The following is a 144,179-nucleotide window of genomic DNA, read 5'->3' on the forward strand; positions in this document are numbered from 1 at the left end:
ACAGCCGTAGTCAGTGGGGTAAGTGGCTTTGAATATCGGGCTAAGGACCGGATTCTATAAAGTACAACTTAATTTGTTTAACAAGCTAATCAGCACTGATATTGGCAATTAACACCTAATTATTGATGATAATTGGCACTAATTAGAAGTTTTGTGCACAACTTTCTAAGCACATTCTATAAAGTGCTGCGTGTTAATTCTAGTGCGTGAATCTCAAAAGAGGGTGTGGCCAGGAGAGAGCATGGGTGGATCATGGGCATTCCTAAAATTAAGCACACTTGTCCAATCCACGCTCAAGTTAGGCACAGATATTTAGGCCTCGTTTTCATTGGTCTAAATGGAGGCAACTAGATGTTAGTCATGTGACAAAGGGGGGTCAGGGTGGTATGGAATCATGGTGAAGGGTGAGAAAGGGGGTCAGGGTGGTATGGAAACATGGTGAATGGTGACAAAGGGGGTCAGGGTGGTATGGAAGGATGTGGAGGGTGACGGGGGGTCAGGGTGGTATGGAATCATGGTGAAGGGTGAGAACGGGGGTCAGGGTGGTATGGAAGTGTGGTGGAGGGAGAGAAAGGGGCAGATGCTGATGGAATTGCAGGGAAAGAGACATAAGGGGGAAGGATACTTCATGGAATTGGGTTGGAGGGAGAGAAAGGGGGCAGAAGCTGATGGAAGTGGGGGGAAGGGAGAGGAGAGAGTGAAATGCCAGATCATGTGGGTGTGGGAGAGGGAAGGGAAGAAGAGGAGAGGAGAGATGGCAGACCATTGGAGGAGTGAAGGGAAGAAAATAGATGGCCAGACTAATGGGGGTGAAGGGAGAAATGGAAGGGGGATGCATAAAGTTTCTAGAATGGGAATAGAAAGAGAGAAGATGCCAAATAGAAGGGGCAGAGAGAGAGAGTAGACAGTGGATGAAAGGAAGAGAGTGACAAAAAGATGAGGAAAGCAGAAACCAGAGAAGACAAGGTAGAAAAAAATTCTATTTTTTTATTTATTTATTGCTTTAGGTGAGATGCATCGCTGTTTCTGTGATGTTGCATTGTATGCAGAGTCCAGCTTCTTGGTGCTTCAATTTAACCTTTGTCTATGTATTTTTATTCTATCTCCCCATTTACAAAACTGTAGAGCGTTTCTTAGCATTGGCATCTGAGCTGTTACTACCATGGCTAAAAACCACAGTACAGTTTTGTAAAAAGGGGAGGAGTTAGTTTGTGATTACATACCAGGCGAAAGTGTTTTCTGTGTTCTATGTTCGAAAAGACATGGTTTTCTGTTAGGATTGACTGTAGGATTGATCTGTTCTAGTCTGGCTTATTTAGTTTTACAATGGGTTTATTGATGTACTGCTCACTGCAGTATGTAAGATGCTGCCTTTTCCTAGATTGTTACTAAAAATCATGTCTTTCATACAGATGGGGGGGTGGTCAAAAAAATGATGGGCCCCGGGTGTCTCATATGCTAGGTACGCCACTGCTCTTATCAATTCTGCTGGGATAGAATTGGACAAAGTTTCACGAAAAAATTGCAAAAGGGCCTTGATAATGACAAATCCCACTTCTCCCCATGACCCTCCTTGTTGAAAAGAGAAAAGTCATACAGAGGTATGAAGAGGAGCATCTTAGAGAAAGGACTGGGATTCAAAGAAACTAAATTTCAAATCCTACTTCCCCCACTGACACTCCTTGCAGAAAAGTGAGAAGGTATACAGGGGTATGAGGAACAAGGCCTTAGAGCAGTGGTTCTCAAATCTGTCTTAGGAAATCCCCAGCCAGTCAGGTTTTCAGGATATCCCTAATGAATGTGCATAAGAGAGATTTGCATATAATGGAAGTGACAGGTATGCAAATCTGTCTCATGCATATTCACTAATAAATACCTACTAACTTTAAGAAGCCTTCTATTGCACTTATCATGTTTTGTTTTTTATTACCACATAATAAATATATTTATATCACACTGATTTAAATAACATATTACCAAACCACACACTCTGTGAACAAATCACACTACACAACTGTTTTCTTTATAAATTAGCTCAACAGGAATATCCCATTGGGCCAGAAACCTGGACTGGAGCAAAGCCTTTTCAGTTTCAGTTCCTTTCAACACCACATTGTCCCATTTTTTCAAATTATCACACGTTCTCTTGCTGTATTGCAAATTGTTACCACAGTCTTATGTTGCTCAACCACAATGATTATAGTTTATGCTTTCTGATATCACCACTGGACTCTACAATCATGTTGTTCAGTCGGCCCAACACAGGGTTGTGTTTCGCTGGATCAGCATCTTCAGTAGCCACGACTGCTTCAGGTTTTCACTGAGTTATTTCACCTCTTATCATAGTTCATTTTATCATATAACAAGAGCAGCAGCAACTCTCTCCTCCTACAGACAGGTTAGTGTGTGTGTGTGTGTGGGGGGTTCCGTGGTGTCAGGGTAGTGGGGGTTTCGGGGGGGGGGATGATCAGTTCAGCAGCCTCTATTCAGACTGGGCGCTCTCCTTAGACTTTTGGTTATACTTGCAGTTATGACTAAGTCTAGGTCGGCCCACCTCCTGCCCTTTCCCCTCCTCTAAAAATGCCTCTTTTCGCTCTAGGCATTCAGAGGCAGGGTAAAGGCCTAAGCTGGTTTTAGATATGTCTAAAACCAGCTTTGATTATTGGTTCTTGGATGATCTGTCTTTTTAATCATCCAAGTACCGATTTAGGCCACTTTATGAATGTTTTTTAAAATTTTTATTATTATTATGAGCTCCGTACTGTATATGCATGCGTCCTTAAACACAGTGTAGGCTCACTCTGCTTTATTATGATGTCTAAATAGTGGTGCCGTGTTATATCCTACTTGTATGTGTTTTATTAACAAATATGCATGTGTGGCACTTACATCACTCATTTGTGCACTTACATTGTTGTTTCCACCTTGTGTTAGTGTGAGCTGGCACATTTACCCATACAAGTCAATCTTCAAATACAAGGTATGCAGGTAGCTAGTGTTTGACAACCAACTGGGGTTTGTTCAGGCTGCAAAAAACATAATACACTACCAATTAGATGGATTATGCTGTAGAAGGTGACAATGTGGTAGCAGGAGCGGAATGGATGAAGGCAGAATCCTCTCTATTATGGAATAAAATCTGAGGAAGCCAGGGTTGACGATACGATAAAAGAGACTTCCCCCAGATTTTATATAGGTCACCCAAAGTTAGGTACCTTACCCTAATGAAGGTTCTGTTTGCTTGGAAATGAAGCAATGATATTATGGGTTAATTAAACCTTTCTTTTTTTTTTTTCTTTTCTTTAATTGGCTGTGTGGGTGTGCCAAAACCATTTGTTTATTTATACTCAGGCCATCTGTGATTGCGTTTTCTACTGTTTGTGGCAGTAAAACAGATAGAAGCGACCCTAGGCCACTGTAAATACAAGCCAGGCAGTACCAGTGTGCCCACGATGAGGAAGACTATCCTTAAAGAATTTTAGTGATGACAACTCATAGTAATTTATGAGGATGAAGAAGACTTAGAGGCTGAGGTGCTAAAATGTAATGATGAATTTATCATGTAATAAAAGTGTTTACTGCATGGAAAATACATTCTTATGTAATATTTACCTTACCTATTAAGTCACAATACATGGTATTACTACAAGCATTTTATATATTAATGAGACTATCCATGCTAATATGGTAATGGGGGCATGCTAATGAAGGATAATCAGCTCTTCACTTACTCATACTTAAGGTTACCAGATATCTGGATTTCCCCGGACATTTTCTCCGTTTCAAGGACATGTCCGGAGGTCTGGACGGCTTTTCAAAACCTGACACTTTGGCATTTCACATACTGGGCTTGATGATGGCCACCCTGGAGGCTGTCCTCTGAGCGAGGGTGCATATGCATCCTTTCCAGGATTCCCTTCTCTCCCCCACCCCTCCAATGACATTCTCTACAAATGCAGCTTCCCTGATCATGGGGAGCATGGAACAGCTTACGTTGGTGGCTCCAGGGGGAAACCTTGTTGTTTCGGGTCCTGTAATCCATTGGATTCCAGAAACTTCATTACTCTCTCTTTTAAAAGCATTTTCATTAATTTACTTACAACAGAAGTCAAACTTACCGGCCTGTAGTTCCCTACTTCTTCCTCACTTCCGCTTTTCATTCGTCTGGTACCACTCACAACTCTAGTGAAGCATTAAAAAGGTCAGCCAGTGGAGCCAGCAGAACTTCTCTCAGTACCCTTGGATGTACATTATTCGGCTACATAACTTTGTCCACCTTTAGTCTAGTTAGTTTCTCACGAACACACTCCTTTGAAAATTGTCCAGGATTTACCACATCTCCATTTCTATTTGCATTTGTCTTTTGCAGTTCCACTTTCAGCCCTTCAGTTGTGAACACAGAACATAAATATTTATTAAGCAATTCAGCCTTATCTTTATCATCTTCTATATATTTCTCCCCTTCACTTTGAGGCCATAAGTTTAACATATATTGAGCCTGTGGTCAGTCCTACTTGCCCAATTAGTCATCCCAGTGCTTTGTTTTTTGAGCACCATGTTCCTTTTTCTCTTGACCTCCTCTGAGAAAAAAAATTCCAGGCATCCACCACCCTTTCTGCAAAAAAAAAAAAAAAAAAGAGTATTTCCTGATGCTGCCAGTATGATTTCTTAACAGGGAGGTTACACAGTTCCTAATCTTTGTATGTGGTTTGATAAGTAGTGAAAAAGATGGAAATATTTAAGGGTGATGGTGTTTGCCATGTGGAGTGCCTCAGAACTTCTTCCTGTCACCCATTCCTTTTAATTTTTATGTATTCTTCGAGATCAGTGAAATTAGACATAGGGGAACACCTGTATTCTTAGGCAGATGATATATTTTTAATATTTACATTATCAGGAGATGCACCGCTATGGAGGTCCAAAATTGTGTCGTGCATTGAAAATAAGACATGGGCTTAATCTAACAAGCTAAGGCTGAATATTACTAAGACAGAAATTCTTTTGATGGGAAAGATAGTTTGGATATAGTTAGGTAATCAAAAGTTTTAGGTTTTATAGATTCTTCTTTATCTTGTGAAGCTCAAATGAACCACTTATATACAAAAGTGTTTCATTATGTTAATTTAATTGAAGATTGTTCGCCCTTACTTTCATGACTCACAATTTACAGTATTAGTTAAAGCCCTGATCTCTTTTTTTGGAATTTCATCAAAATTGTTACAAAAAACTGCAGCTGATATAGGGCTGCGACACAGTTGTTCAATGGTCTTTGTCATAAATCATATAGAGACAGACTTAGGGCTCCTTTTACTAAGCTGTGATAGCAGTTTTAGAATGCGCTTAGCGCGCACAGAATTGTCACGCCTGCTAGACACTAATGCCAGCATTGATCGGGCGTTAGTTCTAGCCGCGTAGCGCGGGTTTAGTACGTGCGGCAATTCTGCACGTGCTAAAAATGCTATCGCAGCTTAGTAAAAGGAGCCATTAGAGACCTCAATATGTATACTTTGGAAGAAAGGCGGGAGACAGGGGATATGATTAAAATGTTTAAATATCTCAGTAGCATTAATGTACAGGAGGTGAGCTTTTTCAAATGAAGGAAAATTCCAGCATGATGAAGTTAAGAAGTGATAGGTTCAGGTGTAATCTAAGGAAATACTTTTTTACAGAAAGGGTGATAGCTGTATTGGAATAGTCTCCTGGTAGAGGTGGTGGAGACAAGAACTGTGTCTGAATTCAAGAAAGTGTGGGACAGGCATGTGGGATCTCTAAGGGAGATGAGATAGTGGATGCTGCAGATGGGCAGTCTGGATTGGGCCATTTGGCCTTTATCTGCCTTCATGTTTCTATGTAACTCCACTGTTGGTAGCAGTTCACTGGCTCCTGATGAAAGCTCGTATAATATTCAAGCTGGCATGCTTAACATTTAAGATGACCTAGAGCAGGGGTGTCACACTCAATCACATAAGGGGCCGAAATGCAAACATAGGCTGAATTTTTTATTAAGATACTTAGGGGTCCTTTTATTAAGGTACGCAAACCAATTTAGCGAGTGGTAAAGATTAGCACATGATAAATGCGCACCTTAATAAAAGGACCCCTTAGTCTTGTAGAAGTATAGGGTTACAACCTCTCCAATCCCACACCAGCTCTGTGATATAAACAAAATAAATAAAAAATACTTTTCCTCTCTTTTAGGTCCTAGTTCATGCTTGCTGTCTAACACCAGCTCTGGCAGGATACACATTTCAAATTTGACATATTGTAATCACAAAACAGAAAATAAAATTATTTTTTCTACCTTTTGTTGCCTGGTCATTATTCAAATCATGTTGGTCCCAAGCTCTGGTTGTCTTCTGATAGCTCGCTTGCCAGGGTCTCCTGGCCATTTATCGTTTCCTTCTTTCTCCGTGCTAACCATCCATCCTCCATCTCTGTCTCCCCTTCCGTTTCTCTTCCCTCCCCTGGAGGTCTGACATCTTTCCTTTTTTTCGTCTCCATCCCTGCAGCTGCAGCGATGAACCCCACTATCCCCAGATCCACCATCTCTCCCTTTCTCAACTACTCTTTCATCCAGCATCTCTCCCTCCTTCCCCATCACCCCAGGGTCCACTATCTCTCCTTTTCTCTTCCCAACTACCCTCTTATCCAATATCTCTATCCCCCCCACATCATCCCTTGTGTCCAACTTCTCTCCTTTTCTGTTCCTTCCTTCCCTCTCTCCATCCCATTGTCCACCATCTCTCTCCCTCTCCTCTGTTTTTAGAACCATTATTTATTCCCCTCCCCCCACCCTCAATCCGGCATATGCACATCTCTTTGGACCACTCCTTCCCTCCTTGTACTTCTACACCAGGGTCTCCCCGCCCCCACCACCACCACCTCCGAAGGCCTGCATGTTTTCCCCCTTCTTTCTAGCACCCTCCGGCTTCCCGACCTCACCTTCAAAGCAGCCTGCATAGGATCACTGGTCAGCTGTAGCGATCCTAACAAGCTGCCATCGGCCTCCACAGCACATTTCCTCTGCCACGACCCCATCCCTTCTCTGACGTACGGGACTGTGGCAGAAGGAACATGCTGCGGAGGCTACGGCAGCCTATTAGGATTGTTACAGCCGGTGAGTCATTAAGTTATTGGATGAATAAAAGAGTCATTGAGGGCCTCTTTTACAAAGCCACGCTAGTGGCTGCTGTGCGATAACGGCCCCAAAGCCCATAGAGATTTAAAGGGCTTAGGGGCTGTTGCCATGCGGCAGCTGCTAGAGTGGCTTTGTAAAACAGGCCCTGAGTTATTGGATGAATAAAAGGACATTTTATGTAATAGATTGTGTCCACCAGTCTATTTAGGACAATTCCACTCCTTATTTTGCATCTCAAGTCAACTCCACTTCAAATAGTACATACTGTAAAAATTTTAGGCGTAACGTTCGATGAAAAATTAACTTACCAACATCAGATCAACTGTGTAGTACAAAGATGCTTCCATCGACTTCGAATGATACACTCTGAGGCAAGTCTTCTAGAACCTTCATCCTTGAACATCCCCATATACTCTCTTGTTATATCAGGAATAGACTACTATAATTCCCTCTGTAAAGGAATCAAACAAAAAGAACTAAGAAGATTACAAATAATTCAAAATTCAGCAATTAAACTCATAACAAACTCAAAAAAATATGACCATGTAACACCATTACTGATTAAGGCACACTGGTTGCTGATCTCCTACAGAATAACCTATAAAATATTATTCCTGACCTTTAAGACCAAACACTCACAAGCCAGAATTCATAAATAGACTACTCATCCCCTAAACTCCTACCAGAGCACTCCAAATCCCAAAATTAACAACTCCTAGTAACACTGTCACCCCTACAGATAATATACGATACCACACATTCATTGATCTTCTCAGTCACGAGCCCCCAACTTTGGAATTTAATGCCTACTCATCTTCGGGAAGAATCAGCACTCAATAGATTTTTTTTAAAAATATTTAATTCTTTATTGATTTTCAAATTTTGACAGTGCAATACAACTATGTTAAACATGAGCATTATACATAACGCACTTAAAATACACAAAATTAATACATTACCAATCCTTTTCTCCCTCCCTTCCTCACATAACTATTACACTGCATATCCATATATTATTGCAATATTATAGATAATTACCTTTAGCAATCCCACATACCTTCCCTCCCCCCCCCCCTCCGGATGAGTAAGGAATCTTACAGAATTTTACAAATTCCTTAGCACTTGATAGATTTAAATCAAACCTAAAGACATTCTTGTTCAAAGACACATTTGATTTATCCCCTCTTCTCTCAGATATAATCTTCCCTTCCTTATGTACTTACCCTTTATGTCTTTTTTTTCTGTACTGTACTTCTTCCCCTGTTTCCCTCTTGTTTGAACTGTTTATCTTCTTATGTCAATCAAATGTTTAATTTTAAGTACATATGTGTCCTGTAATGAATCCAGTTTGTATATCCCACAATTTTATAATTTTATTGGTGCAATCCGCTTAGAAATTAGATAAGTGGGATAACAAATTTTTAATAAACTTGAAATGTATATAAAATCTAGATTAGATTAGATTAAATCTTAGAGTGCTTAGAGGCATACTTGTGTGTGAGTAAGGCTGAGGAGGTTGAATACCTTTGCGTGTTAGTGAAGTTAGTCTTTAAAGCTTGAATAATCTGATGCATATGTGAAATAAATATTTATGTGTCTCTGTTAAGGAGGTATGAAAAACAATGGTATGGAAACTCCCTTTTGTGAAGCTGCGTTAGGCTTTTTTATCACCGACCATGGAAGTAAAAGTTCCAACACTCATAGAATTCCTATGAGTGTCAGAGCTTTTACTGCCACAGCCGGTGATAAAAATACAGTTAATGCGGCTTCATAAAAGGGGGGGCTGGGGATGTTATTTGATACTTCTTTACTAATATACTGTAGTTTTGCGAGCACACAATTGATGCTGATGGTTTACAACAATATGAATGCTTTTCATGGTTGTGGTGTAAAGCGATTACTTTAATACAAATTTATTGAAAAAGAAATATAATGGTATGCAAAAGTCTAGAATAGGTTGTTTGAAATGTGGAATTTCATTACCATTGGCATTTATTTCATTTCCATTTTTAAAATTTGTGCTTAATTAGTGTTTGTGGCTTCCTGCACAATGATTCTGTAATGACGTTTCAGTCATATAGAAACATAGAAAGATGATGGCACATGAAGGCCCAATGGCCCATCTAGTCTGCCCATCCGCAATTACCATTATCTCTTTCTCTCTCTGAGAGATCCCATGTGCCTGTTCCAGGCCCTCTTGAATTCAGACACAGTCTCTGTTTCCACCACCTCTTCCGGGAGACTGTTCCACACATCTACCATCCTTTCTGTAAAAAAGTATTTCCTCAGATTACTCCGGAGCCTCTTAACTTCATCCTATGCCCTCTAATTGCAGAGTTTCCTTTCAAATGAAAGAGACTCGACACATGCACATTTATATTACATACTAGCTGATGGCCCGGCGTTGCACGGGTATTTAATTATAGCAATAACACTGTAAATGGATTCAAATAAAGATACTTTATAGTGGTGAATAAAAATATTTTATAAAAAGTACAATATTCAAATTATAATGTGAAATATTTGACAAAATGAATACAATACAACTAACACAAAACTTGATTATAAACAACATTTTTAGTTTCACCTCCAGGAGCAAGAACATATACATTATTGGGTGAACCCACCCTTCCCACGTGTGCAGGTGGGCCGCGAGACCCCCAGAACATATCACCCCAGGTAGTGAGGGATCTGCATACCAAGTTTCGTTCAAATCGGTCTCACAGCTTCTTACATTTTTTCCATTGACTTGAATGGGTGAAATCTGATTTTCTGTTTGTAGCTCCGCCCATGTGTGCAGGTGGGCCGCGAGACCCCCAGAACATATCACCCCAGGTAGTGAGGGATCTGCATACCAAGTTTCGTTCAAATCGGTCCCACAGCTTTTTACATTTTTTCCATTGACTTGAATGGGTGAAATCTGATTTTCTGTTTGTAGCTCCGCCCACATGTGCAGGTGGGCCGCGAGACACCCAGAACATATCACCCCCGGTAGTGAGGGATCTGCATACCAATTTTCGTTCAAATCGGTCCCACAGCTTTTTACATTTTTTCCATTGACTTGAATGGGTGAAATCTGATTTTCTGTTTGTAGCTCCGCCCACGTGTGCAGGTGGGCCGCGAGACCCCCAGAACATATCACCCCCGGTAGTGAGGGATCTGCATACCAAGTTTCGTTCAAATCGGTCCCACAGCTTATTACATTTTTTCCATTGACTTGAATGGGTGAAATCTGATTTTCTGTTTGTAGCTCCGCCCACGTGTGCATGTGGGCCGCGAGACCCCCAGAACATATCACCTCTGGTAGTGAGGGATCTGCATACCAAGTTTCGTTCAAATCGGTCAAGCCGCTTTTGAATTAATGTGAGAATGGCATCTTTTTACATTTTTTCCATTGACATGAATGGGTGAAATGTGATTTTCTGTTTGTAGCTCCGCCCACGTATTCAGGTGGGCCGCGAGACCCCCAGAACATATCACCCCAGGTAGTGAGGGATCTGCATACCAAGTTTCGTTCAAATCGGTCAAGCCGTTTTTGAATTACTGTGAGAATGGCAGCTTTTTACATTTTTTCCATTGACATGAATGGGTGAAATCTGATTTTCTGTTTGTAGCTCAGCCCACGTGTGCAGGTGGGCCGCGAGACCCCCAGAACATATCATCCCAGGTAGTGAGGGATCTGCATACCAAGTTTCGTTCAAATCGGTCAAGCCGTTTTTGCGTGATCGCGGCACATACACACATACATACACACATACCTCCGATTTTATATATATAGATGTATTTAAATGTCTCTATCATATCTCCCCTCTCCTGCCTTTCCTCCAAAGTATACAGATTGAGATCTTTAAGTCTGTCCCCATATGCCTTATCACGAAGACCACACACCATTTTAGTAGCCTTCTTCTGGACCGACTCTATCCTTTTTATATCTTTTTGAAGAGGCGGCCTCCAGAATTGTATGCATTATTCTAAATGAGTTCTCACCAGAGTATTATACAGAGGTATCAATACCTCCTTTTTCCTACTGGCCATACCTCTCCCTATGCAACCTAGCATCCTTCTAGCTTTCGCCGTCACCTTTTCAACCTGTTTGGCCACCTTAAGATCATCACATACAATCACAATCAAATCCTGCTCTTCCGTCGTGCACATAGGTTCTTCACCATAGAAACATAGAAACATGATGGTATATGTAATATGATGTTAAAGCCAAACTATGTAATATGATGGCATATGCATATTACATATGTGAAACAGCATAAAACACAGATACTGATCTACACAATGCAATTTCAGTGTACTATTTAGATGAAGGTGCCTAGAAAAACAGTACCTACTGCATATCATTCAAAACTAGGCGCTGTTTGTAGAACTGCTCCTAGCGGTACCTAAATCAAGTTAAGCGCCAGTAGGAATGTACAGCTTAAGCACCAGTATTTTAGGCAACTAACTCACTCTACACCTAAACGCCACCCCTATCCATGCCTACTTTTCAGGTAGGCATCTTAGGTGTAGACGCCTACCGTGAGATGGTAGACGCCTACCGGCTATTTAATTTTGTAACTGTTTTTTTTAGTTGGTTTTTAATGGTACTCTCAATTATCAGTGCCAATTGAAAAGAAATTAAGTTAGGCACCTTACTACACCACTAGTACAATTTATATTCTGCAAGAGCTGCCATGCTTACATTACCTCTCTACTTAAGTCACTTCACTGGCTTCCCATTTCCATAGTTCAAACTTCTCTTTCTGATCTTCAAGTGCACCCATTCTGCAGCCCCTCAATATCTATCACCTCTTATTTCCCCCTATGCTCCCCCCTATCGTTTCCTTCTCCTCTACTGCCAAATCTAGACACCATCCCTTCTATCTTGCTGGAGCATATGCATGGAACAGACTGCCAGGTTCCTTCTCTAGCAGTATTCAAATCCAAGCTAAAGGCCCACTTTTTTTTTAGGCTGCTTTCAACTCCTAACTCCCACTCACCATAAAATTACCTATGTCCATCCTATCATTCTCTCTTCAAGAAACTCCTCAACCCCTATATGTCCTGTCTGTCTTTCCAAATTAGATTGTAAGTTTTTCCAAGCATGTTAAATGTATAGCACTGCATACACCTTTCAGCGCTACAGACATGATAAATAGTAGTAGTAGTCTAGATGAAGAAACTGCCATTCCACAGTTGTGAAACCACTCCCTGAGAAGCTGAGGTGAGGTGAGCTTGTGGTCAGAATTATGTAACTGTGATTGGCTGACGTTGGATCCTCTACTGCTGCATGATCTGATTCTATTTGTTAAGCAGCAGACAATATGCATGTAGGTCGTGCATCTGATATACCGCCTTTCTGTGATACAACCAAAGCATATGTATTATACACAGGTACTTTCTCTATCCCTAGTTCATATCCAGCATACAAAATTAATTGCATACTGATGCTTCAAAACAGCATTAAAAGCTGTTTATTCCAGTCTTTTGCAAATCACTGTGAGCCTGTGCAATATAAAGCTATAGCAGATAATCCTCAGTCCTTGTTATGCTTTCCAAGCATGTTTATAGACCATTGCCAGTAATTTGCACAACAGGAGAAAAAGAAATCAAAAAGACAAATGCTTTGCTCCTCTTATACTACTGTCAAAGTCAATCTATCATCCTCTAAAAGCCAAATCATGTTTTGTTGTTTAGAGCCAGGAGCTTTAATATTACCAGATTATATAAAGGGCTATCTTATCTTTAAGGGGAAAGGCAGATGGCCACTGGGGAAGATGATGATCTCTAGAGCATGATTTTACCATGGTTACCTGAATAAAATCACACAGCTTTGGCCCAAAAATGAGATTTTAGTAGGCTTTGACGAACGGGAATTTCTTATATTATGTAGGGCAGTCAGAAACTGGTTGAGATTTTGTTTCTAGGTTTTAAAATAAATTAACTAAAGCTATTCTAGAAATGCATTAAGAAGAGTAGTTGCTAACTTGCTTTAAGGGGAAAGCATGGAATTTTTGCCCTTAGGGCATACTAAAAGGATAAATCCTGTGTCATTTGCCCTTAATGCACATTAGTTTATTGTAATGCATGCTACATAATAAAGAGATGCAAAGTATACAAATGCATGCAAGTACTTTAATATTATGCAGATTGGATAATGCAGCTTCTGTTGAACTTTGTATGATGTGTTACTTGGAGAAGGTTGAGCTGGCTTTGTTTTTCCTTTCTATGAACATCAAACTGAAACATCAAGCTGCAGTTCCAGGGGCATCTTAAAGAAACTGAAGTATTTCACAATCCATAAGAACATAAGAATAGCCTACTGGGTCAGACTAATGGTCCATCAAGCTAATCCAGGTTACTAGTACCTGGCCAAAACCCAAGGAGTATCAATATTCCGTGCTACTAATCCAGGGCACGCATTATAATCTCAGTCAGTACTCACAACTATATCTCTCAGTGCTGCTCTCTCTTCTTAATAAATTGCTTTAGTCAAACTATCAGGGCTTCAGACATGCCATTTGGTCATCACACAATTTTTTGTATTTGCTTGGTTGCCAAAATTCTTCTCACTGGCTATAGCTTCTTCACTAGCCCCTACTCAATATGTTTCACAATTTTTGGGGGTTTTTTAAAGCGTTTACCCCTTCACAACTTATTCTGCACCATCCCGATCCACATAGAAATTTTTTTGGTTAAGATGGCCGCTGCGTGTACTTCCTCCCTGGGGGGAGGTACTTATAAGGGAGGAAGTACACGCAGCGGCCATCTTATCCAAAAAAATTTCTATGTGGATCGGGATGGTGCAGAATAAGTTGTGAAGGTGTAAGCGCCTGTTTTTAAATGTATAATTAGACATTGGCTCCTAAATAAATTAAGTTATAAGAGTTTAAGAGTTAAATATTTTATATGTTTCGTAGGGGACCTTTTCATGAAGCAGCCTGTCGGCGAAACATGTCGGATATGACAGGTCCCTTTCCCGATGAGATAAGATCATCAAGAAAAAAAATATAATAAGATAAGTTTTAACCAGTTTTTATAATGGTTAAGTTATTGACATTAAGCACTTTAATAAGTTTGAGATATAATGAAGCACTTTAAAAAAACCAAAAAATTGTGAAACATATTGAGTAGGGGCTAGTGAAGAAGCCATAGCCAGTGAGAAGAATTATGGCAACTAATCCAGGGCAAGCATTGGCTTCCCCCATGTCTTTCTCAATAACAGACTATGGACATTTCCTTCAGGAAATTGTCCAAACCTTTCTTATAACCAGCTACGCTATCCGCTCTTACCACATCCTCTGGCCATGCATTCCAGAGCTTAACTATTTTCTGAGTGAAAAAAGTTTCCTCATATTGGTTTTAAAAGTATTTCCCTGTAACTTCATTGAGTGTCTCCTAGTCTTAGTCATTTTTGATGGAGTGAAAAATCGATCCACTTGTACCCGTTCTGTTTCACTGAGGATTTTGTAGACTTCAATCATATCTCCCCTCAGCTGTCTCTTTTCCAAGCTGAAGAGTCCTAACCTTTTTAGTCTTTCCTCATATGAAAGGAGTTTCATCCCCTTTATCATCTTGGTCACTCTTCTTGAACCTTCCCCAATGACCCCCAAAGATACCCCTTCCCATCAAACAAGCATTCCCCATCCCACTAAATATAACCCTATATCCCCTCTTCTCACAACAGGCACCCCACCCCCACATAGACTCTACCCCAGACCTTCTGGTTCAATATGATATCTAGTGGTGGGGGGCAACAGCTAATCCCAGTAACTCTTGCCTTCTAGACTCCCAAATTCAAAATGGCACTCATTGGCTCCTAGCAGTATCCTCGTAGTACTATCACTAGGATTATGCTGCCACATATGGGTACATAGTCTTTATTTGACAACATGACTGCTAGCAGTAGTACCATGAAACTAACACTGAGAGTTGACCAGTGCCAATTTGAATCTCACAGCTGAAAGGGCAGGAGCACCTGGGAACACTCCTATCCCATAGAGACAGACACCAGTGATTGTACTCTGATGGATGTCTTCAGAGGGAGTGGGAGATTTTGCTGGGGGATTAAGATGGGGGGAGGGGAGATCCACACAGCACTTACCTCAAGCCCCTTTTAGATGGGCAACTGGATTGTTAAATTTTAGCCTTGGCACCTTTTGGTTGTCATGGTGATCAGCAGAAGCTAGTGGAAACAAAATGATATTCATAAATCTGGCCTCAGTCTGATATCATCAACTTTTAATGCAGGGATGATGTGAAAATTTGTGAACATCTATAGATAATACAGTTTCTGTCTCCACTAAAAAAGGGCAAGTGTGAGGTTAATTAAGTGAAAGCATTAAACTTCTGTTGTCCTCACACTTCCAAACTTGGGATTTCCAAGGATGTGTAAACTCTCTTCAGCCTTGGGTAATTAAAGCTGATAAGCTTATTAAAAGAACCAGACTTTTTCAGAATTTGTGTATCTTCTTGGTAATTAAATGCTATTGAAAATATTTCCTTCTTAGAAATTCAGATTTAATTTGTTTCAACTACTATTTCATTGAAAACATTTGAGCACTGCGGCATTTAAGAAAAGAGGGGGGTTACAAAAGAGAGAAATATAGGGCTCCTTTTACGAAGGTGCGCTAGCGTTTTTATCGCATGCACTGGATTAGCACGTGCTATAGTGCGCGCTAGCTAAAAAACTACCACCTGCTCAAGAGGAGGTGATAGCGGATAGCGCGTGCGGCATTTTAGCATGCGCTATTCCATGCGTTAAGGCCCTAACGCGCCTTCATAAAAGGAGCCCATAGTGTAGTGAGATGTTACTTCTTTCTGGATGATACGTATTGAGTCCATGGTCAGTCCTACTTGCTCAGGCATTGGCACCGAATATCAGTGGTGCCCAGATAATTCCTGGATCCACCCTACCTCTATCCTTGGACCATCTCAGCACTAACTAGGGATGGAAAAGAAAATGTTCATTTTATGTTACATCCTATGACATTTAGGAAAAATTCTGTTTTGTTCAGGCCCCCTTCCTCCCCTTTTTGGCATCACAAGAGACAATAGAATGAAATTTTTCTGCTCCCCTTCCCCATAGCTCCTCCAATCCCCACTCCCTAAGCCCCCAGGACCTACCTGAATCCCTAATGGTGCAGTGGGGATCCATTGGGGCAAATTTTCACCCTAGTCTCATGGTACGCAAGATTAGGGTAAAAGGTCATAGCCACCATAATGGATATGGCTGTGGCCGTGGGTAGGAGTGAGGAGGCATCACTCCTGCACCATAAAACCCCTGCTGGACCATCAAGGATTGAAGTAAGTCGGGGGAGAGGGGGCTGTCATTGCTGCATCTGCCATTGGGAAATGAAAACCAGCCTGGTTTCATTTGTCAACAACAGGAAATGGCAGTGGAAATGCCATTTACATTACTTCTGTTGGAAACAGCTGCTCATCCCTAGCACTAGCTACTCATAAATAGCGCCGCAGTTCTCTGATTGGATATACAGCAGCAGTATTTGGGTTTGTGCTGCTGAAAATCATTATGACCTTACCTACAGTATCCTTATAAGTCCCACTGAATATAAAAACATGATGGCAGATAAAGGCCAAATGGTCCATCCAGTCTACCAATCCAGAGCATCTTCTTCTCTCTGTGAGAATGCCTGTCCCATGCTTTCTTGAATTCAGACATAATATTTCTCTCCACCACCTCTACCAGGACTATTGAATGCATCTATCACCCTTTCTGTAAAAAAGTATTTCTTAGATTTCAAGTTTTATTTAAAATTTGATAAATTGCTTAATCAAACTTCTAAGCTTTCTCCTGAGCCTGTAACCTAACTTCATCCTATGCCCTCTCATTCTAGAGTTTTCATTCATTTGAAAAAGGCTCACCTCCTGAATTTTAATGCCACAGAGATATTTAAAAGTCTCAATTACATCCCCTCTCTCCTGCCTTTCTTCCAGAGTATACATATTGAGGTCTGTAAGCTTGTCCCCATATGCTTTATGATAAAGGCCACTGACCAATTCTGCAGCCACCCTCCATCTTATTTATATCTTTTTGAAGGTGCATCAACCTCTTTGATTCTTAGCCACTTCCACCATTATGATTTTAGGTAAACTGAACTTCTGCTGTCTACACTTATTCATATCTAATACAAATCATCATTATGATACCTACAGAACATAAAAGAAGTTTGGAATTGAATAGAAACTTGGAAAAGTGTATTTTATGGGCTTTACATGCCTGCCATAAAATTCTCTAGACTTTGGACACTTTTGCACTTTGTATGTTTTGCAAAAGGCAATACAAGGGTAAATTCATCTGTCCAGCTGTGTTTTACTTTTTCTCATATTTATTTGATACTGTATGCAGGGCCAGTTCTCAAATAGATGCTAGGGAGCGGGCCCCCAAATTTGCTTGCAAGTTGAACCTCTGTCAGCTTCAGGCATATTTGGGGCCTCAGTGACATGGGGACCCAGTGCAATTGCCCTGTTTGCCGACCCCTAATGCCGGCCCTGACTGCATGTCCTAGCAAAATCTACATGACTTAAAATAAGTAAAAAAAATTAGAGATGCAGGTTACAATGGTGAGTGCAATACAAAAATTATGGGGGAATGAATATAATGTTTGCAATCTGCAAATAAAAACATACAATGGAGGAGGGAGGGTATGAACAATAACAGCTCCTGGGGTCAGCTCATCAGGTGCCAAAAAGCAGAAGAGAGCTCTAACTTAAGGAAAACTTGCCCACAATAGTAAGTCTTCAAATTTATAAAATTGTCTAGGACATAGGTCATATGTGCAACCTTGTGCATATATGTCCTGTACATTCATAGGTTTTTTTCTACCTGTGGCCCATATGCTCAAAACTCATCATGTGATTAACAATCATCACTAAACCAGTTTAGCATCAAAGTATTTCAGCTATTGATGCACAAAACAGCAAATCGTGGTGTTTTCCATGGTTTGCAGCAGCTTCTGATAATTGTATGCAAATGTACTATATTGAGCTCATCAGTATTAAAATGAGCACTCCAATCGATGCCCACACGATGCACAAAATGAAGCACTGGCCTTTAATGATCCAAATTTGGTGACAGATCAGGAGGTGCCAATAGCGTTGAAACACGTGTATTAGAAGCATATACTGGCAAGTCTGGGACGCCAATTGCATATGGAAATTCATAAAAATACTTTTTTATGGAATTGAATCATAATATAGGGGTATGTAAAGATTGCATCTTATGCATGTGTGTTAAAGGCGCATCTCATGTGCGCTGGTTAAAGCTGCTGTGAAAATTCAAAGTCACAACACCTGACTTTTCACTTTTCCAACTGCTGCAACCAGCATAGGAAAATCATTTTTACGACCACAACACAAACAATAAGGAAAAAGTGCCAGTCCTTTTAATCACTTTTGCGACATGAACATCTTATGGCTATAAAAGCATATGACGCACACCTAGAATGCGTAACTATGATATAGCTTTTCCTGGCGCATGTGCATATTTGTGTCTCTATATTTGATGCATTCTGGGCATCTGTCAGTTGCTTTCTTCAATGACTCTGCAAAATTCATTTGCATGTGAAATTGTTTGAACAGCAATCACTGTTTTCAAATTGGGCTTTTACTGGCCCCACAGTGACCTGCAGGATTTTAATGGTGATTTTAGAGCATCCGGCCCTGTGTGAGGCATTCTACTCTGTATGCTACTCAGGGGTTTTGTAGGCAACAGCGTGAGTTCCTTGTGCTTTCTACAAAATTTCTCCGACTATGGAAAGACATTTGCCAAGTGGAAAGGATTTACAGAATTATAAAAATATGTGCTTTGGAAACAGTGCATTCCTAATTTCCTTTGAACTAAACCAACTTGAATTCTGCATAATGATCATTGCTCAAGTAAGCCCAAACTTGATTGACATAATTATGAGCTTACTAAGGTATGATCATGTTTAAAAACTAACACGTAAGATTTAAGCTAATAAAAGTTTCTTTACTCCATAAGAATAGAAGGAAGGAAAGTTATTTTTTCAGAAATCCTACAGTTTAAGAAAGGAAAGCATATGAAAAACAAACTTTTCTTCCATTCAGAACTGAATATGACAGATAAGGTCCATTTAGCCTGCTCAATTTCCATGTGATTACAATACCATAGGAAGCCCCCCCCTTGATCCTTTCCTTGTGAAGAGTGGCTCACATGGAGAAGAGGAGTGGCCTAGTGGTTAGAGCTGCTGCCTCAGCACCCTGAGTTTGTAAGTAGAGAATGACACGGTGACATAATTCATCACCGTTCCCGTCCCCACGGATAACCGCGGGAAATAATCCCATGTCATTTTCTAGTGTCTATTTCAACCTCAGTCCTTCTACACCAGCATTCTTCAAAGCAAAGCTTATGGGTACGAGGTTGTGGCCATCCATACTCTGATTCATCCCTCTCTCCTTAAAGAATGACATGAAGATGGTTTCCCGCGGTTATCCGCGGGGACGGGAACGGTGATGAATTTTGTCACCGTGTCATTCTCTAGTTGTAAGTTCAATTCCCACTGCAGCTCCTTGTGACTGTGGACAAGACATTTAACACTTCATTGCCCCAGGTACAAAATAAATACCTGTCTAAAATATGTAAACCACTTTGTGTAACCACACAATCCATTCCCTTTACCTTATCTCACACATTGTTCAATTATGGTACAATATTTGTCTCCACCATATTTGAAAGGCTGATCCCAAAAGGAGAGCCGTCTTTGAATTCCTACTTTGTTTGGTCTACTGCTCTGTTTTTGTTTTGCCTATATGTAGGCTTCAATAGTGTGCCTAGTTTATAGACTAGTAGCACAAACATATGATTGGTGCCAATAAATAGCACATGCCAGGTGCTATTCTACAAACAGTACACTGAAAATGTTTAGCATGCAACTGTCAGGGGGACATACACATTGGTGAGTCATGGGAATATCATCAATGCAACTTATAGAATACTATCAATTGCACACATGGTTCTAACTGACAAATACCTGCCACATTATAGATTTCTTCTTACTGAATATTGCAATAGAATTTACCTAGAGATGAGTTTTCTTTATTTATGTACTGCTCATTTTTACTATTTTTGTTTTCCATAAGAAGACAAGATGATATTGTTTTTGGGAGGAATATATATTTGTGATTTTACTAGTTAGTGCCTGCAGGATGAGATTAAGATTCAATGATGGAAAAAGCTGGCACATGGGAGGATGAAAATGGAATTCTCCCTTGGAGGAGGCCTCACTCATGGACTTACCGCATATACTCGAATATAAAATGGGATTTTGGGCCAATAAATTGGCCCAAACATGGGAGTTCTTGTTTATATTTGGGTCAGCACCCCCTCCCAGACATATTGCAGGCTGCCGCTAGGCTCTGCCCCCTGCCCCCTCCCTGCCCTGTCCATCGTACCTCCTATGCCAGTCTCTAGTGGTCCAGAGATGCAGCGAGCAGCGAGCTTTCCGCACTCCTGCCCCGCTGCTAACCCAGTCGGTCAGTGGCTGCCACAAGTTCTGATTTCTTCAGCCGCTGAGCAGCACCGAGCAGGAGCGCTCTTTGGCGCTGCTGCTCAGCACTGAGAAGCTTCCTGACTGGCTCCCACGAATTACCTAAAAGACAGGTCGTCCAAGTGCCAATAATCAAACTGACTTTCTGGACGTATCCAGGGACTTTTTAGGCCTCTGAATGCTGCTGTGCACCCAGAGCTAAAAAGGGCATATCTGGAGGAGTGGCTAAAGTGGTATTTGGGCAGGAGGTGGGCCAACCTAGACTTAGTTGTCCTGCAGGGATAATTGAATGTTTCACAAGCCTTCCTGAATGAAATGTATACGTTGTGAGTTAGATGATGTAAAAGCAGGTATAAGTGCCAAAAAGGTATCCAAAGTGACCAGATAACCACTGCAGAGACAATGTAAAGACCCTCACACATTCCCCCAGTGATCACTGACCCCTCATACTGCCACAAATATCAGAATAAAAATGTACATACCTGTCTCCGGAACATCAGCACCTGCTACAGGAAAGCCTAGTAGAGCTGCATATAGGTGTCTTAAGTAACTTTGGGTGTGGGCTAGCGAACCATAGAGAAGAGGACCCAGGTCCAAAAGCCACTCTAACTACTAAGTTCATGGTAGAAAATGTGGGCCCACCAAAAAAAACCAAAACCCTACTTTACTGCCATATAGGTGGCACCTGCAGCCATAAGGGCTATTGGGGTTGAAAACAGATGGGTATAGTGTGTTTGGGGGTGTTTTGGGTGGGCTCACCATACCCTATAAGAGAGTTCTGGAGAGATGTTTATGTGGCACCCTTTTTGTGAAGTTCACAAAAGTGCCCTATAAGGTGCCCCACTGCTCTATTGCCATGTCTGGGTGGCTAGTCCATCACAATGCTGGCCCCTCCCTTGTCCAAATGGTCTTTTTCTGGGCGTTTGGGACTTAGACAAATTTTTGGTCTGGATGATCAGATCTCTCGCAAAGTTACTAGAACCATCTTCTTTAAATACTCTTAGCCACTCTCTAGTAATTTCATGCATAGACTATTGCAATGCCCTTTGCCTCCAGATCATGCAAAACACTGCTATAAAAATCATATATAATGCAAAAAAAAAATACGACCATGTATCTCCCCTCCTATACAAAGCACATTGGCTGCCAGTAGAACATAGAATAAGCTACAAAATCCTTCTACTCACATTCAAAACCTGTCTAAGCAGTCAACCAGAATTCATCAATAATCTTCTCATTCCCTACAATCCTTCTAAAGCCCTCCGTTCCATGAACCAGAATCTCCTCACAATTCCATCTTTAAAACATATAAATACTCATGAGATCAAATAACTTTGCCGTATCAGCACCATCCCTTTGGAACTCCATACCCAATTATCTGAGTGAAGAAAAAAGTCTACCTCATTTCAAGGCAAAATTAAAAACATTTCTATTCCAGGATGCCTTTGAAACATAACTGCCCTTATAAGGGCTAAAATTCAAAATTCTTAATTCCTTCATTCCATAATTTTATCTTGCAAGTTTACTTTACAACCTACTGTTTGTCCCTTACTTGTTCTTCTTTCCTATAAAATATTGTAGTTCTTCCCTTTTTACCTCTCGTTCCTGTTTGTTATAAATTGAAGTCTTTTGGCTACTAATTTCCCCTTTTTGTCATATGTCGTTTAGTCCTTAATCCTGTTTTTGTAAATGTATAATGTTTGATATTTTTATCATTGAACACCGCTCAGAAATTTGATTGAGCGGTATAAGAAATTTTAATAAATTTGAAACTTGATGTTCAGATAGAGGATTTTTGGGGAAAAAAATTCTAGCGCCATACATCCAAATTGGACTTACCCCTCCTCTATTAAACCGTGCTAGCAGTTTTAGCGCAGAGAGCTGCACTGATGGCCTGCCCTGCTCCCGACACTCATTGAGTTTCTATGAGCATCGGGAGCAGCGCGGGCAATTCAGCGTAGCTCTCTGCACTAAAACCACTAGCGTGGTGTAATAGAAGAGGCCCTTAGATGCTTCTTTTGATTATGCTCCTCCACAGGTTTAAATAATACAGTTGAATGGCAAGCCTTTTTTTTAAATAATAGGACTTTTCTTCCTGTTTGAGCAGGTTTGATTTTGTACTTGAAATTGCAAAATTTCCTGTTTGTTTGACACAATGGGCTTCTTTTACTAAGATGTGCTACCGTTTTTAGCGCACGCTAACCCCGCGCTACATGGAAAATACTAACGCCAGCTCTATGGAAGTGTTAGCGTCTAGCACGCGCGGCAATGTAGCATGCACTTAAACCGCTAGCGCACCTTAGTAAAAGGAGCCCAATGAGATTTGCAAAGTGCCTGTGAGTACAGTAAAATAAAACCTCGTGAATGATTGGTTGATTTTGAGAGCGTCTGTATGAAAACCTGACATCATTAATGCCATTTTCCGGAGCAGTTTTCATACCGGTTTTTTTCCTGACACAGCGGCTTTGTCCGCGAAACAAGGCTCTTGTTTAGTATACAGCTTTCCAGTTACATTTGTGATAGCCATCATGAAGGATGTTCTCCATCTGCAGTGGATTGCGGCTTTTGTTGGAGGATTATAAAGTTTGGTTCAGATAAGTGACTGCAAATTGTATACTCTGGTTTATTTTTCATGTACTTTACCTATGGGGAAAGCACTGAAGCTTTATTTTTTGCCATTAGATTTAAGTGTGGGTTTTTGAAGAACAGGTTTTTCTCATATGATTTCAAGTTTTTTACGGTTCTGTTTTATCCCACTTAATGACTGAGCCAATGATAAGAAAGGTGGCTATGATATATGGCACATATATTTAGAGTTGCACTTAAGCCTCTGAGGCTCATTCTGTTTAAAATTTTGATATTTAAACTTTTCATGACAAAACATCAACCTATAGCAAACTTTTGAATTCACTATTAGTACAGACTTTAAGTTTGTTTCTGTTTAAACTTTAGTAAAATAAAGATATCGCAAGATAATTTAACCCATACAATAATTTTTTCCAGAGGCAAAAACTCTGTTACCTGTGTGACAGTAGAATTGTATATTACATATGCTTTTCCTATCTACCTCATCATGAATTTAAAAAAAAAATTAATTTCTAATGTTTCAAATATCCTTGACAAAACAATCACATGGCAGTCTGATGCATAGTGGGGGTTCCGCTCATGAATGATGTATAATACCGGAGAGATTAATTTATATGGAAATTCTATATATATAAATGGAAGTATGCAACTGGTTTATTTTTAAAGTAATCAGTATGCATCAGTACTGACTATTAGGCATCACTGTGGGGCACTTAACACTCTATGGAAAATGTGTGCTCAACAGGGCAGGGACACAAGATTATCAGTACTAATATAGCAGAATTAAAATGTATTTATACAAACATTAGAAAGCTGGCTAGTGTCTGCTGTGCATCTTAAAATGCCCCAGAGAGCATAAGTGGCATAGCCAGAAGCTTCAAAGCACATAGTCCATGCAGACATAAGCCTTTTATAGTTCATGGGCATTCACCGAGAAATGGTGAGCATAATAAAGAAGAGGCCTAATCTCAATCAGAAAAGCTTTATAAAATTATTTTGTGCAAGTAATACGCGTGATTTCATGTTAACTCTACTTGTTTTCCAAGTATTAATGGTTATTGTGAGACTGGCCATCAACTAACCTTTTCTTTCCTCTGTCCATTAGTCATACTGTGATGTCATAATCCATGTTTGTAACACCCAAGCACACTACTTTAGAAGTTATTGTCCATTGTCTATATTGAATAGAGAGGGAAGCTGTCTCAACAAAAGAATCAGCCTCTTAGTTTTAGCAAGCAAGTTTCTAAGGACACTATTCTTAATAGCAATGAAAACATAAAATTAGGTCATTAAAATCTATGTATGAAAGCTGGTATATATTCAAGCCTATCAAAACTGTATATGTGATTTAATCATTTTAGTTGCATTTCAGATGAACACAATTTTATAATTCAGTTTGAAATTTTACTCGGTGAGAAATGTATAGATTTATGTTTGTCTGCCCCATAAAGAGAATGCACACTCTATCCCACATGCCATTGATTTAAATGACTGAGCAGAGAGAGGAACTAGAGATGCGATTATAGCGTTGAAGACCAGTTATGAAAATGTCACAGTGTGGTCACTATATCAATGTGATTGTTACTGATATCATCCTGCTAAATTTCTTCCAACTCAGCAGATACAATTAACTTCCCAGGAAACAGATCTGATCATAAGACTATCCAGGGAACTGACTCACCCAAGTCAGGATTTTTTTGCCAAATAAAATAATCAAATTTAAAAAAAACTTTTTCTGAGTGAGCCACAAAATCTTAAAACAATTAAAGATCTAAAGGAGTAGTTAGAATATTGCATTATTGTTAAAGTATAGTATCAGTTATGCATGCCAAATCTGGAGGGCTCCTTTGCATACAATCATACCCCTTCATTGCCCTCTTCCAGTGTTTGCATGAACTTCAGCATTAGTGCCATAACACAGGTTTTAATATTTGTTTGCAATTTTTAGTGGTTGTTAAGACATCTCCCCAAAATGTCTGGAGCCCCCATTCCCCCCTGACATCCCCAGACCTCCCTAAATTCCCCCCACATCCCCCAACATTCCTGGACCCCTCAACATTCCCAGACACCCCCCCAACATCCCATTTCCCAACATTTTTGGACACTCCCCTAACATCCTCGACACTCCCGTACCTTCAGATGACAAATTGGCAAGAGGGAAGCCTACTCCCTCCTCCAATCCCTTTCCAAATAGCATCTGACCTTGAAAAAGAAGCCTGCTTAGTGTGGCCTTCTAAACCGAATCTCCTGCCCACTGTCTGATCCAGAGCATTCTGTGGGCAGAGACAGAATAGACAGAAACCTTGCTCATGACCCTGATCATGTCATATAGAGTTTCTGCCACATAATTAACCCCTGAAAGAACTATCTGAGGATCATTGTTGCACTCTATTGCTGGAATTCGACTTAGCTGAGTATGACAAGCATGTGCCACAAATGAAGCTACTGCTGCAGCTTTAATTCCTAGTGCCAGGGTTTCAAACTGTCTCTTGAGGATCATGTCCACCTTGCAATCCTGTGTATCCTTTAACATCACACTCCCTTCACTGGGTAAGGAAGTTTGCTTGGTGATTTGGGCTACCAGCAAATTCACCTTAGGCTGAATAAACATGTACTGAAAGTTGGGAGTCATTAGGTAGAGTTTAGACATAGTCTTAGCCACCCTTAGAGAGCCCTCCAGGACTTCCCAGTACAATATACCATAATTACTACTACTAGTACTTATTATTTCTATAGCACTACTAGACATATGAAGCGCTGTACATCAAAACATAGAAGAAACAGTCCCTGCTAAAAGAACTTACAAACTGGACAAGAAGGTGCATCTATACACAGTTTTCAGGTGGAGGAAATACAGAGGGAATGATAAGACAGATATTGCTGTGCTTGTACTGGTACTCCAGAATACATAGAAGGTGTGCCTCCTGGGTATGTGTGACAGAATGGAGTACCTATCACTTGCCAGCAGAGGGAGCCCGAGCAGTGGAGCCCATTGAGGCTGACAGGAGAGCTGATTTGCATAAAAGCTGCAAGTATTGCTGGGAGCTGTCCACTCACCCCGAGTGGATTGTGCTGCTGAAAAGAACAGCTCCCAGCACAGAGCACTCAGCTGGAGAAATGCTGACTTCTGATCTAACTCCTGGTAAGATTTAAAAGCCAGTGCTGATTGGCTGCTAGGGGGAGTTGGTGGTGTGGTGAGGCTAGTGCAATGGAGAATAAAAGCCTGGTGGTGGGTTTATCTGTGTTGATCTTTATACTAGCATAGTGATCTGGCCCTGTTGTGAAGCCCAGTGGTAGGAGGCTCTGTGAGAATCTATATATCAGCAGGAAAGAGCTAAGAGTAATTGGAGGGCCCAGTAAGAGACTGGAATCAAGAAAGTGGCTCAGGCTTGACAACTGCTGGTGGGGATGCAAGAGGCCAGGGAATGAGAAACTGGTGGTGGCACCACAAGAGGCAGCTGGAAGAGATGGCAGTGTCCAAGGCTGAGGGGACCAGGTGGCTGATTGGCAGTGGTACCGGCAGGGCTGGTGGCAACTAGCGGAAAGACTGGTGATGGCACCAAGAGCTGTTCAAAGACTCCTTGGGAAGCAGCATGAGAGACCCTGGGAGCATTGGCCAAGATCTAAGGAGCATCTGGTGGAGGGATTGGCTGGGATGATGGAAACTGGCAGAGTGACCAGTAAATGGCACCGGAAGTTGCTGAAGATGAAGAGGGCCAATGGAGGGTTGGAGGAAGAACCTGAGAAGACCTGGAGGAGACGGAATCCAGGGAGGGCTTGGGGAAAGACCAGGAGTTGAGAAGACCTAGTCATGGACTTTAACAGAATGTATGCTGTATGTATGTTTAACCCTGTGTTGTATTGTTATGTTTTTAACTGAACCAGGCCCTGTCACATGACAGTGTACCAATCCTATCTGATGCTACAAAAGCATGTCACAAGCAGATGCATCTTACAAGTTTCTTGAACTATAGCAGCTGGTTGACAATATAGTGGCGCTGGTCTTCGATAGTACTGCTAGCAACAGTGGGTTAGCTTAGTGAAGTCTAAATGCGATAGAAAGAACATGGTTTGAGCTATAGAACCGCTCATAACCGAGAACATGAGGCCTGAGGGAATTCTAATTTCAGTTCCTGCAGTGATTCAGTAATAATGCTTGGGAGTAAAGTTGCCTTGAACAGGCGATGCACAGTAGGACCCTTCCCCAGTCAAGGGTGACCACCATCTCCTGACCGGTAGTCTCATGCTGAGAACCAGAATCTGCATCAGTCCCCCCTGTCAGGACTGGTTAGCCTGGCCACTCTACTCCGCTGCACCAGGCCCAGCTTCCTGGGACAATAAAGGCATGGAGACAGACCCCCCAATCCTCGCAGTTGATCTCCGACTGAATATCCTGGTCCTGTTCTGGGTCTGTCTCTGAGTAGGGAGTGCTCTGAGGAAAATACCCTGTATGCGCAACCATAGGCACGCCTGGATCAGATGTGGGAGTACTCCTGCAATTTAAATAGGCATTTCATATCAGACTCATAAAATCAGGAGTAAAGACCTGCCCTGTCGACTCAAAAGATCCCAGCAGGGACTCCTTTTGTGTCCTCTTTAAACCAGGCAGAAATTCTCAGACGTGTGACTTTTTCCCAAGGGGAAAAAAAAAACTAGCAAGGATTACCTTTGTCTGAATCAGAGTGCTTCTGCTCACAAAGAGCAGCATCAATGTACAGACAAAGATTCCTTAGAAACACCGTCTTTTTAAAAAGAAATGTTTACACGGAAAGCCTGAGGATACAGGTCTCCCCAAGAGAGAATCTGTGATTAAACACAGGTTAGAACAGGCTCACTGAACAATATTGCTTCCTTCACTGTGTCAAACAAGCGATTGCCTGAAAGTGTAGAACCTATACAATGACAAAGCGGTAGTATTCCGAGACATTAAAAAAAAAACCCATATACTGCATACTGAATCGTGCAGAAAGAAAGTGTGACGCCAGAGTGAGGCTTGAAACCAATGCGAGAGGAGTATTGGAGCAGCAGAATGAGGCTTGAAATGCACTGAGAGAGTCTATAGAACACCAGAATGAGGCTTGAAATACACTGAGAGACGATGCTGTTGGAGTACCAAAAAAAGGCTTGGACTACTCAGAGAGAGACGATCGAAACACCAGGATGAATACGACAAATAAAAACAAAAAGACATACACACACACGCTCCAGGAAAGTAGCACCAAAAAAAGCCCAATCCGCCAACGCCACAAATTTTTTCTACCTCCGGTCCTCAAAAGTAGCCCAATTTGGTGGGAAACACTCCCCGCTGGTAACACTGACGTCAAGACTCGTAGGACGCCGTCCCTATAAAGGAGGCGAGCGGGGCGGAGCGGAGCAGTTGGTTCAGGAGCAGCGCGCGGTGGAAACGAGTTGGGATGTGCTTTTGGCGGTCTTTACTGCCTCGCGTGATGCTGAGAGTTTGGAGCTAAACGGTGACCGGTCTCGCGCGTGGCTTAGTTTTTCATTTCCTCTTTTTGTTGTTTTTTTTTTTTTATTATTATTTTTTAAACTTACTTTTGCTGAAAGTGAAGAAAAGTTCACCTCAATGAAGGAAAGAAGAACTAGCCAAAAACTATCGGGCAAATCTGTGATGGATCCGAACCAGAACATGAAGTGCAAGATAGTGGTGGTGGGAGACAGCCAGTGTGGGAAGACCGCTCTCCTGCACGTCTTTGCCAAGGATTCCTTCCCCGAGGTACTTCCAGGATCCAGCCTGCCTCCGAAGCTTTCTTCCCTTTGTCATCAGCTGCTGGAAAAAGTTGATCGGATGTCTAGTTGCTCCTACTACCCGGGATACAAATGTCCTTTTTAAAAGGCATTTGAAGCGTGTGTGTGTGTGTGTGCTAGTCAATGTGTTAACTTGCCATTTCGTAGGGACTTTAAACCCATTACTTGCAATAGAATCGCACATGATCAATGGTGTTAGATCGATGCACTGTGTGCGAGGAGATAACTAATCTCGGGGTTTGCGCCCCCCCCCCCCCCCATTTTCTTTGTTATGCAGAATTATGTTCCTACAGTCTTTGAAAATTACACCGCCAGTTTTGAGATCGACACTCAGAGAATAGAACTGAGTCTTTGGGACACTTCGGGTAAGAGTTACTTAAAAATCTGCATGTATCCTTCCTCTGACATCTTACCTGTGCATGCTGTGGGTGATGGGTTAGTGTTCTTGGTGTGTGTGTGGGGGGGGGGGGAGGGGGTATTTTCCAGAGGTGCTCATTGTAAACTATCTTCGTTGTCTTCCCACCCACCCACACATAAACTGATGGTGCATATGGATCACCTCTAAGATTATTTTTGAAAGGATTTGCCATCATTCTTCTCCATCACGTTCGTAGAAAATGTGAAGTCTTTAGCTATTTGTAGAGCAGATGGGAAAAGGCGTTTATTTAAATCAGATGGCATGATCCCTTGGGGAAAGTTGGTATTTGACAACGGAGACAATTACTTGTGAGTCACTTATTGCTGAGCTGTTGCATACTCTGAAAGTGGAAAGAGGTGAGAGTAGTGTTAGAAATTTCTGGCATTTCATGACACATTGACTAATGAATCTGAGAAGGATAACCCTCAGCTTTGTTTTCTCTTCAGACCTGTAGCAGACATCACAATTTGGCTTTTCACACAGTAGGGATTTAAGGAGAGTTTAAAAAAAAAAAAATTATTTACAGCAGTTATGTCATAGGGAGGTTATGCATGCTCATCTCTCTAGTGAAGATTAATAAATTCCATGCAGGTATTACATGAAACTTGAGACACCTGAAATAGAGAATATTTAGCGAAGTTACATGTCTGGGCAGCTGCAGCATCTGTTTAGAAAAAGAAAGTATGCAGTGCCCTTTTTTTTTTTTTTTTACTTGGCCCATTCTAAACGACTCCTATCCCTAATGTTAAAGTGCCAAATGGTTACTACTTGATCACTTTGTGTGCAGTTGTGTAAAAGGTATCTGATTAAATTAACAAGTACAAAACACTGGCATTATAAAGAATTAACCGAGCTTAGTATGTGTGGAGGTCAAAGAGACAAAAAAAAGTAGACTGAAGCAAACCGCACAGTTGTAGCATAACATTTTTGTTCCTGTTTGTATCTGAAACAGTTTTTTAATGACTTTCAGCTTTGTAGGGTCTAGTTGGGTTTTTTAAACAGGAAAAGGAAGTTCTGTACTGGTAGCATAAAACTAGTGCTGTTACAGTAATTTTGAAATGCATGGGTTTTATTGTTGTACAGTCTTCAGCTCTTTCAGCCTTATCTTGTTAGCTTTAGTATAGGTTTCTTTAGCTAGGCTTTACCACAATCCATGGCTCATAGGCATGTTCTCCAAACTGGTAATATAGTTAAACTAATAATGAATGATAGCACAGACTTGTAATTGAAGTGGTTACAAGGAAGAGCGATTGTGGTAAGTGGTAATGCCAGTCTTCTCATCCCTGTGGGCAAGTTAATGTGGAGCACCAGTATCCTGGCTTCTTCCTCCCATCCATATACTAGCTGCTCCCATGAAGATACAGATGGAAGAGATGTGGTGCTTGGTTCTAGGTATTAAAGGGGATTATGTTGAGGAGGATGGGCTTCTTGATGTTGGTGGTTGTGGAAATGCAAGTTTTAAGAGGCATAAATTACACATTTAAAATATTTTACTTCCTCTTCATCTGAAATCTTTATGGGACTAGCATAATCTGAGATCTCATCAGGTTCTTCTCTCACTCATCATAGTGCTTCTTTCGCTCCATGATACAGTGATGTTAAAGATGGGGATGTTAATAGGTATTAAGACTGTCTGCTTTATTTTTTTTATGTATGTTTGCTTGTACCCTGCTTAGGTGATACATGGGCTAGAAAAAAGTTTTATTTCTCCGACACTTATATTTGCTTAATATAATGGAACACAAGCAAATATTGTGGAGAATATCTAGTTGGTGGATTCACCCACCTCACTTGTGTGGGTCTGTTGCATGTATTTGTACATAACTATTTCTCCATCTCCACCCTCACCTCCTGCTTCGGTATGCCTTTTACCTCCTCCCTGACTACTAGAAACAGTACAGTTTTGTCAGTTCGTCCTTGCCTTGCTTTACTCTGAAGGTTCACTATAAAGCTGGTAGATCCTGCAAAGGGCTGGCATTGGGAAAGGTAGGAAAACAAGGTAGTGGCCCCAAGTTCCCTTGCTAGAGGGGGCTCTTGGCTCACCCCTCCCAGACTTTGCCCTGACTTTGGCATTTTTAAACTTTAAAGTGAAGGTACATTGATGTAGCATGGGGCAGAGCTCTCATTCAGCTGGAGGGAGAGAGGATGGCTCAGGAAAGGGAGACCTTGTTACAGTACACCGCTTGTGAAACGGTGTTCTAGTGAGTTGTCTGCCACTTCCTCTTGGGCTGGGTAAAGCATGGCATTTGAAAAAGTTTGGCTTCCTTTCCTCCTCATTACAGAGTTATCTAACCTTTTGTTAAGGAATTGTAAGCAGTAAGTCAGAAAACAGTTTCTACTATACCAAAGCTATAGGGATTAGAATAATAAAGACCAAATAGTTTCAAGTGGCTCTAGAGAACAAAAGCAATCATATATTTTGAATGTGACTATTAAGATTTCACATTTTCAGAATTGAAAACTATACTTTAAGACTTTCAAAAATCAGGTTTGTCTTTTTCTCAAGCATTCTCTTTTCATACTAGTTAAGTGGTTTAGTAGTAGTGTAAATATCCTAACTCTGGATAGAAACTTCTAGCAAGGCCTGGAAACAATAATAAAAAGTCAAAAACCTTTTCTACCCTTGATAATTGGCAGTTCCTAGGTTATGTTCCTAACTTGCCCCAACAGTCCCATTCATCTGGAGGCCTCAGAATGGAAGTGGGACTGTATGGCCTCTTAAATAGCTGTAGTTTTTCCTTCAGAAGGTGAGTATGATTCATGCCAGTGTGACTGGAATTGAAGCATTTAATGAGTTGATAGAAACAAGTATTCAGAGCACCCCAGAGGTTTATAATTTTTCCAAAAAGTTGTGTGCTTCTATACTTCACCTTCTGTGGAGTTAATAAAAATACAGCATCAGTTGGGAGTGCCTGCCTTTTTATAGCAGTGTACTATAGCTATTAATTTAAATGCATTTACACCACACGCTGGAAAATATAAAATATGGCATGGCATTTGATGTCTTAAATACTGTGACAGGTAAAAAAAAATTACTGTACAAGCTGAAATGTGCTAGATGAACAAATCAAAACTGGCAATTCTATAAATGTAGAATTTGAAACTTAAGTGTATGGTAATAGAAAAGGATATACTGTAATTCTGAGTCTTCAACTTGTACCTTTGAAATAATTATACCTAGGAATATTCTTGCTTTGTGACCTGTAGACCAGAAAGAAATATCCCTCACACAGCCCTAGTTGCCTCACTGACCAGTTCTGTCCATACCAATTTAGGCAGAAGTTATTACTTATCTCCTGCAGAAAGATTAACATTCTGTTGCTTCTTGTGACTGGGAAGATTTGACCCTTCAAATACTTTGTTCCTCAGAGATGTATCTTTGACTGTCTAATTTTATATCTAGGTAGAACATTTTAATCCTCAATGCTTTAAATTGGAAAAAAATTATTGCATAATTCATTTCCAGACTTCAGTGATACATTTGCACATATTAACATCTGATATTAATGTTGCTGTAGGTTTTTGTACTGCTGCACTTTATTAGATGACAAGCAGATTGTTTGGAAACAAAACTGAATACTGTACAAACAACATGAATTCTATTGTGCATTAAATGGGCAAGTTGTCAAGCTGCATAAGGGCATGAAACTGCCCACAGTGCCCTAATCCAGTGATAAATGCTACCCTGTCTTCATAGTAATGAAATGAAATACTGTATTTTTTGCTCCATAAGACGCACTTTCCCCCAAAAAAGTGTCTTATGGAGTGAATGTAACAATTTTTTAAACCGCCTCCTTCCCCCGGTACCTTTTAAAATTCTGATGGTCCAGCGATGTATTGACGGGAGCATGCTTTCTGCACTCCTGCCCCTCTCTCGCTGGACAGCTGCCTCCTCATATCTTGCGGCCAGCGGTGTACAAGGCAGGAGTGAGCTTTTCGCACTTCTGCCTGGCCCCACGCCGCTCCCTGAATGGCTGCCATCAGGACTCATTAGAACTGAAGGCAGCCATTCAGGGAGTGGTGCGGGGCTAGGCGGGAGTGGTGCGGGGCTAGGCAGGAGTGTGAAAAGCTTACTCCTGTCTTGTGCATCGCTGGCCGCAAGATAGGAGGCAGCTGTCCGGCGAGGGAGGGGCAGGAGCGCGGAAAGATCGTTCCTGCCGATATACTGCTGGACCACCAGACTTTTAAAGGTACTGTGTATGTGGTGGGGGGGGCTAGGCTGCGACTGCCTACCACTTAGACCTGCCCTATACCCTGTCCTGGCCTATTACTAGACCACCAGAGGGGGGGGAGAACAGGTTGCAGAGCTTGGGAGGAAGGGGGCTGGCTGCAGAGCCTGGTAGGGAGTGGGGACAGGGTGCAGGGAGTGAGGGGGGCTGGGTGCAGAGCCTGGTATATTTTATTAAATATACACAATTTGGTTCAGAGTGTTTTGGGTTTTTTTTTCTTTTTTTCCTCCTCTAAAACTAGGTGCGTCTTATGGTCAGAAAAATACGGTAACAATTTTTTGCAGTGGCCACCTAATTCTGCCGGTTTGTTATTGTCATGCGGCTTCGGGGCAGTTGGCTTCCCTCCCCTTGCTTTGCTGAAACCTGGCCCTGGGGGAAGAAAGCAAGCGGCATCAATTGCTTAGTTTAAAGTTTTCTTCAGCACTGTCCTGAGTGCCGGCACGGGAATTGCCGTCCATAGCTTTTGTCACATCAGCGCTGAAACAGTTCCCTCCCAGTCCTAGCGCCTCCCTTTGAAAACAAACAGTGCTCCGGAGAGAAAGCAATTGCTGGTAAAAATGTTCAGTAACTTTAAACTTCGTTGTAGAGTCTTGCTGGCTCTCCGTGGTTTGTTTTTTAATACAAAATAAAATCAGAAAGCTTTATTAGACTATATAATAAATTTGTTTACTTTTTTTTTTTTTTTTTTTAGTCTATAGAAATTTCCTTGAGAGAAAATATCATATAGAATTGCCCCATCTAAGTGTACTTTTGAATTTTCAAAAATAAATGAATCTATTTACAGAAAATATGTCTGCATAAATTAGTGGCTAGATTTCCTGGGATAATTTTCAAAGTGAAAGTAGTAATTTTTTGGCTTTAAAATGAATAAAGATTTACAGTATTAAAAAAAAAAAAAAAAAAAAAGTAGTAATCTGTTATAATGATATTTGTGTTCACTGACACTACCATTTTTGTCACTATAAACAGTTGACAAATTTTGAGCAAAGCTCTGTTTAGAGAGATGCATCAAGCTGCTCCAATTTTTCAGTTTGATTCCTTAACCAATAGTGCTTAATTATAAGAGTTGTATGTTAAACTCAAATTGCCCAATTTATTCAACACGTAATACTGTGAACCACGATCCTCATATCTATAAAAGCATCTCACTTATCTGAAATGCTAACAGATGATGGATGCTGTAGTATGAGGCCTGCACTGGCATTCTACCTTTCCGTAAAACTAGTCAGATAAGGCTGGATTCTGTAACCTGTGCCTATGTCTGTAGCTGCCTAAGTGGTCACCGAAAATGTGTCAGTCGCACAACAGCGCCAATTACAGAATCGTGATTAAATTCAGCCAAGAGAGGCGGCTAAAATGTAGGCCTGGAAATCCCTGGCCTACATTTCAGCTGCCCATCTATGCCACTACAAGATTCTAAAAGTCAGGTCGCAGCAGCCGTAAACTGATTGTGGCAGGGGAAGTTATCCCCGATCAGCTGAGCTGGCTTTGGAGAGTCCTGCCTGCTCAGCTGATTGGGGGGGGGGGGGGAATGCCTGGGCTGCAATCAGCTGAGCAGCTGTGGCAGGGGGACCCCTTGCCCACGCCTTCCTGCCGGAACCCCCAAACATAGAAACATAGAAATAGACGGCAGATAAGGGCCACGGCCCATCCAGTCTGCCCACCCTAATGACCCTCCCCTACCTTTACCTTGTGAATAGATCCCACGTGTCGATCCCATTTGGCCTTAAAATCAGGCACGCAGCTGGCCTCAATCACCTGAAGTGGAAGACTATTCCAGCGATCAACTACCCTTTCAGTAAAAAAGAACTTCCTGGTGTCACCTCGCAGTTTCCCGCCTCTGATTTTCCACGAATGCCCTCTTGTTGCCGTGGGACCCTTGAAAAAGAAGATATCTTCCTCTGTCTTGACGCGGCCCGTGAGTTATTTGAACGTCTCGATCATGTCTCCCCTCTCTCTGCGCTCCTCGAGTGAGTATAGCTGTAATTTTTCTAACCGTTCCTCGTACGGGAGATCCATGAGTCCCGAGACCATCCGAGTGGCCATTCTCTGGACCGACTCCATCCTCAGCACGTCCTTGCGATAATGCGGCCTCCAAAATTGCACACAGTACTCCAGGTGGGGCCTCACCATGGATCTATACAATGGCATAATGACCTCCGGCTTACGGCTGACGAAACCCCTGCGTATGCAACCCATGATTTGTCTTGCCTTAGATGAAGCTTTCTCCACTTGATTGGCAGCCTTCATGTCCTCACTGACGATCACCCCTAAGTCTCGCTCTGCTAGCGTTCTTGTTAGGATCTCATCATTAAGGGTATAAGTCCTGCATGGATTTTGGCTACCCAAGTGCATAACTTTGCATTTTTTGGCATTGAAACTGAGTTGCCAGGTCCTAGACCAGCGCTCCAGTAGGAGTAGATCGTGCATCATGTTGTCGGGCATTGAGTTTTTGTCCGTTGTGCTTTTGCCCACTACATTGCTTAGCTTGGCGTCATCGGCGAATAATGTTATTTTACCTCGGAGCCCTTCTGTCAAGTCACTTATGAAGATATTGAACAGGATCGGGCCCAAGACCGAGCCTTGGGGCACTCCACTGATCACCTCCGTCATTTCAGAGGGGGTGCCGTTTACCATTACCCTTTGAAGCCTACCTCCAAGCCAGTTCCCAACCCATTTTGTCAATGTCTCGCCCAATCCTATAGAACTCATTTTACTTAGCAACCTGCGGTGTGGTACACTATCGAATGCTTTGCTAAAGTCCAGGTACACGATGTCCAGGGACTCCCCAACATCTAGCTTCCTCGTCACCCAGTCAAAGAAGCTGATCAGGTTGGATTGGCAGGATCTCCCCTTAGTAAATCCATGTTGACGGGGATCCCGCAGGTTCTCCTCATCAAGGATTGTGTCTAATTGGTGTTTGATTAAGGTTTCCATTAGTTTGCTCAATACTGATGTGAGACTCACTGGTCTATAGTTTGCTGCCTCAATTTTTGAGCCTTTCTTGTGAAGTGGAATGACGTTAGCCGTCCTCCAGTCCAATGGGACGCTGCCTGTACTAAGGGAGAGGTTGAAGAGCACGGACAGCGGTTCCGCCAAGACATCACTCAACTCCCTGAGCACCCTGGGGTGTAGGTTGTCAGGCCCCATAGCCTTGTTAACCTTGAGCCTTGACAGTTCATCGTAGACACTGCTGGGTGTAAACTTGAAATTACTAAATGGGTCAGCCGAGCTAACCCTTGTCTGTAGCTGAGGGCCTTGCCCCGGCGCTTCTCGGGTGAAGACTGAGCAGAAATATTCATTTAATAGTTGTGCCTTTTCCGAGTCTTTTTCCACATATTCTCCGTCTGGTTTCCTAAGAAGTACTATCCCTCCCGAGTTTTTTCTTCTGTCACTGATGTACCTGAAGAATGATTTATCTCCCTTCTGGATGTTCTTTGCTAGAGACTCTTCCATGTGGAATTTAGCCTCCCTGACTGCAGTTTTGACGGCTTTAGACTTGGTCAGGTATTCTGCTCTAGAGTCATGTTTCCCTGATTGTTTGTAAGAGATGAATGCATTTTTCTTCTTCTTGATGAGGTCTGAGATCTCTGCAGTGAACCACTGTGGCTTATTGTTCCTACGCCGTTTACTTACTAATTTAACATAGCGGTTTGTCGCTTCCTGTATGGTGGCTTTCAGAGTCGACCACATTTCTTCTACGTTATTGGTTTGGCTGGAGGGATGCCTACATTATCTGGCCCACTTCTTCACAATGACGGGTCTTCCCCTGGGATGCACCGGGGAGGGCTAAGGCCTTGACAGGCCCAGGCACCTAAGGCCAACCAAAGTCTTGGGCCTCCTTCCTACTGCATTCTGGAATGCACTGGGAGTGGCCAGATACCTAAGGTCCCTCCCATGGGGGTGGTGTTTGGGGGTTTCAGGGTGGGGATTCGGAGGTATTGGTGGTTGGGGCAGGTCATCGGTTTGGGAAGGGGGGGTCAGCAAGCAGTAGGGAGTGCTGCAGGGGTTCTTGCAGAAGGGAGTGGGCATCCCTCCTGCTTTGGGACTTCAAAGGAGGATTTGGGGGTTCTGGTCAGTGACCAGTATTTAGTCAAATTTTACCTTATTAATCTTGTAAAACACCTTTTGTTGCAGAAGGGGTTTGCCTACTAAAGATCAGTTGAGCAGCAAACAGAATTCTCACCTATCGAACATCCTTCCAGAATGCCTTCATATTGGAAAAAATTTGCATGTTATCTGAAATTACCTAGCCTTTTATAGGAAATCTAAAACATAAATGTAACCTTTTTACCCTACAAGGTTCATTCTAGAGACTCCCCCCCCTCACTCCCTTACTGACCTCATTTTGAAGCACAGATTTGAGCCACCTGTGCTATGACACAATCTTATGTACAAGGTTTTGCTTGTGGGCTAGAATCTAGAAACAATTAGGAAAAAACATACATTTGTAGATCATCTTTTATAAAAATTTCTACATTTGTCCAGGTTTTTTCTATATTTAATATCTTGTTTAGAAACTGTCTCTAAGAGTAGATTTCCCATTTGTCTTAATTTTGAGTAGCTTGTAAATAGAGGTTGAAATATGACCCCCCTGTATGAAACACACTAATGAAGTAATTCTGGATGAAGCCAAAAATGCTGTGGCCTTGTCAGGGGATTTAGCATATAATTAAATCCAGAAGGGGGCTTTAAAGGCTTCAGAATAAATGAGGTCTACAGTGACTTGCACATAGTCTGCACTTTCACCTTAGAAAATGTAACACTAATTATAAGCTAGTTCCTTTCACTGAAGCTTCCCTGAGGAAAAGTATTTTTAAGCTGTAAAAATTTATTTTTGCTGCTTGGAATCCTACAATACTGTAAGAACTGTATCTGAGGAGTTCATTTTGCTGCTTCATATAACTTTCTCAAGTACGAACTCAGCATCTAAGTAATGTAGCACATTAAAGCTTCCATTTGGGTTCTCCATTTTTTTGGACCATAGTTGAGGGAATCAAATAGTTATGAAATCTGCTGGAAGTGCTTGCCCATATTAGCTACAAATTCCAAGCTAGGAGAACCAGTTGTAGGATAGTGCACAATTGTTGAAAAAATATCCAAGGAAATGTTTCAGTTGCCTGCCTTTTATAGCAATAGATCATTACGGGTGACTTAAAGCATTTTCAGCCATGCTGGTTCTGTTATTAAAGATGAGATTAAAATTTTAGAAATCTTATTCCTGCAGTGTCTGATCCTTTCTTTGGTCAGATAGTTTCTTTGGTCAGATACTTGTTTACCATTCTGAAAACAGATATGCAAAATTTGGCCCTTTTTTCCTATTTTTAGTGCACACACAGGATTAGTGAGTTCTAGCCGAAAAATTACCACCTGCTTAAAAGGAGGCGGTAGCGGCTAGTGCGTGCGGCATTTTAGCGTGCGCTAAAACCTTTAAAGTGCCTTTGTAAAAGGAGCCCTAAGATATTTAAAGTGATTGCATTACATGTGTTTGAGTTGCAGAGGTTTCTAAATAAAGAATAATTGTTAAAAATGCTTTTTTGTTGCCCACAACTTTTACAACACTTAACATTTTTCTTTCACTGGAATAAACACTTTCAAAATATTTTGACAGTGGTTAAAACCGGGGCTGTGTAATTGGAGCTGATAAACATATACAAACGTAAGGTAAAATTTTGTTTTGAATTTAAAATACTGGTAAAATATAAGATCCAGGACAAATAATTACTCTTTGGTCCTCTCGCCTCTAAAATCCTATTTCTTGAATTTTTTGTTCAGCCCTGAAGTGTTTTGAAGCAGTCTTCTTGTTGCCAAAATGCTGCCATTGTGGCCATCTTGGATTTCCCAATTTTTAATTTTTTTTTTTTTTCTCCATAACTTCTCTAGCTGCTCCAAAACCTCCTCTTTTGCTTTCAAAATTGACAGGGGTGGAGGAGAGGAAGGGAGAGGAGATTGTTGTTCATGGGAAAAAAATACATCCCCTGAAAATAAGCCCTAGTGCATTTTTTGGACCCCAAATTAATACAAGACATTCTTATTTGGGGGGGAAACACGGTATAATTCAGTTAGAGCAATTGGTAACTCCTATATGAGGCTGGAACGTGTTCTTATGTACTCTGCAGGTACCATGTGCTAATGATAGCATTAACACATGACTTCTAAGAAACAGGGAATGCCCCTAAAGATGCTGCATTGATAATGTATTAATACCAGATTCTAGCACAAAAAGGGCCCCATTCTACCTAGAGACTCATGTTCTGGGTATGTTCTGTGTTAATACACTTGGAATTATGCCAGAGTCCTGCCAAGACTTTGGATTGTTTTTCCAGCTTTTGAAAACCACTGTTTTAAAATCTAGGGCAGTAGCATCTACGGACTACTTTCAGAAGTGTTATGATTACCCAATTGAAGTACTATGTGTATTTTAATAGGAATTTCCTACTTAGTTTTGATGTCTGGAAAATCATCGTCTGTAACTTGTATTTAACTATCTTGTACAGAAATGATGCTGTGGCCACTGAGCTATATGCTGAAGAGGAAATTGTATTGAGATGCTTCTGCAGGCCCACGTCAATGGATGCTCCCACTGACAGCAATGGGCTGTAAGGAAAAGGCACAAGAGTACACTTCTCCCTCCGTATTCACGGTTTCAGCAATCGCAATTTTGATTATTCACGGTTTTTAGCTTGCTGGCTCCTCCCCCCTCACCCCCCAATTACATCAGCTTGCATAAAGAAATCACTGATTGCAAGTGTTTACAGAGAAAATTGCTGATTCCCAGCACTTTCTTCACTGTGTTTTGCCTCTCCTTCAGGAACAGGCCAGGTCTCTCACCATGTTATTTGTGGTTTGGCCATATTCACAATGATTTTGAATAGAAAACAGCGAATAACATGAAAAAGTTATTTGCGGGTCTGTTAATCCCCTATCACAGCAAATACAGAGGGAGAAGTGTATATACAATTAGTAGGATGAAAAGAAGTAAAAGGACTTACTTGGTTTTTTTTTCCCCATCTAAACTTCTCTTTACTGATTTCGAGTTACTAGTGCTGGAAATATTCACCTTGCTTATCCCTCAGATTCTTTAATATGAAAGTCCAGATTCTTTAATATGAAAGCAGAGTGTGCAGGAAGTTTTGACTCCTGGCTGCAAAGTGGTGGGCTTCTTTGGCCTACAATGGGCTGGGGTAGGAACTTCCTGCCATGCTGGCTCAAAAAGGGAGTAACTTCTCCTCCTCTGGCATGATTATATAGATAAACACCCTGTAAAGGATCAGTGAAACCTCCTGGCTTTCTCTATTGTTCAGATAAAACTTTATAACATTTATAAAAGGTCTTTTGAGTCCTCTGGTCTCTAAGGGCCAGATTCTCTATCGCCGGTAAAATCCGACTGTTCGCTGTTGTGGCCGTAAATGTAACAATTTCAAAAAGATGAGTCATTCTTGAAGAATTGCACATGCAAGTGAGGTTTGTGAAGGTTCATGGAGGGTTGCCAAATTTACATGAGAAGAGTCGCTGGTGATAGCGATTGACATATGTGCAGAATAGTCCACGAAAGAAGCATAAATATGCATATATACTGGGAAAAAGCTATGGTGTAGGCATGAATATTAGGGGGCGTGCCGTATTGAAGCGCAATATATGCACATGTCATAGGCACATGTGACTGTTGTGTCAATCATAGGCATTCTGGAATACTGGAATCATGATGACTTCTAGCACTATTGGATGGAGGGGAAGGAAGGGAAGATGTCAGCTTTCCAACAAGTGTGCATAAGATAACCTTTAGTACACATACCTGAGATGTGTGCTTTTGAGATTCCTCCCCCCCCTTGAAAACTATTATACATCTATACTACTATAATTTATGTGAATGATGTGAATTTCATTTTATCATGAACCACAGCCAGAAACTCGGCCTGAGACATGCTTTTCACAGTACCTACCTCCAGTTCTAGTAATTTTTGGTCATCAAAATCTGGTACCACACTTGGAGAATCGCCCAGCAATGATGGAGAATCGCCCAGAGTGCTTGTTTAAATATTTTGAATCCATTTTAATATTTATGACTGTTTAAATACATTTTGCATGGCAGGCAGAGGCTGCTAAGAAGCTCAGAAAAGGCCATGGTGAGCCATTCTGGTAACCGCACAGTAAAATACTGCCATGCTAAACCGATTGGAGCCAGTCTAGCCATTGAAGCCATCGGCGCAGTGTGCGACAGCCTCAAAGAAAGCAAACAGAATGCTGGGCATCATCAAAAAGGGTATCACAACCAAGACGAAAGAAGTCATCATGATTCCAGTATTCCAATCATAGGCACCTGGAATACTGTGTCCAGTACTGGTCGCCGTACCTCAAGAAAGACATGGCAGTACTCGAGGGAGTCCAGAGAAGAGCGACAAAACTGATAAGAGGTATGGAAAATTTTTCATACGCTGACAGGTTAAAAATGCTGGGGCTGTTCTCCCTGGAGAAGAGGAGACTTAGAGGGGACATGATAGAAACCTTCAAAATCCTGAAGGGCATAGAGAAAGTGGACAAGGACAGATTCTTCAAACTGTGGGGAACCACAAGCACTAGGGGTCACTCGGAGAAATTGAAAGGGGACAGGTTCAGAACAAATGCTAGGAAGTTCTTTTTTACCCAGAGGGTGGTGGACGCATGGAACGCTCTTCCAGAGGTTGTGATAGGCCAGACCACAGTACAGGGGTTCAAGGAAGGTTTGGATAGGTTCCTAAAGGATAAAGGGATTGAGGGGTACAGATAGAAGCAGAGGTAGGATATAAAAATGGTCAAATCACTTCACAGGTCAAAGGACCTGGTGGGCCGCCGCGGGAGCGGACCGCTGGGCGGGATGGACCTCTGGTCTGACCCAGTGGAGGCAACTTCTTATGTTCTTATGTTCTTGTGTAGTGACTAAACCTTATTTGATCTAGTGAATCCTCTGCAGCGATTAAGTCACTGGGCTGAACTTTCTGCATAGAGTAAACACCCTCATGAAATGCTGCACCTACACTTAGCTGTACTTATATGGTCTGTTGGCTGTATAAGTAACTATGACTTAAACAGACAGGTATGTGCCTGAGAAACTGCTGTTTCTGGGCGAGCACCTTTTTGAGTTTGTAGCAGTTTCTCTCTTGCTGTTAATGATCCTGAAAGTAGAGAGACAGCTGCAAGTATGAATGATGTGTAGCTATGGTGCACTTGCCAGCATTATGAACGAGGCCAATTTTAGCTGAGGTCTTCTAGAAGCAGCATTAGCATTTCTGGGCTATTTACATGTGTTTCTTCGCTCACTTTTTGAAGAGATTTCAATAGTACAGAGCTGCATGCAAGCAGTTTGACATAACACTTCTAGAACTACTGAACTGAAAGAGCTGGCCTGGTAAAATGAAGTGTCCAGTATCAAACAGACATGAAAATAACACTTTGAATTCCATGGGAAAGTAATCTTGTTTGCCCTTAGTCTAACGCAGACACTGCAAGGAAATAGAGCATCTTGTCTGGGCATGCCCCTCTTCACATGAGTTTTTGGAATTTACTTTGCATTTATGAATCTGCATCTGGCACTATACTTTCCCTTTTTTTAGGTTTTAAAGCAGTAATTTGTTTTACAAAAAAAACCTCAAAGTAGACCTTCGTTTTTTTATAGAAGCATTATTGGACAGCCGGTTTTGTTTTTACAATGGCCTGATTCACCAAGTTAACCTTAATCACCTTGTTTGGTAATGCTTACACTCCCATGTGTTTCTTATTTCAAAAACCAAATTCCTGAAATACTTTGAATCCTCCTGGCATATGAGTTAACTTCAGTGTCTTGGGAATGTCATGCACTCTTTCCCTTATGCCCCCTCCCATCCCCCTGGCTTTTAGTTCTTCTGTGGCAATGCTGGGAACTGCCAGTGCTTTGTTTGAAATATCTTTTGTTAGGCCTCCTTCCTGCTAAGCCTTTCAGGCACGGCCCTCGATATTCCTTTATGCTTCCATTGTCCTGTCGTGCTTGGTTCTGCTTGAACCTATCAGTCATGTATATTCCTGCTTAATTATTTCAAGAGAAATGCATTATTCTTTAGCCATAATTAAGTTCATTATACAGATCTTTTTAGTGTTGGCTACTATTACCTTGGTTCTAGTGTCAGCCCAAGGAACAGGAACCAAGGAATCAAATTCACTTTTTATACTGTAGGTCTAAATGCTATCTCAGGTTGAATACCTTCTACCATTTTAGTTGCAATGTCCTCTATCTTAGGATTCTTCATTACTGGGACTTTTTTTTTCTCTCTATCAAAACTGTCTCTTCTCTCCCTCACCTTCAACTGAGCATACTTGGTTCATTCATGGGCTTTAGATCCATTCTCAAGCAAATGCCACCCAAAATTACTTACCACAGGTAAAAATTATGTGCAGTGACATGCAACTGCTTCTATGAAGAGATTACTGGAAAAAGATTTCTGAAGCTAATTTGTGCTTATCCCTCCTACATCTCCTTATGTTTGCTAAACATACACATCAAGCAACATTTTATAGGCAATGGGCATTTCTAGAAAGCTAATTTTAATAAATACTGTTTTTAAGTTTATGCTGGTGAAGACTTCAACTGTGTTAAAGATACACATAAGTAACATTGCTTGGTTTTAATCATTGTATAACTAGTTAAATGTAATGTGAAGTTTAAAGAAGGAACCCATATTGTGGTTTTGCAAGCCTAAGTAACTAATTTTGTTTTGATTCTTATAGCATTACAGACTGGTGCTATATAGATACACAAGTTCCCCTGCTCACGGAGCCTTTGTGAGACAGACCAGACAAGATGAGTGGTAGGAACAAGCAGGGATAAAAATGTCAAGTGTCAAGCTAGTGCTGGTTAATTAGATACAGGCAGCACTAAAAGGTAGGCAAAGTCTAGTCTTCCTCCAGGACTTACATGAATTAGGTGTTTAAACAAAACTTGTGGCTTTCCTTTCAGTATTTCTTTATAAAGTATCACTTATCCCATGGAAAAACTAGTGACTACCTCAGTTAAGACAAACAAGAAAGCATAGTAATAGATAGAAAAGGTCTTCTGATGTGTTTAACAGCTTCCTAACTTTATAAACTGCCTCGCCCTCAACATGCACAATTGCAGCTAAAATGCACCCACATTTCCTACCTGCTTGGAAACTGACATATAATATACTGTATACATGTAGGCATAGATTTTAAAATTGGGTGTACTTCAGGGTGTAGTTTAGGCATGTCTCCTTTCCTTCTCCCTCCCTCCCTTTCACCTCTTCCTGGTCGGCAAGAGCAGCGAATTATGAACACTGCTGCTGCCGGAAGAAGTTCCTGGCACCGGCCCTTGGAGCACCCCCGGGGAGGGGAAGCCGAATGCCAGGGGGGGAAACGGACGCCAGGGGGGAAGTCAGACAGCAGCACTTCCCGACTGACCCTCCCCCCTTGCCATCTAAAGCAGGTGCGGCAATGGCCGGCCAGCAAGAGCAGCGCTACTGCTTCTGCTTTAGGGGGCGAGGGGGGAGGGTCAGCCAAATCGGGAACCAATTTTTTTTTTGTTGCTGGTGTTTTGAATCAATTCACCCGAAGTGAATCAGTGAACCGATTCGAATCATGAATCAGGCAGCACTAGTGTTCAGTCCTTTCCCTCAATCCAGGAGTTGCAGAAATCCTAACACTTTTCTGAGTACATTCTCCTCCCACCTCAGAGAGAGCCCCCTGTAGCTTTCTATTTCTGCAAGCAATCCAAGCAAAAGTTTTTTGAATTTGCTCTGCATCTTTTTTCTTATTTTTTCACTTGTTATCTTTTCGATGGCTTGAGTGCCTTGAGACCCCTTTGCAGTGGTCTCTGTTGGTGGAAAGGACGCAGTCCCGCAGAGCTGAACTGCTGCTTCACTGAGAAACTTTGGTGGATCTGAGGAGCTAGCCTGCTGTGTGCTGTCCTTCCTGGATTTGAGATTCATTCCCCTGGAAGCTTACCCACTGACCTTGTCAGGTTTAAGCCTAGGCTGTATGCACCCTGAGTAAAACTCCTCCAGGTTTCAGTGTGCAGGCTGTGTTTCCTGCCCTGGTGGCAAAGATCTTCAAGTCTGGTCATTTTGGAGCTATTCTGAGACAGAAAATCATTTTCCTTCATTCAGTTGCAGTGAAAATGACTGACAGCAGGCACTTCAAAGACTGCAAGTACTTCTCCATTATTTCCTATGGGAACTTTGGGGGTGGTCTGCTAAACTCTCCAAACCCCAAATTGCTATTTTTTTTTTATTTTCAGATTTTATTTTTGCTGCTTTTGGCATGAATTCACTGGCGGCTATCTTGGATTTTTATTGATCTTTCTTTTTTTCAAAGTTTCATTTCTGCCTCAAAACCCCTCTATTTGATTAAATCATTTGGAATGGACTCCCCAGCCCCTAATCCAGTGTATCGCACACTGTGTGAGATTTCTGGTGTGCCGCAACACACTGGCGAGGAGGAGAGTCATCCACGTCGGCTGCCTTCCTACAGGATGTGCCTCTCGTGGCGAGAGGCATGTCCGGTAGGAAGTCAGACGGCGCAGCTGACTCTCCTCCTAGCCGGCATCTCTCCTCTTCTCCCCGCACCTCCTGGAACCTTGTAACGGTGGGGTCGCGGCCAGACGGGCCTCTGCAAATGCATGGATGTTAACGTGATGATGTCACATATGTGCATGACATCATTGCGTCAACTTCTAGGTGCCTTCTGGCTGGAGCACTGTTTTAGTGTGCCGCCGGCCGAAAAAGTTTGCAAGACACTGCCCTAATCTGTCAAATGTATGCATTGATGGTGCTGGATCAGTGACCATATACTGCATGCCACAGTGCACTGGGAGAGGGGGCAGGAGCTTCAGACTTTGCTGCCTCCAGGGCTGGGGAGCCATCCTGGGCTGTAATTTTGGAAAAATCTTGCCTAGATGCTGTTCTGGAGCTTGGCGTCAAATGCCTGCATTCCAAGTCTGGGGACTCTTTTGGTACAGTATGAGCGCCTCAGCAGGGCCCTGCAGTGGCCTAGGTGTGAATTTTCACTAGATTTTTTTTTTTTGCTACTCTGGAAAGTGTATTCTTCAGACCCTGCTCATTGGACACAGCTGGCAGGTGAGTCACTTTTTTCTAAACCAGCTGTGCCAGTGGCAGAGATCCCATTTCAGGAGCCCTCTTGTTTGGCTATTGCAGAGCTTGATGGCAAAATACAGCTTTTGTCTCCTGACACTGCTTTTATTTTGGATCCGGCTGATACCCTTGCTGGGACTAGTTGGCATGGTCGCCTCGAGAGCCCAAATTTGGGTGAGGACCCCACCATCCGCAGACCTTTTTAAGCATGGCTTTGATCACCATTTTATTGCTGGGGTTCTCAAAGAGCAATAAATTGGAATCTCCTCTTTCCACCTCAGTGTTTAGTCATAGACCGCTTAATGTGCTGTCCTCTTCCCCCCCCCCCCTCCCCATCTCATCCACACCACCTTGGTCTGATTATGGAACAATAGGATGCTCAGGCTGCTCTTTCTGGCTCTTAAGCTATGACTAAGCTTTAACTGCTGGCTCCTTTTCAACAGTTTGAGCATCCTAAGGTGGATTCTGCTGTGGCATAGGATACCCAGTGCACGGACCTCCCTAGTGATGGAATAGTGTTTAAGGACTCCCAGGATCGCATGGTGGATATTATATTTTCCAGGATCGCATGGTGGATATTATATTTTAAAAAACAACCTTTTTGAAGTGGCTTCTTCAGGCATCGAGGTGGCAGCAGCTGCCTTCGTGCTACGTGCCTATCGCACGAGATTGCGCAGTGTGCTCTCTGCAGAAGTGGATGTTTGACCCCCAGCTAATGCTGGACAGTGTGGATCTCATTTGAGTTCTTACCACTTATGCGGTGTCTGTGTATTGGCTTTTTTGGATCTGTCCTTGGGCTGGGAGCACTGCCTCCAAGGCCACTTTAAGCAGACTTCCTTTTAAGAGCCAGACTTTGGGAGGAGATGGTAGTAATTTTTGTCCCTTCTGCCATTTTATCAGAGATCCTCAGGCTCTTTCAGAGATATTCCTAGGAATACAGTCCCCATGACAACAAACTTCTAATTCCAGCCATCGTCAGACCTCCGGATTCCGGGCAACTGCTGCTCCTAAACAGCCTTTCAGTAGGCCGCCTTGCTCAGTCTTACCAGAAGTGGACTCGTATGATAAAAGAGTGCTCCACATCATTCAGGAGGGGCACAAGAGAGGTTTCTTTTGCCTGCCTCCAGATTTGATTTTGACTCGCCAGCAGGTCGTCCGGAATAGGAGTCAAAGAGGACTCCACACTACTTCGCAGCGTCTCTTGTACATCTGAACCCTAGAACCCATTCCAGAACATGAATCAGGCTTCAGCAGATGCTCTTTATACTACATCGTGCCAAAGTATGGCTCAGAGGACTGGAGGCCCATTTTGGTTCTTAAGTCGGATCAGTCACTTCTGCAGATTCCTCATTTCCGAATGAAAACAGTATGCACAGTCTTTGCTGCTAGCTGTCCTGGCAGAGTTTCTAGTATCTTTGGATCTCACGGAGGCTTTTCTCCATTTTCTACCATTTCTGGAACATTGCATGTTTCTGCATTTCCATTGTTCTATGACAGCATTTCTAGTCCGCAGCTCTTTCTTATGGGCTTGCAACAGCTCCCTTATTCACTCAAAAACAAGCCCCACACGGACAAACGATACACACACCCAGCAACACTTCAAGGCCTTACTTACAACCCACAACATTCACACTCCCCAAAGAGAAAGGGAAAAAGAAAAGAAGTGGAGAAAAAGGCCTCAGTTCAGCTTCATCTGGCCAAAAAAACTCCACTCCTACACATCTGACACATATGCAGCCATAACACCGGTACATCGGATGTGTGGTCATTGTTCTGTCTGTTCTCTAATGATCGAATCTGATGTGTTTCAACATCCTAAGACTGGTTTTGTCTATAAGTTGAGGTGTTCTACTTCATGCTCCACTGAAGGGGTGATTTATGTGATTCTTTGCCCCTGCTTGAAAATTTATGTTGGGCTTACTTACCGTCAGTTCAAGACTTATTGAACATAGATCATGTTTGAATACCCGGCGTTTGGAGAAACCACTGGTGATGCATTCTTTAGAAGCACATCATGATTTTGGAGCCCTGCGATGTATTGTGATTGAACATATTGCGCTCCCAGTTCGACAGGGGGATTGGAGACGTCTCCTGTGGCAAAAGGAGCAGAGATGGATTTATCAGCTACAATCAGTCCATCCTGAGGGTTTAAATGCCCGAATAGAATGGTCCGCCTTCTTTTGAGTTTGAGTGTTTTTTGATTGGTGGCTGCATGTGGAGGGGCGGAACTTTTGGCCTTTTTAAGAGCCGGGGTGAAGAGTTTCTCTGCGCCAGTTTTGATCGATGAAGTGGTGAGGATGTCTGAGGAGTATGGTGGGTCTGGAATACCTGGATGTGAAGCAATGATATGAACACCCCTGACGCAGCGATTTGATGCGAAACGGAGGGTTCCCCGTTGGGTGTAAGGACTGCCTGGCCTGGATTTGGAGGCCATTAACAGCTAAGTTATTTTTTCTTGCTTTTGCTATGGATGTTATGAGCTGGACTATACTGCCTTTTGTTACATTCACCCACTGACTTTCATCTGTATTAGGCATGCCGTTTGATACCACCTGGCAGGCTACTTTAGTTGCCTTGTTTTCTTGGACTATTTTTCAGCGTTTACACATAAACAGGTTTTGTAGGAGTGGAGTTTTTTTGGCCAGATGAAGCTGAACTGAGGCCTTTTTCTCCACTTCTTTTCTTTTTCCTTTTTCCCTTTCTCTTTGGGGAGTGTGAATGTTGTGGGTTGTAAGTAAGGCCTTGTAGTGTTGCTGGGTGTGTGTATCGTTTGTCCGTGTGAGGCTTGTTTTTGAGTGAATAAGGGATTTATTCGGGCCCTAATCCTTGAGTATTTATTTCTCTTGCAACAGCTCCCCACACTTTAACCAAGGTGAGAGTACTTGTAGCATTTTTTTTCTCCACAGGCAGGGTGTCCAGGTCCATCCTTTCTTGGACGATTGGTTGATCCGGGCTCTGTACAATGGAGATGGTGGTCTCTCTGCTACAGAGCTTGGGTTGGATTGTCAACTTCAAAAAGAGCCAGTTGACACCATCTCAGATCTTGGAGTATCTGGGCCTTCTCTTTGACACCTAGCAGGGTAGTATGTTTTTTTTCTGAGCCACACAGTCTGAAACGTAAGCAGCTGATCTGAGATATCCTGAACCTTCCAGCTCCCACACCATGGCATTATCTTCAGGTACTGGAGGCAGTACCCTAGGCCAGTGCACACATACACTCTCTACAGGAGTTCCTCCTCTTTGGGGATCTCCACAACGTCATCCCTTTCAGATGCCACTCCCCTGGACGGAACTAGCATGCAGAAGTCAGTGCTGATGGCTTAAGGGAAAGGTTCTCCACCTGTGCAAGTTTCTTCGGATCTTAGTGGTTAACTCTTATGATGGACACCAGCCTGTCGGTTGGGGTGATCACTACAGGCACTGCTCCATTCAGGGGCAGTGGTCTCCTCGTCAGTGGTGTTGATCGATCAATTGTTTGGAGCTTCAGATGATTTTGCCTGGCATTGCTTTCAGCTTGCTCTGGAAGGCACAGCAGTGCAAGTGTTCAGACAACACCATAGCGGTGGCATATATAATTCCTCAAGGGGGCACAAGAAGCACTCCATGGGGCCAAGAAGCTCGCATGCTGTTTTGCTGGGTGGAGTTAAGTCTTCTGTCTCTCTCAGCGGCACATGTAGCAGGAGTCTACAGACTTCCTAAGTCGTCAAGTCCTGGATCTGGAAGCATGGTCCTTTTCGCGGACAGTGTTTCTATCTGATCATACAGTGATGGGGGTCAGGCACTTCAGTCAATGAATTGAATGCAGAAACTTAGGGCTGGATGCATTGATTCAGCTCTGCCAGCTAATGAACTCCTTTGTGTTCTCTCTGGTTGGTTGAGACATCCACCAGATGGCAACATCACAGCTTCGTGATTTAAATTGCTCCAGAGGGCCTCGTCTGTGATTTGCAAATTTTGTCAGTCTTCAGCGGGACAGGCAGCGCAACTCCCACCCCCTGGTAACCTTCTCAGTTAGGGTCCACTGCCCAAGGAGACCCATAGCTCTTTTGTCTTCCAGCATGGTTTTTGAGCACTCTGCCTTGATGAAGCACAGTTCTTCAGAGGAGGTCCTCTCGATGCTCTTGAAGTCCAATAAACCCTAACCTGTGGCTTCTTGGCTTCCCAACAGTAGTGTGCTAAGGACCAGGTGGTGCCTGAGCAAGCTCCCATTTTGGTGGTCCTGGCCTTTCTTCAGGCAGACTTAGATGAGGGTTTCATGGTGGCCTCCCTTAAAGTTCCTTTTTGTGCTTCAGGCACACAGGGGTTCTAGTTCACTTCTGCTTATCCGGTTGTGACCAGGTTTCTGAGAGGGGTGCTTCATTTGCAGCTTCCCTTGCATCATCTTTTTCCTTCGTGGAATCTTACCATTATTCTATAGCGCCTTGTGGAAGGCCATTTGAGCCACTGAAGGCTGCTACTCTTCTGGATCTGATGCTAGGACTGTCTTTATGGTCACCTTTGTCTCGGCATGATGTATTTCAGAGCTTCCAGCTTTTTCATGTGGAGACCTTTTCTCTGTATTTCAGATGCCGGAGTTGTTCTCTGTCAGTAGAAAGGAAGGTACAGTACAGTGGTTTCTGCTCTTCGTGTCACTTGCATTTCATTCCACATGCTGGGAGCACAAGGATCTGATCTTACGCAAGTTGGACATCAAGAGAGTCTCTTGCTCTATTTTTGGATATCTGATCTCCTCTTTGTCATAGAAACATAGAAATATAGAAATAGACGGCAGATAAGGGCCCACGGCCCATCTAGTCTGCCCACCTTAATGTCCCTCCCCTACCTTTGCCCTGTGAATAGATCCCATATGCCGATCCCATTTGGCCTTAAAATCAGGCACGCTACTGGCCTCAATCACCTGTAGTGGAAGACTATTCCAGCGATCAACCACTCTTTCAGTGAAAAAGAATTTCCTGGTGTCACCTCGTAGTTTCCCGCCCCTGATTTTCAACGGATGTCCTCTTGTTGTCGTGGGACCCTTGAAAAAGAAGATATCTTCCTCCGCCTCGATGCGGCCCGTAAGATACTTGAACGTCTCGATCATGTCCCCCCTCTCTCTGTGCTCCTCGAGTGAGTATAGCTGTAATTTGTCAAGCCGTTTTTCGTATGGTAGATCCTTGAGTCCCGAGACCATCCGGGTGGCCATTCTTTGCACCGACTCCAGTCTCAGCACATCCTTGCGATAATGCGGCCTCCAGAATTGCACACAGTATTCCAGGTGGGGCCTCACCATGGATCTATACAATGGCATAATGACTTCCGCCTTACGACTGACGAAACCCCTTCGTATGCAGCCCATGATTTGTCTTGCTTTGGACGAAGCCTGCTCCACTTGATTGGCAGACTTCATGTCCTCACTGACGATTACCCCCAAGTCTCGTTCTGCAACCGTTTTTGCTAGGATCTCGCCATTAAGGGTATAAGACTTGCATGGATTCTGGCTGCCCAGGTGCATAACTTTGCATTTTTTGGCATTGAAGTTGAGTTGCCATGTCCTAGACCATCGCTCCAGTAGGAGTAGGTCGTGCATCATGTTGTCGGGCACTGAATCTTCGTCTGTTGTGCATTTGCCCACTACATTACTCAGTTTGGCGTCATCGGCGAATAATGTTATTTTACCTCGAAGCCCTTCTGCCAAGTCTCTTATAAAGATGTTGAATAGGATTGGGCCCAAGACTGAGCCCTGTGGTACTCCACTAATCACCTCTGTCATTTCGGAGGGGGTGCCGTTCACCACCACCCTTTGGAGCCTACCTCCAAGCCAGCTCCCAACCCATTTCGTCAATGTGTTACCTAATCCTATAGAACTCATCTTGCTCAGTAACCTGCGGTGTGGTACGCTATCGAATGCTTTGCTAAAGTCCAGGTACACGATGTCCAGGGACTCCCCTATATCCAGCTTCCCCGTTACCCAGTCAAAGAAGCTGATCAGGTTGGATTGGCAGGATCTCCCCTTAGTAAATCCATGTTGTCGGGGATCCCGTAGATTCTCCTCATCCAGGATCTTATCTAATTGGTGTTTGATTAGAGTTTCCATTAGTTTGCTCACTATCGATGTTAGACTCATTGGTCTGTAGTTTGCTGTCTCCATCTTTGAGCCTTTCTTGTGGAGTGGAATGACGTTAGCCGTCCTCCAGTCCAACGCGACGCTGCTTGTACTAAGGGAGAGGTTGAAGAGCGCGGACAGTGGCTCCGCCAAGACATCACTCAGCTCCCTAAGCACCCTGGGGTGCAGGTTGTCCGGCCCCATTGCTTTGTTAACCTTGAGCTTTGACAGCTCACCGTAGACACTGCTGGGCGTAAACTCAAAGTTACTAAACGGGTCAACTGAGCCAACCCTTGTCTGTAGCTGAGGGCCGAGCCCTGGCGCTTCTCGGGTGAAGACTGAGCAGAAGTATTCATTTAATAGTTGGGCTTTTTCCGAATCCTTTTCCACATAGTCTCCGTCTGGTTTCCTAAGACGTACAATCCCGCCTGAGTTTTTTCTTCTATCACTGATATACCTGAAGAAGGATTTATCTCCCTTCTGGATGTTCTTTGCTAGAGACTCCTCCATGAGGAATTTAGCCTCCCTGACTGCTGTTTTGACGGCTTTTGATTTGGCCAGGTAGTCTGCTCTAGAGTCCTGCTTCCCTGCTTCATGACTGCTCCGCCTCAGTATAGTCGGCTGGTGTCTGTCCTCGATCACCCGATGGATTCATATGGCCATTTCCATGGCTTAAGTTACCCATGGCAAGCTGCCCAAGTTTCCTTTCAGGCCCACTCTACTTGAAGTGTCGCTGCTTTGTGGGCAGAGTCTTGCGCGTTTTCTCCAAATGAAATTTGCAAGGCAGCTACTTGATCCTCTATTCCTACCTTTACCCTTTTTTTCTTGGTGGATGAGGCGGGCAGGCTCTTCTGTCCCTCCCTAGACGCTGCCATTGCTTTGGTACGTCACCTAGTGTACTGAATTCAGAAGGGATGTAACAGCATGGAAGATTAGGTTTTCACCTTCGATAATCTTCTTTCTGCTAGTCCTTGGAGGATTCAGTACAGCCCACCCTCTTAGTAGTTCTGCATCGCTTGCTCTTTGGCCTCAGTTATTCTTCTTGCAAGTTTGAGGATCTTTCAGCCACTAGATGGGTTTTGTGGGGAGTTCGCTGTTCTGTGAGTATGCATATTACTGAAGGCTGCTTCATGTAGGTGCTCATTGCACACAGGTTCATTCTACATTATTCTTCAGTGTTGCCTTTGTGCCTGTAATTTCTTGTTCTCATGTTATGCAGAGCAGGCCAGTTCACAAATTGTTTGTTGCTGGGGAACTTCCCGAGTACCCCCTTTCTTGTCATGGTTTTATTCAGGTATGTTGCTTGGCTTTGGAACTGAATTACAGGGGGCTCTAACTCTCTCTGAGGTGGGAGGAGCATGTGCTCAGAAAAGTGTTTGGATTTCTGCAACTCTCGGATTACGGGAAGGGATTGAACACCCAGCATACTGAATCCTCCAGGGATTAACAGGAAGATTATCGAAGGTGAAATCCTAATCTTCCATTAGGCTTTTTTTTTTTTTCCTTTGCACATGGGGATGTAAGACTTGCTTAAATACAGGAGACTCTCTTTGAGACTGTTTGTTTGTTTCTGGATGATGCATTATTATAAGTCCTTTTCCACAAGAAGTAAAATTTATCTCCCGCAAGTCAGGTAAGTCAGTCCTTTGCTTGAGCGTCCTTTTCAAAATATTTGTGGATGATGAAACTGAAAATTGATTTCCAATAGGGCAGTGGTCTGTACAGTCCATCCAGTCTGCCCAGTAAAATAAAACCATAGTTTGATATCATTTTTGACTATTGCCAAAATTAAATCAATTTGAAAATAGTGAATATGTGGAATTTGTGCCAGCACAAATTACTGACATCAAAGTGACTCAGTTGAGTATAATTCCAAAAGAGCTTAGCCAATACATATGGCAGATAACTTAAAATTGAATGCACATGAACATAGCACATATTTTGGGGCTTATTTTTTTTTCTCCTGCGAGTGCTGCTGAATTTTTGAACAAGTGTATCCATAACTCCCAATTTTTGAACATAAGCATGATTGGTTATCTTCATTGGCTTGACAATGCTTAAAAGCTTAATTTGAGCTTGGAGTAGCCAGTGACCTTACCATAGGTAGCTCTGAACTATTGGAATTGGGCCTTATGACATGGAACAGGATCTTGATGTTGTTAAAAAAAAAAAACCAGGCTATTTGACTTCTACACAGACCCAAGTGTTCCCAGAATCTGTTAGAAAGGAAATGCGAATTGATATACTGCCTTTCTGTGGTTACAATCAGAGCAGTTTACATATTATATACAGGTATTTGTTTTTGTACTTGAGGCAATGTAGGGCTAAGTGACAAACAGCAGCAGTGGGAATCCAATCTATTCCCTTGGTTCTTGGGCTTCTCTAACCATTAGGTGTCTACTGCTCCACAGGAGGTTGGGTTGCTGATTGAACACTGGAATTACAGTATATGATCAACTAGATTAAGTGGCCATGCGGAAGGCAGTATCTTGGTTTCTTTCCCGAAGGAGCATGGTCTACTTAATTCACCAAAGGTTTTTTGTCTGCATTTGTCCAAAACAATTTTCCTTTTTGGAAGTCTTATTTTTCCTAGTGCCAGAACTGCGTCATATCTAAAACTCACTAGATGAATACCATGTTTCCGTTTTGTGGATGTTTTCCTACATATTTGAAGGGGTTTTTTTTTTTTCTTTTACAGGATTATGATTTTTGAGAAATAAAATTTAACTACTTGTCATTGAAATACCTTTCTTTTTTCTCTAGGATCCCCTTATTATGATAATGTGCGCCCACTTTCATATCCCGATTCTGATGCAGTCTTGATTTGTTTTGATATCAGTCGGCCAGAGACTCTCGACAGTGTGTTAAAGAAAGTAAGTATTATCTCTCACTGGTAAAGCAATGTTAACTTTTTACAAAGCACAGAAGTAAGCCTCTGATTTTCATAAGGGCAGTAACAGGGTATCTATTTCTTGTGCTGCTTGCATGCATGCAATTCAGAACAATAGCACTGTTTGACATTTAAACCTTCTAAATTCTGTAAACTTGTGCACCCAGTTTTATGCTTGCATGCAAATTTGAGCATTTTAAGCTATAGAATAGTGTTAACTACCAATTGGCTGTAATTTGTGTTGTGATTAGCAATTACATAACTGCAATTGCAATTTTATAAACTGCATACACAATCTATGGTACATTACTCCAGGGGGATATGGGAATATTGAGGGCTTGCCTAACAGTAGAGCTGTCATAAGTGGCCATGCCTAAAAGTAGGCTCAATTGTAATAGCAATTTATTGTGTGTTAACGCACTTGATCCTAATGCCTAAATTAGGTAACCTTTTGAGACTTACCCCTGACAGTAAGTGCTATTGAGCCACTTAAGCACTATTCAATGGCAGACAATATGATGCATGACCTACTTCTACTGGAGTGCTGGTCTAGGTCCTGGCAACTCAGTTTCAATGCCAAAAAATGCAGAGTCATGCACCTGGGAAGCCAAAATCCATGCAAGATTTACACCCTAAATGGCGAGATCCTGACAAGAACTGAAGCAGAAAGAGACTTAGGGGTGATTGTCAGGGAAGACATGAAGTCTGCAAACAAGCGGAGCAAGCTTCATCCAAAGCAAGGCAAATCATAGGTTGCATACGCAGGAGTTTCGTCAGCCGTAAACCTGAAGTCGTTATGCCACTGTATAGATCCATAGTGAGACCGTACCTGGAGTACTGTGTGCAATTCTGGAGGCCGCATTACCGCAAGGATGTGCTGAGACTGGAATCTGTCCAGAGAATGGCCATCAGGATGGTCTCGGGACTCAAGGAGCTCCCATACGAGGAGCAGTTAGGGAAGTTGCAGCTCTACTCACTCGAGGAATGTAGAGAGAGGGGAGATATGATCGAGACATTCAAGTATCTCACGGGCCGCATCGAGGTGGAAGAAGATATCTTCTTTTTCAAGGGTCCCACGGCAACAAGTGGGCATCCGTGGAAAATCAGGGGCGGGAAACTACACGGTGACACTAGGAAGTTCTTCTTCACTGAAAGGGTGGTTGATCGCTGGAATAGTCTTCCACTTCAGGTTATTGAGGCCAGCAGCGTGCCAGATTTTAAGGCCAGATGGGATAGACATGTGGGATCTATCCGCAAAGATAGATAGGGAGGGTCACTGGAGTGGGCAGACTTGATGGGCCGTGGCCCTTATCTGCCGTCTATTTATATGTTTTTATGTATTAAAGAGCACAGAAGTGGTGTAAATGCAAGTCAGAGCATGTCTGTGTTTAACTTGTTCAGAAATCTGTAGTGTTGTGTATGAAGCCATTTGCCTTATAAACTGGAGACTTGGGAAATACCCGCCAACATTAATGAATTCTTAAGTGTGCCAGTACCAGATATCTGCTCAGGTTGGAATTTTAGGTAGCATGTAGGTGCTGTATGTGTGTGCATAGGGATTGGTAGCAGTCTGTGTTGTCCCAATAGGACACTTGTGGCAGTGCTAACATTCAGAAGTAGAGTTGTGGAAGCTAGTGCTGCTATGGTATGGCTATGGAGAGGGGGATTGCAGGTTTTGAATTTCAAATTGTGCCTAGTAAATTTAGCAGAGGACACAATCTGGATTTTTTTTTTTTTTTTAACGAAAATATTCTAAGTCTGTTGCACCCATTGCTAGCAATGGAAGGTGGGGGATGGCTCTTTGCATTCAGAATCATTATATTTAAAACTACAGACATCCTGTGACATGTTGCATCTTTACCTTCTGATAGGTGGCTCTCATGGAAACAAGTAGATCAGTAGATCACTACTTTATGGAGAACATACTGTAGTTGCTTATGTATAAGCAGACAGCAGTTCACCAATTACCAACTCCACCTCATTAGCTTAATTGATACCAGAGCATTCAGGAGCTGCCACACATGCTCCAGAAAGCCTTTGCTGGAAAATGCTGAATGTTTACTTTGACACTGAGCTGCTGCTCTCAGGGCTGAGTAACTTGTTTCAAATTGTTTAAATGTTGTGGTTATTAACGATTAATGTTTCAGATACATATGCATGTGTATAATATATGGGATGTGAAACCTTCTCCAGCACTTTGAATGAAAATGAGTAAGGGCCAGATTCTCAAGTTTGCATTTAAAAACTGGGCTGCTGTCATAGCCGTTATTATAATGATTTCAAAAAGGTGAGTCATTCTCCAAAAACTGCATATGCAAATGAGGTTGGCGGTAAGAGTGAATGTTTGTTAAATTTGCATGTGCTCATCGCTGGTGATGGCAATCAGCACATACACAGAATAAATGCACAAATAAAAAAACAAGAAACAAAACCCCCAAATCGAAGATCAGCAGGACGGATGCCTACTGCTGAAGTCAAGCAACCCCCCCATGGCAGTGGGAGAGATGCCCACTCCCTCCTGCCACCAAGCAATGCCCGCTCTCCCCCCCCTTCCCCCTCCCAGTGCCTCAGACAACCCCTTGCACCTTATCTTGTTTACGATGGCTGGCCGGAGGGATGCCTACTCCCTCCAACCAGCAGGCCCTCCTCTTCAAAATGATGGGCCTTCCCTCCCCAGTGCACCTGGTCCCCTCCTATACCTTAAAACCTGGGCCAATCAGAGCCTTAGGCACCTTTCTGGTGCATCCCAGAATGGAGAGGAAGGCCCGTCATTTTTAAGAGGTGGGCCTGCTGGCCGGAGGGAGTAAGCATCCACTCCCTCCCGCTGCCAAGCAATGGCCCCCCCCTCGCAGCAGAAGAGAAGCCCACTCCCTCTCACCACCAAGGATCTTTCTGGGGGGGGGGTGCTTGGCGGTGAAAGGGAGTAGGTGTCTCTCCTGCTTCGGGGGGGGGTGTTGGGGGTGGGGAGTGTGCTTGGCAGCAGGAGGGAGTGGGTATCTCTCCAGGTGCCAGGGGGGTTACTTGACAACAGTGCAATTTTCTGATAGGTCTGAGCTGTCAAGTCTTACTTTCCTGTCAGTGCCTGTGTCAATTAGCGCTCAGGCTCAGATCAGAAAGTAAGGCAATGACAGCTCAGACTTGTCGGCAAATTTTGGCCGCAGATGTGGCACAGCGAGGTTGGGGAATTGCTCAGCGATTTATAGATAATCACTTGGAGTGCTTATTTTAATATTAATGACCTCATTGTACTACATTTGCATGGCAGTATTGGAGACTGCTAGAAACTTAGAAAAAGACCACAGTAAGCCATTTTAATAATCCACTACTAAAATACATGCACACTAAATCGGCTGGAACCAGTTTAGTGAGCACGTTAAGGCATAGTTTAGTTTTGAGAATCTGCCCCTAAGTCCTTTAATGTGTTACAGAATCCTGAGTCCTCTTTGAACAGTTGGTTTGGAAACATTTTTTGAAATATTACTTGGAGACAACACCCAGCATTACATCTTGAAGAAATAAGTTAATGAACAAAAATAAATAAATAAAACGGCATGAAGCAATTCTAATGTACACCAGATCTGTCTGGTTTAAATTAGCCTGGAGTAGACCTCTGCAAACTTAAATTGACTTCCCCAAACCCTACAATTGGGATGTGCCTTTCATTACGTTAGGGTTTTTTAATATGTTCTTATTGAATTACAGTGGAAAGGTGAAATCCAGGAATTCTGTCCGAATACAAAAATGCTATTGGTGGGCTGCAAGTCAGATCTGCGTACTGATCTTTCTACACTGGTAGAGCTATCCAACCACAGGCGGACACCCATATCTTATGATCAGGTATGACCCACCTATATTTGCACATTAAAAATATAGGTTTGACAGGCATTCAAAAGTGGCAGGTTATAATAAGGCTTTTGGAAATGGAGTTGTTTACAGTTTCAGGCGTAACCTCACTCTTTCGAATTAGATATTTATTGCTTTTGTATATCCTAAGGTGGTATTAGTATGTGTTGAAACTGACATAAATTTAAAAATGGTTCAGTAGAAATATTTTCTAAAAACTTAAGTGTTCAAAATAGCATGAGGTTTTGTCTTGTTTTCATTCCCCTCTTGTCAGACTGTAGGTAACTGATCTTTTTATTCAACAAGTTTAGTTCTTTATTTCAACTACATGCATATGAAATGGGACTTGTCATTCTAAGCAATTTACCTTCATTCCAGTAAAATGAGTTTCTTTATTCTGCTGGGCCAATCTAGACTAGTACATGTCATTCCCTTAAGCATATGGGAGGCAGAGAAACTGAAGATTCTGACATCACCAGTATAAGAGATGGCACACCCAGGATTCTGTCAGTATTTTCTTCTGCATAAAAGCAAATGGTGCAGGTCAGATCAGTGCAGCAGGCTATTTGTGGTAAGAGGTCTTACTCCTTGAACACACCACAGTCTGTGAGTGGTTGAGGCTTGCCAGTGTGACTCCCAGAAGTACGGTACTTCTAGTTGAGCCTGGAAAGGTTTACTGCCCCCTTTGAAGCCCAAAGCCTTGAGCCAAAACCTTTGATCAACAAAGCAGACAAGTTCCTTGGGGCCTGTGCAGAGGGCATATACAGTATCTTCCCCATACGTGCATGCAATTTTTTTTTTGTCTTCTTTAACTTTATTCCCTTGTTAAGGCAATAAAGGTACTTTAAAAAAAGTTTCAGATGGGTTAGGTAGAGGGGTTACATTTACAGCAGCAGCTCTCTACCTAAACAAGAGCAGGCAGAACAGGGAAATCTCAGGCTACCTTGCAGAGTGACATAGGGGCATCTTTGCTGTAACCAAAGCTGTCCTTGAGCAGCAGCAGCATTCAGGAAAGGCCTTTGTTTCCACCATGATATCTCCCAGTTTTTCACGGGAACAGCAACTATTAACTGCAATTCATGTTCCTCTTCTTTCTGGATCAGACTGCTCCCTCACCTCCCACTATTGTTTTAGGGCCCAAAGCTCTTATCAGGCTCTTGCATATGTAGCCACCTAGGCTCTAGGCTCCCATCCCTGTGGAGCATTTAAATCCCCAGGTGTCCCAGAGTCTGGCTGGAACTCAACAGAGGTAGTTTTTGAAGGACTGTCTTGTAGTAATAAACATTTCAGGTCCCATAGTTTGGGGGGAGGGGGCACGTCCAGACGCTGCTCAGCATTAGTCCAGTCCTTCTCCTAGGCGCAAGAACATTGATGTGCAGGGAGTACAGACATTTCCTTGGACACCTCATTGGATCCTGGAGAACCATTTCCAGAAGAAGGGACTAGTTCCCCAGTAGTTCTAACTGGGAGGAGTTAAGTCACTTATTGGTCAGTCATCCTTTCTGTGGAGATATGAAAGGTTAGAGACTACTTCTGGTGACTTATGAAGATTTGAGAGAATGGAAAGTCTCAAGATTTGACCCTCAGAGGGTCCAAATGGATGAACAAGTTGTATCACCTTCCCCAAGTAAATCTAGATTTGAAAAAAGTCAGTGGATCACTCAGTGAAAACTGTGACCAATAGAATCATAATTCTAGTTGAACATCTGGTCATGAGCATCCCTTGAAGATAGAGCTCCTCTTAATTAGGCCTCGAGGTTGTTGCTTGTACTGTAGTATACTGGATTCAACTCCTAGTTTTGTTGGAGATTTTTCTAGGCTGACTTCATAAAATTTCCTTTTGGGAGTTGGCTTCTGTATGGGGAATATGTCTAGACTTGCCCAAATCCTTTAATGGACAACACATTCCAGAAAGTTCCTGTTCCATTATGACTGCTGGTAAATCTTATGCCAAGGTTTATGGTCCTTTCCAGATATCTAAATATTCTTGTTCCTGTACTGGTACTCGGGAGGGACATTCCTTTTTTTCAAGTGCCAAGAGATTGGTTTGAGTGCTGCCCCAGAGGATTCCTAGTAAAGGTCAGCAGGTTCTCTGAAAAGATACAGGTAGGGGATAGATGCTATCTGTATTAGAGAATGGCACGAGGACAGATTTTTCCACATTCTCGCAGGAATTTCCCCATGAGTTCTTTTCCTGTCCCTGTTCCATTCCTGCAAGCTGCACAAGCCTCAAGCACTTTAAATCCTAAGGGGCTCATAATTTTAAAAAAAGTCTAAAAAGTGGCCTAAATGGGTACTTGGACGATCAAAAAGCCTGATCATCCAAGTACCCATAATCAAAGCTGGTTTTAGATGTATCTAAAACCTGCTTAGGCCTTTCCCCTGCCTCTAAACGCACAGAGAGAAAAGAAGCATTTTTAGAGGAGGGGAAAGGGCGGGAGGTGGGCCGACCTACACCTAGGCGTACAACACGTATAACCAAAGATTTTAACAGGTTGCTTAGTTGGCACTTATATGTTTTGACTTAGACCAAGTCAAAACAGGTATAACTGCTGAAAAAGGGGCTGCTGAGCTGATGGCGGCTGGCATCCTACCCACCCTCCACCGCAACCATCGCGGCAGGAGAGATACCTCATCTCCCCTACCGCGATGCAATCACCCCTCTATCCGAACTGCTGATACCCGCGACAGGAGAGATGCCCAATCTCTCCTGCTGTGGGTTGTGGCAGTTTGGGTAGAGGAATGATCACATCGCGGCAGAGGAGATGGCCAATCTCTCCTGCCGCGATATATCACCCACACACACACACACAATCGGGGCAGGACGGAGCCCAAGCCCTCCTGCCCTGGCAAACCCGACCCCCCCCCGTTGACATCGGGGCAAGAGGGAACCCAAGCCCTCCTGCCCCGCGGCACCCCCGAATCCCTTGACACGATCAGGGCAAAAGGGAGCCCAAGCCCTCCTGGCCCGGTGATCTCCAACCCCCCCTCCCCACCCCCACACGGTCCGGCCATGAGGAAGCCCAAGCCCTCCTGGCCCAGCGGCACCCTCTAACCCCCACCCCCCACTAAAATACAGGCAGGAGGGATCCCAGGCCCTCCTGCCCTCGACGCAACCCCCCCACGACTGCCCCCCTGAACCGCAATTGGCCGACCCATGACACCTCCCCCCGCCGACCCCACGACCCCCCATTCCCACCCCCTTCCCCGTACCTTAAAATTGTTGGTCAGATGGACGGGTACCAAGCCCCTCCGTCCGACAGGCCAGCCATCTCGGGAATGACTGGCCTTAGGGCCTGATTGGCCCAGGCAGCTCAAACCCCGCCCACAGGTGTCTTAGGCACCTCCTGTGAGCGGGGCCTTAGGCATATGGGCCGGTTTGGTCACATCCTATTTCCCCCCCTTAATAAAATAAAGCTAACATTTCTTACCTTTGTTTGGTGATATTTATCTTTCTAATCATCTTGTTCTGCTTCCCTGTGCACTTTGTATTCACTTTTTTTTCACCTCTTTACTTCCTACCCTATATCTATCTTTCATAATCAACTTTTTTAATTTTTTATCCTCCTTTTTTTTTATTTTTTATTTTTTATCCTCAGTGGGATACTGAGGGAGGAGCTGGGATGTAACACAAGTATAGAAAGCTAACCAGGTAATAAGTATAGAAACCCAACAGGTCGTGCATGTGCAAGACCGGAGGGTTAGGACTACGATGGGAAGATAGGACTTCAATGAGAAACCTAGGTGGCAAGGGAGCCCCTTCTGGTGATTCAGACAGGTCGTGACCTGTTTGGGCCGCTGCGGGAGCGGACTGCCGGGCAGGATGGACCTATGGTCTGACCCGGCGGAGGCACTGCTTATGTTCTTATGTTCTTTTCAAATCTGTCTAGTTCCTATCTCTTCCCTTCCCTTTTTTTCCTGTTGTTCATGGGTATCATCTCCCCCCCCCTTCCTTTCTGTTACCTTCCATAGGTACTCTCTCCCTTCTCTCTTCCCTCTACTCCTTGCTCATCATTTCTCTCCTTTTCTCCTCACATTTCTCCTTCTTTCCATCTCTGTTTCCAGAATCCAACCCTTTTAAACATCACCCTTCTCCCCCCCTACCCCGTCTGCACCTCTTTCTCCCAGCAAATCTTCCTGTTCTCCTAACCTCCCTCCCACCTGTGGTCAGGTATCTCTCCTCCACCCACTCTCATGGTCAGACCTTTCACTGCTGGCATCTATGAAAAGTTAGAGGGAGGGGGGAATATAGTGGACAGTGGTGGCATCAGGGAGCGGGCAGCTGAGATGGAGGCAAAACAGCTCTGGGGCCCGATTCCAGCCCTTCACTCCATGCTGGCCCAGTCTCTCCCTTTTGGAATGTTTAGGGTGGGGACTGCCCAGCAGAAAAGACAGACATCTCGCACACACTGCATGCTGCTGCTGGCTGTTGGGACTAAACACAGGAAGTTACAGCCCAGATGCAACCTCCCTGTTGAGGCCGGCAAAGCCAGTGGCAGCACAGAGAGGGAAACGTACCTGCACTTGCCAATTCAGCTGCAGTGAAAACAAGGAGCAGACCAGAAGAAAATGAGTGAACAAAAGTTTTAGGCTGACACTTTAATAATTTAACAGTGTGGGTTGGATTTGTTTCTCAAATATACAAATGAGACTTTTTTTCCCTTTGAGGTTCAGAATTCCATGAAATTGTCTTTCAGGATTAAAAATTTTAAGCTTGCCATAAACTGCACCAGAGTTCTGTCCTGTGAACAATATCTTCTGATCAAACTTAGGTCAAGTTTCATGTCCTAAAACTTATAGAACCTACAGTTTCAATGAGCTGAGTTGTCTGGTTTAACATTTCCTTATTTTACTATGAATTGCTATTTTGTTTTTCGGAGGATAAACCTGAGTCAGTCATTCAGATGATTACTTTTCAGAAGATGAGAAAATAGAATTTCTAAATAGAGAGTGCTCTTTTTTACATAAATTAACACTAATATATGGAAGATGTGGTAGTCGGCTTGAAGCGACCATCAGTATTAAATGTGTAACTTATTTTTCCCCCTCCCCCTCTTCCTCCTTAGGGTGCAAACATGGCCAAACAAATCGGTGCTGCTACTTACATTGAATGCTCAGCCTTGCAGTCAGAAAACAGCGTTAGAGACATTTTTCATGTTGCTACCTTGGCATGTGTAAACAAATCAAACAAAAATGTGAAACGGAACAAGTCTCAAAGAGCAACAAAGAGAATTTCACATATGCCTAGCAGGCCAGAGCTATCTACAGTTACTACAGACTTGCGAAAGGATAAAGCCAAGAGCTGTACTGTGATGTGAAGGTGCTCTGGTTTTCCTCTGAGATGAACAGGACAACCTGGTAGAGTGGATAAAGTTATCGGCCAAAGTGGCACATAATGTGGGTTTAGTAAGTGCTTTAAAGGACAGTTCACCATGTGTTTGGTACTTAAGGATTCAGCATGTAGACCAAGTGAGAAGATGTCCAAACTGTTATATGAAAGATGCTAAAAAAAATGTGACTGGGTATAAGGAATAGAAAATATTTGAATCCCAGAAAACAACTTGGCAGTGCTTGCTTTTTATTTCCTAGTGATTAACCATGGCCAGCCACGTGTGTTTCATTTTTATGAATTCAGTGATGCTAACATACCCATCCAGTGGGGAAATGGCAAAGGATTCAGATTTTGGAGATATAATTTCCTTTTATTATGGCTTGCTTTTAGAATTGAAATTGTAGAAAGACCCTTGGGTTATCCAGAGGAAATAACTATGAAGCTTTGAAAACTGTCTTTCTGACATAATTGCAGAAGCAATATTTTAACAGCATGCCAGAGAGCCTTTCAAGGTTTCCTATTAAAGGACTAGCACAAGCTAAATAGATTTAGCAGAAGGTACTTTTTTCTTTTCAGTATTTAGTTTTGTTACGGTTTTAATAAACTTTAAGCCCTAGTTACGAATGATACAAATTCAAACAAATCAGATGGTGCTATTAGTGATAAATTAGCATGATGCTCGATATGTGAGGGATCCTCCATACAAGTTCTGGGCTGCTACAGAATTTTCTGAAAAATAAACAGTTTAAAGCAAACAGAATAAAATTGTTTTATCATATCTGAGGAATGTTTAAATGATTTAATTATTGCACATTTATTAGTTTTCATTTTTTTGTTGCAAAGGGCTTCAGGAGATAACTGGATACTACATTAACCATAAAGGGCAATTTGGTCACATGCAGCCACCATCCCCCAGATTATTTGTGTGGGCTCAGAACTGAGTAACAAGCCATTAACTACCAGTAGTAATTGGGTGCTAACAACCAATTGCATTTAACTGGCATCTAGCTAGGTGCTATTCTATGAAGGTGTGTGCAAATGTGTTAATGTGCCATTCAAAAGGGGCATTCACTAAGGGTTAGATGCACTAAAATCAGCTATTGTCGCTAAACCTGGTTTCACAGCTTTAGCGACAATGTTTTTACCGGCCCAATACACAAAATGGCCCACCATCACCCATTTTCCGATCTGGCCTTGCAAATTAGCTAAAACACCATGCAAAGTAGCCAAGCGACTGATGCACTAACATCACTTGGCTGTTCCCCCCTCCCTCCTGAAAAAGGGGGTATAGCAATCAGAAAAACCGACAGTCCCCCATTACCGTTGACGGCCCTCCCTAATGACCTCAGACAAACACGGCACAAGAGAAAATTGGCAGCAGGGTGTCCACTCCTTCCTGCCATGTAGGATACCCCCCGTGCCATGCCCTCCCTGTGCCAGATACCCCTGAGCCACTGTCTTCCACCCCCGAACCAAAAAAATGTCAGGAGAGATGCCCACTTCCTCCTGCCACCGGACACCTCCCCTATACCTTTTAAAAAAGCAGAAGCAGGAAACCCGCTCTGAGGCTAATGCTTCGGGCCCACCAGTCCTAAATGATGGGTCTTCCCCTCCCCAGTGCATCATGTGATGCATGGAGAGAGGCCAAAGGCCCTGATTGGTTCAATCAGGCCTTAGACACCTCCCTCTGTATCCAGGATACTGAGGGAAGAACCTAAGGCCCTAATTTTCTCCTTTTTTTTTTTTTCTCATTGGGGGCAGATGTGCATGTGTAACACACATGTGCTATTAAAAAACAAGAAGCCCTAACAGCAGTGACAGGAGACTGCTTCCCCTGTCACTGCTGTTAGGGCTCTGCGCATATGTCAATTGATCGATTGCATTTGCATGCAAATGATTTGCATGCAAACTTGATAGCACATTGATCACTGCTTGAGAATCAGCCAACAGCAATCCAGTGGATATTTTTAGTGCATCTAGCCCTAAGGAGGCATACAGTATTATAGAATTTGGGAGATTCACACCTAATTTAATGTACCAGGTTTCAGTTTCTGTAAATCATTGTGCCCAAAGGTTAGCATGGAAATCGGCTCTAAGCGCTATTCTATAAATGGTGTACAACTCAGAGCTGTTTATAGAATAGAATGGTGCCCAAATTTGGGCACCATTTAACTGAATCTAGTCCCATATGCAAAGCATTGCATTGACTAGTAGAATTTGGACAGGGCTCTTGAGTAGTGTGGCTACTGAGTAGTGTGAAATTGTTACACCATGTAGGAGCTTCAATCTAATTGCTGACAATTGAAACCTTTTCACTGTGCTCTCCCCCCACACCAAGACCTCGCTTTACTAAAGGAACAATTCTACAACTGAGCATGTCCATTTAGGCACTCCAGAGGCATGCAGTGGGCGCCTACTCTTAACAACATATGGATGCCCAGATTCTGCTATAGAATTTAACTTTAGGAGTGTAAATATGTGGGTTGTGCTAACACCATCTGTAGACCTTAAGTAACTGCAGGCACAAAATGTGACAAGAGAAACAGCTTAACTTATGCCTGGTAAATGGGAGCTCTACCCATGTATACACCCCTCTCTTCCTTGGCATTTACAGGCTATGTAAGTTAACTCAAGCTATAAATGTTAGAGTTCTAGACATTTGCATATACCAGGAGTACATAAAAGTGGTGCCTAGTTTAATTGTCCTTTTAAGTGTGCTAATGTTTGCAGTAAACTGCAAAATTTCTGCATTATGAAGTTTGGATCATCTTTGAGGGCTACCATACAATTGAAGTTTCTACTGCATAAGAGTGGCTGATAACATGTTAGGTGCCGTCAACATCTATTTTGTGCTAGTCCAGTAAGGTCCTCCAGTGTAATCCCCATGGTTTTCAATGTGTCCAGCCATCTGATTGCAGGTTCCCCTCTTCGCCTGATTCCTTAAATCTTCCCAAACATGATGTCCTCCTCCAGTGATCTTTCTCTTCTGACAGTGTGATCAAAATAAGACAGTTGCACTTCAATTGTGTGTTTGAGTGATCTCCAGTTTGATCTCTTCCAGAATTGATTTGTTAGGTCTTTTGACAGTCCACGGCATGCATAAAATCCTTATCCAGCACCAAAGCTCAATTGAGTCTGTTTTTTTCTGTCTTGTTTCCATAGTGTCCAGCTTTCCCATCTGTAATTGACCTCTGAGAAAATGAGTACAAGGATAAGTCTGGTCTTAGTTTAGAGTGTTATTTCCTTGCCTTTGTGAATACTTTGAGAGCCTTCATTGAAGAGCGACCAAGTGCTGTTTTGTAGTATATTTCTTCCCTTCTAGTTCTTTGTTTACAAAAGAGACCAGAAGATTGAAATCCTTTACAACTTCTGATCTTATTGCCTTCAAGCTCAAAATCATCATTTTCCGTGTTCGTGTATGTTCAGTTCTAATCCCATTTTATGACTTTTTTAGCTTTGACTTTTACAGCATGTGATGAGCATTGTATTATCCCAGGACAAGCAGGCAGGTATTCTCACTAGTGGGTGATGTCATCCGACAGAGCCCCGATACGGACATCTTGCAAGCATGTCTTGCTTGAAGAAACTCAGAAGTTTCGAGAGGCCCGCACCGCGCATGCACCAGTGCCTTCCCGCCCGATGCTCCGGGCGTTTCTCCTCAGTTCTTTTTCTTCCGCGGAGCTGAGAAGTGTATCTTCAATTTGCGCCCATTGAATCTCTTTTTGCCGCGGGTTGAGTTCTTTTGGCTCTCCTGTGCATTTATTTCTTTCTTTGATTTCTTTTTTGAAAAAAAAAAAAAAATTTTCCTTCCGATACCGGGTCGGCCGCGTGGCTGGGGCCCCGTACCTTCGACCTTGCGGCGGAGCTTTTCCGGCCTATGTCCCGGCCGATCACCGGTTTTAAAAAGTGTAGCAAGTGCCAGCGCGCAATTTCTCTCACGGACCCTCATCGACGCTGCTTACAGTGTCTGGGACCGGATCACTTCCCGAAATCGTGCCGGCCTTGCTCCACTCTGACGGCGAGAGCATTTAAGCGTCGCTGTCTGCTGTGGGAGTCCATGTTCAAGATGGAAGCTTCATCGGATCCTGCAGCTTCGACATCGACAGGTGCTTCGACTCCTTCTGCGAAGCCCTCTGCCTCCCCGGCTGCTTCGGGCCTCCTGAAACCGGCGTCGTTCACATCGGTTTCGGCCCCGGCTTCGGCGCCGGTGCCTTCATCCGTCTCCTCGGAGCAGGTATCGACCCCGACGGTTCCTCCGGTGGTTCTCAAGGTGCCGAAGACGGGCAAGCAGAAGCACGTAGCACCCAAAGAGCGCGGAGACCGTGCGGAAGGGCCCCCTTTTGGTGCGGATCCCTCCATATCGGCTTCGTTGCGGTCCATCCTGGAGGCTCAGTTCGTGGAGCTCATGCAGACCATGGGGCCTCGACTGATTGCCACCATCCAGGGTGACCTTCCAGCTTCGGCTTCGAGGGGCGGTCCGGCCCCTCCTCCTCCTCCTCGCCGCACGACCTCGTTGCTCGGCGAGGAGGAGCGGCGAGCGGTGTCCGGGTCCTCGAGGAGGTCCTCCGTTAGCGCTGTACCTCCTTTGGAACCGATTCCCTCGAGGAGGGCCTCCCTTAGTGATATGCCTCCCTTGGAGCCCATCCCCTCGAGGAAAGCCTCGTTTAGTGACCTGCCTCCCTTGGAACCGATTACTCCGCCCCATGACTCGGTTTGGCGGCCACCTTCGGGGCCTCCCAGTCCTGGGCATAGCAGGAAGCAGGACGAGTTCTTCCGAACCCCCTATCAAACCTGGGCGGCGTCGGGGGAGCCTCCGACTCTGCCGCCTCTGCGATCGACGGCATCGAGTCCAATCTGCTCCTTGGAGGCGTCTGACCCAGTTTCTCACAGACGGGCTCGATCCCCTTCCAGGCATCGGGAGGGGCATCGATCCAGACATTCTTCGAAGCATTCCTCTCGACACTCGACCGTCTCGCCTCAGAAGAAATTGCCTTGGTTGGGGTATGCTGCTTCGACTGGGTCTCCTCCTCCGGGGCCGGAGTTCGAGGACCCCGAGGTTTTCTACTCGTCCTGTTGCTCGCAGGCCTCTCTGGAGCCTGAAGCTTCTTCTTCTTCTAGTCCGTCTCGAAGACCGGCGACGGCTGACCAACTGTCCTTTTCATCGTTCCTCAGGCAGATGGCGGATGACATGGACATTACTCTCAATGCTGGGTCTCGATATTCCAAAGAGTACCTCGATACCATGCACTTGCCTCGTCCTCCGGCAGAGTCCTTGCGGCTTCCCCTGCACAAGCTCCTCGATCAGACCTTCATGCGATGCTTCGAGTCTCCTTACTCTATCCCTGCGTTCCCTGGCAAATTGGATGCGCGGTACCGCACGGTGCATCATAAAGGCTTCGAGGGTCCTCAGCTTTCTCACCAGTCCCTCCTGGTCGAATCCTCGCTCAAGCGGTCTCATCCTGGCCAGGTCTATGCTTCAGTGCCTCCGGGCCGCGAGGGCAGAACCATGGATAAGTTTGGTCGACGCATCTATCAGAATTCGATGATTGCGTCTCGAGTCCTGAATTACAATTTCCACTTTGCAGCCTACTTGGAATTTTTTCTACCTGTGCTTCGGAAGTTCACACCATACATCGAATCCCAGGCTAGGTTTGAGTTTGAGGAAGTGGTTGCTTCGCTGTCCCAACTTCGGCTTCAGTTGATGCAGTCTGCCTATGATGCGTTCGAGCTCTCCGCCCGAGCGGCGGCCTGCTCGGTGGCGATGCGCCGGTTGGCCTGGTTGCGGACCATTGATATGGACCCGAATCTTCAGGACCGCCTGGCGAACGTCCCGTGTGCTAGGGCGGATCTTTTTGACAAATCCATCGAGACTGTCACGAAGAAGTTGTCTGACCACGAAAAGTCATTCCAATCTATCCTTAAGCCGAAGCCTCAGAAGTCTCGACCTTCTCGTCCGCCGTTGATTTATCAGAGGCGTTATCAGCCGAGGCAAACTCCACCTGCGAGGCAACCGGCGAAGCGTCAGCCTCCCCAGAAGGGTCAGCCTAAGTCTCAGTCGCCTGCTGTCCCTATGACCACTCAGCCTTTTTGACTGTCTCGTCGAGGGCATAACCAACCTCGTTCTGCCTCCCCCTGTTTTTCCCATCGGAGGGCGCCTCCATCATTTTTATCATCGCTGGGAGGCCATAACAACCGACCTCTGGTTCCTTACTATCATCAAGGAAGGATACTCTCTTCATTTCCATCGGGTCCCTCCGGACCACCCTCCAAGAGAGTATCCTTCCAACTTAACTCAGACCGCCCTTCTTCTTCAGGAAGCTCAGGCTTTGCTCCGGCTTCGTGTCGTGGAGCTGGTCCCGACGGACCAACTGAACCGGGGGTTTTACTCCCGGTACTTCCTTGTTCCGAAGAAGACGGGCGACCTGCGACCCATTTTGGACTTCAGGGCCCTCAACAAATTCCTAGTCAGAGAGAGGTTTCGCATGCTGACACTTGCTTCTCTCTACCCTCTCCTCGAGCAGAACGACTGGTTATGCTCTCTGGATCTCAAGGAGGCCTACATTCACATTCCCATTCATCCGGCCTCCCGCAAGTTCCTCAGATTTCGGGTGGGACATCTACATCTGCAGTATCGGGTACTTCCATTCGGCCTGTCCTCGTCTCCCAGAGTCTTCACGAAGTGTCTGGTGGTGGTGGCCGCTGCACTCCGGAGCAGGGGTCTTCAGGTATTTCCATACCTCGACGACTGGCTCATCAAGGCCCCGTCAGCTCCAAAGGTCATTTCGGCGACCTTGACAACGATCTGCTTCCTGCAGAGCCTGGGCTTCGAGATCAATTTTCCCAAATCTCATCTGCAGCCTACCCAGTCCCTTCCCTTCATCGGGGCGGTACTGGACACCATTCAGCTTCGAGCATTCCTTCCTCCTCAGCGCATGGATGCTCTTCTTCGTCTCTGCCAGTCTGTGTCTTCTCGCCAGTCCATCTCAGCGAGACACATGATGGTCCTCCTGGGCCACATGGCCTCTACAGTGCATGTGACACCCTTTGCCAGGCTCCATCTCAGAATTCCTCAGTGGACCCTAGCTTCTCAATGGACTCAAGTGTCAGACCCGTTGACTCGACACATCATAGTCACTCCTGCTCTTCGGCAGTCTCTACTTTGGTGGATGACCTCTTCGAATCTATCCAGAGGTTTGCTATTTCACACTCCTCCTCATCAGAAGGTTCTCACAACCGATTCCTCAACCTATGCCTGGGGGGCTCATCTGGATGGGCTTCGTACTCAGGGATTCTGGACCAGTGCGGACCGCCTCCATCAGATCAATCTTCTGGAGCTCAGAGCCATCTTCTGTGCTCTTCAAGCTTTTCAACATCTGCTTCACGACATGGTGGTCCTCATCCGTACAGACAACCAGGTCGCCATGTATTATGTGAACAAGCAGGGGAGCACGGGATCGGCCTCCCTCTGCCAGGAAGCTCTCAGAGTCTGGGATTGGGCAGTTCGCCACAATGCCTTCCTCAAGGCTGTCTACATTCAGGGGAAGGACAATGTCTTGGCAGACAACTTGAGTCGTCTCCTCCAGCCTCACGAATGGACTCTCCATTCCAACCCCCTTCATCAGATATTTGCACATTGGGGGATGCCTCAAATAGACCTCTTTGCGGCTCCCCACAACTTCAAGCTGCCTCAGTTTTGCTCCAGGATCTACACTCCTCATCGACTCGAGGCAGATGCCTTTCTGCTGGATTGGGGGAATCGATTTCTGTATGCGTTCCCTCCATTTCCTCTCATTCAAAAGACTCTGGTCAAGTTGAAATCAGACCAAGCCACCATGATTCTAATAGCTCCTCGGTGGCCCAGGCAACCTTGGTTCTCCCTTCTACTTCAACTCAGCAGCAAGGAGCCATTCCTTCTGCCAGTGTTTCCTTCACTGCTTACTCAGCATCAGGGATCTCTACTTCATCCCAACCTGCAGTCTTTCCACCTGACAGCTTGGTTCCTCTCAACATAACTCCCCACCAGTTTTCCCAGGCGGTGAGGGATGTCTTGGAGGCTTCCAGGAAGCCTGCTACTCGTCAATGCTACTCCCAGAAATGGACTAGATTTTCTTCATGGTGTATTTCCAATTCTAAGGAGCCTCAACGAGCCTCCCTATCCTCTGTTGGATTATCTTCTACACCTGTCTCAGTCCGGTCTCAAGTCGACATCTATACGAGTCCACCTGAGTGCTATTGCGGCTTTCCATCAGCCTCTACAAGGGAAACCTCTCTCTTCTCATCCTGTGGTTTCCAGATTTATGAAAGGACTTTTTCATGTCAATCCTCCTCTCAAACCGCCTCCAGTGGTTTGGGATCTAAATGTTGTCCTTTCTCAGCTTATGAAACCTCCTTTTGAGCCTCTGAGCAAGGCTCCACTAAAGTTTCTCACTTGGAAAGTGGTTTTTCTGGTGGCCCTCACGTCTGCTCGCAGGGTCAGTGAGCTTCAGGCCTTGGTGGCGGACCCACCTTTCACTGTTTTCCATCATGACAAGGTGGTCCTCCGCACTCATCCGAAATTCCTACCTAAGGTGGTTTCTGAATTTCATCTCAATCAATCCATCGTGCTTCCAGTGTTTTTTCCAAAGCCTCATTCTCATCCTGGAGAATCAGCTCTTCACACTCTGGACTGTAAACATGCTTTGGCTTTCTACTTGGATCGCACCAAACCACACAGAACTGCTCCTCAACTTTTCGTCTCCTTTGATCCAAACAAGTTGGGAAGACCTGTATCGAAGTGCACCATCTCCAACTGGATGGCGGCTTGTATCTCTTTCTGCTATGCCCAGGCTGGATTACCCCTTCCCTGTAAGGTCACAGCCCATAAGGTCAGAGCAATGGCAGCCTCTGTAGCCTTCCTCAGATCGACACCGATTGAGGAGATTTGTAAGGCTGCCACTTGGTCCTCGGTTCATACATTCACCTATCATTATTGTCTGGATACTTTCTCCAGAAGGGATGGACAGTTTGGCCAAACAGTGTTACAAAATTTATTCTCCTAAGTTGCCAACTCTCCCACCATCCCATTGAGGTTAGCTTGGAGGTCACCCACTAGTGAGAATACCTGCCTGCTTGTCCTGGGATAAAGCAATGTGACTTACCGTAACAGTTGTTATCCAGGGACAGCAGGCAGCTATTTTCACGTCTCACCCACCTCCCCTGGGTTGGCTTCTCTGGTAGCTATCTGAACTGAGGAGACACGCCCGGAACATCGGGCGGGAAGGCACTGGCGCATGCGTGGTGCGGGCATCTCGAAACTTCTGAGTTTCTTCAAGCAAGACATGCTTGCAAGATGTCCGTATCGGAGAATAGCTGCCTGCTGTCCCTGGATAACAACTGTTACGGTAAGTAACATTGCTTTATCTGCATAGTGCAGGTTGTTTGTTTCAGCTACCAACTTTAAAACAGGATACTCTCTTCTTCCAAATTTGCTTTTCTGAAAATGGCTTTCACCATAAAGGTTCAAAAGGTAAGGTGACAAGATGTATCCTTGCTTGATGCCACATTTTATTGGAAACCAATCAGTGCTGCCATATTCAGTTCTCACTGCAGCTTCTTGGTTTTCGTAGAGGTTCTTTATCAGCTGAATCAAGTGTTTGGGTATTCTCATTTGTGCTAGAGTTCTCTGTAGTTTATCGTGATCCACACGGTCAAAAGCTTTGTTGTAGCCAAGCAAAAGTATAGGGGCTTTTTGGTATTTGCTCTTCTCCAATATCCAATTAACATTTGCAATGTCTCTTATTCTTTGACCTTTTCTAAAACCAACCTGAACTTTGGGTAGTTCATGCTTAGCATATGATTGTAGCCTTTGTTGTGTTTTCAGCAATATTTTGCTTGCATATGGAATTAATGCACTAGTTAGTCCTTGGCGTCACCTTTCTTAGGTATAGGTATGAACAATGATCTTCTCTAGTTGGCTGGCAATGTCTTTTTTCCTTCCCAGTCTGATAGTCGAGTGAGGGCCACTATGGCACCTTCTGAGCCTTTGATGAATTCAATTGGAATACAATTGATATCAGGCGACTTGTTTTTCAATAAAGCTTTAATTGCTGCTATGTCTTTTTTTAAAATATCTAGTGGTTCTTTGACAGCAGTTTCTAGTTCAATTTTCCCAATGTTATCATTGTTACATTTTTTTTGTATAAATTTTCTGTATATTCTTTTCATCTCCTTTTTAATGCTTTTTGAATCATTCAATATCATTCCATTGGCGTTTAAGCATCTCCAATCGAGTTTGGAATTTCTGCTGCAATCTCTTAACATCCTGATATGCTAATCTGGCTTTTCCATTTTACATGTTAAGCGATCAATCAAATATACAATAAACTTGAAACTTGAAATATCGTTCTTTGTCTTGCTGATCTTGACGTCTTAGGAAGTTGTTCCAAACCTTTTATCATTTTTGTCACCCTTCTTGGTACCTTTTTCTAATTCTGCTACATCTTTTATGAGATATGGCGACCAGAACTGTACACAGTATTCAAGTTGCGGCTGTACCTTAGAGCAATACAAGGACATATAACATTTTCATCTTTGTTTTCCATTCCTTTCCTGATAATTTCTAACATTACCGGTATATTTGCTTTCTTAGCCGTCGCCGCCACACATTGAGCTCATTTGATTAAAAATAGCCCTGTCCTGTCCATTTGAGTTCACTGATCCCTATTGGTGGTGGGAAGGGCTTTTTCCATTGGCTTCTAACAACTTCCTTGGTTCATTCTTTGTACATTCCATGTTCCTATGTTGAGAATATCTTTAGATTCTGATCTCCTTTTTCTGTCCAGCAACATCAGTATCAAGATGTCCTGCTGGCTTTGATCTGTTGGCTTCACAAACACTGGGCATACTCTGGGTGATGATCAGCTCTTCCCTAGTAGCATGGCGAGTGCCTTCTGACTTGGGGAACCATCTTCTAGTATTATACATCTATTTTGTCTCGTCAAGTTTCATGACAGAATACAGAAGTAGGTTGCTGGGTTTGCCTTCTGCGCAGTATAAATTCAATGTATGTTGTCACATCAAATGTGATCCTTTGCCTCCAACACTGCCCATTTGTTGCTGCCCAGATGGGTGGTACATCATTAGTCTGACATCGCCACTGAAACCTGCTCACCTTGGAGACCCTGCTGGTAATGAAACTACCGACAGCATATCTTACAGCTTCAGATGCACACAAGCCTTAGTGATATGACAAACCCATGTACCATGACTAAAGGGCTGATGACATACAATGCAGTTAATACCTTGAGGTCTAACTTCTGTTAACATGCAACAAAGATTTCATGTTGATTGTAAGGTATGGTCTTCACTTAGTCTTTGCCCCAGTATAGCATTTTCCATGTTGGCTATTTAGCATGCACAAATTGTTGAATTAACTGAACACTGCTTTTGGTGTATGCTGAAAACTACATTAAATAGCTAACATGTCTCATGTCGGACCCCTTAGAACATTGCTTCTACAAGCACTTCACTTATTTTTTTTTAAGATTCCTTTTTTAAAGCTTTCCATCAAATTATCACAGGGTAGATTAAAACAATGTTTTGAAGAGCACTTTTGTTTAAAAAAAAAAAGTCACCTCCCACTCTCTACGATGCAACAATATGCTTTGGGCAGTATTACAGCATAACTGGCAAGTGCTTTCTGTATTTAAATATTGTACAAAATAAGTTAAACTGTTACAACCATTGCTTTTTGAATGTTAAGTCACCTTGTATGGTTTTTGTTAATGTTTCTGAAGTATTTATTAAAATTCTTTTTTCTTTTAAATAAACTGGTTTCTGCTCTTAAATCCTATGTAGCTTTTTAGTTAACACAGCATGCATTTCCTGTTAGAGGTGCTATACTGTATAGGTATATGAGGTATGGTTTGTGTTTTTTGCATGTGCTTGTAGCTTGCTGTTCAGGCAAAGCTCTTAAATATAACCAGAGGTGTCTAATGTGATTACACATCTTGATCAGGGTCAATTTAATCATAGGTAAAACTTCCCCCCCCCCCAAAAAAAAAAAAAAAATAAATATATATATATATATAATGCATTTATCTACCACGATCTCAATGGGGACCCAAGGAAAAAAAATCACTTTAGGCCCTCTTTTACTAAGCCGCAGTAAAGGTTTTTATTGTGCCCCGGGATGTTAAATGCTCCAACTCTGCCACTCATAAGAATTATATGAGCATCAGAGCAATCCTGGAGCATTTAGTTCACCGGGCCAAGGTAGAAACCTCAACCGCAGCTTAGTAAAAGGAGGAGTTAATGTAGGACCTTCCAAAAGAAATGTACCTCAGTAATCAGCAAAATGAAAACCTCAAAAGAAATTTCAACAAGAAACTAACAAGATATACAAAAAAATCACCTACTGCTTTCTGGTGCCTTAAACTGCAAGTAAAAATGGTGCAGTCATTTAGCAAATGCAAATATCTCATCAGCCTATCACCAATCAAAAAAGCCCAACATCATACCACACCAATCATACTTGAGAGAGGCTGAGGCTCAAATGTGGGCAACCACCCCCCCCCCCCCAAAAAAAAAAAAAATTTCCTTGTTTTCCAAACAAACTCTTAATTCTAAAAAGCTTCATTTAAAGCCAGCCTGTTCTATAACTGAGAAGATGTATTCAGTACTTCACTTCGAATCAATTGCTTGTTAATGTCGACCCCTCTGGCCAAAATTGATTTGATCTAAGGGATTGATTTCAACCATATTTTATAAGGGAAAGCTAGGGCTAAAAATGTGAAAATAACTTGAAAATAGATGAGCTTTTTAGGGAGGGTCTGAATATCTTTTTAAAAATGCAAGATCGCACCAATTTCAGGAAGACTCTAGGCAGATAGTATAATAAAATGGAAAGTAGAACTTAGAGCAATGGAGAAAACATACGAGCTTACCCAGTATGTAGAGATGAAGAGCAGGGAGAGATGTTGAGGTGGTACATGCTGAATGCACTCCTGCTTACAGTTCAAGCTTCTTGTACTCATTGAGAAGAATGGGAAGCCAATGTAGTTCCTTAAGAAGGGTTATATATGTTATTGAAGCAATATGTGAGAGTTGACCTGAGTAGTAAATGATTCACTGGAAGACCTGCAAGCTGTGGTCTGCAACAGTCTAAGCAAGAATGTTTGGTAATTTATGTAGGGAATGGATGGTACTGAGGACAAGACAGGATAGCAGATCTAACATGGGATGGCATCAGAGCCTGATGTTGGGCTTGCTACTTCAGCTTATTTTCTAAAAGCTTTTGGGGTAGGCTCACTGCATATGCTACATGCTACCTGCAACCATTACACAGAACCACTTCACTTTTTGTTTTTCTACAGCACTAATCAGTTGCATTTCACTGGCGCTCACATCACATTTAAGAATTTTTGTGTTGGGAATAAAAACCAAACTCAAGTCTTGTCTCTGCTGTGCAGTGATTTCTTCTCATTAGCACTAGGTTTTTCAAGCACTTTAAAGTTGCTGTTTCTGTGCATTGCACTTTGATATGGGCCTTATTGAGACCTTAGGATCCTAGTTAGGATTTTTTTCATTAGGTCATTTTTAGATTTGGCTTTGACATCCCAAAGGACCCACCCGCTACCCTCCATGGCTGTGCTTCCTGTGCTACATACAATTCTTTATAGATGTCTTAAGCATCTCAATTTGCGAGTTGCTTCACATCTCAAATATCAGAAGTTTTATTGTCCTCTATGTTCTGTTGACAATTTTAAACTCTATAGAGAACAGACTGTTTCTTGTATGTATTTGTACAGCTGTACATAAATGTAATAGCATTGTAGACATGGCAAATAATAGTAGCAGTGGTAGCTTTAGTTAGTAATTGGGTTCTCATAACTCATATTTTGATCCTAAATAAATATATCTAAAAATGATCATGCTTCTTATCTTCAATCTAGGGTGGGAGTCTATGGGTAAGCACTTTTTTTCTCATTTAAGTGTGATTTTGTTCTCTTTGGAGATGAAGAAAAAACATGATGTCCTGGCAGGTTTCCATATCCATTTATCCAAAACACTCCCTTAAATCCTTGCATTGTGCAACAGGGTTAGCCAACCATTTCATAGTGATTGCAACATCTTTACCAGCAGTGTGTGTACTGCAGGAAAATCTTTAGATGCTATGAAAGAGCAGGATATGGAAAAAATGACTGCAGCTTGTATTTTAATGAATCTGAACTAGAAGTGACGCTGAACCCCAGCCCTGAAAATGTGCCTGTGTGCGCTACAAATAGTAGAATTATTTTGTGTGTGTATGTATTTCAAGAGCTTTAAATCTGCCCAATCCTAAAATCTTGCTTTCAGGAACTAAAATACATAAAATACAGCAGAATCAAATAATTCACGAGGCAGCCGTCTCCCAATCTGAAAATTATATCTAATAAGGTAAAATAAAATCTTAAGCAAGTTTGATTATTTAATACTAGTGTATTTGTGCATGTCTCTTTTTCTCTGACAATGGTGCTCTTACAGAATATTATATGCCATGGCCTGTACCCCTGTGGCTGTGCAACTGGTATAATTTGGATGTTGGTGCATAATTCCAAGTGTTCAGAACCTGAAGTTCCACATCAATGATCTCAAAGGAGTTGCAGCATGCAGGCATGATTCATTAATCTGCATATGTGTATGTGCACACAGTACATGCCTCTTGGAAAGTCCTCTAAAAATAGGACATGTCCAGGATTTCCCAGATGTCTGGTAACCCTACTCCAGTTCAAACTTCTGTTAGGAGCTGACTTAGGGTTACCAGATTTTATGTCAGTAAAATACGGACCCCCTAGATCCCCCCCCCCCCAGGCCCACCCAGTTCTACCCATCCCCACCCCCATTGCACCTCAGGCAGGAAGCAATCCGCACAGGCGAAGATGCGATGCAGTGACTTCACTTATGGGCCGGGTTTTGAAAAGCCATCCGGACCCCCGGACATGTTCTCAAAAGGAGGACATGTCAGGTGAAATCCGGATGTCTGGTAACCCTACGCTGACTGCCATGCCTCAAACTGGGGTGGCACTGCTGTCTCCTTAAAAGGCCTGGTTCCAGAGCTGCAACAGTGAGAGCAACAGCAAATGTATTGTATAGATCAGGGGTACTCAAAGAGATCCATAGGCTAATCAGGTTTTCAAGATATCCCAAATGAATATGCATTAGAGAGATTTGCTAATAATGGAGGTGACCAGCATGAAACTCACTCGTATATTTATTAGGGATATCCTGAAAACTTGAGTGGTTTGTGGACCCGTGGGACAGGTTTGAGTACCCGTGGAATAGGTGCCCTGCTCCCTCCTCCCACATGAATGAAAGCAAGAGGCAGAGCACTATAGGATTTATCTAAAGCTTGAGGGTTTTCAGGCCCTGTGCTGAGTCTTATTCTTTACTATGTGCTTGTTGCTGTTTTTTGGAGACCTAATGAAAGCGAAAGGGCAGAATCAGGGAGGGAAAGAATGGAGTCTGTTTCCATGTAGAACTTTAATTGATGTTTTTTTAAAAAAAAGTGCTTTAATTGTCTTTTAGTGGTGTTTTCAATTATCACGCCATTTTAAGCCAATTTAAAAAATTAGGCTCCACACGGAAAATTGGCTGGACATTGTTAGGTGCCGCCAATCTTGGTGGCGCTTATAGAATCGGGGCCAAAGAGTATATGCACAAATTTATACCTTCTCTGGGGCTACATGGGGTTATTATAATTTTATAATGGTACATAGGAAAAGAGGCTTCATTCCGTGTCTACAAAAAAAAAAAACCAAATCTGATCTTGGGTAGGATTTGAAATATTGCAACAAGATGAAGAAATTTGCAATAAAAGAAGCCTGGTTTGTTGCAATTCTTCCCCTCTCTGACCATCATCTGATAACCTTCACACAACTCATTACGCTACCCCCTCCAGACATGACCGATCCTCACCAATACATTCAGGAATTGTGAGGCTATTGACCTTTGCACTCTTCATTACTATCTCCTCTCCCCTCCAATACTATGCTATGTAAGTCTGCCAAATGGGGCAGTCTCTCCTCTGCTCTTGATATCCTTGCTCCTCCCATTTCATGTTCTGTAAGGCGTGCCAAATTGCAGCTCTGGCTGACCTTTACGCTCCGCTACTTATGTTCCTGTACCCGATCTGTGGAACTCCTCTAGCTGAAATCCCACACTGTTGCTGATTTCATGCATTTCAAATTCATGCTGACCTCTTTCCAGTCTGCAAAATAAGACTACTACACTTCTCCCTCCATATTCACAGTTTCAGCAAACGCGGTTTCAATTATTTACAGTTTTTAGCTTGCTGGCTCCTTCCCCCAAATTACAGCAGCATGCATAGAGAAATCGCTGCTTCCAAGCATTTACAGAGAAAATCGCTGATTCCCAGCACTTTCTTCACCGTGGTCTGTCTCTCCTTCAGGAACAGGCCAGGCCTCCCACCATGTTATTCGCGGTTTCACCATATTCACGATGGCTTTTCATAGAAAACACCGAATAACATATGAAAAAGTTATTTGCGGTTTTTCTGTGTTCACGGGTCTGTTAATCCCCGATCACAGCAAATACGGAGGGAGAAGTATACACGTACTTGACTAATTCTCTTGGATCTAACCCTTGCCGTTTCTTTGCCACACTCAACTCTCCACTCAAATTGCCCTCACCTCCGACCTCTCCTTCGCTTTCTTCCCAAATAATGGCCGAGTACTTCCACAACAAGGTTCACAAGATTAACCTTGATTTCTCAACCAAATCGTCTCTACCTCTCCCTCGTCCGGTCTGCTCTGCCAATCCTCCATTGACCCCTGCCGCCTTTTCTTCCTACTCTGAAATCACTGAAGAGGAAACTGCACATTTCCTTTCCTCCTCCAAACTCACTATTTTTTCTCTGACCCCCATCCCCACCCGCCTGCTTATCACATCTCTCTTACTGTCATCCCCTCTATCTGCCATATCCTTAACCTACCACTTTCCACTGCGACTGTGCCTGACACCTTCAAACATGCCATAGTTACACTTCTCAAGAAACCCTTGTTGGACCCTACTTGTCCCTCCAGCTATTGCCCCCATCTTCCTCCTCTCCTTCTTGTCCAAGCTAATTGAACACGCTGTTCACTGCCTTTATCTTGACCGTCTGTTATCCCTTAGCGCACAATAAAGATTAGCATGCGCTAAATGCCAAGGGCGCTTTAGCATTTAGCACGCGCCAAACCGGTTAGCGCACCTTAATAAAAGGACCCTTTATTGTATATTTGTATTTTCAAAAGGCATTTGACAAAATAACTCATGAAAGACTTCTGAGGAAATTAGAAAGTCATTGGATAGGAGGTAAGAACTGATTGAAAGACAGAAAACAGTAGGTTCAACATTTCTATTTCTATCTTTGGTTCAGCTCTTTTCTTATTTAATACATGCAGCAGTTTTGGTGATTGAGTGTAAATAGTGGGGTTCCCCAGGGGTCTGTGATTAGACCATTGCTTTTTAACATACCGTATATACTCTAATATAAGTTGAACCGAATATATCGACCCCCCCTTTTTCACCCCAAAAAGGAGGAAAAAATGGTTGACTCGAATATGTCGGGCGGCTTAATTTTCAAGTGCCATGCCCGGTCAGGCTCTGCACCCAGCCCCCTTTCCTTCCTCCCCTGTCAGGCTTCTTGCCAGGCACTGCACCCAGCACCCTTCCTTCCCTCCCCTGTCAGGCTTTGTACCTAGCACCCTTCCTCCCTCCCTCCCTCCCGGCAGGCTCTGCACCCAGAACCCTTTCTTCCATCCCCTGTCAGACTCTGCACCCTCCCTCCTAGGCTCTGCCCTCTGTCCCTCCTCCATGCCCTACCCTTATACCTCTGCCGATCCCTTGTGGAGGTGCAGCAGGCATGATCAAGCTTTCCGAACTCCTGCCCCACTGCTAACCGGCTGCCACAGATCGAGTTTCATCGGTGAGCAGCACGAGCAGGAGCGCAATTTGGCACTGCTGCTTGGCACTGAGCAGCTTCCTTTCAGGCTCCAGCAAATTCTCATGAGAATTCACGGGATCCTGTAAGGAAGCCGCTCAGTGCCAAGCAGCAGCACCAAATTGCACTCCTGCTCGTGCTGCTCACTGAAGAAACTTGATCTATGGCAACCTGTTAGCAGTGGGGCAAGAGTTTGGAAAGCTTGCTCATGCCCGCTGCACCTCCACCAGGGATCAGCAGAGGTATGAGGATAGTGCAGGGAGGAGGGGGGACAGAGCCTTGTGGCGGCGATGGCCTGAAAAATTCTGGGAGGGGGCGTTGGCTCGAATACATATCGAGACCCCCATTTCTGGCCCCAAAATCCCAGTTTATAGTCAAGTATATACGGTGTTTATCAATGATCTAGAGATGGGAATAAATACATTTGCTGATGACACAAAGATGTTCAAAGTTGCTATTGAAACAGACATTGGGGATTGTGAAACAGACATTGTGAAAAATTGTGAAAAATTGCAAGAGGACCTTGTAAGACTGGGAGGCTGGGCATTAAAATGCAGATGACATTTAATGTGTGCAAGTGCAAAGTGATGCACATGGGAAAGAGGAACCCAAACTATAGCTATGTAATGCAAGGTTTTATAGTAGCAGTCACTACCCAGGAAAAGTATCTAGGTGTCATTATTGAGGATATGTTAAAACCCTCCGCTCAATGTGCAGCAAATAGAATGTTACGAATTATCAGGAAAGGAAAACAGATGGAAATATTATAATGCCCTTGTACTGCTCTATGACATGGATGCACCTTGAATACTGTGTGCAATTCTGGTCACCGTATCTCCAAAAAGATATGGCAGAATTAGAAAAGGTACAGAGAAGGGCAACAAACATAATAAAAGGGATGGGACAACTTCCCTATGAGGAAAGGCTAAAGCAGCTAGGACTCCAGCTTGGAGAAGATATGGCTCAGGGGTTTTATGATAGAGGACTATAAAATATTGAGTGGAGTGGAAAGGGTAGATGTGAATCAATTGTTTACTCTTTCCAAAAATATTAGGGCTAGGGGGCATGTGATGAAGCTACTGAGTAGTAGATTTAAAACAAACTGGAGAAAATATTTCTTTACACAATGTGTAATTAAACTCTGGAATTTGTTGCCGGAGAATGTGTTGAAATCAGTTAGCTTAGCAGGGTATAAAAAAAAGGTTTGGCTAAATTCCTAAAAGGGAAGTTCATAGACTATTATTGAGATGGCTTGTGGGAAATCCACTGCTTATTCTTATGATAAGCAGCATAAAATCTGTTTTATTACTTGGGATCTAGCTAGGTAGTTGGGTCCTGGGTTGGCCACTGTTGCAAACAGGATGCTGGGCTTGTTGGACCTTTGGTCTGTCCCAGTATGGCATTTCTTATGTTCTTAAAGATTTTAAGACCATGAACTTTCTCCTTCCCTGTCTCCTTTCATTACTTACTTCCTGTAATTTTTAAATTTGTATTAGCATTTCTTGGCTGCCTTCCAGATTGGCTTTTGGCAGTCTGTTTTCTGTGTTCAAATTACACGGTTTAACCCCCTGTTCTGGTAAGCTTTTGGAATGCGGGTTATTTTCATCATAGAAATGACAGGGATAAATTTAAGCATCCAGCAATCCAGCAAAATCTATATACAGTATATAAAATCGGATGAATGTATGTATGTGCCGCGATCACGCAAAAACGGCTTGACCGATTTGAACGAAACTTGGTATGCAGATCCCTCACTACCTGGGATGATATGTTCTGGGGGTCTCGCGGCCCACCTGCACATGTGGGCGGAGCTACAAACAGAAAATCAGATTTCACCCATTCATGTCAATGGAAAAAATGTAAAAAGCTGCCATTCTCACAGTAATTCAAAAACGACTTGACCGATTTGAACGAAACTTGGTATGCAGATCCCTCACTACCTGGGGTGATATGTTCTGGGGGTCTCTCGGCCCACAACTCTATGTTGCTTGCTCAAGGGTGGGTTCACCCAACAATTTATACGTTCTTGCTCCTGGAGGTGAAACTAAAAATGTTGTTTATAATCACGTTTTGCATTAGTTGTATTGTATTCATTTTGTCAAATATTTCACATTATAATTTGAATATTGTACTTTTTATTAAGCTGTAAAACAATAATTTCATTCACCACTATAAAGTATCTTTATTTGAATCCATTTACAGTGTTATTGCTATAATTAAATACCCGTGCAACGCCGGGTCATCAGCTAGTAAGAACATAAGAACATAAGAGCATAAGCAGTGCCTCCGCCGGATCAGACCATAGGTCCATCCTGCCCAGCAGTCCGCTCCCGCTCCTGTCTGACTCACCAGAAGGGGCCCCCTTGCCACCTTGGTTTCCCATCGAAGTCCTAACCCTCCAGTCTTGCACATGCACGACCTGGTTGGATTTCTATACTTATTACCTGGATACCTCTCTCAGTATCCCACGATCCCTTTATCCCTCAGGAATCCGTCCAGTCCCTGTTTGAATCCTTGTACCGTACTCTGCCTGATCACTTCCTCCGGTAGCGCATTCCAAGTGTCCACGACCCTTTGGGTGAAAAATAAACTTCCTTGCATTTGTTTTGAACCCATCTCCCTTCAGTTTCTCTGAATGCCCCCTCGTACCTGTTGTCCCCTTCAGTCTGAAGAATCTGTCCCTCTCCACCCTCTCTATGCCCCTCATGATCTTGAAGGTCTCTATCATATCTCCCCTGAGCCTCCTTTTTTCTAGAGAGAAGAGCCCCAGCCTATCCAACCTCTTGGCGTATGGGCAGTGTTCCAGCCCTCTTACCAGTTTCGTTGCTCTCCTTTGGACTCTCTCAAGTACCGCCATGTCCTTCCTGAGGTACGGCGACCAATATTGAACGCAGTATTCCAGATGCGGACGCACCATCGCTCGATACAATGGCATGATGACTTCCCGCGTCCTGGTCCTGGGTGTATTCGCTTGCATAATTGTGAACACAGCATGTCTTCTCCCCTCCCCCCCCCAAAAAAAAAAAAAAAAAAAAGATCTTGAAACAACAGGAAGAAAAAAATCACCAACAAACCTGCGCAATCAATATTGTATGCAAAAAGCACTATGAATCTCTGGCTAACTTACTAAGCCATGGTAGAGGTTTCTACTATGGTCTGGAGCACTAGATGCTCCAACGCTCGTAGAATTCCTTTGAGGATCAGAGCAGCGTTGAAGCATTTAGCCTCTGGGCCACAGTAGCTTTGTGGCTCAGTAAAAGAGGGACTACATTCTTAAGCATATCACTGTCAGGCAATAGTCCCAGCCTGCTTTTTGTTAAAGGTTTTCATGGCATGACTTTTCCTGTGGCTTTTTCAGCTTTTGCTTTTTTTTTTCTGATGTCACCTAAGTTTCAGAAAACTAAGGGATCCTTTTACTAAGGATATCTATAAAATACTGAGTGGAGTGGATGGGTAGATGTGAATCACTTATTTACTCTTTCCCAAAATACTAGGACTAGGGGGTATGCAATGAAGCTGCTAAATAGTAGATTTAAAACAAATTGTTGAAAATATTTCTTCACTCAACATGTAATTAAGCATGTAAGTAATCAATTAATCTGTGTTTATCCATTCTGCTCCACTCAGTATTTTTTTGATCTCTATCATATCTCCCTACACCAGTGGTCTCAAACTCAAACCCTTTACATTTTGGATTTGTCGGTACTTGGAGGGCCTCAGAAAAAAATAGTTAAATGTCTTATTAAAGAAAAGCCAATTTTGCATGAGGTAAAATATGAATCTTTCCTTTTGGCTAAGTCTTAATAATAATATTGTCATTTATAGCTAAAGAGGCATATGATCAAGAAAATGTTTTATTTCACTTTTGTGATTGTGATAAACATACCGAGGGCCTCAAAATAGTACCTAGTTGGCCCTGAGTTTGAGACCACTGCCCTACACTGAACAGCCCCATTTTTAATTTTCAGCTAGACCCTCCATCTTATAATTAAAAATAACACTAGAACTCTTACTGGCATTGCATTGACACTGTACTGATTTGAATGCCTTCATCTTAAAACTTGATTAGTAAAATGGTTTGCATTTATAGAGTAACCCTTATGCATTTGGCTGTGTAATTATATCATTTTAGAGAGATTCATGTGCTTGCCTCTGAGACTGGTGGCCATGCACAATGGCATTCTAGCTTTGAGTCTGGAGACAGGGTAGTAGAAATATGTTATTATCAAGTTACAGTTGAATAAACCGAAACACCAGGAGGTAAAGTCAAAACTGTCCATGTTATAAAGGAAAGTCAGCTGAGAAGTGCAGCAAATATAGCTCCTTCGAAATGACATTTAAAGGCATGATGAAATTACAAAAATGTCAGCTGTTCAGAACTGGTGGATAGATCTTAGAAACAAAACACTGTTCTTTCTGTGTAAAGGATATATAGATCTTCACATTGAGATCTTAATGATGCAAAAAGGTTCATTGATGTTATTTCTCTCGCACATCACTGGCAGAAAAGTGAATATGTGTGAACACTGAGAAGTCAAGTGATTGTCTAAATATACTGTAGTTCCATATATAGCAAGTCTCAGATTTTACGAAATAAATATCTAATTTGAAAAACTATAAATTAAATAATTAACTAAGGGGTACTTTTATTAAGCCATAGTAAGTGCTTGCATGACCTGAACGCCAAGAAGCCCATAAGTATAAAATGGGCTTCTTAGCATTTAGCATGTGCTAATTCTGTTAGCATGGGCTAGCATTTGCCACAGTTTAGTAAAATGACCCCTAAACATGGTGGGTGTGCCCAGAAATTTGAGACTCTGTACATTGTTTCACAGTTAGAAGATACAATGACCTGTAATCATTGCTCAGAAAATCATGTCATAACATTGCACCCCTCACCCCATTTCATGCCTTTTGAACAGGGGGTGAGATTATTGGATGTTGGGGGTTATATATACTAGTAGTTTAAAAATGTTTTAGTCAAAAAATATAAACACAAACCCAGTGATTAGCACAAAAGTGTTCACACACGATATGATTAGAGTATTATAGCAACGGGATATCAGATTTGACCTTAGAGTTTATAGCACTCATCAGGCCTGTCAATTCGTCATTAATCCCTGCGTGATATACTCATGTTTCATTTTTATATACTTTTTTTATAAATTATTTTATCATCTTTCTTGTCCTCTTAATGAGGACAAGAAAGATGATAAAATAATTTATTAAAAAGTATATAAAAATGAAACATGAGTATATCACGCGTGGGTTATATATGGCAGGGTTCTGCTTGATAGTGTTTAAGTGCTAGATTCGAGTGGTAGAACCATGAACATCTAAAGCATCAACAGGGTCAACAAGGCAACATACGAGGTGTGATCAAAAAACACGGTGAATATTCAAATTTTTTTAAAAATTATTACACTAAAAGACACGTCATTAATCCCCCTTCAAAATACTCTCCCTCGCTTCCAATACACTTATTCCATTGTTCTTGTCACTTTCTGAAGAAGTTCTGGAAGTCTTCTTTTGTGAGTGTCTTTAGTTGCCCTGTCGTGGCTGCTTCGATGTCCTGAATCAAATCAAAACGTTTACCTTTCATGGTCATTTTGACTTTAAGGAAGAGCCAGAAGTCATGCGATGCTAGAGTCAGTGAATAATGTGAATGAGGACACACCGTTATGTTTTTGACAGAAATTGCCCTACCAGAAGTGATATGTGACACTGAGTGTTGTCACGATGGAGGATGAAACCATTTGCCCATTTCTCAGGTCGTTTTCACATTCAAATCTGTTGTTAAAATGTTTTGAATGGAACCATAAGAGATGTTCAGATCCTTGGAAATTTCCCTAATAATCAATCGCCTGTTTGATCGAATTATTTCACTTACTTTTTCAACATTCTCTTGGGTTTTTGATGTTGATCTCTCCTCGTCTTCAACTGATTCACAACCGTTATGAAATCACTTAAACCCCATCTAAACTGTCTTTATGGTCACTACAGGATCACCATAAACTAATTTTAACATTTCATATGTTTCTTTAACACTTTTTTTTATTGTAGTTTGAAACAAAATAACATATTAATGCATTGTTTGTGATCCACTTTAAAACACACACCTTCTCTCAACCATAGCTCACAACCAAACAAGTTGAAACTTGCCGCACACTGTTAATAATGTTAGACACGCCGCTTCCCGCATTGAAAATCCCTGCCTTTCTGTTGGATAGCGCTCAGTGGCAGCATTCACCATATTTTTTGAACACACCTCATACATACACATACACTTCTCCCTCCATATTTGCAGTTTTTGCACTCGCGGTTTCGCTTATTCATGATTTTTTTCCATGCTGACTCCGCCCCCATAAATTACATCATGAGTAAAGTTCCTTTTTCTTTACTGTAGCGATAAAAAAAGTTTAGCACTTACCAACATTCACTCTGAAAATCGCAGAGTGAATGCTTTCTCCCACAAAATCGCTACTTCACATCTTTCACCCTCAAAATTGCTGCTTCCCAGGTTCCTGCTAAGATTATTACTGTACACTACTGTATTATGCAATAAATATTGTTATTCCCCCAAAATTACAAATTTCAATAGTAATAATAGTGGTTGTTTCCAAAAACTACAAATAACAGTTGAAAAGTTATTTGCGGTTTCAATAGTAAAAACGCTGGCTGTTACAAAAAAACGTGAATAACATATAAAAAAATTATTTGCGATTTTTCCATATTCGCAGCTATGTTCCGCCCGCATCCACCGTGAATACGGAGAGAGAAGTGTATATGCTTGGAAATGGCAACATACATGTTTATGTAGCGAATCAGAAGCGTTTGTGTTAGCTATTTTCCTAAGCTGTCACAGAGTCCCAAATCCCTTTTTTCAGACTGTAATTATGAACCTCACAGCGGTAACTCTTTGTACATCGCCATACTTAGGGCCTTTTTTACAAAGCCGCAATAGCGATGCTATGAATTGAACGGGCTTTGGTGCATGTTCCGCAGCCGCATCAGTACTGCAGCTTTGTAAAAGCAGCCCTTAAAGATCTCCTTTTGCACTTCTCACATTCGTGGAGGGGCATAATCGAAAGGGACGTCTAAGTCCGTTTACGTCCATCTCGCAAGTCGTCCAAAGTAAAAAAAATCAGCTTAAGACACATTTTCGAAAAATAAATCCAACTTTTTTTTTGTTTCGAAAATTGTCTAATTATACTTCCTGCCGATCTGATCGTCCAAGTCGCTAAATCGTCTATCTTTATACCACATTTTCATCCAAGTCCAAAACGCCTAGAACAAGCCCTGTTGGACGTGGGAGGGGTTTGCAAAGTGATGGACTGCATACCCAGACATAGCACCTAAAAGGGTGCCATGTCTTCTCCTCACTACAGCTCCCTTATAGGTCATGGTGAGCCCTCCAAACCACCTCCAGAATCCCCTAGACCCACTTATCTACCACCCCAATAGCCCTTATGGCTACAGGAGCCACTTATATGCCAGTAAAAAAAGGGTTTTGGGGGTGTTTAAGGGAGTGCACATGTTTCAGTAACAATGCAGTGATTGCAGGGGCTTATGGGCATGGGGGGGCCTCTTCTCCATGGGTCCCTAACCCACCTCCAAGACGACTTAAGCTGCCTCTGTGCAGGACGACTAAGCTTTCCTTTGCCAGGCGGCCAGGTGATGATGGTCTGGAGGCTAAATTTTAAAGTTGTGATTAAAATTTTTATGGGGTGGGGGTGGGGGGTCGGTGATCACTGGGGTAGTGTGTGGGGGTCTGAATTATATGTTTATCTGGTGAGTTTAGGTGGGTTTTTGTGACAGATCATGTTTTACATGGTCTAAGTCACAACGTCCAAGTTCCGTTGATTGTGGGCTGTATAACTTTCGATTATACATGCTGTACGACTAAGTCTAAGCCGGTCCATGTCCCGCCCAACTCCCGCCCTCGGCACTCCTCCCAAAACGCCCCATTTAGCTTTGGTCGTTCAGCGCCACTATGAAGGCCTAGGTCGTTTAGAAATATGTCCAAAACCCGTTTTTAGTATCGGCACTTGGACGTATTTGGGAAATGTTCGTCCAAGTGCCGACTTAGGCCCGTTTTTGGATGTAGTTCTCTTTCGATTATGAGCCCCTTAGTGTATACCAGCAAACAGCTTAGCTCTGAGCAAATCAAATTTAAATAATTTCACCAAGTGCAGTCAAGGGTTGTTACAACATAAAACGTTTGTTACTTTGCAGTGGAAAGTGTTACTCAATGAAGTGACAACAGGAATCCTAGGGAACAACATTACCCAATTTTTTCACAGTTTGGGGTTAATCCTTGGGTAAATTATTGTCTAAGTGCAAGCTCCAAAAAATATATATATATATATATATATATATTAAAAATGGATTGTTTTTGTGCGCATGTGTTTTGAGGGGAGTCTTTTCATCCACAGAATAGAAGCTTTACTTTGCAAATGATCCAAAATCTGAAAGTTCTTGTAAGACAGGGATGCCCAACGCGTCGATCGCGATCGACCAGTAGCTCAGGAAGGCAACTCGAGTCGATCGCACTCGTGTTGCCGTCCTGATCTACGGGCCGATCAGCCTTCAGTGTTCTCCCTAGGGCCTTTTAGCTGGGCGGTCCGCCCAGCTGTCATCTGCCGCTGCTGAACATTAAAAAAAAACCCCAAAAAACCGGCTTGGAGATTTAAGCCCCTAGCGAACTTATGCTCCGGGCTCTAACGTGTGCGTGCAAGCTTCTCTTCTCTTCCCTCCGAAACCGGAAGTTATGCCCGGGGAGGGGGAGGGGGGGAGAAGGGAAGCCTGCACGCACATGTTGAGAGCCCTGAAGCAAGCGTTCGCTACGGGCTAAGGCGGGAGACATGTTAGTGAAGCATTTCCTCTTCTTGCTGCCGGGTCCTGCCTACTTTCTGTTTCCGCGAAGGCAGGACCCGGCAGCATTTCCCCCAACAGTTCCTCGCGATGCTGGTCGGCCGAAGCAGGGAGAGGTTGGGGCGGCGTCGGCTTTTGGGCGTGTTATTGGTGGCGGTTTGGGTCCTGGTCCCCGATGACAGTTTGGGTCCCCGATGGCACTGGCAGTGTCTTGGGGGAGGGCAGGGAGAAAGAAAGAAAGAAAAAGGGCAGGCAGGGAAACAGAAGGAAAGAAGAGAAACAGAAAAAAAGGAAAGGGAGGCAGAGAGAAAGAAAGGGCAGGGAAGAGGAAGGAAAAGTTGGGGGAGGGAATGAGGTGTGGAGGAGAGGAAGCATACAGGCTGAAAGAAGGGAAGAAAGACTGGATGCACAGTCAGAAGAAGAAAGTGCAACCAGAGACTCATGAAATCACCAGACAAGGTAGGAAAAATGATTTTATTTTAAATTTAGTGATCGAAATGTGTCTCAATTTATATCTGCTGTCTATATTTTACACTAAGGTCCCCTTTTACTAAACCGCAATAGAGTTTTTTAGCGCAGGGAGCCTATGAGCGTCGAGAGCAGCGCTGGGCATTCAGCGCAGCTCCCTGCGCTCTAAAAACTGCTATTGTGGTTTAGTAAAAAGGGAGGGGGGTATATTTGTCTATTTTTGTATGGTTGTTACTGAGGTGATAGTGCATAGAGTCATCTGCTTTGATCTCTTTGAAAACCCTGGAATAGGAATGATAATTAACATTTTCTATGCGTACAGTGTGCGTTGTGTTTTTTTTAAATTTTATTGTTGGTAGATCATTTTGACTTGGTCATTTTAAAAGTAGCTCGCAAGCCCAAAAAGTGTGGGCACCCCTGTTGTAAGAGAATTGCAAAACAATTGTTGCTATTTTAGATCATATGTCAATAAGGAGTGAAACGGTTAGTGTATCCGTTTTAATCAGAATATTGGACAGAACAGAGAGTCCCTACAATAAAGATTGCATTTCTAAAGGAAAAAGTTGTCAATTACAGAGGAAAATATTAACATTTTAAGTGGCATCAGAGTTTCAAGATAATGAGAAGGTAGTCATTCCAGTTCTTGAGGTTGTTGACTTCATCTGGGTGTGTTACACAGTAATAGTACATGAAGGCAGATAAAGACCAAAATAGTTTAGCTAGTCTACCAAAGATTTTCTTAAATGAGTTTATGAAATGATAGTCATGGGGATGCTGCTTAAAAAAAAAAAAAGGTAAATGCACCTTTTTGACAATGCTGTTTATAAAATGCTTTCAAGCACAATCTCAAGTAGAATACAGTGTAGTCTGGTAACCCTAATCTCATAAATAAAGCTTCCCTTTGAAAAACTGAGCTGGAATGGAGAAGTTTGTTTGTTCATTTGTTTGTTTATTTCTCACCCGCCTTTATCCAGGGCGAGTTACATATTAACATACAAAATAAAAGATTTACATTTATTGTACAAAACATTTCAAAGACACACTATAACAAATTATATACTTACATATCAAATCAAATTACATATAACATACACGTCGCATCAACAACGGATATCTTTTAAGGCCACAACTGGCCAAACCCACACATACATCTATAATAATAAAACGCTAAGCGCGCATGCGCACTCCTACCTGTGTGATCTGTGATCCATAGGTCCGTGGCCAGCAGGAGTGCGCATGCATGCTTAGCTGTGCCAGTGGCCGACAGAGAAATTGTAAAGCACGGGCCTCCCTGTTTTCCAGCTCCTCCAGGCATCGAAGCTGCAGTCCTCCATCCCGTACACCGAAGCGGCTCTTCTGTCTGCCCTCCTCTTCAAAAAAGCCTGCTGAGGATCGCGGTCAGCTGAAGCGAACCTTGCAGGCCGCTCTGCACCTTGGTAGCACGTTCCCTCTGACACACTGGATCGCATCGGAAGGAACATGCTACCGAGGTGCTATAGCCAGCCACGATCCTCAGCAGGCTTTTTTGAAGAGGAGGGCAGACACGAATGACCAGGAAGCTAGATGCTGGACAGGGGGAGCAGGTAAGGGGTACGGCTGGACAGGGGGAACAGTGAAGAGGTGCTGTTAGATTGGGGGGGAGGTAAAAGGAAGGGAGAAGGCCTACTGCTGGACAGGGGGAACAGGGAAGAGGTGCTGTTAGACATGGGGGAGGTAAAAGGATGGGAGAAGGCCTACTGCTGGACACGGAGAGCAGGGAAGAGATGCTGTTAGACAAGAGAGGAGGTAAAAGGAAGGGAGAAGGGCTGCTGCTGGACAGGGGGAGCAGGGAAGGGGTGGTGGTGGACAGCTGAGGAAAGAGAGAGACAGAAAGACAGACCGACAGAAAGCGGCCAAGGAGAGAAAGAAAGACAGACACACACATCTATTCTAGCACCCGTTAATGTAACGGGCTTAAAGACTAGTCAAAATATAAAATTCCATAAGTTCATTGGTACCTGTGCACGTACTAAATGGAGAGAATTTTTCAGCCCAAGGAATTTACCCTGTTAACTATTAAATTACTTGGGCACATTTCTTGAACATTAACCTAATACTGCCTCCGTGCTGCCTATATCTTTTCAGATATATCAGCTCGTAAGTCCAAACCAATAATATTGTATGAAACTTGTTTTCCAAGGACAAATATTGCAATTTGAATCCTCACAATTCCACTGAGGATATTTCAATTATATAGAGCCTTCAGAAGCGGCACTCCAGGTACATAAGATACCAAACATATGGTGCTAAATGCAGCTACACTTCTTCATCGGCTGATAAAGTAATGCAGGGAATCTTATTGTGAACTATATATATTAAGTATTTAAATAACTTATATTATAAATTTTGTTCATGTGAAGTCCTGGTAAAGCCTTTAGCTTATACCAAGAGCTAGAAAGCACCAACACATCAGTAGTTGCCATACCATGCAGGTTTGACTCACCGATCCCTTTACTAATTCTCACTTCTCACTCTCCTTTACAGGCAAGACTTCCTTTTGTTTGCAGATTGAACTCATCTTTAATTTGTGACTTCCCGTTGACCACAGGCTTGGATCATTTCCTTGCTCTGCTCTCCCTGGCTTCAGGCACATTCCTGTTTTCTGGAACTGGTTCCTCATCACCTTTTGCACTGCGGCACTTAACCCTGGCACTCACAGATTCCAGACCAATGGCCACCCTTCTGCCTGCAGAGTCCACATGTTCACCCTGAGCTCTGGAAGCCCAGCAAGGATCATAGTTTGAAACCTCCAAGATTACATGCTGTGTGTGAGAATACTAAGCCACTGTTCTTGGCTACCTGCAGAATATTGTTCTGGTAGCCAAGGAACAAGCATCCAGCTTAGAGAATGACAGGGGGAAAAAAATCTGTCCCCGTCACTGGACCACCGTCCCCTTCACTGCCCCGTCCCCTTCACCACCTCAGTAGCTTAGGAACTATCAACCTTCTGTTCTGCTTTCCCATGCAACCTATTGGCTAGATAAGAACTACCTGACCAATGGTGTCTCCTAGGCTACTGGTCCTGCCTCCTTTGCAGTTTATTGGCTGGCTAAGGAATATCTACCCAGTAAGCTGCAGGGGGAGGTGGGAACAGTAGCTGATGAGACATAGCCTTACTTCCTGCTTTCCACTGCAGTCTGCAGCTCTCAAAGATTTAGTTCTGATGTCTGGGCAGTGCTGCAAAATCAGGGCTCACAGAGCTGGTGCTATGTCTTGTACATATTGCCTTTTAATCACACTCTTGAAATCTATGGTTTGTCCCATCAAATGAAATCAACACTTTAGATCCAATAATGTACCAGAAATCAAGGACTTGAATTTCCCTCTTGAACTAGGTAACTTGGTTGTTCTCCTGCTCTACCCATTAATAGTGTGACCATATGGCTCCAGAAAAAAGGGGACGGATTGAGACATCCGGGTTTTACTTCCATTGAAAGCAATGGAAGTAAAACCCAGATGTCTCAATCCGTCCCCTTTTTTCTGGAGCCATATGGTCACACTACCCATTAAGCTTCTCCATTCAAAGCATGTGCTTGTATAATCCCTATGCTAACAAACTATTACCTCTATCATACCCACAGCTAGGCTCTGCATGCATTTTTCCCTGCTAATTCTGAAGAGGTAAAATATTGATGGTGATGCACAAATATATGTATGCATATGGCTCCAGAAAAAGAAGGACGGATTGAGACATGGCAGTAAGCAGGCTTTCAATGGAAGTAAAACCCAGATGTCTCAATCCGTTCTTTATTTTCTGGAGCCACATGGTAGCCGTAGTCTGTATCATATTACCCCTATTCCTTTAGGGCAGTGATCTCAAACTCAAACCCTTTGCAGGGCCACATTTTTAATTTGTAGGTACTTGGAGGACCACAGAAAAAATAGTTAATGTCTTATTAAAGAAATGACCATTTTGCATGAGGTAAAATTCTTTATAGTTTATAAATCTTTCCTTTAACTGTTAAAGGAAAGATTTATAAAATATAAAGAATTTTACCTCATGCAAAATGGTCATTTCTTTAATAAGACATTAACTATATTTTTCTGTGGCCTCATAGTTAAAGTTTAACATCTTTTCTTTCTCAAAACTGACATATTTCAATCACTATATTGAAAATAAAATCAGTTTCTCTATTTTTGTTGGCTGGTAAATTCATTTTTTCTGTGCTTTTAACTATGTTTCCAGGGCCTTCTTGTCCTTTGACTGTTTTTCTCTCCATCTTCATTTCTGCCTTGCATCCATCTTTGGCATTAACTTAACATTCAATTTTTCTGCTTTCTTCTCAAAATCTACTTTTCCATGTCTTCCCTTCCAATCACTCTCTCCTTCCCTCCCTATTTCCATGGTCTGATAGCTCTCTCCTTCCTTTCTCTCCCTCCCTCCTTCCTTCCTTTCCCCTGGTCTGGCATCTTTCTCTTTCCCCCCATTCCCTGGCATCTCTCCCTCCCCTCCATTGTCTGGTATCTCCTCTCCTTTTTAACTTTCCCTCCCTCAGACTTGGCTTCTCTCTTTCCTATCCTTTCCGTTGTCTTCCTTCTCCCTCCTTCCCTCTATCTCCCCAATTGGGTGCAGCAGCAGCATTTCTCTCCCCACTTCCCTGTGCAGCAGCAGCATTTTTCTTCCCCCTTCCCTGTGCAGCAGCAGCAGCAGAAGCAACATTTCTCTTCCCTCCCCACCGTGCAGCAGCAGCATTTCTCTTCCCCTCCCTTCGTTCTTCCCTCCTTTCCTGGATGCAATGATCAAGTGACGGCTCCCTTGCTGGGGTCTTTTTTCCATTCCAAAACCACAGGTGGTGACTCCTCGTGCAATGTGCGCCTGCGTCGGAAGCCTTCTCTCTGCCATCAGAGAGACTTCCGACGCAGGTGTGGATCACGCAAGGAGCTGCCACCCAAGACTTTGAATGGAAAAAAGACCACAGCAAGGGAGCTGACACTCAGTCATTGTGTCCAGATCACGGGTCACAGATAGTACCTTGGGGGGCCGCATGCGGCCCACAGGCCTCGGGTTTGAGACTACTGCTCTAGAGTATACATATTCAGTTCCTCAAATCTCTTCTCATACATCTTTTTGTCCAAACCCCATATTATTTTTGTTGCTTTTCTTTAAACCACTTCAAATCTTTTTATATCAATAGCAAGATATGGTCTCCAAATTTGAACACAATACTCCGAGTGGGGCCTAACCAACAATTTTATAGTGTCATCAACACCTCTTTTCTTCTGTAGCATCTTTTTAGCTATGGCCACTGGCATGTCAAAATATGTCAATGTTTTGAGATCCTCAGACACTATCGCCCCCAAGGTCCTTTTCCTGAGTTATGCTTATTAGTCTCTCACCTTCAATCTGATACATCTTTGAATTTCTGCATCCTATGTGAAGAATGTAGAGCCCTGGTGTTCTGATTTTGGTGGTCCTGGACTTTTTTGCAGGAGGGACTTCAGTAGGGGTTGTCAATAGGTTCTCTGAAAGTTCATCTAGCAGGCCTTTCCTGTTTTCAGGCTCGAGGGGGAAAGAGGCTCCTTGGCCTCTCACCAAGATGTTACCCAGTTCATTAAAGGGGATCTGTGGTTGCACCCTCTGGTGTGTTCTCTTTTCCCTTCCTGGAACCTTAACATCATGTTGCAAGGTCTCAGTACTGTTCTGTACAAGCCCTTACAGGAGGCTTCCCTTTTGGATCTTACAGTCAAGACAGTGTTCCTGGTGGCGATTAAGTAGGTGAGATGGGTTTTCGAGTTATAAGCTCTTTCCTGCAGAGAGCCATTTCTTAGGATCATGGAAGCAGGGCTCTCCTTATGCATGGTTCCATCCTTTTTACCAAAAGTATTCTCATCCTTCCATGTCACTCAGGAAGTCAATTTGCCCACTTTCTGCCCTACAAGGTCTAGGAAAAAGGATAAAGCATTGCATTTACTGGATGTCAAGTAAGTGCTTCTTCGGTGCCTTGAAGTTACCAATGAGTTTCGCCTTTTGGATCACCTTTTTGTTCTGACTGTTCATGGTAAGAAAGGGAGGCCGGTGTCTAGGGCCTCGATTTCCAGATAGATTAAAATGGCTATTTCCTCTGTGTATATGGGCTGTGGTTGAATGCACACTCCACCAGAGGGGTTACTGCCTCTTGGGTGGAGACCAGGGCTGTCTCACCTGAGGAGATTTGTAGAGCAGCTACATGGTCTACCCTTCATACCTTTACCAGGCTCTATAGGGTGGATGTAACAGCTAGTAAAAACATCGTTTTTGGGTCCTCTGTTTTGAAGGCATGCTTAGCAGGCCCACCTTAGACTCTGGGGACTGCTTTGGTATGTCCATATCGTTCAGGACCACTAGACACATTGCACTAGAAAGAAAGATTAGGTTCTTACCTTAGATGTTATAATGTTATTTCCTATGTTGGATACAGAGCAGAACAAAATTGTAGTGTCGGGGATTTTCCCCCGTTTTCCTCCTTCCTGTTATGTTATTACAGTGCTACTTGATTGATTTGGTACAAACTAAGGAGGCAGGAGCAGCCCCCTGGGAAGGAGGTGGAATGATAACACAATTGACAGTTTTCTGAAAGCAACTTGCTAGTTCAGATACAAGACCCTAGCTTCAGGACCATTAGACACATCTACAAGAAAGAAGGTAACCAGGGTAAGAACTAAATCTTTAAATTGCAGTCTCACTACTTAATTACATAGAAACATAGAAACATTAAAAATGACGGCAGAAAAGGGCTATAGCCCATCAAGTCTGCCCACTTGTCATGTATCGGTTTGTAAAGTGAGCCGGCCACATGTGGAAGTTGTGCAAGTGCTGATACCTCCACATGGAAGCTGTTGGGTCCCTGATATTCAGTTTTTCAATGTGTATAGATGTGAAATGGTTGCTTCTGCTGTCAAATACACATTTTCTCCTGCAGGTATATTAGAAAAGTTTCTGTGTCTAGGGCAGGATTAAGGCATAGGCAAACCAGGGGCTCTTTTAGCTGTGCTAATTCAATAGCTCTTAAGGCAGAGTTTTCCCTGGCAAGTTAGCTGCTGACAGAAAGAAGAGTGGGGGTGGGAGGAGGGACTACAGATACTGTTGCTTGCAGAGTTTTGTCCTTCCAGTCAGTAGGAGGAGTCAGTGAGTAGTACAGTAAAACCTTGGTTTGCGAGCATAATTCGTTCCAGAAGCATGCTTGTAATCCAAAGCACTCGTATATCAAAGCGAATTTCCCCATAGGAAATAATGGAAACTAGACAATTCATCCCACATCCCAAAAACTTTAATACAAAATACTATACGTACTTGTATTGCAAGACTTTGCTCATTTAGAACAGTCACTACACTCCTGCAGCATCAGAGAGAGAAAAACCATCAGCTCAGTTGTGATGATGTGACGCGTGTATGCTGTATGTACTCGTATTGCAAGACTTCGCTCGTTTAGAACAGTCACTACACTCTTGCAGCGTCAGAGAGAGAAGAACCATCAGCTCAGCTATGATGTCTGTATACTTGTATATCAAGTTAAAATTTAATCAAATGTTTTGCTTGTCTTGCAAAACACTTGCAAACCAAGTTACTTGCAATCCAAGGTTTTACTGTACTTCATACCTGCTGCTTCTTTCTCTGCAAGTAATCCTCTGTTTTCAGAACCTCATGGAACCTCATTTGTGGCAATTTAAAAATGCATTTATATTGTGATTGGCTGGAATGGGGAAGGGGAGAATCAATATGCTCGTTTGCCTATGTACTACCAAAGGGTTAATTCTTCTGCTGCTTTCTAACATTGCACCAGAACTGAGCACATTTCACCCTGGACATCTCAATTCTAATCTCTGTTATCTACAAAAAATGTACATCTTTGAAATGAAATTGGGCTTTCCAACAATAATATAGTTTTAGAAAATTTTGTGCAATCAAAAGTTTATTCATCATTCAAATGCTGCCATTGCATCTGCTTTCTCTCCTAGCTGGAGATCATATGTAATAACATGAAGATCTACATTGGAAAGGCTCTATCTGAACAAAAAGACCCCCACCTCCACTGATTTCCATAACAGATGTGGTATCTGATGCATGACAGCTCAGCGTAGAATTGCTCCATTATTCCCCTATACATCTATCTGCAAGGAAACATTCTTGCATTTTATTGATTGCAGTAGTGTTATACATTATGTTGTGTTGCTTGATTAGCATGTTTTCTGTGTTTCATGCTACACTAACCACAATAATAGTTTTCTTTTTTTCTCAGTGCTTAAAGTTATTAGCCTTTTGCTTTCATCTTTGCTGCCTTGCATACTTTTAAGTATGGATGAAGCCTTTGACAGCCAAATGCAACTACACTTTAAGGTATGAGTGTTTTTCATCAAAGCTTTAACCCTCACTCCTATTATATACTAGATACTGGACCTAACTGAACACCACACCAGTAGCCCATCTGTTATATAAGTATAGAAGTAGGTACTCTAGGTCAGCGTTTCTCAACTTTTTTGAGCTAAGTATCCCCTTAGCTTAACAAATACCAACCGAGTACCTCCACCTAAGCTCCGCCCCTGACTCCACCCCCATAATAATAGTACTAATTGTAATGCAATTTCTTCCATCCATTTTTCATATATACACAATATAATCTTATTAATACATAATGGTAACCACAAAATTAAAAAACACACAAAGCAAACTGTACACAGAGAAAATGTTAATCATTTATATTTTTTTTTCAAAGAGGTCAAGGCAGATGACTTTAAAATATACAATTAGTAACAACTATAGAAAAATAGACAAATATAGAGCAAAATATAGACAGCAGATATAAATTCACAAAACTGACACATTTCAATCACTAAATTGAAAATAAAATCATTTTTCCTATCTTTGCTGTCTGGTGATTTCATGAGTCTCTGGTTGCACTTCCTTCTGACTGTGCATCCAATATTTCTTTCTTTCTGCCTCCTGCATGCTTCCTCTCCTCCAGACCTCATTCCATTCCCCAATCAACTTCTCTCTCTGTCCCTCCATGAGTCCAACTTTTCTTCCTCTCTCCTCTGCCACATTGGCAACATGTCTCCCTCTCTCTTTCATTCCCTCCCCTGCTGCAAAGGGAGTGGGGAAAGAGAGAGAGAGAGAACCATAGTGGATCTCTTCCACTCCCTCTACTGCCACATCCAACATTTTTCCCTCCTTTCCACCAGTTCAATATCTCTTTCTCTCTGCCGCCTGCACGCTTCCTCTCCTCTGGACCTCATTCCCTTCCCCAACCAACATCTCTCTCTGTCCCTCCATGAGACCAACTTTTCTTCCTCTCTCCTCCATCCCTATTGGCAATAAGTCTCCCTTTCTCGCTCTCACTGTCCATCTGTCTTGAGAGATCCAGGCATCTCTCCCACCCCCTCAACTGTCACATCCAACATTTCTCACTCTCTCGTCCCCGGATCCCCACTGCCCACCAGCCCCATGCCCATTTCTCCTTATGTCACCCCTCTCCATCACAATGCCACATCTCTCCCTCCATCACTATGTCCAACATTCCTCACCTTGCATCCCCTTCAGTCTGTCCCTCTGGTCCCTTTCCACCATCATATCCATCATTTCACCCTCTTATCTTTCTATTCCCCATGCATCTCTACCTCACTCCTCTCTCTCTCTCTCTGCCCAATTTTCTTTTCTTCCTTTCCCCATGTTCACCATCTCTCACTCACACACTCATGCCCAACAAATCTCCCTTTCTGTTCCTTCCTTCCTATGTCCAAGTTAGTGCCCCCTTCCTCCTTTCCTTCTGTGTCGAGTAGGTTTGTTCCCCCCTCCCTGCCTTCCAGCCTTTGTCCCAAAATTAAGTTGTACGCTAGGGATCCCTAGCTGCCCACCTGCCCCCCCCCCTCCTGAAGTCAACCCAGTTACTTTTTGGAACCGCACTTGCTTCCTCTTCCTCCAGTGAACTTTGTGCAGAGACAGCGCAAGCAGTGATTCACATGCTGGTCCACAAGTCTTCCCTCTGACATCAACTCTGACTTTGGAGAGGAAGTTTCTGGGTCAGCTACTTACGTGCAGCTTGTGAGTCGCGTCCCTGCATGAAGTTCACTGGGGAAGGAGGGAGGGAGTGCAGCTCCAAAAAGAAACTAAGTCAGTTTCAGGGGGGAGGAGTGCGGGCAGGAAGGCAGGAAGGGAGTGATCCCCAGCAGTGGCTTCAGTGGAGGGGGGGCAGGCAGGGATCCCCAGCGGCAGTGGCTTCTACTGATGGGCAGGGAATATCCTCCGCAGTGGCTAGGCCGCGTACCTCCAACAAGCGGCCTGCCTACCCCTAAGGGTATGCATACCATATGTTGAGCAACACTGCTCTGGGTGAACATCCTCTGGTTGTGAACTGTTGCAGAAGGATGTCAATCACATTTATCAGCTCGTCCTCCTTCACCAGTGGAGTAAAGTGCCCTCTTCAGTATTTCCTTCTGCAAGTGAACTGAAAAGGTGTGTTCTGCTCTGCTCTATTCGGCTCTATTCCATTTCAGGAGGCTTCATTGCCTGCCTAGGAGAGAACGGCTATTCTGCTTGAGCGATCTGCTGCTCACAGGGCAACACCCCAGATGTACATGTTGAGCCAGCCTGCTTGGTGAATTTGGAAGTTCAATGACCGTTCCCCTGTGAGCTAGCTCATCTTCTGATTTATTAGAGACTTGAGCCCTTTTGGGCTTCAGGGAGCCAGCAGTGTTTATCACTTCCCCCCTCCTGCATCAAATCCTTTCCAGAATGGATCCAAAACTGGAGATCTTCAGGCTACCAGTAGAACTGGACCCGACAGACTTCAATCTCCACAGATCCTTGTGCTGCGATTGGGGGTGGGGGGGAGGCATCGCCATCTGTCCGGTCCAGTTCTACTGGTAGCCTGAAGATCTCCAGCTTTGGATCCATTCTGGAAAGGATTTGAGGCAGAAAATCTTCTGCCCTCAGTCGGGCTGCAGGAAAGGCACCAGCACAGCACATTGAGTACAGCCCATTATTCACAATGGGGAAAATTGGGAGGTGGGTGTCATAAAATGTGATTTTGGGGGGTTTCTGGGGTCAGAGTTAGGGTTCCTCACCTCCACAACCCCTTTCTCTGAGTTTTTTTAAACTTCAGGGGAACCCCCTGGGCCACTGGCAGTGGACATCTTGGATTTTAAAGAATCTTTTTTTTTTTCTAAAGCCTCCATCTGCCTCAAACCCCCTCAGTTTTGCTCAGAATCTATCGGGATGGACTCGTCAGGCTGCTCTACCCCATATCATGCCAGTTTCATGCTGGATGGTCAGCCGAGGAGCGTCCATGTACTGCATGCCACGAGGCACGTGAGGGCGGGGTGGGAGCCTCAGGCTTAGCCTCCTCTGAGTCCCCTAGGACTGGGGAACTACAGGGGGACCGGTGGCAGCAAATAAATCCCTCCTAGAGCCCCTGAACAGCGAGTCCATGAAGCACAAGTGCATAGAAGTGGCTGAGCCGAAGAGAAGCCAGTCTGAGGTCCTGCAGGGGTCCATGGGGGGCCTCCTGTTCAGGGCTTCGAGTGACATAGCCAGTTTGATCTGCTTATCACAGGCTAAAAAGGCACTACCGCAGGATGCACTCAGGCATCCCATAATAGTTCTGGATTGGTGTATGCTGCCCCCACACTAAAGTGGAGGTGGAGAATAGATATGTTCTGTGCTAATTGGTTAGTGCATGGCCATTGCTATGTGCAGGATTAGAATGGAAGCCCCTAATGGCAACACACTAATTGGAAAATTAGCGCATGGCCATTAATGGGAAAACAGAAATTGCAGCCATTTTACAACCATACTAGAAGTGGCCTTGGAACATAGGAAGCCACTGGTAACCCAGATGTGATGAAAAACCAATGTATAATAGAGTAAACACTTTCAACACTTAGTGTGAAGATGTCCAAAAATGTAAGACAGGAACAGCTTAGACCTAACTCAGTCCAAAAAATGAAGGAAAAAGCCTCAGAAAGGGCCCTCCCACCTCACCAAAACGCCTCAAAGAGGCGGTCGAGCATTCACCTCACTGGCAAAAAATCTTCACTGTATGATAAAGTCTTATGCTGTGCTGTAATGTGCCAATGAAAATTAAATAATAGAGGATAAGTGGAATATTTCCTCTATTATTTAATTTTCGTTGGCACATTACAGCACAGCATAAGACTTTATCATACAGTGAAGGTTTTTTGCCAGTGAGGTGAACGCTCGACCACCTCTTTGAGTCATTTTGGTGAGGTGGGAGGGCCCTTTCTGAGGCTTTTTTTGGATTGAGTTAGGTCTATGCTGTTCCTGTATTACATTTTTGCACATCTTCACACTTAGTGTTGGAACATAGGAAGCCCACTTGCCAAAAATAACACAGGTCACTTTCTAGCACAGGTTAGTAAAAGCACCCCATGATATGCTGCTTTAAGAAAAATAATCATGTTGATAGCGAATGGAAAAAAATACATTTTGATTGATTTTATTCTTTTTTTTTTTTTTTTTTGCAAAATCCGATTACACTTTTTATTACTGCCTGCCATAATATACAAAACACTTTGCACTGATATCCCTTTACCTTAAAAGTGAAGATATCACCAATGGAGCAAGCTATTACAGAGCTAGTGGAACGTGCTGCGTTTGCTTTTCTGCTCCACTTTTCAGTCATCTAAAGATAAATAATTATGAGGTGGATTTTAAAGGTAGGTTGGCTTACTGATTCCTTATGTTAGCTGTTTGGACCTGTCATTGGGAATCTAGCCACCCTAAAGAGAGCTGTTCAGGAAGAGGGTAATCCCAGGAGTGAGGCTAGATTGGAGAGAGAAAGTTAACCAGCCGAACCTAGGTGCACCTATTGCAGACTATGATTTATCCTACCAGATTAAAACCCGTTATTTATAAAAATAAAAACAAGTTGAGTATCAAGGGACAATAAAACAACAAATGATCCAGTGTCCCCATTTCAAGATGACAGTGCCAGCATCTATTAGACTTTGGACTGTCCAACTTTTGTAAATGAACTAGGGTCCAGAAAATTCTATGTTGCGTCTCATCCGCCAAGTCCAAATCCGTGGCCATTGAGTAGCAGAAATCTGCTGCTTTAACTCAATGCTCCAAATGTCTCTTAAGCTTGTTTTTTGTTTTTTATTCAAATATTCAGATATTAATTTGTACCACTTGGCGGCCTGATGCCCTTGCAAATCTGTCTGGAAACACAGGCTTGGCAAGCTATACTGATTTTTTAAGGTGCGCCAATCAGGGAACCCTTTCTGAATGGCCTGTTTCAATTGCAACCATTTATACCCTTAAGACTTTGATCTACCAAATGATTGTTGCAATTGTAATAAATTTACCATTTTCCCATTTGAAATCACATCATCTAGAGTACGTATGACTGCCTGCAATCAATGTTTCCAGAGGATTTTAGACTCGCCGATCTGTATCTTGGAGTTTAACCATAGGGATTGACATGTGGATTGTTGTATTGGAGTAGAAGTTAAAGTATTAATAAATTTTAATGTATTCCAGGTGGAAAGAAGAATACTATTGTCCTTATATATTCTTGGAAGCTTGATACTCAAAATGTGGCTAAGACGTAATGGGGCCAAGAGATGCCTTTCCAGTATCAACCAATATGGTAGATTCTCCATGAGTTCAGGAAGGATCCAATACATACCCTGACGCAAAATAAAAGCTTGAAGATACCTGTAAAAATGTGGAAATTTACCCCTCCTGCCGATTGTGATTTTTGTAAAGATACTAAGGCTATTCTAGCAGTTTTACCAAGCCAAAGGAATTTAGTAAGAATCCCATTCAATTTTTTGTAAAAGGACTCTTGGAAATAAACTGGCAACATACTCATTTGGTAGCAAACTACAGGCAAGATCATCATTTTGACGGTTTGGACTCTCCCCCACCAAGAAAGCTGTAGTGGGTTCCAATGCTCACACATTTCTTTGACTTTCAACAATAAGGATTTTTCATTTACTGTCATTGTATCTTCCAGAGATTTTTGAATCATTATACCCAAATATTTTATTCCCTCTTCTTTCCAAAGGAATGGGAATGGATCAAATAAACCTTTATATAGCCACACCAAATTGATATTCAAGATAATTATACTGTCAAAAAAACAAGTATAGTACTCTTTTTACTTTATATAAACGATAAAAGACCTCAGTGTTTCTCAAAACTGAGAAACTAACTATGCCAGTAAAAATACTGTCATAGAGAAATACATCCTTGGTCTTATATTCTATTGTTTACTTTTCTATACTTTTTACCTATTTATTATCATTTTTTTAAAAAGATTTTATGAGTTTCTTAGAAAAGTGAGCACTTATCTTATTTTTAACAGTGCAAAATCACCGCAGGAGTCATTCGAAGGTTCTAGTGCGGTATCGTGAACAATTCCGCTTCGGACTGATTCACATAGAAATCCCAACAGGCCCTGTTTCGCCCTACGGCTGCATCAGGGGATTATCTAAAAAAAGGACAAAAAATATCCATTGGTTTACAGAAACATTTCATGCAAACCTAAAATGTAAGCATTCCTTACTTTTAATTGTGAGCCACTGCTTCAATGATTTTCTTTCAGCGAAATGGCGGCTCGGCGTACTACTGGGATTATAAAGAGAACACCGGATAGCACCACACCAATCAACAACCCAGAAGCACAGAGATCTAACCAATCAGCATAACTTCCGGGTTTCTTTCAAAAAAACGCGCGCCATTCAATCCTAACATTCAGACCGTGTGGAATATATGTTTTCAATCTGAATATCCACTTTTGTTCTCTTTGTCGGAGGTATGCTTTAAAATCACCCCCCTTATTGGACGGATATAACTTTTCTATAATCCAGCAGCGCATCTCAGCAAATTTATGGTTGGTGTCTAGACAGTGCTGCACCATTGGTGCCTCAATTTTAGCACGGGTCAAACAAGACCTGTGTTCAATAACTCTAGTTCTGATTTGTCTAGAAGTCTGCCCTATGTAGAGTAAATTGCAGGGACAACTAATGGCATAAATAACTCCACTACTATCACAGGACGTCCTAGATGTCAAAACATATTCTTTCTGATCATATGGGTTAATAAAGGATCGACCTTCTTGCATGTTCTCACATACTGAGCAATGCCCATATTTTAAATGACCTACTTCCCCATCCTGACCCCGTCTATCCATCTGACTTTCAACAGATCCCTTGCTCGTCGGACATAATAGTTTTTGCAAGTTTTTATTCCTGGAGTACGCAGTGGTGATTTGGATATTCTGAAAACATGGATGTATAGATAAACAATTCCAATATTTTTTTATAACTTTAGAGAAAAGTCTAGATTGTTGAGAGTGCCTTAGCACACATATCATCTTTTCAGTTTCAACTTCAGGTTCTTTATATTCTAAAAGTAAATCTCTCTGATTGTACAAGGCTCTAGTATATGCTTTCTTTATGCATGTAGATGGATATCCGCGGGTCTGGAATTTCTCACTCAGAATATTCGCTTGTTTCTTAAATTCATCTTTTGTGGAACATATTCTCCGATATCGGAGAAATTGCGAATATGGAAGACTTTCTTTCAGGTGAGTGGGATGAGAGCTGGAAAAATCCAGAAGAGTATTTTTATCTGTAATTTTTCTATATACTGATGTCTCAAAACGATCTTCATTACTTGTAATCACTACATCCAAAAATGAGATTTTAAGCGTGTCAAAAGCCACATCAAATTTGATTGTAGGTAAACAGGAATTTAGAAACTCTACAAACAACAATAGATTCGGAATTGTATCCTCCCATAAAAGAAAAATATCGTCAATGTAGCGGCACCAAAGAGCTATCTTTGGAAACCACTCAGACATGTACACAAATTGATCTTCAAAACTCGCCATAAATAAATTGGCTAATGACGGTGCACAAGTAGCTCCCATAGCAGTTCCACTTAGCTGTTGATAAAAAACTCCTTGGAACAAAAAATAATTTTTCTTCAGTGATATAGCTAACAGTTGGACTAAAAATTCAGATGGCACTAAATGGGGACGCATTCTTTTATCCAAAAACTTTCTTATAATCACTAGAGCCTGATCTTGTGGGATACTTGTATATAAAGATTGCACGTCAAGAGTAACTAGTACTGTATTTCTTTTAGGTTGTAAAGAAGACAATATCCGTAAAAAATGAGTTGTATCTTGTACATAGGATTGAATTAAAGAGACAAAAGGTTTCAAAAAAACATCTAGATATTCATTCACTCGTTCTAACAAGGAACCACAGGAGGATACAATTGGACGGCCTGGAGGGTTAGTTAAACTTTTATGGATTTTGGGTAAGATATAGAAGAACGGTATATTTGGATATTGAGGATTCAAAAAATTCAATTTATTTTGTGTTATAAAGCCCTGTTGATATCCCTGCTCTATCAAAGTCATTAGTTCTTTCTTCAATGCATTGGTGGGATCCTTATCAAGGGGAGTATAAATTGAAGTATTAGTAAGTTGACGCAGAATCTCTTCCATATACTGTTGACGATCCAAAATCACAATAGCTCCTCCTTTATTGGCTCGTCTTATAATAATATCTTGATTAGACTGTAAAAAACCAATCGCCTCCCGTTCTTGTTTAGAAGTGTTCCATGAACAAAAAAACTTTTCAGATTCAATGCTTTCTATATCTTTCATTACCAAGTCTCTATATAGACCTAAAGCTGGATCTAGTGGACCACTTGGGGTCCATGAAGATTTAGATTTAACTATTGAACGATCTATTTTATTGTTACAGTTGTTAGAGAAATGTAAACGGAGTTGAAGTTTTCTAAATAATTTTTCCAGATCAACTCTCAATTGAAACGGGTCAACCTTTGACTCAGGTACAAAGGTTAATCCTTTTGCAAGGAGATTATTTTCAATCTCTGTCAGTTCATGATGGGATAAATTTACAATTGCTACTTGTTCTGTTGTTGTGATCGAGTGTTGGGTCGAGTATTGTTCTGATATCTGCCTCTGAAGAAACCCGGAAGTTATGCTGATTGGTTAGATCTCTGTGCTTCTGGGTTGTTGATTGGTGTGGTGCTATCCGGTGTTCTCTTTATAATCCCAGTAGTACGCCGAGCCGCCATTTCGCTGAAAGAAAATCATTGAAGCAGTGGCTCACAATTAAAAGTAAGGAATGCTTACTTTTTAGGTTTGCATGAAATGTTTCTGTAAACCAATGGATATTTTTTGTCCTTTTTTTAGATAATCCCCTGATGCAGCCGTAGGGCGAAACAGGGCCTGTTGGGATTTCTATGTGAATCAGTCTGAAGCGGAATTGTTCACGATACCGCACTAGAACCTTCGAATGACTCCTGCGGTGATTTTGCACTGTTAAAAATAAGATAAGTGCTCACTTTTCTAAGAAACTCATAAAATCTTTTTAAAAAAATGATAATAAATAGGTAAAAAGTATAGAAAAGTAAACGATAGAATATAAGACCAAGGATGTATTTCTCTATGACAGTATTTTTACTGGCATAGTTAGTTTCTCAGTTTTGAGAAACACTGAGGTCTTTTATCGTTTATATAAAGTAAAAAGAGTACTATACTTGTTTTTTTGACAGTATAATTATCTTGAATATCAATTTGGTGTGGCTATATATTTGAAGATATTCAGCTTGTATTATATATAAAGTTAAGTCAAATAAACCTTTTACATAGTATACATTCAATGGAAGAACCTCTGATTTACTCCAATTTATCTTATAGCCAGAAAATTTTCCAAAACGATCAATTAATTCCAGTAAATTAGGAATGGTTGATTCAGGATTTTTCAAATGAAGCAAAATATCATCTGCATACTCTTGACCTGCATATGGAATTCCATGTGTCTTCCTTGCCTGCTGAATGGCCAACATGGGTTCCAAAACAATATAAAAAAGCAAAGGAGATAAGGGACATCCTGTATAATTCCCCTCTTCAGACAAAAAACTCTCTGAGAATGTATTATTAATATATAATCTAGCAGAAGGGGATCTATACAAGGTTTGAATCATTTGAATAAATCTGGATCCTATTCCAATCCATTGCTTGGTACATAAAAGTCCATTGCCAAATGGAGTACTATTGTGGAAAAACCACTATTAGCAAGAAAGCACAGCCAGGCCAACGATCATTTCATGGCAAAGCGCTACTTCCTCAGGGCCATGACAATACTGCAAACAGATAGCCTGAAGTATTGTCAAGGCCCTGAGGCAGTGGCGCTTTGCCATGAAACGATCGTCGGCCTGGCTGTGCTTTCTTGCTAATAGTGGTTTTTACACATTTGGCAGTTTTTTGTTAAGCTCCTACCTGCTAATATTTACCATATGCGAAAGGTTTTTTTGCCTATGATGCTTGGATGGAAGAGTGTGGGTACATCTGTCCGAAGGTCTGAGGCTTTTTTTTTCACTTAGCATAACCATTCTAGGCATTCAGCGGTTTATCTCTAATGGAGTGATTTTTTTTGTTTGTTTGATTATCTTCCCTCCATTCTTCACTTTTTGAGTATTGTAATTTACAAATGTTGGGACATAAGACAATGGTTCAGGTTGTTTCATCCCAGTTTAACAATAAGGTATCCATACCAGTGTGGTTAAGTCAGATGGAATTAATGTTCCTCATCTTGTCTTTGATATCTTGCCCTACCCTTTCTGACTCTTATCTTTTCTAAAAATAAATAAATAAACAATACTGTTTTTTTAACAGTTGGTTCACCCTTTGCATTATGGCAGCATTTTTATATTTGATGGCATTTGCCTTGCACTGAGTGTAGGCAACCCATCTTGTCATTCATCATTCACAGTCCATATGTCCAGAGTACAGCATTACTCATTTCTTGGCAGCACTATATCTCAGCACACTGCCTCTGAGGTCTGATCTTTCTATGTTAGCACACAATTCTCACTTTCTGACATTGTAGGCTGTTCAGAATGTTATGCCAATATCAAGGCGATGAGCAGCCTCACCATGGGATTCACCCACTTGTGCGCCTGACTCATTCTAGCTTGTCAGTGGGCAAAGCTATGCTGCTAGCCTTTAACATGCGTTTTTCCATAGAAAGCAGGACTGATAAGGTGCACAATCCCACACACCTCCCTGAGACATGTTATGTTCCTTCTGCAGCTTTAGAATTAACCAGTGGGATGAGGAGACCCTTGTACGTGAGAAGAGCCATGCAATTCTGAGCTTTGGGAGAGCGGCTCTTCATCAGATGATGTCATCTACTTGTATGCCTTATCAATCTTGCTGTCTACAGAAAACATCTGGCACAGATAAGCAACATCGCTTTCCATTGCAAAACAGGAAAACGTTTATAATTTAATATTTATATTCCGCTTTTAAACAAGGCGGATTACAACCAAACATATACAAATAAAAAATAACGAAACAAAATAAACATCAAAATTGCCAATTCACATAAAAGAATCCAACAATGAGGCAAAAAATGGTCAAAAGGTTCCGTGAGTGATTGCAGAACAGCAAAACCACCAACATACAAAGGAATATGTATACTAAAATAATAATAAGAGTGTGACAATGTAAGGTACCCTCAGTGCGCAGGATAAGCGACGGGAGAAAAACCCCAACGCTTCAAGCGAATAGGTAGAGGCTAGAAAGCCCCTACCTACACACCATCATGGGGTACCTATAGTGTGTTTTGAAATTAAATAGCACAATCCCAAACAAGTGCACAATGAACACGAATAAAAAAATTTATTCACAAACTGCAATCACTCAGGGAACCCCCCAGCCAACTCCCAGCAAAAAATCAAAAAAGCAACTTAGCTTGAAGAGTCTTCATTCAACATCCAGGGGTGCGGGAACAACGTAGATGAAACACCGCAAAACCAGGTTCAACCAAGCCTGGTTTCGGGAACAAAATCCCTTCCTCAGGAACCCATGAATCAAGTATCCAAACGGACTTCAAGGCAGGCTGGAGAGAAAGAGAATTCATATAAAAGGCATCAACCATCATACTTCATCTTACAAATCAGATGACGCTTTAATGATTTTTTAAATTTACACAAATAAATATTTTTATTGCTTGATGTATTCTGGCAGCTTGTTCCACTCAGCAGGTCCCGCATATAGGAAAGTACTAGATTTTATTTTAATTTTTTTATTTATAACATTTCTATTCCACATATAACCTAAGCAGATTACAATTTACGTAAATTACATTATCTTAAGGCACTTTTAGAAACTTCCCTCTCTGTCCCAAATAGGCTCACATTCTAAGCTAAAGTGTCTAGGCAAATATCTTCTTTTTCAAGGGTCCCGCGGCAACAAGGGGACATCAGTGGAAAATCAGGGGCGGGAAACTGCACGGTTACACTAGGAAGTTCTTCTTCACCGAAAGGGTGGTTGATCGCTGGAATAGTCTTCCACTTCAGGTTATTGAGGCCAGAAGCGTGCCAGATTTTAAGGCCAAATGGGATAAACATGTGGGATCTATCCGCAAAGATAGATAGGGAGGGTCATTGGAGTGGGCAGACTTGATGGGCCGTGGCCCTTATCTGCCGTCTATTTCTATGTTTCTAAATAGAGAAAATGAAATATATATTTATGTTTGTTAGAGCATCAGGCTGCCCGTTGATATAAATTAATATCTGATTTCTTGAAAAAAAATCCAAAAAATGGTCTTAGAGACATTTGGAGCATTGAGATTAAGCAGTATATTTCTGCATCTCGATGGCCACGAATTTGGATTTGGAGGATGAGACGTACAGCGTCAGCATCTATGAGACAAACATGTTTTTTTCTGTTACATAGATCTTTTTGGACCCTTGTTAGGTTACACAAGTTAGACAGTTCTAAATCTAATAGATGCTGGCATTGTCATCTGGACATAGGGACACTGGATCATCTGTTGTTCTATTGTCCTTTGATACTTAACTTTTGGAGGTCAATATGGGGTACGATTAACAACATATTGGAATCATCAATTCCACTGATGTATGAGGCAGTCATATGTGGAGCGTTATTACATGTTAAACTCCCTATGGATCATTATAAATGCTGCCTTTTTCTTGTCATGACTGGGATAGATATGCAGATGGTAACCTGAAATTGGAAGAACTACAACTGCCTAAATTTCCCTTTCTGGTGGGCAATTTGTGCTCCAGCTATAGATATGAAAAAATGAATGCTGATAGTTTGGGGCACAGTAATTTATTTAAGCTAGTGTGGGGGCTGTTCACATCATATATTACCTCACTATAGTAGGTCTTTGATTATGAGTCAGTTTTGGTTTATTTTCGTACACATCCAGGAAAGGGTGGGTGGGTGGGGGGCTATTTCTGTCCTAATTTGACTTTTGAGTATGTCACTTGGGGTGGGAAGATATTTTTAATCTGAATAGGGTAAGGTTATTGGGAAAGTCTATGTTTCTGTGTTTTATTGAATAATCATTGGGTGTGTGGGGGGGGAATGGTTGGTTATGCATATTTGTAAGTTGAATGTGGTTTTATTACTTATTATATCATATATATTTGTGTATTGCACTTTTGAAGTTTAGAAAATCAATAAAGAATTATATATATATGTAAGAACATATTCATCAAAGATAAAAATAAAGAATAAATAAGAATAGGCTGTAAACGTAATTTCTTATGAGTTGGAATAACCAAATTACAATGTGTAGCAGAGCACAGTGGTCGAGAGGGCACATAGGGTGGGCATCACATAATCCTATTGGTATTTTGGTGATAAATAACAACTTATACTTCACTCTGTACTCCATGGTCAGCCAATACAATGTTTGCTTTTCAATACTGATGTCTCCACGGCAGTTTCACCAAGATCATCAACTTGAGCTTTTTTTGTCTGTAAGTTTCAAAAGACCCCTGAGGAAGTCTACATTTGCTGAAACATAGCCTGTGTTGGATCTAGGCTCCAGTGATTTGCTGCTGTAATTTGAAATAAAGCATTTGAACTTTTTACTCCTGCGTCCAGGAACTGGCTCCACCTGGTGTGCTTTGTGGATGTCTCTTGTTTCTTCGGGGAAGCCTCTGTTTTTAGAGTCTGCAGTTGTCGCAGCAGGCTCTTCCAGTGGCTTTGTGGATTGTACATGAAATATGAAGTAACATGTTCATACTTCCCAATCCCAAACAAAGTTTGAATAATGGAATTTTGAACAACAAATACATATATACTTTTAAGGGCCACTCAAATCATGCCCAGGACACATTCCCTTCAAATCTGTGCATCCTGAAATTATACCCAAGTAAGTAGTGGCTTTGCTAACATCACTGCTTATATGTGAATAGCTATTTAGAAGTGCAAATCAGCTTTTTACATGTGTAAATGGAACCTTTGAAAATGATCTCCATTGTGTTAGAATGTTAAAAAAAAAACACAAATGAAATATTTAACATTTATTTGATAGAAAGTAAAGAGGAAGGATATATTGTGGATTTCTTCTCTCCTGGTTAGAGAATGATAAATCAAATGTTACCTCTTAGCCAAACAATGCAACAGTATTTTAGAATGATGAAACTTTTATCTTCTTCATTTAATATAACTGCAGTGTCTTCAGTGAAGCCAAGTGAACTTTATGTTCAAATACAGTGTGCTTTAATTACTTTGTACTCTGAAATTTAACGTAGTGCTCAACACTTCAGACTCAATATCCCTTCTAAGCATGAGCAAGAAAATTGAACCAAGATATGTAGCGCCATAGGGAAAAATTACGACAGAAGAAAAATGTCAAATCTGTCAGGTTAATTGAGTTCAAGAATATTACAGGGATGGCTACGTTTACTCGATTATCAGCTCTTTCAGGACGGAGGGCTCTAATCCTTGTTGTCTGGGAGAGAGAAGGGAATGTGGGGAAAACATACTTGCCTTTGTTTTTCTAAGAATTTAGCTAGGGCTGGACAGTGGGAAAATCTCTTGGAAAAGAGAATCCATTGTTGCCAGTTGACAATTGAACGAGCATAGGTTGCTGTTACTAAATAGGGATGAAGGAGCTTGGCTTCTTTTCTGAGGACAGTAGTATGCCTTTCTCTTGATCCTTACCAATGCATTTGACATTAGCTTAAATAAAATAATATAAAATAAAGTAGAAGCATAACATTTTAAATACCCTATCAGTTTCAGATATGTGAATAGTTTACCCCCCTCCCTTTTACTAAACCGCGATAGTGGTTATTAGCGCAGGGAGCTGCGCTGAATGCTCTGCACCGCTCCCAATGCTCTGCTGTAAAATCTGGACCCATGGCCCCTCCCGAAACACGGTCCCGAGGTGAAAGCTTTTCAAAACCCGGACAAAGTGCTGGGTTTTGAAAAGCTGGCCAGACGACTGGACATGTCCTCTAAAAATACCACACATCCTAGGGTTGCCAGATTTTCCAACTGGAAAGTCCGGACCCCCAGGCCCACTCCAAGCCCACCCAGTTCCACCCATCCACGCCCTATAATGCCCTAACCCCTCCCCAGCCCTACCCTAACTCCGCCCCATGGTGCCTTCTCTTGTCAGGCAGGGAGGAAATCCACACCTGCGCAGATTTCCTTCTTGCCCAATGCGATTTGAGGAGGCTTTTCAAAACCTGGACAAAGTTTCGGGTTTTGAAAAGCCATCTGGAACCCCGGACATATTCTGAAAAGGAGTTCATGTCTGGGGAAATCCATACGCCTGGTAACCCTAGTTTTTAGAATCAGGGTCTTAGTGCCAATTCCTATGACCAACTTTGGGCGCACAGAGTTACACCAAGTGAAACCTGATTTAAATCTCGGCACCCAAGTTGAGTGCACAAACCTAGAATTCTACAACATTGCAACTGAATTATGGGAATGCCCCTAACCCCCCATGCCCCTCCCATGGCCACTCCCTCTTTGCATTTACAAGTGACACATTTTTTGGTGCATAACTTTATAGAACAGGGCACAGGCAGAAGTGGGTGCAAATCCAAACAGTTGCCAATTGGTGTTAACTGTCTCATTAACTAATTGGGTTGCATACACATCTCAGGACTGAGCTCAAAATGTTGCACACAAAAGTTGGCAACCTTTAAAGAATCCAGCGATAGGTGACTAATAAATTGTAAATGTTTGAAAGGGTTTATAGGAATAGTTTTTGTTATATTTGGAAAGACTATGTGCAGTTCGTTCTGTATGATGATAAAACAATTCAAAATAAGCATCAACTGGCATTTTAAATGGGCCCTTATTCAGAAACGGAAATGCTATACTGCTTAAACTTGAATATCAAGCTGTATGTGAGCCACCAGTGGAATCTGAGGAACTATGTAAGATTTGATAGATTAGATCTCATTGCTAGCACTGCCCTCTGCTCCCCCCTCCCCCCACACACACAACGATTAGGGATAAGGGCCTGCTTTCTGTTTTTAAATAGACTTCTGGTGTTAAAAGTCTATTTCATAATGAGACCATTTCAGCTGTCTGTATGGCTGCCCTGTAGATTATAGGTCATGCAATACCAGTAGCATCTTGTGAATCTGCCAGGGGTTAGCAACCTTGACTGGCTCAATTGAAATCAGTTAAGTCAGAGAGGGTTGCTACGGCAACCTTTGGAAAAATCCATGCACTGCTAAACGTTTCAAGAGACTTCTGTTTATTGGTTAAAAATCCCCTTTGGTGATAATCAGAAATGCTCAGAAAAGTGACTTGAAAACTGTTGGTTGTTGCCTTAACTGCTTAGTAGGCGGACACCCTGCTTTTACCTGACAATGTTAATTTAAGTCGGCTCAGTTTTCAGCTGAGCTCCTAAATGTGTGTTCTATTTTTAGCCAAACTTGGGAGCGTAACTTTTCCAGTTGAATTTAGGTGATTAAAAGTTATGCTTATAAATTTAGACCTGCCATTCATTTGTCTAGATCAGGGTGCCCAATACGTCGATCGTGATCGACCGGTAGATCGGGAAGGCAATGCAAGTCGATCGCGGAGCTCATCCCAGGCTCCATTATAGACTCATGTTGCTGTCCCAATCTACCGGGCCGATCAGCCTTCCTCTTCCCGACATCCCCCACCGCCGCCCCAAGCTCTCCCTGCAGAAACGTCAGACCAACCAGCATTTCTCTCCCCGACGTCAATTCTGATTTCGCAGAGGAAGTTCTGGGCCAGCCAATCTCTGCCTGGGCACCCCTGGCAGGGCCGCCATCAGGGCAGTACCACCAGTCCTGCATTCAGGGGCCCGGAGCTGACAGGGGGCCCGGGCTCCCCCAGGGTCCTAGGCCACAGTCTAGGGGGGGGAGGTACGCCCCAGGTGCAAAGGAGAGAGCTGGACGGGGAACCCACGGAGTTCAATACATCTCGAGCCGCGAGGCTCGTCTTCTGTTCCTACCTGCCCTGACGCTCACATATAGCCGATCAGAAGTGTTTCTCGATGTCAGCGCTGACGTCGGAGGGAGGACTTAAGCAAAGCTTGCCCTCCGACGTCAGCGCTGACGTCGGAGAATACTTCCGGTCGGCTATTTGTGCGCGGCAGAGCAGGCAGGAAACAGGAGACAAGCCTCTCGGCTCGAGCTCCGTTTTGCTGAGAAAGTTGCAAAGATGGGCTGGGAGGCAAACGCGGAACACAAAAGGGGGGAAGGAGTGCGTTTTGGACACAAGGCATGAACTTGGGAGAGAGGAAGGGAGGGAAAGAGATGCTGAGGTGGGGGAGGGAATGGGTTTTTGGACACAGAAGGCATGGACTTGGGAGAGAGGAAGGGAGGGAAAGAGATGCTGAGGTGGGAGAGGGAATGGGTTTTTGGATACAGAAGGCATGGACTTGGAAGAGAGGAAGGGAGGGAAAGAGATGCTGAGATGGGGGAGGGAATGGGTTTTTGGACACAGAAGGCATGGACTTGGGAGAGAGGAAGGGAGGGAAAGAGATGCTGAGGTGGGGGAGGGAATGGGTTTTTGGACACAGAAGGCATGGACTTGGGAGAGAGGAAGGGAGGGAAAGAGATGCTGAGATGGGGGAGGGAATGGTTTTTGGACACAGAAGGCATGGACTTGGGAGAGAGGAAGGGAGGAAAAGAGATGCTGAGGTGGGGGAGGGAATGGGTTTTTGGACACAGAAGGAATGGACTTGGGAGAGAGGAAGGGAGGGAAAGAGATGCTGAGGTGGGGGAGGGAATGGGTTTTTGGGCACAGAAGGCATAGACTTGGGAGAGAGGAAGGGAGGGAAAGAGATGGTTGTGTACACGGGGAATAGAAGAAAGGATAATTTTTGGTCATAGGGAGGGAGTGAGGTAGAGATAGTGGCATACCAGGGTGGGGGGGGGGGGCGGTCCGCCCTGCCCTGTCCCAGGTTTACGTCCAAAGGGGATGCACAGCTGGCCACCCTCCAGTGTTCTCCCTAGGCCGGCAAACTGCGGCTCTTTAGCCACTTGAGTGCCACCGCCGCCATCGGGAACAGGCCGGCGCCAAGTTCTCCCTGCTTTTCCCTGTGGGGCCAACCAACTCTCGCCACTCGCATCAATTCTGACGTCGGAGAGGACCAATTGCTGCCTGGCTGGCCTAGAACGTCCTCTCCGACGTTAGAATTGACGTCGGGTGGCGAGAGTTGGTCGGCCTCACGGGGAAGAGAAGCAGGGCGAACTCGGCGCCGGCCTGTTCCCGATGGCGGCAGTGGCAGCCTATTCCCCAGTGGCGGTGGCAGCATTTTCCCAATGGTGGTGGCATAGGGGAGGGCAGGGAGAAAGAAAGAAAGGAGGGGACAGGAAGCCAGAAAGAAAGAAAGGGGACAGGGTGAAACAAAGAAAAATGGGGCACGGAAATAGAGAGAAAGCCAGACATACAGAACGAAAGAGGGTGTGGAGAGAGAAAGAAAGAAGGGGGCAGGGTGAGAGAGAGAGAGTAAAACAGACATACAGAAAGAAAGGGGGTATGGAGAGAGAGAAAAAGAAAGAAGGGGCAGGGTGAAACAAAGAAAAAGTTTGGGGAGGGAATGAGGTCTGGAGGAGAGGAAGCATACAGGAGGCTGAAAGAAGGGAAGAAATATTGGATGCACAGTCAGAATAATAAAGTGCAACCAGAGACTGATGAAATTACCAAAGGTAGGAAAAATGATTTTATTTTCAATTTAGTGATCAAAATGTGTCTGCTTTGAGAATTTATATATGCTGTCTATATTTTGCACTATGGCCCCCTTTTACTAAACCGCAATAGCATTTTTTAGCGCAGGGAGCCTATGAGCGTTGAGAGCAGCGTGGGGCATTCAGCGCAGCTCCCTGCGCTAAAAACCGCTATCGCGTTTTAGTAAAAAGGGAGGGGGAATATTTGCCTATTTTTGTATAGTTGTTACTGAGGTGACATTGCATAAAGTCATCTGCCTTGACCTCTTTGAAAACCCGCGGAATATAAATGATAATTAACATTTTCTCTGTGTACAGCGTGCTTTGTGTTTTTAAAATTTTATTGTTGGTAGATCATTTTGACTTGGCCACAAAGGTAAGGGGGAGGGAGGGAGGGGAGCTGCTGAAAGACATCTAGTAATCCTTGCAGGCTTGACTGTGCAGGGAATTATTTTTGTAAAATCATGTTTTGTTATGTGACTGGCATTATTTAGACTTTAATTTCTATGAATGAATAGAATGAAAATGATATAAATTACTTGCTTGTTTTTATGTGCGTGTGCTGAAGGAAAGTGGAGAGAGAGTGGGCTGAGGACGCTGAAGGGAAATGGGGAAGAGAGAATGGGGAGAAGACGCTGATTTATAAATTGACAATTGTACAGAATATTGTTTCTTTTTTATATTCATCCATAGCTGCATGTTAATGACGTGCTCATATGCACTTCATAACATATACATCATCATTAACATGCAGCTGTGGATGTGTAAGGACAGGCTGAGGAGGATGGATGGGAAGGAAGGAAGGTGCACATATCAACATATCGTACATTTTTAACATGCATGATGCAGCTATAGGCTAGCAGAGGAGGATGGGATCATACAGATGTGTTTGTTCAGATATGCGCTCAGATGTGTAGTTTTTTCTGATATATTTATTAAGCTTACAGTATTTATAAAAACACATTTAATACTTGTTACAAAAAATATTGTGCAATTGTGATCTACTTAAAAGGATAAAATTGTGATCTACTTAAAAGGATAAAAGAAGGTGAGCCGACGGTGAAACCACTGCTTCGGAAGGCAGGAGAGGGCTGAGAGAAGCAGGAGAAGTCCCAGCTAGCAGCGTGTGAGCAGGGCAGGCAAGGCGAGCGGCAAAGCTCTAAAATCAGCTTCGGGGTAGCGGCGAGAGTAGCTCCGCCCACCCCCACCGCATCAGCAGTAGGCGCCCGGGCCCCTCCATAAAAGGAGGCGAGCCAACGGTGAAATCACTGCTTCGGAAGGCAGGAGAGGGCTGAGAGAAGCAGGAGAAGTCCCAGCTAGCAGCGTGTGAGCAGGGCAGGCGAGGCGAGCGACAAAGCTCTAAAATCAGCTTCGGGGTAGCGGCGAGAGTAGCTCCGCCCACCCCCACCACATCAGCAGTAGGCACCCGGGCCCCTCCATAAAAGGAGGCGGGCCGACGGTGAAACCACTGCTTCGGAAGGCAGGAGAGGGCTGAGAGAAGCAGGAGAAGTCCCAGCTAGCAGCGTGTGAGCAGGGCAGGCGAGGCGAGCGGCAAAGCTCTAAAATCAGCTTCGGGGTAGTGGTGAGAGTAGCTCCGCCCACCCCCACCGCATCAGCAGTAGGCGCCCGTGCCACTCCATAAAAGGAGGCGAGCCAACGGTGAAACCACTGCTTCGGAAGGTAGGAGAGGGCTGAGAGAAGCAGGAGAAGTCCCAGCTAGCAGCGTGTGAGCAGGGCAGGCGAGGCGAGCGGCAAAGCTCTAAAATCAGCTTCAGGGTAGCGGTGAGAGTAGCTCTGCCCACTCCCACCACATCAGCAGTAGGCGCCCGGGCCCCTCCATAAAAGGAGGCGAGCCGATGGTGAAACCACTGCTTCGGAAGGCAGGAGAGGGCTGAGAGAAGCAGGAGAAGTCCCAGCTAGCAGCGTGTGAGCAGGGCAGGCGAGGCGAGCGGCAAAGCTCTAAAATCAGCTTCGGGGTAGCGGCGAGAGTAGCTCCGCCCACCCCCACCGCATCAGCAGTAGGCGCCCGTGCCACTCCATAAAAGGAGGCGAGCCAACGGTGAAACCACTGCTTCGGAAGGCAGGAGAGGGCTGAGAGAAACAGGAGAAGTCCCAGCTAGCAGCGTGTGAGCAGGGCAGGCGAGGCGAGCGGCAAAGCTCTAAAATCAGCTTCAGGGTAGCGGTGAGAGTAGCTCTGCCCACTCCCACCACATCAGCAGTAGGCGCCCGGGCCCCTCCATAAAAGGAGGCGAGCCGATGGTGAAACCACTGCTTCGGAAGGCAGGAGAGGGCTGAGAGAAGCAGGAGAAGTCCCAGCTAGCAGCGTGTGAGCAGGGCAGGCGAGGCGAGCGACAAAGCTCTAAAATCAGCTTCGGGGTAGCGGCGAGAGTAGCTCCGCCCACCCCCACCGCATCAGCAGTAGGCGCCTGGGCCCCTCCATAAAAGGAGGCGGGCCAACGGCGTGCAGCCGTTTGGCGCGCGGCGAAGGCGAGCGGCAAAGGCGCTCGCCTTAGCGAGAGCGCCTTTGCGAAGGGCCTTGAGAAGGGCCTGATACAAGGCCCAATCTAAACTCTTCATACTCATACTCAATCAGAACCACTCTTCCCATTTTCTTCTTACACCCATACACTTTTCTTACACACTCTCAATCAGATAGTTAATCTTCCCTTGAACCTCTCAGACTCTCTAAATCTCTCAAACTCTCTAATATCTCAATCTCCATCTTTCTCCTTACAAACTCTCTGATATCTCAACCTTTCTCTTTACAGAAATAAATCTCTCAAACTTGGAAATGGCATGGAGGACCCGGAGTACCAAAGCTACCATCAAGATCAACACTCCAGCGTCCGGAAGGACCCAGGGGTTGGCCAAGGTCTATACACAGAACGAAGAGAGTGACACGGATCAGAGGGCAGAGGTCTCTGTGCAGACCGAAACCATCCCCCTCCCAAGGTACACTACAGTCTCTACGCAGACAGTGGAGCTGGGACAAGGAAACTTAGACGAGGGTATCTTGCAGGAACTACTGAGCCTCAGGGAGGAGGTAAAGCGCCTGAGGAGTATCCGGGATGACGAGGCCTTCATCGACGATGCCATCCTGGAACTGTCACACATCACAGAGAGAACCCATGACACGTCTATCCTCGACACGCCCAAACCTACAGCCCTAAATTCAACAATTGGAGTATAGGAGATGATTGGAGATGCCGGCCCCTGGCAACTGGTAACCTCCTCTACGGGCAAGCAAAGAAAACCCACCTCATTCTCACTTTCTTCTTCTTCTTTTTCTCTCCAACAGGATAGTTCTACAACAACCTCACTACTCACTCTCAGAAATAGATTTCAGATCTTACAAGAAGGAACCGCCGAGGAAATAGCGGGAGGGGCTCAGGAGGACACCCAGCACATAACTTCGAATCCAGAGCTCGTGGATCGGCCAGCCCGGAAGGAACGAAGAGTGGTAGTCATTGGAGACTCTATTCTAAGGGGCACCGAGGGACCAATTTGCAGGCCTAATTTGCAGTCAAGAGAGGTCTGCTGTCTTCCCGGAGCCAGGATCCGGGATGTCACCACCAGCCTAGACAAACTTCTAAAACCTAATGATCATTTTCCCATGTTTCTCATCCATGTAGGCACAAACGACACTGCCAGGAATAACACGGAGAGCATTCCCAAAGACTTTGGAGCCCTGGGAAAGAAGCTGAAGCAGATAGGTGCACAGGTGGTTTTCTCATCAATTCTCCCAGTAAGAAACAAAGGCAGAGCTAGAGAAGAGCGTATCCAATGGACTAACGAATGGCTCCGCGAATGGTGCATAGAAATGAACTTTGGATTCCTAGACCACGGCGAGACGCTCCAGGGACTACAAGGACCAGACGGACTCCACCTAACCAGGAGAGGTAAGAACGTATTCGGTCATCGACTGGCCCACCTACTCCGTAGGGCTTTAAACTAGGTAAGTCGGGGGAGGGTACATATTTATATCCCAGAGCAGTAAGTAACCACCCTGAGGAAGCAAGTCGCACTCACACTTCTGAGTCTAAGGTAGGTAGCCATACTATCCACAATAATTTAGGGAGGACTATCAATGATAATTTAGGAGCCACACTAACTCAAAAGAGAATCTCTTCACAGATATGGAGGGCTATGTATGTTAATGCACACAGCTTGGGCAATAAAATTCTAGAATTGGAGACTGAAATAATAAACGCCGACCTAGATGTGGTAGCGATATCTGAAACCTGGTTCACGGACTCGCACGGGTGGGATATGGTTATATCAGGCTACAACCTACTTCGTTGTGACAGAGAAGGTAAATTAGGAGGAGGTGTAGCACTGTACACTAAGGAAAACATCAAAACTACCAGAATCACAGATGTTAGATACACCGGGGAATCCCTCTGGGTGAACCTGGCCAGAGGGAATGAAAAATGCCTATACCTTGGTGTGATATACAGACCTCCCAGGCAACAGGAAGACAAAGACATGGAATTAATCGAGGACATAGAGAACATCACACTGCGCGGGAACACAGTGATGTTAGGGGACTTCAACATGCCCGATGCAGACTGGAACACACTCTCCGCAACTACATGTGGCAGCAAAAGAATTTTAACCTCCATAAAGGGTGCACGTCTCAAGCAAATGGTATTGGAGCCCACTAGGGACCAGGCGATACTAGACCTGGTACTCACCAATGGAGATAGCGTCTCGGAAGTCTCAGTGGGAGATACACTGGCCTCCAGCGACCATAAAATGGTATGGCTCAACCTCAAAAAAGGTTTCTCTAGATCAAACACAGCAACGAGGGTTCTCAACGTTAGAGGCACAGACTTCGACGGCATGGGAGCTTTTGTCCATCAAGAGCTACATAAAAAAGCAAAATCTGACAATGTGGAGGATATGTGATCGACTCTGAAGTCCACCCTACATGAAGCAACAACTCGCTACATAAGAACAGTAAGTAAACACAAGAGAAACAAAAGACCCCAATGGTTCAGTGCAGAAATCTCAGACCTAGTCAAAAAAAAAAAGAAGCATTTATCACCTACAAACATTTAGGAAAACAGGAGGCGAAAGAAGACTATCAGGACAGATCTAAAGCCGTCAAAAAAGTAGTCAGAGAGGCCAAACTCCGAATGGAGGAAGATCTAGCATAGAACATTAAGAAAGGGGATAAATCTTTCTTTAGCTATATTAGTGACAGGTAAAGAAACAAAGATGGGATAGAACGCCTGAAGCAATCGGACGGTAACTTTGCAGAATCAGATTCTTCCAAGGCAGAACTACTAAAACTTCTGCTCAGTCTTCACCTGTGAAGCGCCGGGAGATGGTCCACAGCTTCAGATGGGAGACAGCCAGAAAGACCCGTTTCAAGATTTTGAGTTTACGCCCAGTAGCGTCTACTACGAACTATCAAGACTCAAAGTAAACAAAGCCATGGGACCGGACAACCTACACCCCAGGGTGCTTAAGGAGTTAAGTGAAGTCCTGGCGGAACTATTATCTGTGCTTTTCAATCTTTCCCTACGCACAGGAAGAGTCCCCTTGGATTGGAAAACCGCCAACGTAATCCCACTCCACAAAAAGGGCTGCAGGACAGAGACAGCAAACTACAGACCAGTGAGTCTCACGTCTATAGTGTGCAAACTCATGGAAACACTGATCAAACAGAATCTTGACACAATCCTAGATGAGGAAAACCTACGTGATCCCCACCAACACGGATTCACCCAGGGTAGATCCTGCCAATCTAACCTAATCAGCTTTTTTGACTGGGTTACTAGACAACTGGATGCCGGAGAGTCACTGGACGTGGTATATTTGGACTTCAGTAAAGCTTTTGATAGCGTCCCACACCGAAGGTTATTGAACAAGCTGAGATCGATGGGATTAGGGGACACTCTAACTACATGGGTTGGGGATTGGCTGGGTGGTAGACTTCAGAGGGTGGTGGTAAACGGTACCCCATCCAAAACGTCGGACGTGATCAGTGGAGTGCCGCAGGGCTCGGTCTTGGGCCCGATTCTTTTCAACTTGTTCATAAGAGATATGACGCAAGGACTTAGTGGAAGGGTATCACTGTTCGCAGATGATGCCAAGTTTTGCAACATAGTAGGTAAAAGCATTTTACCTGATAATATGACGCAGGACCTACTGCTACTGGAACGATGGTCAGCAACTTGGCAGCTGGGCTTCAATGCTAAAAAATGTAAGGTAATGCACCTGGGTAAGAAAAACCCACGCAGAACTTATGCACTAAATGGTGAGACCTTGGTCAGGACCACTGCGGAACGTGATCTAGGGGTGATCATTAGTGATGACATGAAGGCTGCCAATCAAGTGGAGAAGGCTTCCTCCAGGGCAAGACAAATGATGGGTCGTATCCGTAGGGGTTTCGTCAGCAGAAGACCTGAAGTCATGATGCCGTTATACAGATCCATGGTGAGACCTCACTTGGAGTATTGTGTTCAATTCTGGAGACCACATTACCGGAAGGATGTGCTGAGAATCGAGTCGGTCCAGCGAATGGCCACCAGGATGGTCTTGGGGCTCAAGGATCTCACGTATGAAGAAAGACTGAATAAACTGCGGCTGTACTCACTTGAGGAACAAAGAGAGAGAGGAGACATGATTGAAACGTTTAAGTACATCACGGGACGTATCGAGTCGGAAGATGAGATCTTCAGTCTCATGGGACCCTCGACCACCAGAGGGCATCCGCTGAAAATCAGGGGAGTGAAGTTTCATATCGACTCCAGAAAGTACTTCTTCACCGAAAGAGTGGTAGATCATTGGAACAAACTCCCACTGCAGGTGATTGAGGCCAGCAGCGTGTCAGATTTTAAGAGAAAATGGGATACTCACGTAGGATCCCTAAGGGAGTGAATTCGGGGGGTGGGTATTTGGAATGGGCAGACTTGGTGGGCTATAGCCCTTTTCTGCCATCATTTTCTATGTTTCTATGTTTCTATGTTACTTCTGGCCTACAAAGGTCAAAAGAAATCCTTAACTGAGATTTTACATTCAAAAGTGAATTATAGCTACTAACACTATTATTTATTAGTTATTTATTATGCAGATGTTTGTTAGTTTGTTATTAGGTCAGTATTAGACATATGTTAGTTTAGACTAGATAGGTATAGATTAGTTTAGTTTAGGTTAGGTTAGGGCCCTGCTGAAAGAGTCTACCTTGACGTGGTTGCAGGCTTACAAATCTTTTGGTCAAAGAATGCGGCGACAGAGAAAAGTATGTGTGTATTCAGCCCATGGAAGAAGGGGGGGTCGGGGGGGGCCCAATAGGATTGCTCAGTAAGGGGCCCAGAAATTTCTGATGGCGGCCCTGACCCCTGGTCTAGATTTATGAGCCTAATTCTTGAGCCTAGTGCTGAAAATCAGCGCTAAGCTTCTGTCTGCTTTTCCCCATCCTAAATCTGCCTCATTATGCCCACTTTTTATGCTCCTAGGTATAAGAGTTTAATGAAATTTTGAGCAAATATTTGTGCACTCAGCCCTAGTAATTTGTGAGCATAACTCTCAAAGTTAGGAGCAACAGTCTTCTGAATGGAGTGGAGGAATAGCCTAATGGTTAGTGCAGCAGCCTTAAAATCGCTGCTGCTCCTTGCGACTCTGAGCAAGTCAAAATTATAATCTAATTCAATCTAATATTTGTGTGTCACGCACACCTAATCAGGCTCTAGGCGACTTTAGGAAAGGAAGGGGAAAGGGTAGGGCAGGGAAACAGGAAACCTAAAACTTAGGCGAAATAACTAAAGGTCATATGCTTATGGAGTAAAACTAAATTATCAACAAAAAAATACAAAATGTAAAGTTTATGTTTAGCAAGCAACTATGATTTGAGTATCTTACAGAAACTTAAGTAATTTGTTTCTGTCTGAATTTTTTGACTGCAAAGGTGAAAAAGCCTTTTAATAGGTAAGATTAATATTGGTTTAGAGCACATATGTCAAAAACAAGGCCCACGAGCCAAATCCATTTTAGGTGGCCCGCAAAAGTGCTCTCGTGGCCCAGCATATCTTCTCTCTTCTCTCTGTGCCGGTCCGATGTCACCCTCACCTCCTGTCATGGTCTGGGAAGTTCCTCTTCTCATGGCCTGGCCCCAAGGCTGTGGGTGGTCCCCCTGGCCCAGCATATCTTCCCTCTTCTCTCTGTGCTGGTCTGATGTCGCCCTCACCTTCTGTCATGCTGAAAAATCTGCCGACCTCAGCAGTGATTCAGCAATATTGCCCGCGGCTCCCCTTCCTGCTTTCCTTCCTCCTGCTTTTCCAACTGACTCTGAAACATCCCACCTCCCTTCCACCTCACAGACTTCTAGAATGCCTGTCTTGAAAGCAGGGCACTTGAATATAAACCCTCAGTTTATATTCGAGTTAACCTTTTTCCCCCTTTTTAGGAGGAAAAAAAAAAAGGTTACCTCGGTTTATATTCAGATTGGTTTATATTCAAGTATATACGGTTTTCTATAAAGGACAGTAGGCACTTTCCTTTATAGAATACTAATGTAACCAGCTATATGCATGTATACGTTCTAACCAGCTATATGCATGTACATGTTCTATAATTTATGCATGCAAATGTGTACCCTGCCCAGGCTTCACCCAAAGTCTACCCATGTGCTTGCCCACTTGTAAAATACACTCTATCACAAATATGCATTGTTGCCTCCTAGGGGTAGCACTTGTGTCAGTCCTCAGATCAAATTCTCGGTCTTGACAGAGACTAATAATTCTGCAACCAGCAAAATTTGGGGGTAGTGCTGTCCTAGAGAGGGAGCTCTGTCCGTATGTTACACTGCCATCTAGTGCTAGGCCCTCCTATGCTAAGAGCAGTTAACGTAGCTGGTTTTAAGAAAGTTTTGGACCATTTCCTGGAGGAAAACTCCATAGTCTGTTATTGAGACAGTCGTGGGGGAAGCCACTGCCTGCCCTGGATCGGTAGCATGGAATGTTGCTACTACTTGGGTTTTTGCCAAGTACTAGTGACCTGGATTGGCCACCGTGAGGACGGTTACTGGGCTAGGTGGACCACTGGTCTGACCCAGTAAAGCTATTCTTATGGTCTTCTCTTCATCCTAGGTTGCTATCTCCCCAGAAGCTTATTTCCTACCAAATAGAAAACCATGCTCTAGAATTTCACACAGGCAGGTAGCTCTTCATTCAGCTTGATCAACTGACACAAACTTCTTTCCTTTCACTCAGGAAGATAATTACAAATTCTTCAAAGTTTGTATCATTATCCTGAACAGCTAAGACTATCCAGTTTCCTTCCTAGGGTTCCTGTTTCAAGACTTACAGGTTTCAAGTCCAATTAATGCCCGCAGCTAATATTCCTCTTCCGTAAACAGAACTGAACATTTCTCATATAAATTCCAAACAATGAATGGACTAACTTTAGAACAACATAACAGTGTCTAAACTCTTCATTCCAGTAATCTTTCATCTGGGTGTCAGTTTCTGAATAGTGTAAAACTCTATCCCAATAATCTTTCACCTGGGTTTCTAGCAACAGAGTTAAATCCTCTTCCCCCACCACTGAAATCTTCCTTCTGGGTTTGTTTCTGTCCAGACTTCAAACTCTTCTTTCCTCAGCAATCTTTCTTCTTGACTTCTATTTTGTATAATTCACAAGCAAAATCTGCTAAACTATGCTCACCATGTTTTTTCATATTACATTTTTATCGTTTGTTGTAATCTTTGTCTTACCATAGAAACATGACAGCAGATAAAGGCCAAAAGGCCCATCCAGTCTGCCCATCCGCAGTAACCATTGTCGCTTTCTCTCTCCGAGAGATGCTATCACAGGCCCTTTTGAATTCAGCCACAGTCTCAGTCTCCACCACCTTTTCTGGAAGACTGTTCCTTGCATCTACCACCCTTTCTGTAAAAAGTATTTCCTCAGATTACGCCGGAGCCTATCACCTCTAAACTTCATTCTATGCCATCTTTGTCAGATTTGTCCCAGGTACATTAGATAGATTGTGAGCCCGCCGGGACAGAAAGGGAAAAATGCTTCAGTACCTAAATAAATTCATGTAAACTGTTCTGAGGTCTCCTGGGGGTTCATAGACAACGTCGCGAAACACAAAAGCGCGCGCCGACAATTGAGCGCAGTGCGCGCCACCGCGCCGCTCTAAATTACAGTTTTTAGGGGCTCCGATGGGGGGGTTTTGTTGGGGAACCCCCCAGTTTACTTAATAGACATCGCGCCGGCGTTATGGGGGGTTTGGGGGGTTGTAACCCTCCACATTTTACTGTAAACTGAACTTTTTCCCTAAAAACAGGGAAAAAGTTAAGTTTTCAGTAAAATGTGGGGGGTTACAACCCCCCACGCCCCCACAACGCGGCGCGATGTCTATTAAGTAAAGTGGGGGGTTCCCCCCATGCCCCCCCGTCGGAGCGCTAAAAACAGTCATTTAGAGCGGCGCGGCGGCGCGCACTGCGCTCAATTGTCTGGGCGCGCCTTTGTCCCGGCGCGCTTTTGACCTGACTCCCTCCTGGGAGAACAGTATAGAAAATTGAATGAATGAATGAATGAATGAATGAATAAATAAATAAATAAATAAATAAATAAAGACTCTCCTATCAGTACAATCTGTATTTCCCTACTTCTTTTACCCTGCACAGCCCTGACCCAACCAAAGGAAAGGCAAAGGAGTTGTCTTTTCAACCAATGATCAGTCTTTATCCAAAACATACTCTTATCTCAAGGCGAGGCGTTCTCCTGTCTCCTGCCAACCACAGGAAAGCACATTTCTTCGGCTCACTTTGCTTACCAAATATTTTCCTAGCAACATGTTTTCCATTTATTCAGCTTGTCCTTTCCAAATGTTAACAAAGGATTCCTTTTAATTTTCCACTTTCCTTTGGCTCTACATAATAGCATATGCTCAAAGGCAATGTACTTTTCTTTCTTTTTTTTTTTTTTAATTGAAAAGCTTTTATTGAAAAAAACACTCCAAACAGTACAGAACAGTTGCACATGAAAGGCAAAAACAAAAATACATAGAGCTGAATACCACACTCCAAAATAGCACATAGAATTAAAATCAACAGCATAAATATGTGCAAGTCCTTCAAGCTAATAAAACAATCTAGAATACCCACCAAAGCACTGCCAATATCCCCCCTCCCACCCCCCAGGGACAAAGCACGATACCCACAGCTCTCTATATGGTTGAGAGATAATCAATTCCAAACATATACCAAAGATTGAACAGGAATATGGGTATGAGATCCCCCCCAGCATCGCCCATCTATTCCAACCCCCAGACCAACTCAACGCCCCTGACCACCCCTACCACAGATCCCCACAGAAGTCCGGAATTTGCGCCACACATGAGCATAACCATGTAGTGTACCATGCTGCAAGGCCGTTAAATGATAAAGATTCTGCCAATTAAGCAAACGTTGCTCCACCAGGGCCCACGTGGGAGAGAGCGCCTGATTCCACCGAGAGGCAATGGCCAATCGAGCAGCAGTGAATGTCAACTTACAGAACAAAGAGTCCCCCCCAGCCAGATCCAATTGATGCCAGAACAACAAGGCGTGTCGCCAATCGGCCGGTATCTGGACATCTAATGTACTTTTCTTTTCAGTGTTCTTCTGCACTTGTCTAGGGACTGCTAACAATTCTTCCCCCCTTCATGCAAACTAATCATCGCTAAAAAAAAAAAGGGCAGCTTACTTTCTTACAGCTTTCCTTTGCTCCATGTCTCCTGTGCATTTCTAAAGGGACATTTCTCCAAACCCTCCTCTGTCCATGCAAAAAAAAAACACCTCTAAGGGAACAGCTTACTTTACAGCTTTCTTCTGCCATTTATTTTTTAAACAGACAGCAGGAGTCAAGCAAGACCAGCAAAGGAGTAGAATTAATAATGGAGAGAAACAGAGAAAAAAAAGACCGTATGGCCTAACCAGTCTGCCAATCCATGCCATCTACTAATCTCTTCTACAGTTTATCTTCATCTCTGTTAAAGATCATCTCTGTCCCATGCTTTCTTGATTTCAGATACAATCCTCATCTCCACCATAAGAACATAAGAATTGCCATATTGGGACAGACCGAAGGTCCATCAAGCAAAGCATCCTGTTTCCAACAGTGGCCAACCAGGTCCCAAATACCTAGTTAGATCCCAAGTAATAAAACAGATTTTGTGATGCTTATCCAAGTAATAAGCAGTGGATTTCCCCAAGCCATTTCAATAATGACCTACAGACTTATCTTTTAGGAAATTATCCAGACCTTTTTTAAACTCTGCCAAGCTAACTGATTTCACCACGTTCTCTGGCAATGAATTCCAGAGTTTAATTATGCTTTGTGTGAAGAATTATTTTCTCCAGTCTGTTTTAAATCATTTAGTAGCTTCATCGCATGCCCCCTAGTCCTAGTATTTTTGGAAAGAGTAAACAAGTGGTTCACATCTACCCTTTCCAATCCACTCATTATTTTATAGACCTCTATCATATCACCTCTGAGCCATCTCTTCTCCAAGCTGAATAGCCCTAGCTACTTTAGCCTTTCCTCATAGGGAAGCCGTCCCATCCCTTTTATCATTTTTGTTACCCATCTCTGAATTTTTTCTAATTCCTCTACATCTTTTTTGAGATATGGCAACCAGAATTGCACACAGTATTTGAGGTGCAATTCAAGGGCATTATAACACTTTCATCTTTGTTTTCCATTTCTTTCCTTGCTTCTAATGGCACACTCAGGGAAAGCTCTCACACTGGAGATGGCACAATTTAAATCTGTTTCTTTAATGGCTGGGAATCATATGACATAAATCACCAATACTTTACCCAACCTCGAAAGAGTCCAACATTCTTATCCTTAGGGTTACAAATTATTCAACATGCTCTCATATAATTCAAATATAGCAAAATGTGGCCTCAGGTAAAAAATAAAAATAAAAAATTTTTGAGTAAGACGGCAGACATAACGGCTTTGGGTAATCCTTGATAAAGCAAATTGTTGCGAAACATGTTGGATCATGTAACCCAGCAGCATGATAAGCTAAGTACATAATTTATCTAAATAGCTATTAATATTGTTTAAAAAAAGGAATAACCTCAATGAAACTTCTAAAAAGGTCACGGTGGATAAAAAGTTGTAAAAAACGTTTAAAAAACAGTTTGACCAAACGATAACAAAAAAAAGAATGAGGGCCAATGAGGAATAAAAATACCGTTTTCCCACCGATATTGAGTATTATTAAGGGTGGAGGAGGTGTACCTGAGGCCACATTTTGCTATATTTTAATTATATGAGAGCATGTTGAATAATTTGTAACCCTAAGGATAAGAACGTTGGACTCTTTGGAGGTTGGGTAAAGTATTGGTGACACTCAGGAAAAGGTCGTATTCTACTGACCAAAAACATACTACCTCGTCTATGAAACCGTGATAGCAGTTTTTAGCATAGAGAGCCACGCTTAATGGCCTGCGTTGCTCCCAACACTCATAGGAACTCTATGGGCATCAGGAGCAGCGCGGGCCATTCATCACAGCTCCCTGCGCTAGAAACTGCTAGCGCAGTTTCGTAGAAGAGGGGGATAGTACTACAAATGAAGATTCACATCCTTGTCCTACAAAAATAGAAAGGACACCAGAACAACATTTTTAATTTATACTCTCCCATTCCTTCTTCTAAGATCCTGGAAAGATCTAAAAAGTCCAAAGTAAGATTGGACACTTCGGTTCCTTCTTCATGGCTAACCACCTTTCTTCTAGTTAGTGTGAAGAGATGTTTCCTATAGGTGCAACCTTCTTTGGTACCTTTAAAATATCATGCAGATACCTCTTAAAGGTTGCCACCTGAAACATTATGATTACCTTGAACATAGAAACATGATGGCAGATAAAGGCCAAGTGGTCCATCCAGTCTGCCCATCCACGCATCTCTTCCTCTCCCTAAGAGATTCCACATGCCTGCCTCATGCTATCTTGAATTCAGATACAGTCTTCATTTCCATCACCTATATCGAGACACTATTCCATACATCTACCACCCTTTCTGTAAAGAAGTATTTTCTTACATTACTCCTGAGCCTATCACTTCTTAACTTCATCCTATGTCCTCTCATTCCAGAGTTTTCCTTCATTTGAAAAAGACTCACCTCCTGTACATTAACACCATGGTGATATTTAAGCATCTCTATCATATTCCCTCACTCTTGTCTTTCCTCCAGAGTATATATATTAAGGTCTCTAAGTCTGTCCCCATACGATTTATGACAAAGACCACTAACCAATTTTGTAGCAGCCCTCTGGACTGACTCCATCCTATTTATATCTTTTTGAAGGTGGGATCTCCAAAATTTAATATTTTAAAAAATTTCCAGTCTTCTATTAGTACATACAATCTTATCCTGGATCAGTGTAAATTAGACAAACAAAACCTGATTTACCAAAGGAGTCCAGTCTCTGAGCATGAAGTGTGGAACACAGTTTCTTGTTCTTATAGGCCCAGAATCTATAAACAGTGACTGAAGTTAGATGCATAAATCGGCACTTAACTGATCTAGGTGCATAACTTAATTTTCTTAATTGGTTTAATTGACACCGTTAATTGAAAGTGCCATTAAAAAAACAAATAAATATTATTTTAAAAAATTAATTAGTTGGTAGGGGCCTAACTCGGTAGGCGTCTACCACTTTGAGATAGGTGTCTACACTAAAGCGCCTACCAGCAAGTAGGTGTGGTTAGGGGCAGATTCAAGAAGGATTTGGGGTGTGGTTTCACTTAGGCACCGGTAGGCATCTAACTTAGGTACACTCATCTAAGCCAAGAAAACCCTGACCTAAATGGCAGTGCGCCTAAAGATTCAACGCCTACCGGTACCTAAGACTGCTTATGTGTTACTAGGTGTGATTCTATAAACAGCGCCTAATGGATGATTGACAATTTTGTTCAACAGCACCCAGCAATTAGGCGCCATTTATAGAATGAAGGCCTTATTGGAGAATCCTAGTAGAAATATCAGTTTAACTAATAATGACTTTCTAAACAGGGTCTAGCACAGGGATCTCAAAGTCCCTCCTTGAGGGCCGGAATCCAGTTGGGTTTTCAGGATTTCCCCAATGAATATGCATGAGATCTATGTGCATGCATTGCTTTCAATGCATATTCATTGGGGAAATCCTGAAAACCCAACTGGATTGCGGCCCTCAAGGAGGGACTTTGAGACCCCTGGTCTAGCATGATCACTGTGGGTTAATGTAGGGAAATCTTTCCCACTAACGTGTTTTGAGGGGCATCCAACACAGAAGCCAGTATCAGGGGCTTAGTAGATCCCAAAAACATAGGTAGAAGCAGCTTTATTAATGACTGACACAATTCCTGTAATGCCTGGAGACTCTTAAGCAGTAACTGAAAATAATATCACAACTCTTGTAGCATTTGGCAATCATTCCCTTGCTCCTCCAGCAACAGCTTCTGTGCCACTATACATAGTCCACCAGTGCTGCCGACCCTCTCTGCTGGAGGAGGCTTGTGGGTGTCCAGACTTGATGAGGTCTCCAACCCATATCTGGTGTGACACATCAAATCAATCCCACCTTTGGACACCTGACAAAGAGAGCACCAAGTTGCTTTTCAGTGGGAGATTAATAGAACACTTTAGGGCCAGCTGGGGCAGCTCACTACATTAGAACATAAGAATAGCCTTACTGGGTCAGCCCAATGGTCCACCAAGCCAATAGCCCGTTCTCACGGTTGCCAATCCAGGTCACTAGTACCTGGCCAAAACCCAAAGAGTAGCAACATTCCATGCTACCGATCCAGGGCAAGCAGTGGCTTCCCCCAAGTCATAATAACAGTCTATGGACTTTTCCTCCAGGAATTTGTCCAAACTTTTCTTAAAACCAGCTACGCTATCCGCTTTTACTATTTATGAAATGTTTTATTCTGAGAAAAGATGTAAGACAAGAGATAGGATAAGGCTCAATACACATCCTTCTATTAGATGCCATATTGGATCCCATAGAAAAAAGGCCCCTTTTTCTTCAGATAAGCAGGGCTGTATTAACATTATGTGGCAATCTGTTGGATATGTGCTGAAAGAGGAGTCACCAATATCATCTTGAAAAATGTCCTTGGACACCACTGATATTCAACATCAATATCCAGATAACTATCCAGTTATGTTAGGACAGAAAAAAAGGCTATTCTGAGTTAACTGGATAGCTATCTGGATCCGCAGTTGAATATTGGCAGTAGCCAGGTAACTCCCTTCAGCCGCTGTGGCCAGATTCCAATAAATAGTGCCCAGAGTTAGGCACTGTTAAGATCCACACTGAGGGCCTGATTCTATAAACTGGGCCTAGGTTAGGCACTGCTAGGTGCCCTAATCACGGACGCTTAACTAAAATTCACCTGCAACTTAATTGTTTGTTAATGGGTTAAATGGTGTGATAATTGACTACACCAATAAAAACAATTTTTTACATTGCTAATTTAGGTTGCATGGCGCCTAACAATGCTTAAGTTGAGGCATATTCTGATGGCCAATGATGCCTATCTAAAAAGTAGGCAGGGTTAGGCTTAGTAGACCTAGATGCTACTAGGCATTTGAAGTAGATGCCATACCGGCGTCTACCTGTAGGACACCTAGTGATGCTTACGTAAGTTCGCTTGGGCGCAATTCTATAAACGGTATTGGGTGATTTATTGACAATCACGTGAAGTGGTGCCTACAAGTTATGTGCATTTAGGTGCCATTTATAGAATCAGGCCGCATGTCAATCACCGGTATGTGCCGTGTTCAGAATCACATCTTTTTAAAAACATAAGTGCCTTAAATGTAGGCCATCATTTTAAAGGCCTACAATTAAGGCGTCGTTCTTACACCTACGGAGGTGCATAGAGATGTCTAAGGCCACTTTCAGAACAAACCACGCCCATGCCGGCATTAGGCATCTGTAGGTGTATCTATGCATCTCCATAGGCGCAAGAAGACACTTAAGAACTGCGCCTGCATTTTTTTTTTTTAAAACCACATGCATCCCGATTGGTTCGTTAGACGGTGGTTTAACGTCTACCATCGCCTATCTTTGGGATGCCATTTAGAGAATTTGGCCCTTAGTGCGCTCAACTGGCATCAGATGGGTGTGAGGATTTACACCATGTTTCAGCAGTTGAGCACATAAATTCAAATATTCTATAACATTGCAACCTAATTTCTGGGCATATGCCCCTGACCCACCATGACCATTCCACCTTTTGAATTGTACGCTATGAAATTTAGGGCTCCTTTTACTAAGCTGCGATAGCATTTTTAGCGTGCGCAGAATTTTAGCACGCGCTAAACCCGCGCTACATGGCTAGAACTAACACCAGCTCAATGCTGTCGATGGCATCTAGTGTGCGTGGCAATTTAGCGCACGCTAAAACCGCTATCGCAGCTTAGTAAAAGGAGCCCTTAGGTACACATGTTATAGAGTAGGACTTAGGGCTGATTTTATTCATGCACCTTATATACCACCCTATACAGGTAATTTGAGAGCAGTTTACAATCAATTAAAACCCATCTTTATTTTTACATATCTGAATAATATGTAAAAGAGAAAAATACTATAAGAAATATACGGTACTTAATAATCAGCAGTACTGAATGCAGAAGAAAAGCAACCACCATGTTTTCAAATTCTGACGTTCATAGAATTTAGAAGTACAGGGAGGGGAGGTCCTGTCAAAGGGGGGGGGAGGATCAGTTTGGCTCAGTGGTGGGGAGGGGGAAGGATCGACTCACCTTTTTTTTTTACGGGGCATATATAGTGCGTGTGTAACACAAGCACATTTGTGCCATTAAAAAAAAAAAAAAAGAAAAAAGCCCCAGAACAGCTGAGTGGCAGAAGGCTGCTTTGGGGCTGCTCCTGCCACTCAGCTGTTTGGGCTTCCCCAAACTGGCTCTGTGGCATGTGTGAAAGCCAGTTTCTTAACAAGCAGTCTGATGGGATTACGGCAGACCTCCTCAAAACGCATTTGCCTGGGAAGCCATTTGAACATCGATTGCTGTTTAGAAATCGCCCCCCCCAAAAAAATCGGCCTACAGCGACCTGCATGGTCTTAATGACCATTTTTAGTGCATCTAGCTCTCTGACCCTAAACTGTTCCTGCCAATTAACTGCCAATCAACTCCAATTAAATCCAATAATTGATTGTTAACACCTAATTGACTAGTTTATGTGTGCATCTGGAATTCTAGCCCAAATTTGGCTGACCTATACAGCATAAAATGGAGTGGTAGCTGTTTAGCCCACTTTTAAAGGTAATTTATAGAAATAAAACAAAACAAAGAAAATAAGGGGATACCTTTTTATTGGACCAACTTAATGCCATTTTTAATTAGCTTTCGAAGGCAACCCTTCTTCTTCAGATCAGAAATAAACAAATAATGGCAAATATCAGTATATAGTGGAGCAAAGCTGTGGCCTACTCGTATATGTATATTGTGGAGTAAAGAACTGCTGTCTCAACACCCTGAGGTTGTGAATTCAATCACAGGCTGCCCCTTGTGACTCTGGGCGAGTCACATAATCTCTTCATTGCCTCAGGTACCACAGTTGTGAATCTGCCAGTACAGATAGGGAAAATTACTTAAGAGAACCTGACTACTATTCAGTGTATTGTAAACACTTTGGGTGAATCTCTTTCTGAAAAGTTAGTAAATCCCAATAAATAAAAAGTGAAACATAAAAGCATTCCAGTGACAGTCTCTATATCTTTCACCTACCCAGCCCTCCTTCCTGTGAGACTATCATTGGAATGCTTTTATATTTCACTTATATATGCTATTGGTCAACATTTGCTTATTTTTGATCTGAAGAAGAAGGGTTACTTTCAAAAGCTAATTTAAAAAAAATGCATTGTTAATCCAATAAAAAAGAAGCACCTTATTTCCTTTATGTTTTGTTTTATTTCTATTGCTGACCGAGATAAAATCCAGGAGCTTGTGCCTGGATACTCAATGCTGGCACCTAGATCGGAGTTGGCGTTGAATGTCTGGGGTTTAATTTAGCCAGAAAAAAACCAGTTATTAGGTCCTATGTTCTGACAGGGATGTATTTCAACTTCTGAGTTGGCCACATTGAATAACTTTTCATTCTATTTCTATTCCTTAGCTATTGTCACGTCCTCTATCCTCTTGCCTCACTTGACAGTTTGTAAATTACAGGGCACATAGGTGCAATACCCAATATGACAAAAAGCAAAAAGAGAAAATGGTTTTCTCTTTTCCATTGTCTGGTTGTGTTCAGATGAAAGCATTGGAAGGTTCTAATCCATCTCGGGCTTAATGCAGAGAAAACATTTAGGCACCTAATTTACAGATGTCACTGACTGTACAATGAAATATATTCTCACTCCATGGATGCTTAATACCATGTTGCACTGTAAAATCACGCACCCCAGAATATTTCAACACAGTTGATATTCATGTCACTGATAGTTATTTCTTTAAACAATGACATCAGAAAGAAGTCTTTACGATTCGTATTTGACTAGATAAAGCAACAAGCTTTAAATGCATGGCAATATGAAGTTATCACATCTTCAATTGTGATTCTGTACATGTTTAAAAGCCATTTAAATGTACGTGACTATGCTTCAAAATGTACATAATACGCTTTAGTAACTGTCCCTTGAATATAAAGAGCGACTTGGTTCCAAATTCAGGAAACAATCATGGTGAATTTCCTCTAGGGAGAAAATAATTACTATACAATCAGCCATTACCTAAAGGGTCTCTGAAAAGTATTAGTAAATAGTTTCAAGAAAAATGATTTCACAATTATGTTGACTCAGCATTGGCTAATGAAATTGTCCATGTTAGCTTTTGAAATCTTGCATAATGAAGAGCATGAACACATGGCAGTAGTTTCTTTTAATCTTACAAAAACTAGCACCTAAGATAGTTCATAATCTGATTTTGTACTAGTCTCATCTGTTTATGACTCTGATATAAATATGTAATATTGATGAATGCGGGCAGCAGAGGATGTTAAGAACATAAAAACATAAGCCATGCCTCTGCTGGGTCAGACCAGAGGTCCATCGTGCTCAGCAGTCCGCTCACGCAGAAGCCCATCAGGTCCAGGACCTGTATAGTAATCCTCTATCTATACCCTTCTCTCCCCTTTTCCTTCAGAAAGTTGTCTAATCCCTTCTTGAACTCCAATACCGTACCCTGTCCTATCACGCCCTCTGGAAGCGCATTCCAGGTGTCCATCACCCTTTGGGTGAAGAAGAACTTCCTAGCATTGGTTCTGAATCTGTCCCCTCTTAATTTTTCCAAATGCCCTCTCGTTCTTGTAGTTGTTGAAAGTTTGAAGAATCTGTCCCTCTCCACTTTCTCTATGCCCTTCGTGATCTTGTAGGTCTCTATCATGTCCCCTCTAAGTCTCCGCTTCTCTAGGGAAAAGAGCCCCAGTTTCTCCAGTCTTTGGGCATATGAAAGGTTTTCCATACCTTTTATCAGACGTGTCGCTCTCTTCTGAACCCTCTCGAGTATACTTTGCACAAGAAATATTTTGGGGGGATGACATATACCCTCTCTTTAACGAACGGCATAGCGCGGGGTTTAGCACCGGCAGCTATTTTAGCACCAGTAGGGCTATTGTTCTCAAACTGAGATAGTGGGTTTTGTAATTTGGGGTCTTGAGAAGTAGTGGAGAATTACATGATATTCAGAGTCACTTAGTGCAGCTGAATATTGGGCCCCTTTTATTAATCTGCGGTTGAGATTGTTATCGGGGGCAAATGCTCCAATGCTCATTCAATTTGTTTAAGTGTTGAAGCATTTACCTCACCAGTCCATGGTAAAAAGCTCTGCTCTGGTTTGATAAAAGGGGCCCATTGCTGATAACCAGCCATCTCCTAGGAGTCTTTGTTCTTCTACTGATGATTGGTTAAATCATCCAAAGCTTTATGTAGGCTGAACAGCAAACATTAATTGGTAAATGGGCTGACCTCTGGAATCTTCTTCCAATTATGACCTGAGACATTAAGAATTATTTGTCTTTTCATCGAAGTTTAAAAACCTGGCTTTGTAAGAAATATTTGATGACAACTCATTAATTTTGGTACTTGATGTCTTTGGTATAGAATATTTTGGTATATTAGGAAAATTGTCTCAGTTATGTACATTAATTGTAAGTGAGGTATACTGTATATTATTTCTGCTTTTAAGATCTATTCTTGGATATTCCTGCTATTGGTTAAAGATGCATCTCAATAGTTTTGATATAATAATTTATTTGCATCACAGTAATCTCTTTCAGATATTTATTGACTATGATTGTATTTTTTTCTACTTTGTACTCTGCTTAGAACTGTTGGTTAAAGTGGAATAAACAATTGTCAAATTAAATTCCAGTGCAATAATGATGGTATGCTGAACCATAGGGTTATCCATCAGTGCTCACGAGCATACTGCAGAAGATGTCAATCACAGCTTTCCAACTCCTCCTTCTTCTTCATAGTCTCTGCTGCCCCCTTCACCTCTTCCTTCTGAAGGTAAGCATGAGGGTGCCTCTCTGATCTGCTCTGTTTATTTCTTTATTGTTTTGTGGTGCCTTTTTTGGGTTTTCGACTGGTTCACAGATTTTTTGTGTGGCAACAAGGGACTGCTTTGCCTGCTTGGAAAAGAGCAGACGTTTAAGTCTGCAGCTGGTACGGGATGGAAGGAGCTTTGAGATTGGCCCCTTCACAATCTTCCAGAGCTGGAGAATAGCAAATGGTCCCATCAGGGGGAATGAAACATCTTTTGGAGCCCCGTGGCAGTGGTACTGTGCAACTTAAGGGCTCGCTGCAATGGTCACCCAGTTCAAGGACAACAAACTCCATCTTAGTGGAAGTGGTTTATCAACAGGATAGAACTACAAGCCATTCATCTGGCATTGCACCAACTATAATCTTTGCTGGAAGGCAAATCAGTCAGAGTCTTCTCAGACAATGGCACTGCAGTAGCCTATATCAACAGGTAAGGAGGCACCAGGAGCACTCCTCTCCGGCAGTAGTTGAAAACATTGTTCTGCTCGGCAGGAACATACCTGTAGGCTATCTCGGCAGAGCATGTGACCAGGGTACACATTATTCAAGTGGATTATCTGAGCAGACAGACATTAGTTCCAGGAGAATGGTCATTGTCCCTGAAAGCATTCCAGGCCATTGTGAGACGAAAGGGGTCATCACACATTTGACTTCATGGTGACAGCAAAGAACCAAAAAGTGACAAATTTCTTCAGCCGAAGATGCAAACCCAGAAGTGCAGAGCCAGAGACAAAGCTACTGTGTGTGTTCCCCCCCCCCCCCCAGCCCATCATAGGCTGAGTGATCCACTGAATAGCAAATTACCCAGGAATGGTAATTCTTGTAGCACCAGATTGACCTAAGTGCCTGTGGTATGTGAATCTCGTACTACAGAAGGAGCAAAGTCTCAGACTCCAGGTGCATCCAGACTTGCTCTCGCAGGGGCCAACTGCCCTAGAAGATCTGGGATGCTTTAGTCTTATGGCATGACTCTTGAGTGTGCAGCGCTAGTCCATAAAGGATATTCAGAAGTAATCATTGCTACTCTCCTTAGAGCCAGAAACCAATGATGGTTTCAGCATATGTTAAGGTATTGGAGATCTTTCAGCATTGGTGCAGCAGAGAAAAGTTAAAGCTGGACATTGCCCCAATCTTGTCAGTTCTAGCATTTCTCTAAAAGGGCCTTAACAAGTGGTGTCCCTTAAAGTTCAAGTAGCAGGTATCTCATGCTTCCAGGGCTGAGAGAAGAGAGTTTCACTAGTGAACCATCCGGACATAGGTTCTTGAAAGGTATCCTGAGACTAAGGCTGCCAATTTGAGACCCGTTTCCATCCTGGAATCTTAATATAGTCTTGGAAGAACTCAACAGGGCTCCGTATAAGCCCTTACAGGAAGTCTCCCTTATGAATCTATCGGTCAAAGCAGTCATCTTGGTAGCAATTATCTTTGCCAGGAGAGTCTCAGAATTATAGGCGCTGTCCTGCAGAGAGCCATTTCTCAGGATCTCGGAAGTGGGAATGGCCTTGCATATGGTTCCCTCCTTCTTACCGAAGGTCATTTCGCTGTTTCATGTCAATCAAGAGGTTAGGTTACCAGCATTTCACCCCACAGGGTCCATGAAGATAGACAAGGCCTTAAAGATTTGGATACCAGGAGTGTCCTGTTGCATTAACTGGAGGTGACTAATCAGTTTCGTCTCTCAGATCATCTTTTCATGTTAACTAATCAGGCGAGATGAGGAAGACCTGCTTCCAAAGCCACCGTCTCTTGATGGATCCGTAGAGCGATATCCTCTTCATACATTGGTTGCGACAATCAGCTGCCTATAGAAACATAGAAACATGACGACAGATAAAGGTTCTCTAAATTCAGCTGTTTTCTTTCTTTGGTCTTATAAAGACCTGAGTGTTCCCTTCAGTTCCCCTCTGTTTTCGTCTGGTTTTACATAGTTAAGCTTTACTCTGACCTCACCAATCTGCTGTATATGCAACATACCTTTAATCTGTGCTTCTCAACAGTGCAAGGTCAAATTAAGCCAGGCCAACCAATTTACAGTTTTGGAGATGCGAAAGATATGTGGGGAAGAAGGGTGGAGGAGAGAGAGAAGGGTTTCCTTGGAAGCAGTATGAGTGAATACCAAAGCTGTTTTTATAAATCTGGGATTTTCCCTTGAGTGCTTCGCCATACTGCTAAATTTAATTTTTTACAAAATTCAGATGGACTACCACTAGTCTACTAGATCAACCTTTATCTAAAGGAGTCATTGATATGATATACTTGCAAAACTGTATAAGGTTGAGTGACTTGCCGAGGGCCACACAGAGTTGCAGTGGGAATTGTACCCAGGTCTCCAAATTTTCAGCCCACTGCACTAATCAGTAGGCTACGCCTCCACGCCTACTATGGCTATATAAAAGTTCAATTGTGTGGTTTTTGGCAAGAAATTCCCCCTGTGAAAAAGTTGCCAAAGATCCCCTTATCTCGAGGGAGCCCACCTCTGAATTTTATATGGCCATAAGACCAATGGGAGTATATCCAGAAAATATCATTACCCAAAATGTTGGCAATCTTCAAGTTTATTAACAATTTTGATATCCCGCCTAATCAGGCTTCAAAGCGGTTTATATATTTCAAACAAAGGGGGATACATAAATACATTAAATAAACAAACATACCACAGATAAACATGAATTACAAAACAAAACACAGACTGGAACAAAAGGGAAAGAGGAGAAGAACTACATTATTCGGAGAGAAAAGTAAAGTCGGGGAAGGACATTACGGAGGGAAAATTTAATAGCTGGCATTGGTGCCGGTTAAAAATGTATGTAAAACATCCTTATTGTATTTGGGAAATAGTTTCAGAATAGCCAATCTAACAGCTGGTTTCCATCATTTTCAGTAATATTTTTGCTAATTTATATGCTACAGGTCTATGGAGATGTTAGCATTTCTAAATGCATAGCAAGAAAAAACTCGGAATTGTGAAACTCAATAATATTACAAAGAACACTTTCACTGAAATGAGAAAATGTCACAAAAAAGAAGAAGAACGCAGCACTGCTATAGTTCTAAAAGGGAAGGTACAGCTAACTGGAGGAAAAAGCCTCAGATAGGAGCCCTTCCACCACCACAATGGTGGTCCAAGGTGGTTGGACGTAACACCTCACTGGCAAAAAACCTCCAGACCGACCCCCCGTAGTAAAGAACTTAAAGCAGGGCGGCGGTGCAAACGATAGAGGATAACAATCCACTTATCTAGATTAGTAGATCGGTACACCGACGATGGCCAGCGTTTCACTCATCTGCTGCCTCAGGGTGTAAAGAAATCCGATCAAAACTAGAACCAGAATCAGAACAAAAATTCAATCAGTAAACTGGTAAAAATGCACAGCTT

At 43.0% G+C, this 144,179-nt stretch overlaps 1 protein-coding gene and 1 long non-coding RNA gene across 2 annotated transcripts; one reads left to right on the forward strand and one right to left on the reverse strand.

Annotated features, from left to right (window-relative positions):
• Positions 1-3,590: 3,590 nt before the first annotated feature.
• On the reverse strand, positions 3,591-28,547 carry LOC117361522. The gene is made up of 4 exons (XR_004539677.1): positions 28,502-28,547; positions 15,231-15,311; positions 7,447-7,589; positions 3,591-4,615 (listed from the first exon to the last, which is right to left on the reverse strand). It is a non-coding gene; the product is annotated as an uncharacterized LOC117361522 (long non-coding RNA).
• RND3 (Rho family GTPase 3) lies at positions 28,385-65,702 on the forward strand. The gene is made up of 5 exons (XM_033946971.1): positions 28,385-28,975; positions 29,285-29,372; positions 55,618-55,727; positions 59,447-59,581; positions 64,654-65,702. Exons 1-5 carry the CDS (start codon positions 28,826-28,828, stop codon positions 64,903-64,905), a joined length of 735 nt encoding a protein of 244 aa, XP_033802862.1. The 5' UTR covers positions 28,385-28,825; the 3' UTR covers positions 64,906-65,702.
• Positions 65,703-144,179: the final 78,477 nt, after the last annotated feature.

Source organism: Geotrypetes seraphini, chromosome 5 (assembly GCF_902459505.1).
Source record: "Geotrypetes seraphini chromosome 5, aGeoSer1.1, whole genome shotgun sequence".
NCBI classification, from domain to species: domain Eukaryota; kingdom Metazoa; phylum Chordata; class Amphibia; order Gymnophiona; family Dermophiidae; genus Geotrypetes; species Geotrypetes seraphini.

What these genes read in the sequence shown, in the direction of transcription:
- RND3 (XM_033946971.1), top strand. Translation starts at nt 28,826, where the DNA reads ATGAAGGAAAGAAGAACTAGCCAAAAACTATCGGGCAAATCTGTGATG. An exon ending in CCAAGGATTCCTTCCCCGAG is followed by an intron (nt 28,976 to 29,284) that starts GTACTTCCAGGA and finishes TTTGTTATGCAG; the next exon opens with AATTATGTTCCTACAGTCTT. An exon ending in GAGTCTTTGGGACACTTCGG is followed by an intron (nt 29,373 to 55,617) that starts GTAAGAGTTACT and finishes TTTTTTCTCTAG; the next exon opens with GATCCCCTTATTATGATAAT.